This window comes from Pogona vitticeps, chromosome 5 (assembly GCF_051106095.1).
Source record: "Pogona vitticeps strain Pit_001003342236 chromosome 5, PviZW2.1, whole genome shotgun sequence".
In the NCBI taxonomy this organism is placed as follows: Eukaryota; Metazoa; Chordata; class Lepidosauria; order Squamata; family Agamidae; genus Pogona; species Pogona vitticeps.
Genome location: NC_135787.1, coordinates 33,516,352 through 33,638,247, shown reverse-complemented (window position 1 = coordinate 33,638,247; position 121,896 = coordinate 33,516,352). Strand labels below are relative to the sequence as shown.

The window sequence follows — 121,896 nt, the reverse complement described above, 5'->3', positions numbered from 1 at the left end:
GTGTGAAGGCAACAGGAGAAGGGGACAACAGAGGATAACATGGTTGGACAGTGTCACCAAAGCGACCAACATAAATTTGACCCAACTCCGGGAGGCAGTGGAAGATAGGAGGGCCTGGCGTGCTCTGGTCCATGGGGTCATGAAGTATCGGACATGACTAAACGACTAAACAACAACAGTATTAAAATAGCACTTTAAAAAAAGGCCGAAAAACTTCACATAATTATTTCAGTAATCCTTATGACAAGACTCTATAAGGTGTGCCAATGTTACTCTCTTCTATATACGGTAGAAGGCTGAGGCAGGATACCAGTAGTTTCTGACAGGAGCACACAACATTTAATCGCCAAGCTGAGATTTCAATTATGGATTTTAGTGCATAAGCCATGGGTCTGACAATGTCATACTATTCCTAGCTGCTGATGTGAGCATGTCAGATGAAAGATTTTCCAAACACCCTTTCACACCAGATAAACAGGTTGCCAAAACTTCATTAATGCACGAAGATCAAGTAAGCGACAGAAAATATTAAAAATTATGCCTGTTCCTTACTTCTTAAAAGGCAAACTGCTGTGATATTTACTTTATTATTACCCACACATCAGTTTTTTGGAGTTTAATGTATTGTTGAATGCTTTAACGGCCAGGATCTGATGATTGTTGTGGGCTGTTTGACCGTGTTTTGGAGGTTTTTCTTCCTAAGGTTTCGCCAGTCTCTGTGTCCGGCATCTTCAGAGGACAGGAGTTAGAACTCTGTGTTCTAGTGTAGTGTGTGGGATAGTTGAGTATTTGTCATTTTCAAATATTGATAAATTTGTCATTTTCAAATATTGACAGTTCAAGGATTGACAAATACTCAACCTCCAGAACATGGCCAAACAGCCCAAAAAACCTACAACAACCATTTTTAGGAGTTTGTTGCAATGTCTTAGCACCTTTAAGATGACATATAACTTCAGGTAATGATTGGAGCAAATGTAAAACAAGGCTATCAACTAGTGACTCTTAATGGCTATGACTATATATTCCACACGCCAAGTCTACCACCAGAACTTCATAACACATTTCAGATGGCAATTTAATAGCTTTTGGGGACAGGTTAATACACAGTCAAGTAATTAAGCAGCTTTTCTCAATTGCACCATGGGTACAGCAGTAAAATAAAGTAGTTTATGTCTATCTTGGTATCTTTTTACATGCTAAAACACTCTGATGACAATTAAAGATCAGTCCCATTTTTATCAACATTAATCCTTCCAGCAGCTAATCCCACTGAGTAGCAGGAACATTAAATTTGAGTTGCAGACTTACATTGAAGCCATTTGCAGTAAAGAACTCTCGTGTGGCCATTTCTTGTGGTTCAAGAAGTATATTTAAACATTTATTATAAATATTTACACACAATCTCTGGCAAACACTGTTGACACTCAGAAAGCACTTGATACATGTCATTCTTTGTATATCACTGAAGAACTCATTCTCATAAATCCATATATAATTATTTGCAATTTTTAAACACTGCTATAAATATATGCAACTTGAATATCTCTCTGTCCCATGGAAACACATTTACACGAGAATGCATTTTTTAAATATAAACTGTCTGTTGAAAGATCACCTTGGCAGTAACAACTGACTGACTTTAATTCTGGTTGATGCTTGGAATTTTCCATTTTAAAATAACTTTCAGTTATTAGTTTGTGTGTGTGTTCTAATCATGAGTAGGCCACAGCATTTAAGTAAATGCTTAACTCCAATAAATCCAACATTAGAAAACTCAGAAAGGTGTCTTCAAGGTCCACACTTTAGATAAACTTATATTCTGAAAATACAGTAGTTACTGTACAACTGATACCTGAAAATTAAGGCAACACATTGTGTTTTGCTTGCTTTGCTCTTCTCCAAACATGCATCAATATATATTCAATTATAATTTATTTCTTCTCGCAAACAGATAAAAACTGCTGGATAGCTCAGTAGTTTAGGCATCTGGCTGTGGAGCCAGAGTTTGGGAGTTCGATTTCTCACTGTGCCTCCTTGAGAAGAGCTGGACACAATCCATTGCGTTCCTTCCAGCTCTGTAGTTCTAAGATGGTGGTGGTGGTGGTAGTGATGATAATTATTATAAAGACTTACTATGAAAATGATTCTTATGGTTTCAGATTCAACACACACACATACACACACTTTTAAAAATAACCTTCTTTAAGAAAATAAGGGTAGCTAAATCTCACAATGGCAGAGATAAAAATGACATGTGGATTCTCTTCAGTAAAATTGCTCATATAGTAGTCTATAGCAGAAAAGTTTTCACATTTTTGCTTGCACATCTATGGAACGATTCAGTAGCTCTTTGTGCAAGTGAAATCCCCCTATGCTCAAATAAGCAATCTTTGCTTTCCACAAAAGCATGACATCACTTATAAACAGACTTTTTCTGTGTTATTCTGTTTGGGTCTATGATGGTGCAAGAAAGAACACTCAATCATGATTATGACATGGAGGTTTTCACTCCAGTGGTGCTGAACAGGATGTAATCCAACTCAAGCAAATAACTACCAGTGGTCATAGCTAATTTGAAATTGAATCAAACTCAAGTGAAAGACTTTCAAATTATAGGATTGAGGCAGTAGGTTTAAGGTATGAGCCAGGGAAAATAAAGCAATAATCAAACAGTTTAGCATAAATAGGCATTGATGCAGAAGGATATAAGTGATAGGAAGTGCTGTTCTGGAAATTAGTCTACTGAACTCCAGTGAGTCTGAGAGTTGGGAATGAGTAATTAATTACTATTTAATTATTATATTCAAAATTATTTTAATTTGGCTAACAAATATCCCACTAGAATTGATTTAACAATTATTCCATAGATTAAAAATTCATGAGGAAGGACTCCCATGAAATCACAAGAATTTCTGGTGTCAAGATGCAAAGAAAATCCTGTTGGAAGTTTTGGGCTTAGGAACGGGAAACAAAAAGCACACAGGACAATTAAGTTTTCATATTCCAATTTCTGCTGCTGTGAGAGAAGAGATCCTGAAGGAGTAAAATCAGATAGCATTAAACTTTTTCTTCAGTTCTATTTATCCACTCTAGAACTGTAAAGAAGACAGACTGCACATCTTAGCTTGCACATGCCCACCTCTGGACCCAAGAGCTCTACTTCCTGCTTAGCCCCCAAATAGTTATTTTTGAAAGGTAGTTTTTGTTAATAGAAAAAGTTCTCTCATACCTTCTAGTGCCCTCCAAAGTGCCAAATGTGTCTCCCACCCACCCCAAAAGGCATAAGGGTATTTTGCAAGTCATATTTTTTTAATGAACATATTGGGGGTTTGGGGAACCATGTGACATTGAGAGGTTGGATGCAGTCTACAAGTCACAAGGCTACCCTTGTCTTAAGTAAACTAATATGCAATTTTTGTTGGATTATTTAGTGCTTGCCCAAGTCCTAGATCAAGTGGGCCATAATTGTACAAGTCACATTTCTTCTTAGGACACACACTCTTAAATAAAACACAAAATGATGAACCTCAGTTATCCCAGATTTTTTAAGACAGGGAAAAGCAGGCAAAATTACACTAAACACTTTTGAGTTCAGATTTTTTTATTCTCAGAAAGAAGCATCCTCCCCTCATTAGCATTATTATAGTAATATGTTGTTGTTTTTTTGAAGTTGTAACCCATCTGAACACCATCTTATAGTGGAAGTGACTGGTATAAATGTAATAAATAAAATAAACATATGTTAGTGTTGTGGCAATTGCCTATGTTTTGCAAAATGTTAGGTATGGAAAAAGACTCTAGCCCATGTAACATCACTTACGTACTACTCCTGCTCCTTGAAAGACAGGGATGGTTTAAGTGTTTCTCAGGACTGCAGGCCATCTTCTAAGTCCATCTTTGTGGCCTGTGGAAAACCCTAATTTTTTTAAAAAAAATGTCATTTTCTGCTTGCAAGAGTCTCCAGCAACTGCAATAAAACTGAGTGAAGTCCCTCCCAAAGCACAAAAGAGAGACTGTAATTGGGCTTCCAGAAACATTCTTTTTTGATATTTCCATACTTTAATTTTCAAGACTATCCCTGGTCCCAGGAGCATAAAGTTGTCCCCTCTGGAAACCAGCACTGCTGCTGGTTATGCAACATTTGCAGGGACTGGCTGAAAATGCTTTCCTTTACCTTCTTTATGTAGGGAAAGGCAAGAATATGCCAGGTCAGTCCCTGGCAGAACTGCCAGGTGAAGCAGCTCTTCTCAGGACTTTGGCCAGGGATGTAATACTATTAGAGGCCATATGGTTATGTCCCCAATGGCATCCATCCTGCAGAGGGATGCAGTGAGCCTGCATGTGGATGAAGACTGGGTCCAGCTGATGAGATAGCTCAGTGGTTTAGGTATTTGGCTGCTGCTGATTAAGTACAGTTTTGGGGTGCACTTGTGCACAATGTGATAAAGTCATAAGTACCTAGAAACCACCCATGGAAGACATGAATCAGCAGTGATTTGTTACTGTTCATGACATTGTTGCCATTGCACATGCAGAGCTGCACAATGTCTTAGACCAGGGGTGTCCAACCTTTCACCTTCCCTGGGCCAAATTAGAAGATGAAAATTTGGTTTGGGCCGCACATACATTTGGTTTGGGCCGCATGGGGGGGGCAGCCCTAGCCGTCCTCCGCAGCCCTGCTCCAAGCGCGCTTACTGGCAACTGTGATCTCAGATAGCAGAGGCTGTCGGCTTTGACTCCGGCGGCTTTATGGGGCCGGGAGGGGGTCCACCTATTGACGGGGATGGTGCAATGCAGTCACACAGCCCCCCGTCCCCTCCGCTGCCACTACTTCCTTCATTCCCTCTCTCCCCCTCTACTGTTGTGACATGTCCCGGCCACATTCCGGCCGCAAGCGCCGGCAGTATAACTTGAAACTTTGGAATTTCTTTAAAAATAAAAAATTGCACTGGGCCACATTACGAGCTGACCTGGGCCGCAGGTTGGACAAGCCTGTTTTAGACAGTAGCAGTGGATTGTTTATCACATAAGAAAAGTCTGTCCACCGTCATCCTTTATCTGAAAACTGCAGATTCAGATAACTTGCAAAGTAAAGTTTTTTTGCATACATTGTGGTCTACATATTCTGATTACTTACACAAGAACTAGGAAAAATGATTGAGCAATTTGAAATAATCTGTAATAAACCTTGCATAGTAGTAGCAATATGGAAAGAACAACCGAGTCACCTGAACATCATTCAGGACAAAGCTTAGCTAATATACCAACAGGTGGCATTCAAACAGATTAAGATTTCTTCATGCTGATGAAGAACTGGCAGCTGCCCATGTTTCAAGGCAGCTGAGTTAAGCAGCTCCTCAGACTGGTTATTACCTAAGAACTGTACCAATAGTGTTATGTTTAAATACTTCTATTTTATGTGTCTTTTGACTTACTATGCCAAATGTTACAAGAAAAGTATGTGCCTTTGCTAAATGTTACCAGAAAACGATGCCTAGGATTTTTGTTAATAATTTTGACCCTTGTCTAAGCACAGACTCCAAAACAGAAAATCATTTTGCCAAGTAGAACAGAAGTGCTTTAGTGAGAAATACTGATACAGATAAGATTCATACTTCTTGATAAGGATTTTCAATGTGTACGTTCTGTTGTTCTTGTTTTTTGTTGTTTTTTTCTGTAAGGAGGATATATTTTAAAAGCATGCAGAGGCAATATTAGGGATAAAGTTAAACCACCGAGACCAGACATACTTAAGAGAAATGAAACATGTCTCCCAGCTTATGGACATTAAAATTCCATTAATGTGTAATAGTGCCTCAGCATCAACACAAAATATGATATAGAGGACTGTGTATACATGGAGACCATGACCTTTATTTTGAGTTATGGTGTTTGTGTTATGACAAAGAATGCTGCTGGTATGAGCTTCTTTCAAGCCTTAAATGTTGTCTACAAGGTTCTTACAATTTTTCATGGTACATCAATAAGATGAACTAGTTTGCCAGCTAACCTATATTTTAATATTTAAATTAGAACAATACAACAACTAGAAAAAGGTCAGTGCTTCAAGTGGCAACATTTAAGCCATATCAAATCCATTATCTTCCAAAATAATGATGTAAAGATCTACACTTCAGCATCAATAGTGCAATACAGTGGTCTTTCCTGAATAAAGGAGCAGAGACTTACCCACAATAAAAGCTTTAAATAAGGTAGATTGTTGTCATTTATATATCAATTCTGTGTATTTGATATAAAATATATTGGGAAAGCTTAAATTGACTTTTACAATCTACATTCAACTAAAGCTCCAAGTAAGCAGCATCAATGGAATGAACAATGGGAATGCAGTCAATTGAAAAAACACTTTCAAACTTACTGCAAACAACAAAGGACAGAAAGTTGGCTAAGTAACTGAACATATGTAACATAAATCAGACATGAAAGAAAGATGGACCCTTGGATTACTTGCACTGTTTTAATGGACTGAAAGGAATGAAAAACTTAGTCCACATCCATTTCTTCAGATGATTTAGACTGCTGGCAACTGTCCTCTGCTTTTGTGTCAGCACCACTCTGTCCATTCATTGGTCCATTGTGTTCATTATTAGATGTTGCTTGACCTTGTGGTTCCGCCTTGGGTTTAGGCTTGCATAGAATAGGATTACATACACTGTCCAGTTCCTGTTAGAATTAAATTAAAATAAACAAAAAATCAGCAATTCAGAAGAACATGGTGGTATATGCAACTGACAGGTACGCCAGGAGATTATTATTTGTTTTTCAGAATACACTGCTCCTTTCCTTGTAACACACACAGAGACATGCACATGTACACACAGAAATTTATCAACTTTGCTTTAATCATGTTTGCTGTAAAGTTATAGACTTTTCTATTAATGGATGAAAAACTTGTGCTTGAAGCCATGTTTATTTTACTGTAGCTACAGTAAATTCTCTTGCAATTAACAGAGAAGGGACTTTTCTGTTAACGTAAATGGGAGAAAACACAAAATAGGCTCTTTCATTTTCAGACTGATTCTGAATAGAGAAGCTCTTAAACCTGAATGCTTTGTTTACTGAAATGGGGACAAAAAGCCTTTGATTCTTCTCTGTTTCCCTCTTTCAGTTGCCTTTTCTTCTTGTTTGTCTAATAACGTAGGAAATGTTTAAACTATAGCCACAAATGAAATGCCATCAGGCTTATGCTCCTAACTTTACATTACTGGGTTTCAGATACGGAGAACCAGAGTGCTCTGTACATGTTTGGTTGAACAACATATAATATTAACAGCTATGACATATGCAGTTCAGCATGAGGAGACATCAAAAGCTGTTTGCTGAAATTCCTCTAGTAACCTTTGGTGGAACATATTTTCTATTATTCACAGTAGTAATTCATTCCTTATTCATCAGCAATTATTTTTCCATTAACACTTCACCCTCACAATATTTTATCTTATTTACCTTAGATTTTGCCATTATTTCTGCCACTTTCACAACAGGATCCTGTGTCAAGCTCAGTCTGTTCTGTGCATTCATTTTTGAATTCAACCAATTCATAGCCTCATTAGTGCACTTTTCAACTTTTTCCATGTCAACAGGATCAATATGATCATATTTTTCATCCTAAAAAAAAAAATTGCTTTAGTTCAAAATTCAGCAAGATACTGAAGACACAGGCTCAATTCTGACATTAGCCCAAACCACTGATGAGGAATCTTAACTATGGTTTCTGTGACATCTGAATGGTTTGCTTCTCAGAAATTGGAAAATCACACCTTACATGGTGTCTAGTTGCTACTCTACCTCTATACCTAGAGACTGGCGTGCTAACAAACTCTTCTACCCAAAAAGGAATGCTTATAGTAACATGAAAAAAGTGCTCATATTCTCTGTGGGCACCAAGCTGGGGAAGGGGGCTGACTCACAGCAGGGGAATATGCTCTGTAATACGTCATTTACTTTCTCCTTCCCCACCCATCCTTTAAATGTCCCCAACATTTCAGACACCACGAACTGGTTTAGTTAAAAAAGAGAGGTTACTTACCTGTAACTTTGGTTCTTTGAGTGGTCCTCTGTGAATTCACACTAATGGGTCAATTCTGTGCGTGTGCAAAGGCCTCGGAACATTCTAGAGCTTAAAGTAACCATTTTAGCCCCTCCCCTCAAGCCCTTATGGTCCGCCCGCCCGAACAGTTACCTCAGTTCCCCAAATTCCACTGCTGCTCTAAGGCGAGACAGCCGTGACAGAAAGAGGGGAGGATGGGCGGGAAGTGTGAATTCACAGAGGACCACTCAAAGAACCAAAGTTACAGGTAAGTAACCTCTTTCTTCTTCGTGACCTCTGTGAATGCACACTAATGGGTGATTAGCAAGCTTACCTCTGACAGGTGGAGCGACATCACGGCAACACAGCAGAAAGAACCGCACGTCCAAAGCGAGCATCCTCTTTAGCTCTGACATCCAGTCTGTAGTGGGATGCAAACTTAGATGGCATGGACCAAGTGGCGGCCCTGCAGACATCCTGAAGGATACCTCATAGAAACGCCGTGGAAGTCACTACCACTCTGGCAGAGTGGGCTTTGTCCGAATATGGAAGAGGCTTGTGTGCAAGTTCATAAGTCAAACATATGGTCTGGACAATCCATCTAGAGATGGTCTGTGGTGACACCTGATGTCCCTTATGAGGCTGATGAGGAGAAATGAACAAACGTTTGGATTTCCTAAAAGAAGCAATCCTTTGAACGTAGTAAGACAAAGCTCTGTGAACATCAAGCAGGTGTAGGGACTTCTCAACAGGAGTAGACGGCTGAGGGAAAAAAGTTGGCAATATAATTGGTTGACGAACATGGAAGCTGGAGGAAACTTTGGGTAAAAATGAGACGTCTGGATAAAGGGTCACTTTATCTGGGAAGAACTGAAGAAAGGGCGGATCAACCCTTAGTGTGGCCAGTTCCTAAGCCCTTCTAGCCGAAGTAATGGCTACCAGGAATAACACTTTGAATGTGAGCAAACGTTCTGAGGCTGTTGCAAAGGGTTCAAAAGGTGGATGTGTCAGACGACTGAGCACTGTATGTAGGGACCATTGTGGAATAGGCACTATCCGTAATGCCCCACGCAAAACCCTCTTGATCTTGTTGTTACGAAAAAGAAGAGCACTCACCGAATCAGGAGGCTGGTGTGCCACGATGGCTGAAAGATAGACCTTAAGAGTGGAGTGAGCCAAGTTCATATTGAATAGATATGCCAAAAACTGCAGAACAACCTGGACAGAGGTCGGGGAAACTGGCAGGTTATGTGCAAGAGCAAACTTTTGAAAGGCAGTCCATTTGTTATTATATAAGGTTTGGTGGATGGTTTCCAACAGTGAGACATGATCTCAGTCACTGTGGGAGGATCCGCCATGCCGTGAGATGAAGAAAGTTGACATCTGGATGATAAGTGGGACCGTCATGTTGTGTCAGTAAATGAGGAAGGGACAGAAGCCTCATGAAGTCCACCGCTAGTTATCAGCATAGTGAACCACGGTTGACGGGCTAGCAGGGAGCCACTAGAATGACATCTGCATCTGCATTGTCGTGATGTATCTTGACAATGGTTCGTTGTAAGAGAGGAAAAGGTGGAAACATGTATAACAGATGACTGCTCCAAAGTACCATGAGTGCGTCGCCCTGTGAGCCTACTCCCCGACCTCCTCTCGAAAAGTAAGTCTGGCACTTGTTCTGGGCAGCAAAAGCATCCAGTACAGGGGTACCCCATTTCTCTCAGATGTGAAGGAACACCTCCCGATCCAATGTCCACTCGTGCATTGTGATGGTCATCCTGCTGAGACGGTCCACCCAGATATTCTCATGCGTGGAGATGTGAATCACTGAGGGAAAAATGTGATGCTCTAGGCACCATTCCCAAAACTGGACCATCAAGTAAAGTAGAGCAGGAGAATGGGTGCCGCCCTGCTTGTTGATGTAAAAGGCAGCAGTGGTGTTGTCTGTGACAATCTGCACTGCTGTGCCCTCGATGACAGGGAGAAAAGCGTGAAAGGCTTTCAAGATCGCTAACAGATCCAGGTTGTTGATGTGCAACCTCTGTTCTATTGATGACCAGTGATCATGGACTTGTTGACCAGTGATTCTTGTTGTGAGTAGAACTGGAGCAAACAGGCGACCCATAAACAGATTGGATGGACTGGTCCACCACTCCAGTTGGTGCGCTAATTCTGTGGTCACCTTAAGCCGCATTCTGGGCGAGTCTGTCAGGGGGTTGAACAGAGATAGTAGCCATGCCTGAAGTGATTGCATCTTTAGTCTGGCATGTGGGATGACGGATGTGGTGGACGCCATGAGGCCTAGAAGTCTCTGAGCGCACTGCACAGTGACAGATTGAAGAGGTGTGAAGCATCTGATGAGAGCAGTTATCTTGGCTGAGTGCGGTGCACAGTGACGGACTGAAGAAGTGTGAAGCATCTGATGAGAGCGGTTATCTTGGCTGCGTGGTCCCTCAGTAGAAAGGCCCTTGCTTTCCGTGCATTGAGGATGGCTCCTATGTTATTCACGACCTGGGATGGAATCAGCAATGACTTTTTGAAATTTACTTGCAGGCCCAGAATCTGAAGGAGACACAATGTGGTGCTGGTATGACGCATTGCTTGATGTCGAGATGGTGCTACTAGGAGCCAATCATCAATGTAAGGATACACCACAATTCCTCTTGTGCGAAGGAAAGCTGCCACGGGTGCCATGCATTTTGTGAAGACACGTGGCGGCGTATATAGCCCAAATGGTAAAGCTGAGAATTTGAAACATTTGGACCCAAGGGCAAAGCGTATTTTCGATGGTCTCTTCTGATATGTGAAAACAGGTGTTGCTGAGATCGATCACAACGAACCAATCTCCGCGTTGGAGAAGTGGCAGGATGTGCTCCAGTGTGATCATCCAAAAGCGGTGGTAAGTAATGAAAAAATTTAAGTCTCTGAGGTCCAAAATGGGGCAGAAAGTATCACCCTTCTTTGGAACCAAAAAGTATTTTGAAAAGATACCAGGATCCTATGGGTCTGGGTAAACAGGGGTTATGGCTGATTTCTGAAGAAGAGTTTTTATTTCCTCTCTTAGGGCAGCAGAGGGAGGAGTGATGATGACACATGGAGGAGGAAGTTCCAGGAATTCTATTCCGTATCCTTGAGCAATTATGGTGAGTACCCACTCGTCGGAGGTAATATGAGACCAATTTTTGAGGAAAGGAGACAATCGGGTGTCATAACAGGTGAGTAAACCAGAGATGAACAAGTAGTGGAAGTCAAAGGCCCTGTCTGGACTTTCGATCAGACTTCCAGAAGATCTGACGAGAACGCTGGCGTTGGTCCTGTTGGCGAACAGGGTAAGCAGACTGAGAAGGATAATATCTCTGCTTGCCGTGGTATGGTTTAGAAGACTGAAAAGATTGGTAGGATGGCTGCATTTCCAGGGGTATCACTGTTTATAGTAAGACTGAGAAGAATAGGGGCACACTGTCTTTCTCGCCTCATGGAGACCCTTGAGAATATCATCAGTTTTTGGGTCGAAGAGACCGGTGCCGTCAAATGGCAGATCTAGTATTTGAGATTTAGAATCTTCAGTGATGTTTGCTGATCTGAGCCATGCATGACGTCTGATAGCCTCCCTGTCATTAGGCTGCGAGAAGCTGCATTGATAATGTGTCTGGCTGTCACTTGTTCCTGCCTGACCAGAGCCATAGCTTCCTGGTGCAAGGACAATCCTCTGGGCTGCAGTTCATTTGGAGCCGCTTGAAGGGATGGAAGAGCTCTGTTCCAAAGATGCTGGTGATAGGCACCCATAGCAGCTATATAGTTAGCAGCCCTGAGTGTGAAAGACGCAATAAGTAGGCGCAACGACCCAGAATATCCATCTTCCTGCCTTCCTTGTTATTTGGAGTAGTGTTGGAAGTAGGTCTAGATATAGACTGAGTGACATCCATAATTAATGAGTTAGGAGAAGGATGTTTAACTAGAAAGTCCAATTCAGACCCCTGAATTCTGTAAAGGTTTTCAACTCTTCTTGACATCTGCAGAAGGGAGCAGGGCTTGTCCCAGGATTGCTTGAGGATATGAAGCAGAGAAGGAATGAAGGCAAGGTGCAGAGGTGGATTTTGGTCCTCGTCGATATCGGCATAGACCTTGTCTGTGGCTATTTGAGATGGTTGTTCTACAGCTAGATCTAAAGCCTTGGCTATGCGCTGAATCATCTCAGAGTAGGAAGGGAAATCAGCTGCAGGCAAGGCTGGATTTTATCAAAAATCTCAGAATCAGGGGTGTTGTCATTCGGAGGCGAATCATGGCCAAGAAGGTCCTGATGAGTCAGAATCGCATTGAAAGTCGGAATGATCAGAGACTGAAAAATTGTGGTCTTCCTTGACAGTACAAAAAGGTTTGGATGGAAATCGGCTCTTGTGTTTGGTATTGTGGTTGGTACCGCAGCCGGTACCATGGTCGGTATCGCGGCCGGTACCGTAACAGTCGAATTGATAAGAAGACTCAGCTGGAAGGTGAACGAATACGGATTCGTTTAGTTGACTTCTTCAATGTTTCCTTATTATTAGGATAGTCACGATGTCTCTTAGGTGGTGCGGTATCGTGGGCCTTGGTATCGTGGATTACGGTACCATGAGCGATCGAAGCCGTATCGCTGTGCTTGGGGTGAGACACGGCGCGAGCTTGTTGGAGTTGCTTAGACGTCTCCGATACCGCGGTCACTTTTCTCTTTTTTGCAGCCAGTACCGAGAGGCTTGAGCAAGAATGATGCCATTTACGGTCGGTGTTGCTGACCTCCTGGTCCGATGTATAGGAATCATCATCCGAGGGGTTGGTATCAGAGGATGGAGACACCGATGATGACGAATTCGGGGCATCAATACCATATAGGAGACGCGGGTCATAGAGTTTCTCCATCTGTTTTAGCCAGCGTCTGAAATATTTCTTGGAGAAAAGAAGGAACGGCCAGCCCTCCTTCAGGCTACGGGTCTTATTGCCTTTGGGGCGAGATTTTCGAGCCCCTTCAGGGGAGACCTTCAGTCTCGAAGATTTCGAAGACCGGGAATCTCCTAACGTTGTTTCAACATGTTTTGTTTTACTTTTCTTTTTCCTAGGTGATGCCGGGTCCGGTAACAGAGAAGCAGGTTCATGAATGGATGGTGGAGATGAGGGCGACCCAGGGCTGCCGGGTGCTGAAGACCCCCGAGAAGGGACTTCAATCGGAGATTGAGGGGTGAGGGTTGGGAGAGGGACGGTTGGTAGGTTCAGCATGTCGCGGGGACCGAAGAGATCCTGGCGATGACTGTTGCATAAGTGGCAGAGATGATGGGTTTTTTTTACTTGGAAGATGATTTAGAAGCAGGCTTGGTGGAATGGGATGACGTTCTTACAAGATTTTGATTTGGTTGCTAATGGAGGCATCTCTGGGGTGGGTCCTCCAATGTGTTACTCTCCAATATTTTGGAATACAACTCCCATTAATCACGAATCACTGGTTATGCTAGCTGATACACATGTGAGTTGCAGTCCAAATGCGCTGAAGAAAAGTGATTTATTAGAAGAGGTCATCTAATTATACTTATAACTATTGGCAACTATAGTTTCCTTGGGCCATGATCTGTGAACTGAGCTTTCCCAATCAATGTAATTTTGCAAACTTGGACATTCACACTTTAAATGAACTCAAGATTTGGAAATGCTATTTGTCAAAAAATTAATGCCACTCTATTGATATTTGAACTGTCTAGCCAGAAAACATTGCAACTTATTGATTGAAATCCTCTTGCACATGTACAACAGCAATTACAACACCACCAGCAGAAAATCACTGCTGAATAGAGGCTTCCCTTGGTGGATTCTGGGGTGCACGTGACTTTATTCCATTCTGTACAAGTCACATGCACCCTGAAATCATCTTTAAATGGTGGTGATTTGCTGGAGCACCACACAAAGTTAGGCAACAGGATTTCAGCCATTAACTGTTATCACAGAGAAGCAGTGATTTGTGGTTGCTTAATACTAGTGGGGATCTGCATGGTTTTGACCATCCTTTCAATTTAACCTCCTTCCTTGCTGCTCTGTTGGTCAACAAATTATCTTGTTCCTGATTAATTTGTTCAGTGAGAATGCACACGGTTTCCTTTCATTTTGGTCTTTTGAGGTGGGGATAGGAAGGCCACAGTTGTGGTGATCCTTATTAAAAACAGTTCCTCATTGTGAACCAAGGAATAACTTATGAAATCAATTATCCATTTTGTATGTCTATAACTCTCCTTCCAGCCTTTCATTCCAATGCTTAATTCCTTGTCCTAATCCATTTACCAACTATTTGCTTTATTTATTTATTATATTTTTGCCCCGCCCCCCCAGACAAAGTCTACTCAGAGTCTACTTTAGCAGATTCCACTCTTTTTTTCTTTTTAGAAAAGTTATACTGCCACCCTGAGTCAGGGGCTACTCCATGTACAAGTGTGTGTTTGCATGACTCAAATCAGAAATGGAGGGGAACAGTAAAATACAAAACATTAAAAACAAAACTGCACTTTTTATCTACTTCTAAGGATTGTTCTGCCAAAGTAATCTACTACTATACTGTACTATATACTTGGTCCTACCTTATTTTTATATCCTTCTACAGCCTTCATGAGCAGCTGGAGTTTCTTTCCCAAATCATTTAAAGCTTTTGGCCTTTCTTCATGTTCCATGTATCTCTCGTGAATAGGACCTCCCAGTTTCTACAAACATAAAAAAACACTGATACATTGTAGTATCATTCATTAAAAATGGAGAAACCTTGAATAATTATACCAAACACTGAATCCAGATTGAGCCACATTGAGAGGGGCTCTATGAAATTAGGGGCGTATGCAAGTCCAAACTTAGTCAGGATCCAACTCCATTAATTTTGAAGAAAATAAAGCAGAAATCTTTGTATAATTAGCAATATAAGAATATATGCATGTTAATTTCAAAAAGTAAAAAGACTAATTACTTTGGTCAAAGAAATCAGAAAAAAATGGATCACATACAACTATGAGGAAAACATATATTAACTGTAATTCAGAACTGCACCCCCCTCCCTTGCAAATGATGGCTATCTACCATGTTTCCCCGAAAATAAGACAGGGTCTTATATTAAGTTTTGCTCCAAATAAAGCTGTAGGGCTTATTTTCAGGGGATGTTTTTTTTTTCATGTTTTCAATAAAACATTTCGCAGCTAACTTGTGCAACAATCTACATTTATTCAAATACAGTCATGTCATCTTCTGGTTGCTGTTCAGTGGTAGAGGGCAGGGTTTCACTTAACTAGGGCTTATTTTTGGGGTAGGGTTTATATTACAAGCAACCTGAAAAATCATACTAGGCCTTATTTTCAGGTTAGGTCTTATTTTCAGGGAAACAGGGTAGTGAAGTTTACAATTAATGAGTGGAGGTCTTACTTTCATTTCCTGAAGCTTTTCTACATATATATGTTTTGGTTGGTCTTCTCCATCTTCATAAAGCCAGTTCTCTGTATCCTCTAGCATTAAAGTTATCTTCCTTGAATCCTAGAAAAAGCAACGCAAAACATCAAAATAGCTCATGAACAGCACACCATGTCATTCTGAATACTGTATGTGGAAACAGCGGAATGTGGCTATACAAGTATATATCCAATCACTACTTCTAGTAATATTACTTGGCTAAACTCAGAAAGTTACAAGAATTTTTGAAATCTACACCACTCCATAAGCAAAGAAGACAATGACAGTGGCTGGAATCCTAAAAACAGAATTTCAATAGATCAATATTTAAAAGACAACTTGGAATGTCAGTCGTCTCATATGTTATTGCTGAAGAGATGGCAACTCTCCAGATGTTGTACTAAAGTCGTAACTGGGCTCTCTGTAGATCACATGTGTCAAACTCAAAGCCCATGGGCTGAATCCAGCCCGCCTGGCCATTTCATGTGGCCCTCACAGTGCTGTCTGCTACTGTGCAGAAAACAATACGCAGGCGCTTACTGTAGAGCATTATGATCACCCATAATGCTCCACAAGGATGCTGGAAAATCTGCCCAGTGGGACTTCTAATCCCAGCATTCCAAGCAGCAAAGAGTCAGAAAGTGCAGCCACTTGGGTGGCGTATAGCACCTTGGGAAATATAGCCCACTCCCATTCTTATCTGCTTGCCATTATTTCTAGATTTCGATAATTTTAATTTCAGAGCTAGTTATTATTTACGTTATTACTAAAACCAGTAATAATCAAATGAGGATTATATTTAATATGATATAGAGTAGGTCCATTTATATAGTCTTACAGATACCACCATCTCTTTGAGGGCAACCATAATGTGGCCCAAGATGAAATTGAATTTGACACCTCTACTCTAGATGGTGAACTAAACCACTGGTTCTTAACCTTGGGTTACTCAGGAGTTTTGGACTGCAACTCCCAGAAGCCTTCACCACCTGCTGTGCTGACTGGGGTTTCTGGGAGTTGCAGTTCAAAAGCATCCGAGTAACAAAGGTTAAGAACCACTGAACTAAACTACTATTGGATTACAGCTCTTATCAAGCACTGATCATTGACCACTACTGACTAGAGATTGCTGGAGTTGGATTCCAACATCTGAAAGGCCACAGGCTTCTCACTCTTGTGCTAAGACAGAAATACATGTACAGATGGAAATTTACTTCTTACAATTATGTCTCAGAGACCATGCTCCTGCTTTTAAAACAACCCTTCATACATTCTGGCTGAAATTCTGTGGCTAGCAACCAGAGTAGGCCCATTTAAATCAATGCAGCTTACAGAAAAGCTGACTCATCCCACTGATTCAATGGGCCTACTCTAGTGCAACTTGCTATACTAAGCAATAGGATTTTAGCCACTATTTTCTGTTTGTACAATTCAGCCGGAATCTGAAGGACAGCAAGTCATAGAGCTAGACAAGTGAAACCTCAGTTTTTTAGTAGGAAGGCTTTAATTCCACTTGAACGTTTCTCAGGAGGACCTTGCTAATTAATCTTGTACTTGTGTTGCTGCGCAGTTTAAATTTACTACAGTTAGATCTATACTCATGCAAAGGTAACAACTAGTACATTTTTCTTGCCAAAAGAAATATAAAATTATCATGACAAACACAACACAATGATTAAAAGCTAACCTAGCTATAATTTATGTGGTTACCAACAAAAAGGAAACAAATAAATTAAGAAGGAAACTGTCTGTAGTTAAAAAATTAAATCAAAATGCGGACAGCAGGTTTGATCCATATCAACAAACCAATTCCTAACAGTTTTGAGCTGCACTAGAAGAGTATTTGGAAATAAAAGATGAGATGCTTTGTGAGTTAAGTATATTACAATGCAAAACTTGGAAATTGCCCATTCTGGAATATCTGTAAACACTTAACACAGAACAATTCAACAGTATAAACATTCTTGCATTATTTAATTCTAAGAAAAAAATGAAGACACTGAAAACAGTTGGTTTCACATTCATTTTAACATGCTGAAGGTAACAGCGTTCCGTGTCTAAGTCGCACTGGCCATGTGACCACGGAAGATTGTCTTCGGACAAATGCTGGCTCTATGGCTTGGAAACGGGGATGAGCACCGCCCCCTAGAGTCGAACACAACTGGACAAAAATTGTCAAGGGGAACCTTTACCTTATTCCTACCAGTTGTTCAATATGCTTTATATTGTGTATATTCATGTTGTTACTCATTATTTATTAAACAATGCATACTAAATGGGTACAGAAAAAAATTCGTTCCACATATTGCTGATTGTAACTCCAAATACTACATTCTAGTATTTGGAAGTCTTAAATGCAAATACAGTAGGAGCACCCTACCCACAGGATCCATATCGATAGTTCACTTATCCACAGTCTGAAAATACTAAAAATATTTTAAAAATAATAATACATATTTCCACTATGTACTTACCAGAACTGACCACTAGAGGAAACAAGATACCAAGTATAGTGTTTGCTATCAACAGATTTTATCATCCATGGGGAGACAGGGGCTTCAATACAGGGGTCCTACAAAACTGCTTTATATATACTACATCCTTACATGCTAACTTCAATTTTTTCTCAATGCTGAGAAAACCTAAAATGCATGTTGCCCACTGATAGTGTTGATACACTGCAGGTGCCGGAAGAGCATGCTAGATCACCCTTACTCCAATGTGATGAGAATCAGTGCCTTTTTTTTACTGGGTTCTTTCTGTGTTGTTATGGTGGCAGAGAAAGATGGATACCAGTATGACAAATGTAATATTCCAGTACAACTGTATCCCAAGCAGTAGTATGCCAATCACATTAGGTTCCAGATTTAGGTAAAGGTGATCTTTGATGTCAATTGAGATCAAGATCATGGCTAGTTCAAACTCTATTGATTTCAATGAGCTTACTCCATGACTAAATTTGGAACCAATCAATTTGCTCCTATTACTTCAAGCAGTCTTCTTTTTGTTTCAATATTATTGCTAATGGAACAATTTTTCTTGTTACAAATGTATGATCCTTACATCTTCTGTGATGAACTTTTCATAGACACCACACAACTTTTCTCTCAGTTCATACACGTATTCTTCAACAGCATTTTTGGCATCATTTTTCTCCTTCTCCAACTTATCTTGCATCATCATCTTCCCCTGTAGGAAAATATCAAATTCTTAAAACTCAATTTAAATCCTAAATGTGGATTTATCTTGTACACATTTTGCATACAGAAAAACTTCTTTATCTTGTGTAGTTTTGGAAATCTTCCTTAACAAATCTCTTCAGGTGTTCAGTTGTTTATGTCAGACAATACACTTTTAGATACTCTAAATCTAGCAGATGAACCTATCTTTATTTCCCTGATTCAGATTTACTTGTAAATCTCTAGGGGCAGAATCCCATTACCTTATGTGACTGCATTAAGGGCAATCACATAAACACTTTTGTTTCCCAGGATGTCCGTCACAGGGCTGGTCTTCCCCTGGTTGCAAAGATGATGATGTAACAGGTTATGTGCCCAGGTAGATAAACAGCAGCCCAGGAAACTGAAAAACTGAATAACTAGCAGTACACTTTCCCACTGCACTTATGTCTAAAGTTTTCCCCACAAAGATAATGTCCTAGGTAATTAGCAGGAAACTGCTAAGGATTTCTCACTGCCAGTTATTCAGCAGTAAAACTAAAATGACTCTTCATTAATTAAATTACAGTGGTGCCTCGCTTAACGATGTTAATTGGTTCCCAAAAAAACATCGCTATGGGAAAACATCACTAAGCGAAACACCATTTCCCATAGGAATGCATTGAAAACCGGATAATCCGTTCCAATGGGAACGGATTGCCGTCCTTAAGCGAAAATCGCCATAGGAAACATCGCTAAGCAAAACAATGTTTCCCCCATTGGAATGCATTGAAGCCTATTCAATGCATTTCAATGGTTTTGACAGGTCCGTTTTCGCTATTTTAAGTGTCAAACCTAGAGCTGTCAAACCTATTCAATGCATTCCAATGGGGGGAAAAATTCACCAAAAATTAACGAAGACTCAGAACAAAGCCAAATTAAGTTTGCAAAGGTTTTACAAGGTGCACTAACGATCCCAAGCATTTGAAAGAGTTTTTGAACATTTTAAGACACACTTAAAATAGCGAAAACGGACATCGCTAAGCGAAACAGGGGGACCTAAACTGTCATCGCTAAGCGAGGCAAGGTCCCGAACAGCACTATGCGAAATTTCCCCATAGGGAACATCGCTAAACAGAGCGCAAAATCGCTCCAAAACCCTCATTGCCAAGCAAATACATCGTTAAACGAGGCAATCGCTAAGCGAGGCACCACTGTATATTAATGAAATTCGGAATAATGGAGTGGGGGGGTTGTAATCAAGCTGCATTTATGTGTAGGACTGTTGCTACTATTTAATTATAGAAGCCACAAAAACGTTCTGAGTTCAAATTGTTTAATTCTAAGTGTATGTATTTTCCAGAGTCCAGCTGCTAGATCTCAATACTCCAATAAAACACAAAAAAGATGCTGCATACAAGAAGTCTGCCAGACTAATTTGAAACACAAACTTCGGATTCGATTTTGCACATTTCTATTTAAGACAAAAGCAACTCAACCTACTTCACATATATGTAACCACAACAGTTGTGTGTTCCTTACCTCATTTTCAATGAAGGAATTAATGAGGTCCTGTCCCACCTGTCTGTATAAGTTAACTTGGATAGGTAAATCAATACTCTTCATCTTTGCTTTCGCTTTGCCAGACTGACTTGTATCAAGCTTGTCTCCTGAAGCAGTCTGCAGAACAACAGACCTGAATTATCTCTCACCATTTTAAAAACACTTGATTCCAATGTATTCACATTTAGTGACACATAAATGACTTGATCCAAATCTTTTTGCATAATTGCAATTTCTGCAAAATAAGCTGCATCATTGGTACTTTATGCACTTTAGAAGAGCCACCAATCTATTTATAATTCATGCAACCTTCAACATCTTGCTAATTTTAGAATGAAAAACTGACAAAATGATAAAAGTGCTATTTAATGTCTGCAGACAGTACATGTTCTGTTTTGTGGGACAACTGTAGGGTCAAACCAAGGAACATACTTCAAGCACTGCTTGGGAAGAAAATCCACTCAGAAGTGCTTTGGATTAGTAGCCAAAGAAGAGCCAGCACATCAGTTTCTATAGGAACTGTGTATGGCTATCTTAATTACCCATGTCATAGGATCAACATAAAGAGCTCCCCAATGTGCAAGTAGTGAAAATGCTCCAGATATCAAGTCTATAATTTAGCAAACTAGGGCAGACTTTTCTCAACACACTGAAAGCATTTTTCTTGTTCTTTGTAGCACTAAGAGAAGAGAGTTAATCCGTTCCTAATATAGGAGGTGATGTTTTAAAGCTTGTCTTTCTTGTTATATTATACAGACCTTTCCTTCAGCTCCTATATGATCACCTTCTTCATCTGCCTGATTCTGCTGTTCAGTTTGGTTCTTGTGATTGCCATCATCATGATCAACCTGCATTTTAGCCTACAAAAAAGAAAAACTTTAACTGTACAATTAACTTTATTTATATAAAGATTTCTTATTCTAACTGTTCAGCAGTTTTTCACATTTTTAAGTATATAAAATTATGATAACAGCATAAATTAAGATTTCTTAAACCATGATTCTTTCAATAGAGTTACAACATAAAAAGGATATTCTAAATGACTAATAACCTAAATGGTATGCAAGTAATCATACTCTTGAAATATTGAGATACCTTAAAAACAAGACGATTGAGTCAACTAAGCTCAGAGCATAAAGTTAATCAGAAATTAGAAATATGATCACTTTAATATAAAAATACTGAAGTAATATCAGACAGACCTTAAAAACAGAATACAACTAAGGAGGGCTTCTTCTACCACAGTTACACAAAGGGACTGATAGAAAAATATAAGGACTTAAGATGAATTACACTGATAAACACCAGGAAGACTGAAAACTACAAAACAAAACAGAAACAAAACCCCACACAGAATAGTTAAAAGGGGGTCCACAAGCTAATGACCTAGTACTACAAGGCTTCACAAATAATACAGGATCAGAACGCAAGGACAATGCAAAATGTAGTCTTCATAGAAGAGTCTAGCGTTTCATCAGACATTAAATTATATTTCTGAATAGTTAAGAGTAGTTCAATTAATACCTATCTGTAAATAGTAAGTCATGAAGCTAGACTAGAAGAAATGTTTGCTGAATATAATTTACTACAAATGTTTCTCAATGTTAAAATTTAAAGAATGTATCATCAATATAAAAAACAGTATTTCACTTGAAATGCACTGTTACAGCCAAGTTCTTAAAATCTTCCTTTTCTGCAATGACTACTTTTGTCTATTACCTAATGTTTACTTAATAAACAAATGGAAAGCCAGTGGATGGGGTTGTGTCTTCACTATCTTAAGCCTGTTAAATGCTACAGGTGTCACAAACCTCTTCGTCAGAGTGAAGGGATTCATCCTCAATAATGAAAGGTACTTGCTGACAAGCATCACAGTAAAAACAAAAGATAATTAGTACTTTTTTTAGGAGAAACAATGCTTATGCATTAAAAAGGGTTAGTTCTGCATTCAGCAAAGTATTTTTCTCTCCATCATATTCTTTGTGCAGCATCACAGCTGTTACATTTATATTTGAAACAAGCAGCAATAAATAAATATTTGATTGTTTTTTTATTTTTTTAAAACCTCAGGCATTTACTTGTATGTCATGCACAGAGCTAGACTAGCATGAACAGTTGGGCTTTGTTATGAATTTATTTTAATAAATTATTTAGAGACTTCTAAAATTTAATGTGAAAGCTATGGGTGATCTATAGAGATCTGAAAGCAGATACTTGGGGAAGAAACATAATCCAGAGTGCCAACGTATGCAATTTGTGGTGGAATTAAAATTCAGCTTCTTCTGCAGAAGCAACAATTCCTTGGATAAAACTGTAAATGTGTTTACTAAAAATAATTAAACACGTAAAGAATCCACAGGTCATTTTTTTATGGAGAGGCATTGGGAAGGTAAAAGGGAAAATCAAAAGAGAGAAGTCAGAGAAGTGAATGGAGAAGAAAAACTGAACAGGAGCAAGATTATGGAAATACAATATATAACTTTAAATATCTGTAAAAGTGATCATAGTTAAATCTCATAATTTATACAAAATACAATTTGAAAATCTCTCCACAAGACTATTCCTGCAAGATTAATTTATTTCCTTATGATCTTTCCAATTTGCACAAATAGTTTAGCATTTAATATAAACAACTGTTTAAAAAAATTAACATGAAGTGTGCTGCTTTACATACCAGCTCATCTTTGCTTTGATTCTTACAGGACAATTCTGTGTCCATAGATACATCACTGGGATCATTGTCTCCATTTTGCTTCTCTATTATAGACGCATTAGCCACACTAAAGATGCCATGGATATTTACACGTACTTTAACCTTCACTTTGGAATTGTCACCATCATGTTGGGGCCCAACATTCTGAATAACAAAATGACCTAAACAACATAAATCATACTCTGAGCATTTGTTTATTTGTCCTGTGCATACAAGACACTACTAATGTCATTCACTACAAATGACTGGCCATATTTCCAGATATATGTTCTGTTTGGCCTCTTTTATACATTTCAGGCAGCACTTGATGTCCACGCTGCCTGTTTTTAGAAAATTTTCTCTGAAGTACAACTGATCTAAATCTCTTTTGATAAAAATTCTGTGGCTTAAATCCAAAGAGTTACTTTGGATGCACCAAAGAAAGTGCTTTGAGAAATTTCTGCTTTTCTTCTTTAAAAAGGGGGAGGGGGGCTAGGAAATTAGGGAACCCCTGATCCCTTATCACATTCTTCTTTTAAAAACATCCTAACATTTCCCCAGGAGAATCTGCCATGTAGTTTGAAAATATGTCATTCAGGAAAACAAATGCAAAAATTCCTCTAGAAATGCAAAACTTGCTACTTAAATTCCTGGAACACTATGCATGTGTTCTGATTTTTTAAACAAGAGTTCCCTTTCATATTTAGAACACTGTGCAGCTGCCATGCTCAATTGTTAGGGAAGCTTTTTACCTATTCTTGTATCAGGGTAAGGAATGTCATGTGGATGGGTGTAAAATGCTTCCAGCTCAAAAGGTTCCTTCTTGTGGAAAGTAATAACTTTTGAAAATGGAGCAGCGTGATTTTTACTGAAGACTTCACATTCACTACAGAAAATGAAAGAACAGACAAATACAATTCAATGGGACTAGAAGTTAAGTCACAACTAATGAAAAGTCATCCAATAAAAATTTCAACAAACCAACCAAATACTGTAAAGTCTATGCAATAAAAAATTCTAAAACCTGGGAATTACAGGCTAAATCTTAACTTGAGTCACATAATACATCTGCGCTACAAATTTTTAACACCTGCTGGTAACAAATTAAGAACTAACAATTGGATTGTTTTTATTTGTATGTTGACTGCTTCTGTAAATAACTGCAGTTAGATGACATCCTCCCTGCAGTTCTAATATGTATTAAAAAGACAGGAAGGAAAAAGAAGTGATGCTGATATGAGTGTTTTTGGTAGCCTTCTGAAATTTCTTACCACACACTTCACATTGCCAGGTCAGGATCTCATGTCAAAGACCCAGAAAGGTTACTGTACCACAAATGGTCCAAAGAACTTTGGAGGCAATTAACTGCTTCTTAGATCTAGTGGAAGATGAGATGTAAACATCTCTCTCTCTCTTTCTCTCTCTCTCTCTCTCTCTCTCTCTTGAATTTGAAAGGAGAGCACAGTTCCATCTCTTCTCAACTATGCCAAAGCTTCAGAAGTGTTCCAGGTGTCTCTGAGGCTTTCCATTGCTGCACTTCAGCACTCACCTTCCTCTTTTCCTTGTAGAAAGAGACTCATACATTTGCCATGGAGTGTTTCAGAGGTATTGACAAGAGGAGAGCAGAACGCTCATAAGCGTGAGCATGGCAAACAGATTTACAGGATTTTGTTCTAGTTTCCTTCCCATGCAGGCAGGAATTAGGAAATCCCTAGTTATTTGCATTACAACATTTTCTTGTGTGTGGTAACTATCTTACCATGAAAGAGAACATAAGATCATGTTATGAAACAGAATTAGAAGAAAGCTTCTTCCAGATAGGTCTCACAGTAAAATCATTCTGCAGCTCAGCCTTTTTTACAACTCATCTAATTTGCATACCCAGAAAGGTTACTGTACCACAAATGGTCAGTCTAAAGCAGTGGTTCTTAACCTTTGTTACTCAGGTGTTTTTGAACTGCAACGCCCAGAAACCCCAGCCAGCACAGCTGATGGTGAAGGATTCTGGGAGTTGCAGTCCAAAAACATCTGAGTAACAAAAGTTAAGAACCACTGGTCTAAAGCACATATTTACTGATATTTCAACATATTACGTATCTACTTGATGGTCTCGTGTGCTCCTTATCATCCAACTCTTACCCTGTTCCTTCCTCGTAAGATGACTGCCACCTCAGAGTAATTGAATAAGGAACAACATCTGTGATGGAAAATTCACGGACTTTAAAGGCTGGAGAAAGAATTGCACACTACAAAAGAAATAAGATTATCACAATGAGATGTGATTGATACATATTTGATCTATGTCTGGTTTATCCTACAAAGTAGTAGCCGATTAAATTTGAATTTCACATAGTAATAACAACACCAGTGGAAGAGTCTGCTATAATCAGTCATTGACATAAAAATCATATTAAAACAGCCCAAATTATAACTTTTGGGAACAATGACTAATACCGCTGACTAATACAGTATCAAAAATTTACCTGCAACGCACAACCTCTTGCAACAGCTTCATCTGCATTTAGTGTGGTACTTATATCTTTACAGAAGAATTTACAAATTTGCTCCTTCACTGCTGGGATTCGAGTAGCTCCACCTACTATTTCGATACTATATATATCTTCACGCTGGAGTTCTAGGAGGAAAACAGACAATTTGTTTCACAGGTGTGAAAAACGTAATATGCTTTCTGACACTAAATATGTATGTGTCTGGAAGAAAATGGAATTTGAAAAGGAATAGTGAGGGTGGGACAATATTGTGTACTACTCAACAGTTTATCCCGGTCACTGTTAAATTTGGAGTCCTACTTTTTGCATGACTGAACCAATTCATGTTCAAAGAACTAGATATGCTACCTATGTTTGGTCCTGAAGTTAAACTTGAAATTTAGGCTAGGCAAGACTATCAGGCTATGACATTCAGTGAGAAAGTAGAAACACAGTACAGACAAGCACAGCATCTGCTGGGACTCATACTCTAATAGTCTACAGTTGCAATGAGGAATGCTGCCAAGAGGCAGGGCAATATTGACAGTGAGGAGCACTAAGATGACTCAAAACAAACAAACAAAAAACCACTAGTTTCTCCCTCTAGATTTGTTTCACTTCAATCAACATTTCAGAAGGGGAAAAGGAGTAATCAAAAGGGCAAATGGCTAGTCACATTTTAGACAGCTAGAGAGTAAGATGATCAGCAGGCATATTGATGGTTATGAATAGTGGCAGTTACTATTTATCATGCCACACATTATCTTACAGAAACAGAGAGAGCGTAGGCAAGGAAAAGGAACAGCAACGGTCTGTACCAATCAAGAGATGGGTGATTTCCACTCTGAGTGTGCCTTGACTAGATTAGGCAACCTTCAGTCTTGAGAGACTATGGTAACATGCTCTGAATAGAGGGAACAAGATCTAGTGTGGCTGAAAAGGCCAATTTGAGAGTGACAGTCCTTTCCACCCTGGAGACAAATATAATCTGCCCCATTCAGCTCCCCGATTTTGCTGGTTTCAGAACTGCCTCTTTGCCTTGGCGTGCTGGACAAGTGTGTCTTCAAATTAGGAGAGGCTGCCTCCAGACTGAACCCGCAGATGTCAAGGTTTCCAATCTGTTGAGGTCCATTCTTAGGCCTTCAGATCCCACTTGCAGATATCCTTGTATCACAGCTGTGGTCTCCCTCGGGGACGCTTTCCCTGCAATAATTCTCCATACAGGAGATCTTTTGAAATCCGACCATCGGCCAGTCTCATGACATGCTAGAACCAATGTAGACATCACTTTTATTTCTGCTAAAGTTGGTTCACTGTCCAACTCTTCCAAGATAGGCAGGCAATGTTATTTAATACCTCTTCAGTTACTACATTCTCTCTGGAATATAACTCAGAGTAGTGCTACACCCAGCGTTCCATCCACTGTGCTCGGTCTTGTATGATCACGCCTGTAGCAAATTTTAAAGGAGCAGATTTCTTCTGTATTGGACCTAAAGCCTGCTTGATATCGTCATACATTCCCTTGATATTACCTGTGTCTGCTGCTATCTGTACCTGAGAGCAGAACTGAAGCCAATAATCGTTAGAACATCTCCTGGCAGCCTGCTGGACTTTGCTACGAGCACCTCAAAGAGCCTGCAAGTTGTACTCACTAGGACAGGCTTTGTATGCTGCTAGAGCTCTCCTCTTTTCTCACTTCATGATTTTTAAAAAGATATCCAAAATTCATAAACACAGAAGTCTCCATTTCCTTTTGCGTATCGTTCGTTTAGTCGTTTAGTCGTGTCTGACTCTTCGTGACCCCATGGACCAGAGCACGCCGGGCCCTCCTATCTTCCACTGCCTCCCGGAGTTGGGTCAGATTCATGCTGGTTGCTTCGGTGACACTGTCCAACCATCTCATCCTCTGTCGTCCCCTTCTCCTCTTGCCTTCACACTTTCCCAACATTAAGGTCTTTTCCAGGGAGTCCTCTCTTCTCATGAGATGGCCAAAGTATTGGAGCCTCAGCTTCAGGATCTGTCCTTCCAGTGAGCACTCAGGGTTGATTTCCTTTAGAATTGATAGGTTTGTACTCCTTGCAGTGCAGGGGACTCTCAAGAGCCTCCTCCAGCACCACAATTCAAAGGCATCAATTTTGCGTATACAGTGAGGCAAAATTGAGGTAATAATCCATCATGTACATAAAGGCTCATCAGTCAGATCCCAGCACTTCTCAGAGGATCATCCAAGGTCACCAAAAGCCCTGTTAACTTTACTAGAAAACAGCAAATCAGTTTCATGCTCTTTTCCACACTTCTGTCAAGTACAGTGGTTGTACAATACATGTCACCCAGCTGTCAAAAGACAAACTGAAGATATCCTTTGTGACAGGTACGTAATTGGAACAGTTTCCTAAAAAGTTTCTTAGCCAGTTATTTTAGGGCTAAGCCACAACCAATTAGGTAGGAGAGGAAGATTTAGAACTCAAGCATAAGTAGCTTAACTGCCAGATAGGGTTTTGGTGAGTTATAAAAATGGACAGGTAGGGCTGTGTTAATAAACAATCCGGTTTATTAAAGAAACTTTACCAATTCTTAATGAAGTAGACACTGCCTAGAGGCAAGCAAAAACATATACTGTAGTCAGGATCCTTCTGAATCTGCACAGAATAACTAGGCAACTGCATAAGAGAGCCTACCTGCACTGCCACCTACCCAGCCATCATGTGCCTCTGCTTCCTCGGTTCAGAAAAGTAGCTGTGTACCCTGTTCTGTGATTGGTTGTGTAATGGAAGGAAAAACCCACTATGTGACTGCTCTTGCACACACTCCTGCCCCCCACTAGTAATCTGGCTACTAATATTAAAATAAAGTACTCAAGTCAAGGCAGCTTTTACTTACTAGCTTGATCCATCATTGCTCGCAAAGGAGGTTCCACTCTGCCCAGAAGAGATGCACACAACTGTTCAAACTGAGCCCTATTCAAAGAGGGAAAATTCATTAAGAGTTATGAACTACAGGCAGAAATGAGCACAACTTTATTTAAAGCTCTACAAGGTGAAACTCAATACCTGTTCATTTTACTTGACACATCAATATCATTCATGAAGCATTCTATGTTCATGGGGAGATCAGATGCATTAGCACTCATGAGCTTCTTCAGTTTTTCACACTCTTGATATAAGCGCAGAAGAGCTCGAGCATTGTCCTTCACATTCAGTTTATACTTAGTTCGAAACTCTTCACAGAAGTAATCTACCAAAGCCTCATCAAAGTTTCGGCCACCCAAAAAAGGGTCAAATGCAGTAGCTAACACCTGTGAAATTAAAGATGCAACATGACAATAAAGAACATGGAGTTATAATATAAATTATAGTACTTGTCTGTATTGAGTGGATAATACATGCTGCATGAGGCCTCATCACCTGTTCTTTGAGGTCTTAAAGTTCCTGCTAAGTTTTTTATTTAAAGTAAAGTATTATGATCTCAGAAGCCTCCAGGAGACACGATTTACCTTCAAATCACATCACAGATTTTTCAGCATCTCTTCTGAATGAAAACAGGCTTATTTGAAATTGAAAGAGCGAGTTAGGAGTGGTGTAGCCCTTTGGAGCTGGGCAGGAAATCGGTTCAATTCTGTAAAACTGCCCACTGCTGTTGTGGATCATTATCCTGAGCACTGTTTATTCAATACAATACAGAATTTCCTAAAGATACTTACTTGCTGCAGCAAACCCCTCACAAAAGACCTGACAGCTAATTCCTTACAACTTTCTTGTAATTTCTTACACCTAACATTTTGTATGAAGAGATGAAGAAACAGTACTGATTACTGTTTCTTTTTCAGTTGTCTTCATAAAAGTTCTGATGAATCATGTACATTTCTTAGTGGTTTTCAAGAGCATTAGACATTTTTCCATTTTTCAGTGAAAAAACTAAAATAAACATCTACTGCATCCACAATGTTCTTGATATCGATTTTACAGATAGTTCAGAATTTGGTAATTACGAAGCATCAACTTTCTAGATAATAAATGGATATCCTGGTAAAGGTTCATCTTAAGATTTATATGTCATCTTTCAGAAGATAAGTTAAACTTTAAAGCTGCTTGCTGCTGAGCCTCAAACACAATAGTTTCAAATGCCTAAATATTTTACCATAGCTTTTTAGAGACACCTTTCTAAGAAAAGGCTAAATTGTGTATTAAATCACATACTTTATTTTAATGTCTCCCCACTGAATGATAGTTGCATATTTCAGTTCTGAATCCTAACAATGCTGTACAGTTATTTTTGATTGCTTAAGAAGATGCGCATGATGATGTTCAGGATACCAAAAATATGGAAATGTTTTAGAAAAAATACAGCTAGCACTGGCTTCATTATGAAAGGACTTCTCGTTTACAACATAACAAAGCATCCAAGAATAAAGTTAACACAAAGTACCAGGAAAGGCCCTATTTGCTTACATGCAATTAAAAAATAACTGACAGGAAAAAAACCAGAAGGAACTGTTACGTATACTAAGCACTTCTGTGCATATACAAATCACTGTTTTCTGATTTATTATAGCATGTGTATTCTTCCTCAGTAATTGTAAGAATTCCCCAAGATACTTTCCCCTTCTTAATTACATGCTAATCAAAATATTTACCTTCAGTTTTCCTTTGTTAAAAGCACAAACAGAAACTTGGTATGAAGAGTGTCCCAGATCTACAAAAACCACATTCCTTGGTCTCTCCTCTGGGGCTGGAAGATCCTGTTTATAAATTCCATAGGCCAAAGCAACTGAAAAAGTACATAACATTTAGTGAAACATTTAAAAATAGGTCCTTGTCTCATAATGTGGTGGCGCTGCGGGTTAAACTGCTAAAGCCTCTGTGCTGCAAGGTCAGAAGACATGCAGTCGTATCAAATCCATGCGACGGAGTGAGCTCCCGTCGCTTGTCACAGCTCCCGCCAACCTAGTGGTTCAAAAGCCAGCAAAATGTGAGTAGATAAATAGGTACCACCTCGGTGGGAAGGTAAATGGCGTTCTGTGTCTAGACACGCTGGCCACGTGACCACAGAGGATTGTCTGCGGACAAATGCTAGCTCTATGGGTTGGAAACGGAGATAAGCACTGCATTTATTCCATATGATATAGAATGCAACTGTGAACATGATGAGAATCTGATGGTGTAGTTCTACCAGATCCCACTGTTTGTACTGGGACAGACAGCCCCCAGACCCTTAAAACATGCCTTGAAACCATGCTCTGAAGCAGCTTTGGAGAGGGGGGGCACTATGGAGGCCTAAAGAGGGAAAGGAAAGAACCATGATGTCACAGTTCCACTGATGTCAGATACTGAAGTATCTTGGCCATGATTGATACACATAAACAATTACATTTGAAATTCATTCCTTTCCCATTGTTGTTGCTGTTGCTAATGGTATTAATGACATCACTGTTCTTATTAGTCTAAGAATCCAAAGAGCCACTTCAATCTTGTCCATGACTTACAATAATTTACACAATTACCTGGGGATTAAGTCCTAATGAAAATAAAACAATCTATTTCAGAGCACACATATGTAAGCTTGCCAGACCTACCTATATAACATCTATAGATAATAGTTCTGTCAACTGATCCAGAATGAAACAATTCTGCACCCCTTACAAGACTTACACAAAAGCAGCAGAACATTCTCCTTCTTTTCTTCTGGTCAGCACCATCCAAAACTCTGCTCTGGAGGGTTTTCCAACCATCTGAGACAGATACTGAAAGTGTGCATCAGCTGTATAGGCAAGGGAATTGCCTACATTCACTTGACAGGACTTTTTTCTTCACTGGATATATGCTATTGGCCATCTCTCATAGTATACATACTCACGTTTTAGAAGAAACCACCTCTACTATACAGTAAATTGTTTGTGAGTAGATTGCCTTAAAACTGAGACATGGAGTAGTGCATAATTTTACCATTATGTCATTTGTCATTATGTCATTTTACTAATCTTGTATAAATGTGATTCTCAACAAAGATACATTTTATATTGTAATTTTTGAAGTCATAAGTATACCTGCTGTAGTTTCATTCATCAGCCTCAGGCAGTTTAAACCCGCTACTTGTGCAGCTGCCATTACAGACCTTCTCTCAGTATCAGTAAAGAAACTTGGGATCTGTTGGGGTAAAAAAGTTTTCCTATTACATTCGCTTCAATGTTTTTTTGCTAATGAATTAAACAGAAGGCACAGAAGTTCCATACAAGTTACTGGAAAGAGTCAAAAACTAAAATATTCAATTTAAGCATATTTAAATTTATTACCCAATAGTATTTCAGTGTAATAGTCCAAATCACATTCTGGTTTGGCATCAATCCTTAAATCAATATATTTACTAACTTTTAATTTGTTGTATCGATTTAAAGCACCTTAAGGCAAATGTCCAATAATGTGCTGGCAATGCAACATCAGAACACCATCCCCTGTCTTCTAGCTCATCTGATACCACTCAAAACCAACTTTAGAGGATAGCATCAACTGATTCCTCTAATACAAATGGTTCTTTGGCTAGTGTATCCCACTAGATTTACACTTATTTACACAGTGTCATCAATGGGTGAAACTAATTACAACATTCTTATAATCTTAATCTGACAGAGAGAACAGAGGGAACAAAAGCATAGGTAAACTGAAGGAATATGCTGTTACTTCTGTTGCTTATCCTTAGAGTTAAGAATATAAAATTGAGTTTTAAGGAGCAACAGGTTAAGTAACATCAGGAAATGTCTGGAATGCAGTTCTATGGATATGTATGCTGGCTATGGCTATGTTCTTTATAAATAATAAAGAACATAGCCAATCATTTGAAGGAGCAGGAGTTCTTTGGGCCACTACATTAGTGCAGTTTGAAACATTTAATTCCTCCTCTCTCCCAATCCATTTCCTTGCTGTGTATCTACTTTTTAGACTGCAATCCTAAAGACACTGTCTTTCCCCCCTTGATCATTTATAAGCCAGTGTAAAAGTTTTTCAATGGTTGAAAGATGGGGCAAACAAAAAAATCTTTACGTATGGTCATTATAACTTGACTCCTGTCATTATTTGTACAGGGCAAAACTCAGGCAAAACAGAGATGGTATTTGTTATCACCAGAGCAGCACACAATAGCAAAAGAAACAACACAAGCATGAGTCCCAAGCAGAGAGAGGGAAGATTTCTAGTTTCATTTGGGAACTAAATCTGAACTGAAGTTGAGTGATAGGTATTGGAACCTTCTTCCCCATAGGAAACAGGATGTTACATTACGCTAAATCAGCCAGTTCATCTATCTAACCTAGTATTACCTACACTGACTGGCAACAACTCTGTGGCAAATCTCTTGTTCCTTGATCTTTTTATATGGATATGTCTGTGATTGAAACTGAGACCTTTCTCATGCAATGCATCTTGTTCAACACTGAACTATGGTCCCTTCCTCTAGCTTCCTAATCTAAAGAGAACTCAGTAAGCTAAGCAGAGCAATCATTAATTTTGTTTCTCTCTCAGAAGACTTTACAAACATCAGTTGTACATACAACACAGAAGGATTTCTGTGTACACATTTCAGTAAGCACCTGAAATCTCAGGGAATCAAAACTATGAATATTCTGAGCAGCAAAGCAATGCAACAACAGCTTTCTATACTTCCCCACTATATATAGTAATGTAAACCTATGTAAATGTCATAAAGTCAACTTACTGAAATAACACAATCTGCTACAGGTTTCTTAAGTGCACTTTCCGATGTCTCTTTAAGCTTAACCAATAACATGCCTGTAATCTGTTCAATTGCAAATGGTCTCTCTTCATCCAAGTATCGTACCTACAAGAGAAATAGTAACTATCTAAACACGTGCTCAAATGTCACATTTTACCACAGTGTACTCACATTTCCAAATGCTGTCAAAAACAGAAAGCCCTCTAAATCATGTACAGTTAACCCTCAACTTACGAACGGCCCCACATATAAACTTTTCGATTTACAAACGGCTCCGTTGGCAAAAATTGGTATCGACTTGCAAATGGAGCCTCGACCTATGAACGGGTCAATGCCATTTTTTGTGAACGTAGCCATTCGTCGCCTTCGGAGGTCTCAAAGGGCTTTCTGCCCGACGTGGGAGGAAGCCCTTTGAGACCTCCGAAGGCAAAAAGGCAGGGAGTAAGGGCTGGAAATTCGAATTTCCAGCCCTTTCCCCCTTCAGAGGTCTCAAAGGGCTTTATGCCCGACATGGGAGGAAGCCCTTTTGCCTTCGAAGCTTTCAAAGGGCTTTCCCCCCAACATTGGAGGAAGCCCTTTGAGAGCTCTGAAGGTGCCGATTGCCTCTCTCCTGCCTTGCGGCTTCTCCCGAAGGGCTGCTCCGGATGGCTTTGCAGAATGGCTTTCTTTCCGCCTCCCAACGCGGCTTCTCTGCTGCCGCAAAAGCCATTGGGAGCAGCCCTTCGGGAGAAGCCGTGGGGCGGGAAAGAAAGGCAATACAGCCTTTCTCCCCCCCTCCACACTCGGGAGCAGCCCCGGTAACAGCGACAGAGGTCCAGGCCCAGCAACAGCGGCGGAGAAAGGCAGCGGGGAAGCCGGGGAACTGAGTGAAGCTCGCTCGCCAGAAAACCTTTTAATTTTTTTCTTTTGCAGGGTGGGATTGGGCTGGTGGGATTGTTTCTTGCAGGCCCAGGAGCTTGCAGTGTTTGGTGCATTTTATTTATTTATTTATTTAGTATTTTTTATTTGGTCAGAATGGATTAACGGGGTTTCAATGCATTCCTATGGGAAATCGACTTACAAAATTTCAACTTACGAACGCTGTTCCGGAATGGATTAAGTTCGTAAGTCGAGGGTTGACCGTACTGCTGCTACAATGTAAGTGACATATGGTACCCACACAGTAAGTAAAGTATGAACACAACTAACATATACTTCAAAAGTAAACTGAAAGAGAGATGGCTGGCTGTGGATTCCTGTACTCTCTACTAGTTCTGCTTTGATGCAAAATGGGAAAAGAGATCAAAGCTTCTCCCAAAACCAGACTCATGCAATTTGCTGGCAAACATCTACTAGCCACTGGAGTAAGGGAAAAAAAAGAAAAAGAAAAGGCTGCCTAGAGTGGACGAGTCGCCAAGATAGGCGGGGTATAAATCAAATAAATAATAATAATAATAATAATAATAATAAATAATAATAAAGGCAAACCAGCCTTTCCTCTTTTCATAGCTTTTCCAATCTGAATTTGAATCCCAGACTTGAAATAGTTGCCCACCCATGACCTAGATCAACCTTCATCAAACTGAGTACCTGGAACAAGAAAATACAGTGGACCCTCGACGTATGCATGGCTCGACATGCGTACCTTTCAATTGACTTGTGGCCGGTGAATCGACCTATGGACCAGAAGGGGTAGGCGGGAAAAGTGCCAAATTCAAATTTAGTGCTTTCCCCGCCTACCCCTTCCAGTCCGTAGGCCGCCGATCGTGCCTCCAGATGCCTTCCAGGGCTTCTCCGCAGCCATGGGAAGCATCTCGGAGGTCCCCCCCCGCCACAGATAGTGCCTCTGAAGCATGATCAGCAGCGGGGGGAACCTCCGAGAGGCCTCCCATGGCGGCGGAGAAGTCCTGGAAGGCATCTGGAGGTGCCCCACCACCGCCACTGCTACCAGGAGCCGACCCGGGTGATCCCGGCCATGCTCGGACTCCTGGACTTCCCCTGCCGCCGCCGCTGGGAGCCAAGCTGTGCCGTGCCTGGACAGCAGCAGCTGCGGGTGAAGTCCAGGAGTCCAAGCATGGCCTGGATCGCCTGGTGCAGCTCGGCTCCCAGCAGCAGCAGTGGTGGACCTCTGCAGGCCTTCCCCGCCGCCATCTGAGGCCTCTCAAGGTCCCCACCACCACCGATAGTGCTTCAGAAGCACTATCGGCGGTGGCAGCGGACCCCCGAGAGGCCTCAGAAGGCGGTGGGGAAGGCCTCTGGAGGTGTTCCCCCCCTGCCAACACAGGCTTTCCCAGGGTGGAGCGGGCCTATCAGGGGAGGGCCTCTCCTTGTAGGCCCAGTCTACTGCTCAGGAAAGCCTGGGGAGTAGACCAGGCCTACTGGGGGAAGCCCTCCCTGGTAGGCCCGGTCTACAAGGCTTTCCCGGGCAGTAGACCTGCCCTACCAGGGGAAGCCCTCCCCTGGTAGGCCTGGTCCACCCTGGGAAAACCTGCGTCGGTGGGGGCGGGGGACCTCTCTGAGGCCTCGGGCAGCAGTGATGACAGTGGCAGGGGACCCCTGGAAGACTTCAGAAAGGCGGCAGCGAGGGACCTCTGAGAGGCCTCGGGCAGTAGCGATGGCGGTGGCAGGGGACTCCTGGAAGACTTCAGAAAAGTTCTATTTATTTTTAAAAAAAATTTGGGGGGGGGTTCTTGGGACGGTTACGGATTAAATGGTTTTCAATGCATTTCTATGGGAAATGCATTTTTGACCTACAGACTTTTCGACCTACGGACACCGTTCCAATACGGATTAATTCCATAGGTCGAGGATCCACTGTAGAGGGTTATTTCCTTAGGTAGATAATTTGTTTCTAAACAGAACAGGTGTTAAAAAAACACTCACCTTCACTCCCACACTCCCATTAGGCAACCTTTGAAGTTCATATGGCAGTTTGACTCTTTCAGCTTTTATAAAAGGATCATCGAATGCCCTCCCATGTAATTTTTTGAATCCATGCAATGTATTCTTAATGTTTGTGATGACCTATTAAAGGATAATATTGTCAAAATTATTTCTGAATTCGTATTAAAGCTTCCCTACTCTACCCCAATAGTTCTGAAATGCTTTTACTGATTTGACTTAGCAAAGTTCAAACTTCTTCTCAAGAAGTAGAACATTTATTCTTTTACTGTTAATCTATATGGAATACTTGTGCACTAAAGCATAGACTATACATATAGTCTGAAATTCCTAACATCATCACACATTTTTATCTGTCAGAGCCAACATCTCCAAGAACATGAAACTTAGACACCTGAATCTTGTTACACAAACTATGGGAGCACAAGGGATGTACAACTGGGAGATGTTGGGTTTCTTAAAAAGCACTACATAATTTTAATTAATTGAAGTGCTGCAGGCTGTATCCATCAGGCCAGGCTTCCCTTATCCAACTGAAGCCAGTCCAATGCAAATGAATAAAGGGCTGCCTCCCCAGGTAGCAACTGACAAGCTGACTTTGTCCTGCATTATTAGTATTACATTTTCTCATACATGTTTGCTGAAATCCATGCAAACCATGTCTACTAGATCAGTAGTTCTTAACTTTTGTTACTCGGATGCTTTTGAACTGCAACTCCCAGAAACCCCAGTCAGGACAGCTGGTGGTGAAGGCTTCTGGGAGTTGCAGTCCAAAACTCCTGAGTAACCCAAGGTTAAGAACCAGTGTACTAGATCATCCCTGTCCACTTCTTTACTGATACTGTTGAAGACTTAAAAGGTTAGTGAGACAAGAGTTTGGGAAAATCATATTACTTCATTTTCAACAGCAGTTGTCCTTCTATATACTCAATACTGAACTGTTATTGAATTAATTCAGTCCACAGTTACCTTTAACAACTGTTCCCACCAATTTATCTAAAACAAAAAATAAGCTAGCTAGGCATTATATCCTATTCTTTGATACAGAGGTTAATGTTAGGGTCATAATACAAGTTTTAAAAGCAAGTTTCATATTTGAGTTAAAGAGGAGGAATATATGAATTTCAGTCATTTGCTTGTTTGTAATTGAACTCCCTTTATTTAAGAATGCTACTTTTAAAGGCAGCTTCTACATTATATTCTTACTGAATTGTCAATACATTTGTAACATATGTACTATTTTAAACAATACCTGTTTATTTTGAATGAATTGTGCAACACTTGTATTTATAATGACCACCTGGCAATTCACAAAGCCAAATTATATTTGAAGGCTTAACACTAGGAATATGTATTTAGAACTAGCAGAAATTACTAACCACTTTGTTTAGACTTAGTAAAAACAATAAAAAATTAAGACACACTACTGAATAAAAAGATCTATTTTGCTAAAATAATTATCAATTCATGTTTACCTGGCTCTTTGCTGCATTTCCAATACTCCGTGCTTTAGATCCTAGTGATATACAAGCTCTGAAATACAAAGGAGATACTCATTTTTAAATAAGCCAGAAAGGATCAAATTGCCAGTGTCTAATATATGGAGTTGTAGAAGAGGTAGCCATGTTATGCTATGGAAGCATTATAGGTACAAGCAGAATAGGAAAAAAAAGTAAAAAGACAAAGAAAAAAATATGGTGGCACCTTAAAGACTAACTTTTATATTTTTTTAATTTGAGCTTCTGTGGACATGTCCACTTCATCACTTTCTACAGATAAAGTTCAAAGCCCTGTTCATTCCTGTTGAAAGGAATGACTATAGTAATGCTTACCCTGAAACTTTTGCCAGAAAATACTGTTTTATTCCATGTATAAAACAACACTTTCCCCTAAAATAATTAGAAAAAAAATTGAGGGTCATTTTATCCATGGAAGTAAGGGGGGATCACAGCACTTTCATTCCTGCTTTCCCCCTCACTTTCTTGCGAGGAAAGTGGAGGGGGAAAGCAGGAATCCCCTGGGATTGCACAGTGGGGAACTCCTAACCTCTGGCTATGCAGCCAGATACCTAAATCAGAGATATCAAGCTAGCTCATGCTTCTAATATAAATGTGTTACAGCTTAAATGTCTTATCATGGTATAGAGATATAATTCCTAAATTTAAACTATAATACAATACATTTCTCCCCTTCATGGATTGCTGCCTCGTCGTGGCGAAGGGGCTTGAATAACTCAGTGAAGCTATGGGCTATGCCATGCAGCGCCACCCAAGATGGACAGGGCATAGTGGAGAGTTCCGACTAAACGCAATCCACCTGGAGCAGGCAGTGGCAAGCCACTCCAATATCTTTGCCAAGAAAGCCCCATGACCAGAAACAAAAGGCTAAAAGATATGACACTGGAAGATGGGACCCTCAGGTCGGAAGGCGTCCAACATTCTACTGAGGAAGAGTGGAGGACAAGTACAGGTAGCTCCAGAGCTAATGAAGTGGTTGGGCCAAAGCTGAAAGGACGCTCAGCTGTGGACATGCCTGGAAGTGAAAGGAAAGTCCGATGCTGCGAAGAAAAATACTGCATAGGAACCTGGAATGTAAGATGTATGAACCTTGGTAAGCTGGATGTGGTCAAACAGGAGATGGCAAGAATAAACATTGACATCCTGGGCATCAGTGAACTAAAATGGACGAGAATGGGCGAATTCAATTCAGTTGAGTATCATATCTATTATTATGGGCAAGAAGCCTGTAGAAGGAATGGAGTAGCCCTCATAATCAACAAAAGAGTGGGAAAAGCTGTAATGCGATATAATCTCAAAAATGATAGAACGATGTCAATATGAATCTAAGGCAGACCTTTCAACATCACAATAATCCAAGTTTATGCACCAACCACCAGTGCTGAGGAGACTGAAATTGAACAATTCTATGAAGACTTACAACAACTTCTAAAACTGACACCAAAGAAAGATGTTCTTCTCATTCTAGGGGATTGGAATGCTAAAGTAGGGAGTCAAGAGATAAAAGGAACTACAGGAAAGTTTGGCCTTGGAGTTCAGAACGAAGCAGGGCAAGAGCTAATAGAGTTTTGTCAAGAGAACAAGCTGGTCATTACAAACACTCTTTTAAAACAACACAAGAGACGACTCTACACATGGAAATCACCAGATGGGCAATACCGTAATCAGACTGACTATATTCTCTGCAGCCAAAGATGGAGAAGCTCTATACAGTCAGCAAAAACAAGACCTGGAGCTGATTGTGGCTCTGATCATCAGCTTCTTATAGCAAAATTCAAGCTTAAACTGAAGAAAGTAGGAAAAACCACTGGGCTACTCAGGTATAATCTAAACCAAATCCCTTATGAATACACAGTGGAAGTGAAGAACAGATTTAAGGAACTAGATTTGGGGGACAGAGTGCCTGAAGAACTTTGGATAGAAGCTCGTAACATTGTATAGGACAGTGGTTCTTAACCTTTTCGAAAGTAACGCCCCCTTGAGCCATTGAGGAAGTTATCATTGCCCCCCTCCCCGCGGTGATTATTTATTTATTTATTTATTTATTTATTTATTCATTCATTCATTCATTCATTCATTTAAGACACTTAAATCCAATGACCCCTGAAAACAAAATTAAATTCCAAGAAAATGAAATGCCCCCCAAAAAGTAACATTTAATGATTTAGTTGCAAGTGAATTTTAAGACGCAAAAAGAAATATAAAAAGGGCATAAAAACAAATGCAGGAACTAAAAATTTCAAGACAAAACGTCTGAAACTAAATTAAAATTGGAGGAAAATATATATTCATGCACACTGTAAAAAGGCTGCAGCCATCTTCACAGGTTTGGCTTGCTCCAGCGCCCCCCTACTGACCCCTTCTGCTCCAGCGCCCCCATACCGCCCCTTTTCGTTCCACCGCCCCCCTGAAAAATGAAATCGCCCCCTGGGGGGCATTATCGCCCACGTTAAGAACCACTGGTATAGGAGGCAACAACAAAAACCATCCCAAAGAAAAGGAAATGTAAGAAAGCAAAGTGGCTATCCAACGAGGCCTTAGAAATAGCAGAGAAGAGAAGGGAAACAAAATGCAAGGGAGATAAGGAAAGTTACAGAAAATTGAATGCAGACTTCCAAAGAATAACAAGGAGAGACAAGAGGGCCTTCTTAAATGAACAATTTAAAGAAATAGAGGAAAATAATAGAAAAGGAAAAACCAGAGATCTGTTCAGGAAAATCGGAGATATTAAAGGAACATTTTGTGCAAAGATATACATGATAAAGGAAAAAAATGGTAGGGACCTCACAGAAGCAGAAGACATCAAGAAGAGGTGGCAAGAATACACAGAGGAACTATACCAGAAAGATTTGGATATCCTGGACAACCTAGATAGTGTGGTTGCTGACCTTGAGCCAGACATCCTGGAGAGTGAAGTCAAGTGGGCCTTAGAAAGCGTGTCTAACAACAAGGCCAGTGGAGGTGATGGCATCCCAGTGGAACTATTTAAAATCTTAAAAGATGATGCTGTTAAAGTGCTACATTCAATATGCCAGCAAGTTTGGAAAACTCAACAGTGGTCAGAGGACTGGAAAAGATCAGCCTACATCCCAATCCCAAAGAAGGGGAGTGCCAAAGAATGCTCCAACTACTGTACAATTGCACTCATTTCCCACGTTAGCAAGGCTATGCTCAAAATCATCCAAGGTAGGCTTCAGCAGTATGTGGCCCGAGACCTCCCAGAAGTACAAGCTGGATTTCGAAGGGGCAGAGGAACTAGGGACCAAATTGCTAACATGCGCTGGATTATGGAGAAAGCCAGAGAGTTCCAGAAAAACATCTACTTCTGCTTCACTGAGTATGCAAAAGCCTTTGACTGTGTGGACCACAGAAAACTATGGCAAGTCCTTAAAGAAATGGGAGTGCCCGATCACCTTATCTACCTCCTGAGAAACCTATACAGTGGTGCCTCCAATAGCGATGTTAATCCGTTCCGCAAAAAACATCGCTATTGGATTTCTTTGCTATTCAAAACGCGGTTTCCCATTGAAATGCACTGAAAGCCGGCTAATGCGTTCCAATAGGAACGAATAGCCGTCGCTATTCAAAAATCTCCATGGGAAACATCGCTATTCAAAACGCGGTTCCCCCACTGAAATGCATTGAAACCTATTCAATGAATCTCAATGGGGGGAAATCAACAATAAATTTAAAAAGAGTCAGAACAAAGCCAGCCAGCAAGGGAGCGAGGAAGGAGGAGGAAGCCAGCCAGCCAGCCCAGAAGGAGAACAAAGGGACCCGTCAGGCACCCACCGGCAGGCAGGGGCGGCCACCACGCTCCTTCTGGGCTGAATTTTTTTTCCTCCCCCATTGAGATGCCTTGAAGCCTACTCAATGCATTTGAATGGTGGATACACTGTTTCACACAACGATGTTTCCTATGGGGATTTTCGCTTAAGGACGGCAATCCGTTCCAATTACCGGTTTTCAATGCATCTCTATGGGAAATGGTGTTTCACAGAACGATGTTTTCACAGAACTTTTTTTTTTAACCAATTAACATCGTTGTGCGAGGCACCACTGTATAGCTCAGTGGTCTAGTATTGTCTGTGAAGCCAGAGGCTGGGAGTTCGATTCCGCTTTATTCTTCCCTGTCACAGGCTGGACTTGGTGATCCATAGGGTCCCTTCCAGTTCTGCAGTTCTAAGATAATATCTTATACAGATTAGAGCATTGGGGCTTATTTGGCCTTACTAACTTGGAAAATACACAGAATGCCTTAAAGCAGTGGTCCCCAACCTTTTCCGAACCACGGACCGGTTGGGGCGGGGCGAGGCAGCACTGTGCTCACGGGTAGGCAGAGTGCATGCTCGTGGGTAGGCAGGGTGCGTGCGTGTAGGGAGTGCATGTGGGGGAGGGGGAAGATCTGTCTCCATGTCCCAGTCCTGCCAAAGCCATGGCCCAGTACCAGGCCACTAACCGGGCACCCCTGCCTTAAAGCTTTTCCAGCAATTAACAAATAACCGTTCTGTTCTCTTTCAAAACACAGCAAGTACACTCCTCACTGTAATAAGAACCCAATCTGCTCTAGAAATATATTGGACTAGGATTCTTACAACAGAGTGTGGGATTCTCCTAGTTTATTAAGTAAGTGTGGCAGAATGTAGAACGAAATCTACTGAGGAATTCTGGTATATCAACAAAAATGGAAATAAGAGGTAGGTCTTCCCAACTTCTCTAAATTTAGGCTGCTGACATGGAGACAGCTTGGGAGGAAACCAGGACTGAATTCCAATTTGAAAAGTAAACTGAGTATAATTTTGATACTGAAAACACTTTCCTGGGCTGAGAATATGTTCAAAGGCACACCTGTTCCTCACTACTAAGAGCTCATTCATCTCCTCAGTCTCTATTTTGAGCTTAGCCTTTAAGTTTCCAGTTACAAACAAAAAACTGTCCCCACAATTCTGAGGTCTCCCAACTTCTATAGTATGGAAAGCACCCAAGCAGCATAAATTGTTAAATCATAATATATTCAGAAAATTTTTCTGAAACATGATTTTATTTGGGATAATCTATCTATGATATCACAAATAATAATGATCAGAAAATGAATTTTAGTCATGATTTAATGAGATCAATTTTAGGAAATTATGAAACTTTATCAAAGGATTTCTGTCCCTAACAGATGCCCCTGCAATTTCAGATGGAGTTACATACACATTATAGTTTGTGTGAAGAATGCAGCTAAGAATTTAACCCACTATAGACTGAGTATATGGAATTCCTTAGCATCTGTAAGGTATGCTAGACACATCTGTAATCATTTGAAGCTCACACTGTTTACTGATTGAAAGAACAGCAAAGCTCCTATTAGTAAAAAGTAATAGGTACTTGAAGATATAATTTCATATACACCCCACTGTATCTTTTCAGCAGAGCATGCATATTAAAGGCAATCTTTTATTGGGTGACTGCTTATTGATTGCAGTATACTGTAAATAGACAAATAATTCTGCAGCTATATAAAAGGTTTTCTGGGGGGTATTTTGCACTAGAACAAAAGTAAGTTAGCATATATACTCCTTCCATCTTTTCCACACAAAACTTCAATTTAAAAGCTCTAGAATTTTATCTGAAATGTCAAATGGCTTCTTCAAAAAAAAAAAAAAAATTACTGCAGAGCAGAATAAAACTCTTTCTTGAATACAATCTGGCTTCTAGGTGCCCATGGGAATTCTTCTAGCTTGGAAGATATGTCCATTATTTAGGATCCTTGAACAAGCCATTAAACAGTCTCTATCCAGCATCTTAGATAGGCATAATAGCTTCAACTGACACAAGAGGATTCCCATAGCTGTGCAGAACACTAGTAAGTCCAATTTATTATCCATTAGAGGAGAGATGGAACTTAAATACAGCCAGCATTACATTTAGAATATTGACCTCTAAAGATAACAGTTTTGAACTAAAATGCAGCCTTAAGCAGGTTTTGCCTATACAACATATAGGGCTGTTAAATTCACATGTTATCTTTAGAGCTAGAAAAGCATTCCAAAACCAATGTGAAAACAAGTATCACTTGCTGGTCTACATTTAATGAGACATATTCTTTGAAAATTCATTAACGATTAAGACATGATGATAAAGCTATGCAGGGGAAGAAAAGAAGCACTGGTAAAATAAATAACAGAACCTTATTTACATTACTTCTTCTAGCCTTTGATAAAAAAATGTGCATTTTTAGAATTAAACTTTATTAGTGACTGTTTGCAGACTTATTGAAAATGAATGTATTGCTTTACTTTTGCCCTCAAACAAGGAAGTCTGAGGATGGTTAAATCTGAACCTGATGCCAATCCAGGCAAACCTCAGGCCCACATTACAGTGGAGTCTCGACTTACGTCCAGCTCCACTTACGAACTTTTCAACCTATGGACTTCTCTGGCCGCAAAGTTTCACTTCGACTTGTGGCCGGAGAATCGACCTACGGACCAGAAGAGGGAGGTGGGAAAAACGGCAAATTCAAATTTGGCGCTTTCCCCGCCTCCCCTATCCAGTCCGTAGGTCATGCTTCTGGATGCCTTCCAGGGCTTCTCTGCTGCCATGGGAGGCATCTTGGAGGTCCCCCCCACCGCCGATAGTGCTTCGGAGCAACTATCAGTGATGGGGGGGACCTCTAAGATGCCTCCTATGGTGGCGGAGAAGCCCTAGAAGGCATCTTAGAGGTCTCCCCGGCCCCCGCCGCCTGCAGGGAGCCAAGCTGCGCGATCCCAGCCATGCTCGGACTCCCAGGAGGAGGAGCAAAGTTCCCTGGGAAGAGGAGGAGGAGGATAGGTCAGGTCCATCGTGGCTGCTTCCCCTCCCTCCATCGCTGCTTCTCTCCCTCCATGCCCACCCATGACTTGCCTCACTTTCCTTCCCTCTCCTGCCGTCTCTTCTCTCCCCCTCACCTGCACCCGGGCAAGGATTCTGGCCGCCGCCACCACCTGGAGCAAAGTCTGCCGGCAGCCAGGTCCAAACTGAGGCAAGAAACCGGCTCAAAGGTAGGAGAGACTGGCACGGGGGAGTGGGGAGGAAGGACGGAGACTGGGAGGACTTTTCTAGGCAGAGAGAGTTGTGGTGTTTGTTCAGGAAGGCAGGCATTTTTGTGCTGGAGGAACGGTTGCTGGATTCTGTGCCTTGCTGTGTGTGTGTGTGGGGGGTTAAGGTTCCCTCCCTCCTTTGCTGCCCCTTTTCCCCAAAAGGTGCTTGGCTTGGCTTGTTTAAAAAGTGCTTTTCAAGGTGTTCTGTTGTTGAAAGGTGCTTGGCTTAAAATGTGTTCCCTCCCTCCTTTGCTGCCCCCCCTTTTCCCCAAAAGGTGCCTGGCTTGGCTTGGCTTGGCTGAAAAGATGCTTTTCAATCTGTTCTGTTGTCTGAAAGGTACTTGGTTTAAAAGGTGTTCCCTCCCTCCTTTGCTGCCCCTTTTTCCCCAAAAGGTGCTTGTCTTGTCTTGGCTAAAAAGGTGCTTTTCAAGGAGAAAAAACGATTTCAAAAGTGCTTTGGAAACTGTTCCCTGCCCCCCCTCCTTTCCTGAACTTTTCTTGACCTAAGAAAAAAGAAAAAATATCCCCCCTCTAGTGGTAGAATGCGGAATAGCAGCTTCCTATTAGTTTCTATGGAACGAAAAACAGCAGATACGGATTAAATGGTTTTCAATGCATTCCTATGGGGAATGCATATTCGACCTGCGAACTTTTCGACCTGCGGACTGCCTTCCAATACGGATTAATTTTGTAAGTCGAGACCCCACTGTACTCCCAATCATATTAGGACAAGGCTGCAAGTTCCCACTTGCATCAAAATACAGTAGGATCCTCGTATCTGCAGGAACAATATCTGCAGTTTCACTTATACAGTTTGAAATTATTTTAAAAATCAAAAGAAAATATCTAGAAAAATCTATTTTCACATATATAACCAGAACGATCCACTAAAGGGATTCAGAGCCCATGCTATGAATTGTTGTTGTTGTTTAGTTGTTAAGTCGTCTCTGACTCTTCGTAACCCCATGAACCAGAGCACGCCAGGCCCTCCTGTCTTCCACTGCCTCCTGGAGTTTGGTCAAATTCATGTTAGTATCTTCGATGACACTGTCCAGCCATGCTATGAATACCTGTTAGCAAAGAATAGATAGCATGGACTCAGGTGCCCTCTAGTAGCCAGTTTTGGTAATATGTGTTAAAAATAATTTCTCCCCCTTTTACCATGTTATAAATATTCAACATGGTAAAAGGGGGGGAAAAACAGAAAAAATATTTTGTGCATATATATGTACACACACACACACAAATACACACACATGTACATATATACAAACACATATCGTCAGTTTTCAGTATCTGTGGTGGGGCTTAGACCCACCTCATCACATTCCTCATTATCACACTGTGGATACCACTGCAGGATCTGAGATAAGATACGTAGTTTCTTCCCATGAGGCTTAATGAAGTTTGTTTTGTGTGTTTTCACTTCTTTAACCCATCAACTCTCCATATCTTTTACTCAGGAAAACATTACTAGGACAAATGTGCTAAAAGCAGCAGCCTTAATTGTACATTATAAGAAAATTTAAAAGGATTTCTATTTTCCACTGATGATTAGACTAATAAGAGCAAGGAGACAAAGATGACTGAGGAACATGAAAGACACATTTCTAGCCACAAGTTTGATTTCTTTGGGTAGAGACTAATCTTTTTTTTATACTACCATATGCCGTCCATGTTCACATTTATAGCACTCTCAGTTAATGTTTTTAATGAACAGAACTGAATTGTGAATCCTCAAAGTTTGAGGGAGGAAAAGGCAAGTACTTTCTCCCTGAACACTGAGAATTAAGGTAGTAACAATAGGGGTGTCTCAACAGTTACACTGACTGTAGTCATTTGATTCCAATCTTTTCACTATGACATTATCCAAAACCATCAGTTCAAACGTTATCAATGCCTATTCCTTCACACATGACTAAAAGTGTAATTTTGTGCATGTTCACTGACAAGGCAATCCCCCTAAGTTCAATTGTGATTGTGTCAAAACTTGAAGCCTAGCTTAGTTGCAGTTACTGCACTGGCTGAAATAGGCTTGACTATCACAAACTTTTGAAATCTATCAAAAGTTAATAATCACAATAGCTAAACGTTAAAGTTCAGAAGCAGCATGTCTCTGGAAAAAAACCTAAAGATAAAGATGGGAAAGTCACAATTTTCATGCCCTGGTTGTGGGTTTCCAAACATTTAACCTAAAGTTCCATTCACCAGATTCAGCACTGAATTTCTTCTGTGTATTCCACTCTTTCCAAAATAAAACCTGTTTCCATACCCTCATCATGCCATTACATTTTTGCTATACTTAAGTGATTAACGGAATAGTTAATGAAATAAATTTATCAGCAACAAATTGTTTTTTAAAGTAACAGAGAGCCAAGGGCCAATTATGTTTCAGCTTTTTAATACCGTTTCCCTGAAAATAAGACCTAACCTGAAAATAAGCCCTAGTATGATTTTTCAGGATGCTTGTAATATAAGCACTACCCCCAAAATAAACCCCAGTTGTGAAAGCCCACCCTCCACCATTGTGCAGCAACCAGAAGAAGATGACATCACTGTATTTGAATAAATGTAGATTGTTATACATGTAAAAAATAAAACATCCCCTGAAAATAAGCCCTAATGTGTTTTGGGGGGCAAAAATTAATATAAGACCCTGTCTTATTTTTGGGAAACACGGTACATGGATGCTGTTCCTGCTAGAACTACAGCACTCATTTACAACTCCTGGCTGTAACCCATGGAAACAAGTGAGAGTGAGGAATCTCCACCTACTCTGGCATACTCTCTGACATCACCATCCATGCCTGAGAACCAGGTGAAGCAATAGAACAAGCAGTAACAGGTCAGGCAGGAGGGAGGTGATGCCATATAAGAAAAAAACAAATGTTGCATGAACTTCTTTCCCCTTCATCCAAACACTAGCTTGGTGATTTCATAGGATCAACTTGTAGCAACACTCCCTGTGACTGAGATCTGAATTTCCTCAACTGTTTTTTAAGCACTTAAGTGAAGCATTACCGCATACTTGGGCTTCAGGAAGAAGTGCTTCAACACCCACATTTTGGGACTACTTCTAAAAGGGAAAAACTATTTCTGACCAAACCCTAGTGTCTTACACTAAAGCAAAGGGAATGGAGGTGCAAATGTATTGTTGAACAAAGGAGGAAACAGCCCTCTCAGAATTACTAGAGGTCACAATTTGCAGTGCTGGAGTCTTTCTCAATTATAATGGGATTATACTCTACAACTGAGTTGTAACACAATATGTATGTACAGATGAGGATTAAAGAGAGAAAAACATAAGCATATGAGGAGAAGGAGACAATGATCACAGCTAACACTAGGTTGAGAAGAATGGAAGAACACTATTAAGGAAGAACCTAACCTATCCAAAACACATGGATCCGTCCAGAAGCCATTCTGCTAGGGTGATAAATGGAAAAAGGAGGGTCTTCACTAGGAGAAAAGCACAACAACATGCAATAAATAAATAATCTCACCATCAGCCCTCCTGAGAAGCAGGGTGCACCCTAAGGCTCTGCCTATTCCCAACAGCCACCCAGAAATAAGAGATTGGGCAACTAAACCACCAACTCAGTCTTCTTGTTTGCCTTCCCGCTCCGATTTCCTTCTCCCTGTTATAGATCTTTATTTTCTCTACATGCTACTGTAAGAACCTTTAGGGCTTCAGAGTGGGCTATAAACGCCACAAACAACCTAGAGTGCACAGAAATACCTAGAGAGAAAAGTATGACCAACTCCAGTGAAAAGAGTAAGAGTGATCCAGTTAAAAAAAAAAAAAGGGGGGGAAACTACATAGTTTAAATAAAGATTCTCCCTGTATTCCACAGAACACTGAAGAAGGCTCTTTGGTCTCAAACCCTGGGAAGCCACGCTGCTATCCTGAGGGAGGCAAAACCCACCGTCTGAATAGCAATAATGTATCGGTTTCTTGGGTCAGGGCACTCAGACACGAGAGGATGGGGCGAACTGATCCAGACCCTCGAGGGAAATAAAGGGCACAAGGAGCGCGGAGGAGGGGGGAAAAGGGATAGAAATGAAGCACCAGGCCGCCGAGCGCCTAAGGAGGCCACCTGAGGGAGGGAGGGAGAGAGAGAGAGAGACAGACAGACAGACAGACAGACGCTTCGGCACGGCGCCTCAGTCAGGAAGGCCAACGCGGAAAGCCTTTACGATGTGGGGTGGGGAGGAAGCAGAGGCAGCTGTGGGGAGCAAGCCGGCAGTTACGGGAGGGGGTGCCGGTCGCTCCACGGTGCGTTTGCGTTGTATGGCGCCGGGGGGGGGGGAATGTCAGTTGTCTCCTCAGAGAAAGGGGCCTGAAGCGGCTCAAGGAGCGAACGGCGGTTGGGTGCGCGGCGGTGGCGGCGGCGGCTGGGACGGGAGAGGGAGGGAGGGGGAGGCCGGCCGGTACTCACGGGGTGCAGCGGTCGCTGTACTCGTTGGCGATGGTCTCGATGCCGCCGCTCCGGGCCACCGCGATGTAACAGTTCTGGAAGCCCAGGTCGATGCCCACCACGGACATGGCTGCTTGAGGTGCGCTTCTCCTCTTTCTTCCTCCTCCTCCTCCTCTTCCTCGCCGCTGCTGTAGAAGACGCCTCTCCGGGCAAGCGCTCGCGGCGGTGTGGCTGCGACGCGCGCGCGGCGGCTTCTTTTTTCGCGTCTCGCTCGTTCTCTCACTGCGGAGCAACAGCCACCAACCGGCACTTGCTCACTTTCTGCGCAGGCGCGCCTGGCTGCCAAACGACGCGGCCGCGAACGCTCCGGCTGCGACATCGGCAATTTCCGCGCACATTCAGGGAGCTTCACTGGGTTCCAGAAAGATCTGGAAAAGGGGCAAAGCGTTATGGCGCAGTCGCCATCTTGTGGCCAGAGCTCGGTAGTATGGCTGCTCGTGGGTGATCCTCTTTCCTTCAGTTTACCTCTCCCAGCCTGAGACAGGAGACCAGAGAGGTTTTGACTGACTCATAACAAAAGGCCAGGCTGCTTGACCAAATAAATGTTTCGCAATTAATTAAACAGATTCAAAATGTTTTAAACAGGCTCACGCCAGTGATGAGGTGTTTCGTCTCACCGGGACAAAACTGTTTCGCTGTTGGTAAAATAGTAACTAATAAAAATTACACAGTACATGAATAATGCCCACTGGAGCTGCAGCCACAGAGAGAGCATAGTAAGCAAGAGGCGGTAGTCCTTGATTTCGCTGGTACGCATCTCATTGGCTAAAAACAGAGCTTGGAAAGCTACTTTCACCATCAATCTTTTATAGAAGAGGGGACATAATTAAGCCATCTTTGACTTAGCAGTGGAGTGGTACGTAGATACTATTACTGCATTATCCTACCACTGTTCAGTTGTGGATGGTTTCAGCCTGCTGTTATAGTCATTTTACTTCAAGGCAACTGTCCAAGCCGAAAAGAGCATGTGAACAAATACTGACAGCTAGGACACATGAGAGCAACTTTCAGGAGTTGCCCTGCATCTCTAAAGAGTTTCCGGTGGCTAACTCTCTCCCCCCCCCAGAAGTTTTGGGTGGTGCAAGTGACCTTTTATTGGAAAACACCCCCACCCTCAATATTTGGAGGAGAGCATGGGTGATAGACAAAAATGCCTGTAGGAGACCTTAGACATAAATAGGGTGATCACATTTAGCAAGTGACCTAAACCAAGGCATTCTGTATGACCTTTGGCCTCTAAAACATCCTTCCGAGGTCGGTAAAATGAGTACCCAGCTTGCTGGGGGGGCAATGTGTAGCCTTTATAATTAAAATTGTAAACCGCCCGGAGAGTGCTTGTAGCGCTATGGGGCGGTATATAAATCCAATAAATAAATAAATAAATAAATAAAATTGGTGTGTGTGTGTGTGTGTGTGTGTATATATATATATATATATATATATATATATATATATATATATATATATATATATATATATATATATATATATATTCATCTGAAGAATGCTTTTGAAGAATGCTTTTAGGTATTTTATTTTACATCACTTGGGAAGCCTTTCTGGGCAGAAAAACAATCCATTCTTCTAATAACTGCCAATAATAAATTTTGTCTAGAATTCGCTGTACCTTGACATTTTCCTGGAGCAGCAGAGATGGCATTTGTAATGAAAACAATAGAATTTTAAAATTGCTACCTGTACATATATCACATTATAACATCTTATGATTTGGCAAAAGAGGAAAAAAAGGAAAAATAATGCAGAATTTTAAAGAGCAACAGTTTTATTTCAGTGTGATCTTTTGTGGCTCAAAATTCAATTCAAGATAAAAGCTCTCACTGAAATAAAACTTTAAAGTGCTACACTATTTTGTATTTTCTCCTCCATTTTCTTTTGCCAAAATTATGAGATGGACCAATGTGAGACAGAGGGTGAGAGGTATACCCCACTCGCTGGAGAGCTGTCCCTCCTCAACAATAAAACTAAGAAAGTGGACCCCAAACCCACACAGCCTACATGGAAACCTCAGCAGGAGACAGAGATAGAGGATCTGACAGAAGACATGCAGAAAGTGATGATAAGGGAGGTTCTGGGAGAAAAGGCGGGAAGAGAGAAGAAAAAGGGGGTGGAGTTTGAAGCAGGGATGGGGAGGTAGAGAGGAAGAAAGAACAGTTACCGCCTAGTTGGGAATGGGTGTGGATGCAGGATCCATGGACTGGATTATGGGAGAGATTAAGAGTGCTCAAAGAGGAGGCAGATTATAGGAGAAGAGCGGAGATCCCACCTAGACTCTCTTATTGGGGAGAAGCTGAGGCAAGAGAGTGGAGAAGGAGATTGAGAGAGGAAAAGGAACCAGTTGAGAGAGAAAGGAGGGAAAGATTAGAATGGAGAGTAAGGGAGATGAAGAGAAGGAGTTACCGGGAGTATCCTGGGAGAGCCGAGACCCCGATGTGTGGGGGTGCCATTCCCAAAGATGCTAAGATGTTGGCTTAATCTACAATAGTAGGGCAAACCCTCCTGGATGACATCACAGCTGCTTCTGAAGGGCATGACTGCCCACCATTCTTCTTTCTCATAGGTGATAGAGAGCTTGCTAAATTGCCTTTCCTTGGGCCAAACATAATGGCATTATGTAACCATTGTCCTATCTGAACTCTGTGAACTATCTGTACACTGTCAACTATCTGTGAGCTTGTAAGGTTAATAAAAGCACAGTCCTCCTGGGGGCAGGGCAGAAGACTTCTCATTCTGTTTCCTCTGACCCATCAGGAGCACTGCCGACAGACAGCCCTGTGTGTGGCTTACTTCTTTAACTTCTATCTCTAAGAGACTATTTGCTATCCTAATTGCTTGTGATCACAAAGCCCATCAGACTTCTCATTTCATGACCTCAACACAGATGGATGGAGCCTGTGGGATGACGACCTGGACGAGGAGACCGTGCCCCTGCTGGAAGGCCCGGCGAGGCAGACCATAAAAGACTGGGTCCCCACTGATCTACCAGGACTATGGAACAATAGTCATGGAACCCCATTCCTGTTTGAGGAATGGAAACCCCTTCCGGACCTGTTGGCAGAAGGAGAAAAGACTCATAGTCACGTTACAGACACTTGGTTATTGTTAAATGCACCAATAAATCTTTCACCTGTTTTGAAGCAGCAAAGATCTACTAATTTCTTTGAACTAAATATGGAGCCAAAAGTAGAACCCTCACAACCAACATGGCTACTTCTTTGGAATATGTTGATTGTGAATCACCAATCCAGAATAGCCCCAGCAATTTTTGTAGAACAGTGCTGATGTACTTTGACAATGATTGCTATCTTAGTGAGTCACTGGTTGATTAAACAATGTTTGCATGTTAACTTATCATTTTGTATAATTACACAGATTAACACAGTTCAGCAGATCTTACTTCACATGAGTGGTAATTACAATTTACATTGTTGCTCTAAAACTTTCATCTGAAGACATAAAAGGCTCTTCCATTATTAAGCAGTAAATATTCTGCAAGGCAATAGACAGAACTGTGTTATAATTTCAGTGTAAGGAAGTTATAGGCAGAAACTGTACATTAAAACTACCTTAATTTAGGATTGCCATCTTTTTAATGTCAGAGCTTTTGTGCCTTTAACAGAAGTGTGTCAGGTGGGAAAGAAAGACAGTGTTTTCCAAGCCAAAAGAAGCAAGGACAAGGAGAACTGTATCTGTTTGATTTCTTGTCATAATACTGGTAATGGCTTTTAAGCCTTGCAACAAAGAAATGACAAACCTAGTTCCAATAGCTATTGATAAAGACAGCGAAAGTTCAGAGAATGGATCTCTTTTCAGGATTCTTAAAGCTAAAACTGGCTTCACAAAGCACCAGAACCAGTCAAGTTTCAGAACCTGAAACTTTCTACAGCCAATAGTGGATTTCAGAGCGATACTGTAAACATCTAAATGTGTACCTGTCAACTACCAAATAAGTACGTTTTCAGATTTATTTTTAAACAATAAAGCTTGAATTCATTATTTGCACAACCAGTACCAAAAATACTGTACAGGATATCTGAACTCTTAATTGCAAAGGCTATAGAAGTGTAGAAGGTTTTATGGTCAATTCATGTTTAATGTGTGTGAAGGTCAACCTTTCAATAATATGAGTAATAGAGATAGCAGGTAGTATAGATGCTGTCATATTCTGGGCACGTTATGAGAAGGCAGTATTCTCTGGAGAAGACAATAAGGCAAGGTTGAAGGAAAAGAGGAAGACCAAATACAAAGCAAAATTGAAGATAGCAGGAAAAGAGGAAGAGCAAATATGAGATGGATTTACTCCGTGAAGGAAGCCACAGCCTTCAGTCTACAAGAGCTGAATGGGGCTGTTGAGGACAGGACATTTTGGAGATGGCTCATGGATAGGATTGCCATAAATCAGAGGCAACTTGATAGCACATAATAGACAGCAAGATCCTGTAAAAATGTGGTACCACTATGCCATGAAACAGTGTAACATTCTGATGCAATTAAGAAGTGGACCTTTTTAGGTGATTTTGCAGGTGAAGTGATGGTGAGATTCTGTGCAAAGGTGAGTTACTTCTTCTCTGTAACTATATTGATGATTCCAAATTTCAAAACAAATGAATAGTGTTGTAGTGTTCATGTGTTGATGCTATGCTTTTTAGGATCTTCAACCACTGTTGGAAATTTGGGGGTGGAAGGTTGTGGAAGCATGGAGAGAGGGGCACATATTCCCCACAGACTTCTGTAGGTTATCCACCTGTTATAACTGACATGGCAAGTGTGTGACTACATAAAAAGTTTACTTCTATTGAGTCAGATAATTGACCCATGTAATCCAGTTACGATTTTTTCAACTGAAATTGACTCTCCAGGATCTCAAAGCAGGGATACTCCGATTTGAGGCAGTCGTAGGCACCCTCTGATGTGAGTTTTCTTATATTCTTTGGTCCCCTCAGGTTTACTTGGCAATGATGATACAACAGTACTCCCAGTATGGTCAGGAGTTACTATTTAAAATTTCCCATTATGCCTCATAAACCCTAACATTCTAGCCGCCTAGAGTGGTCGAAATGACTAGATAGGCGGGGTATAAATAAATAAATAAATAAATAAATAAATAAATAAATAAATAAATAAATAAATATAAAAATAATAATAATAATAATTTCTCCTGAATGATACATTAAATGTAAATGGAGGCTTACCTCCAGCAACCTAATGTGGAAGACCCCAGACAAATGTACGTAGGTGCTGTCTCCTAACCTAGGATGCCAGGTGCTAGTACTGGGCTTAGTCTCATGAAGACAGTCTTTTGTAGTCATGCTATCATCCATTAGTCTTTTAACTAGTGGGATTGGAGATGAACTACAATTCATTTTTATGGGAATGTTCTGAGATAGGAATATTTTTAGTTCTGGAACATATGACTGTAGACCATGATTTTTAAATACTGTAATTAACTGTATGCCTTCCTAAGGACTGCTGCAAAGCCCCCATACCAAATAATTTAGTCCCAATTACTAACAAGGCTACTATATCTGACAAATTTTCTGTAGAACATATGCTACCTACCAAAGAAACATCTTATACTCCCTATTCTGTAGTAATTCCCTGCACTGCACTGCAGGCAGAATAACACGCTCAGACTTGAAATAAGTGGCAGTTAAAAGTGGTTAGGATCTAGTCTCAGTTTTTCACCATTAAATCTCTATCTTCCTTCTTCCAATAGATGTCAAAGATTGAGAGCTGTGTTAACTCATGCTGAAGAAAATTAAAATGCAATGGCTGCAGACTAGTGGATTTATGTGAGAAGTGCCAGGAAGGAAATAATGAGATAAACCTGAGTATGAAATGACACATTGGGAGCTGCAGCTTTGTATTGCTGATTCATTTCTCAAAGGCAATGCTGCATTGGCCACCATAAACTGGGCACCTTAGTTGTGTTCAGCATCTTTTAAATAATTACGTTTGTTGCATCAGGTTTCTTCCAGAGTACAGCTCTGCAGCATTGTTTCTTCAAAATCACATGAAAGTAGTCCTAAAATTAAGGTTCAACGGAGTATTATGTATAGTGTAATACCATCACTGGCCTTTTTCCTAATATTTTTAATACTAGAAAACCAGAGGGTAAGATGTTAATTCTGAGTCATCCCTCCCTGGAAATAATACCTCTGCATATGTACTAAAATTCACATTTAGTACTACCAATGTGTTGTAAGTGCACAAGTACAGCAGGAACTTTTCTTTTAAGTAAGAAAAGTATTTTGAGACTATCCTGGAACCTAAAAGACAATCCTCCAAAAAAACTTATTTTTGCTTGAATATTACTCTGCAATATCTTGGCATATGCAGCATTTTATGAGAAGATCTTCTTGTCAAAATGGTCAACTAAAAAAAGATAGTTTGATACTTTGTGATTTGATATCTTTCGCTTATGGACCATTTTTTCTGCACATTTCTATGCAGTAGGCTGTAAATCAAATTACTTGCACATTCAGCTTCAAAGATTATGCTTCCTTCAAGTGCTGCACAGCTTATGAAAAATAAACTACTAAACACCTTGTGCACCCTTATATACCCAAGCAAAACAAGTGTGATCTTTTTTGGTTTGCTGAGGTAGCCATAATGCTGAATTTCTGGAGCTTCTGCCCTCATTTTAATACATCAATATATTATTGTCTCCGTGGTACTGTAAAGATAGGAAGTCTATTTAGTGAATTACATACAGTAGTTTGTGTGATGTAAACATCTGTAAGCAATTGACTTTGGCAGTCCACAAAGGGTGGGAATCTTTTTAGAGAATAACAGAATTTTGAGATAGCTTCATTAGCTCTTCTTGAAATGTTTCATAATCTTTCCTATGAGCACTTTTACAGATTTCCAGGTTTTGGAATAGGAAGGAATGTCCAATTTTGTAAATAAATTGTGTTATTTTGTCCTTATGCGCAATACCCTTTTGTGGTAGATCCAACTGAGCATCTGTTAGCCCTGCAGGTATTTACTCTGAAAGAATGAAAGAGATACAGTACATATGGAAAAAGCAAGCCAATTCTCTTCCAGTCTCGCTGGCTAGCACAGGATGAATTTCCATGTTCTCACCATTTGTTGAATGACAGATTTTTTTTCTTGCTTAGTTTTCTATTTTGAACCAGTATTGGTTTTAGAAATCAGTTGTTCAGCTTGAACATAATATGTTTTTATACACTGTTGGGCTTTTAACCCCTTTTTTCTCTTTTATTTAGACTGCTAAGTACTGTGGAAAATTCAAAAGCTTGTATGTTTTCTGAATTTATAGTTGATCCTACTAAACATATTGGCTACTTGCGAACCCTTGTTTTATTGTTTTGGATCAAAGCACCCTTATTGTTTTATGAAAGGGCAGAAAACATTTTTTTAAAAGATTGCAACTACACTGGCAATGGCTTGACTGATAGCCCATTTTATGCTTCTATTTGAATTAAGTGATCACACAGAGACTGTGGATTGTTTTGATGCCGGCATCCAGTGTCCCCTCAGTCTGATATGGTTTGATCTGCACCATAGCCCACAGCCCCCCTTCCTTTGAATCCACCCCCTGCTGATCCCTGACTCCTTTTACAGTTCATTGTTCAACCATGAGTCAACTACCTGAACCCATCAGGACAGACTCAGGTTGTCAGCAGAGTCTTGTCTGCAGTACTGCAGTTTCACCACAGTGCCACTACAATAAAAATGTAAGTTCACTGGCTGCCAGTTCACAGAGGTTTAGTTTCAGGCTGCTTCAGGCCTTTTGAATTCTGAAAGGCTGGGATTTCTAAGGACTGCCTACTACACAGATCCACTCATCAATTAAGATTTTCTTTGGACACCTTCCTCCTGGGGACCCTGAGAGAGTGCCCACCCCCATAAATAAATAAATAAATAAAAATAAATAAATAAATAAATAAATATTTATTTATTAAATTGCTAGCCTTAACAGAGTTATTTTGCCTTCTTTCATATCCTGAACATAGAAAAAATGAAAATTCTAGAACCAGGGTGACAACCTTTGGTACTCCAGATGTTTTAGACTTCAGGAAACCTGGATTCAGCTTGTTCATAAATGGATTACAGCAGAAGGTTTTCACCAGGCTATTAATGGTGCCTCTATCCTAGCTGCCCACCTTTCACATAAAATAGCAGCAATCTTGGTTTTACATGATAGTGAAAATGAAAGACACAGGAAGAGACTATAATGTGAACCCTGGTATTTGAAAACAATGAGGAAGAAATGAAACAAGTAAACAAAACTCTTTATGAAAGGAAACAAATCATGCTTTAACTGCTTTAAAATCAGTAGATTAAATACAGAATTAGCAGATCTATGCAAAATTGTTGACTGTTGCTACAGCTCAGTACAATAATGAATAACTATTTTCAAAATGGCAAAAATTCTGTCTCTGTGCACGATGCAGATCAAGTCAGTTCTTTATAAGCGCTTTAGTCAGAAGATTTGCCTAATGAAGGATCAATATTAAGAAATGCCTTAATTTTGTCATATAGGACCAGGACCAAAGCACCTCCTGTCCCACGAAGAACGTTTGAGAAGGCTCCCCGAAAGAAAGCATTTGTTCCTTCCTGGCTGTATATTTTGACAAAGCAGTCAATAGTTCCTTTGTACTGACGTTCAACTTCTCCACTCTGTATTGGAAAGAATTTAGACACATTTGGTGTAATGTATATATATAAAAAGTGGTGCTTATTCTACAATATTAGATTTTTTTAATATAACAAGTCAGGGAAATGCTTATCTCTAATTTTGCCTCTGTTTGGTATAAGAACCCTAATGAGAAAATATTACCCTGACTTAGCTCTCTGCTGCTAAATTTAGCAAGTCAATGATCTTCTTGTGATGTTTCTCTTAAGCTTCAGAATTAAATGAGGTCACTTCTTTCCTCAGGGCATTCTGAAGCAAGCTGGTCTTGGAAGCAAGCATGTCTGCAGCATGCTTTTGGAGCATTGTTCTTCAGTGAGTTTTTACTAAAGTTCACACAAGGGAAAGGAAGGAGTGTTCATCATATTCATGCCAGTGTACAAAAATCTTCAGATTTTTCAAAGGTTTGGTTTCCTTGCATCTGGAGATTTCAAGTGTCATATTGAGGAATACCAGATTCAGTAAATGAAAAGCTGAGTTTTTTAATAAAAAATCTAAATATTTCTTAACCTTTAAAATGTTTTAAACATATGAGCACGTGAAAACGTGTAATGAAAATTAGATACCATAGGTCTTCACATTTTAAACATTTACTACCTCCTCCCAAACAGACACATTTCTTTAGAATGTTCATGTTACATAAAGCAGTGGTCACCAACCTTGGGCCTCCAGGTGTTCTTGGACTACAATTCCCAGAAGCCTTCACCATCACCTCTGCTGGCCAAGATTTCTGGGAGTTGAAGTCCAAGAACATCTGGAGGCCCAAGGTTGGGGACCACTGACAATACAGTATAAGATTATGTATATATTTTCAGGAGGGGCGTTTTGAAAAATAAAAGCATGAGTACTGTACCAGTTATTCTGTTTTTGTGTTCACATGACTGTCAAGCCCAATCAGTCTTACTTATCTAAGGAAGAAGAGCCCATGCTGTATGAGGTGAGTACACTAACCCTATCCCCCTTGTTGCATTCAACATCCGAGAGTGATAGCCTGAACAGGGGGACATGGCTGAATCTGGGTAATCCCTACCTCTGCACAAACCAAAACCCTGTTTTTGCATGTTCTTTTTGTTTTCTGATTCACACAGAAACTCCCCTTCTTCAGAATTTTTCTTTTGTGTGTTTCACAATGGGGGGGGGGGAGCAATTGCTGTGCTTTTTTCAGTGCTTTTGGTCTCTACATGCTAGAGAAGGACAGAATAGAGCTACAGAAAACCTAGGGTTAAATCCAGTTAATTGCAACTAGAGTGGACCCACTGAATCAATGGATAAATGTTGCCATTAGATCTATTAATTCAGCAGGCCTGCTCTCATGGGAATAACAACTGGCTTTAGCACTTAAAAACTGACAGAAACAACTGGATAGATTCCAGTTTCAATCCCTAGTATTTCTGGCGGGGTGAGGAGAGGATGCTCTGTTTCTCTAACCCTAAATTCATTTATATATTCTAACATACTGTATACAGAAATGGTAGTTGCATATCCAGCTAGGCTTTTTCTCACACATATTGCCAGGGCTTTTTTTTCCTATACACCAAATACGGAGCTCCAAGAGAATATGCATACAATTCAAAATCCAAGAGATGGAAAGATTTATTCTCGAGGGCTTTCACGGCTGGGATCTGATGGTTGTTGTGGGTTTTTTGGGCTCATGGACAGAGTTCCTCTGAAGATGCTGGTCACAGAGACTGGCAAAACGTCAGAAAGAACAACCTTCAGAACACGGCCAAAGAGCCTGAAAAACCCACAACAACCATCAGATGGAAAAATTATTTTAATAGATGCAAAAAGGTGGCCAACAGCAATGTGAAAAGTAAAAATGACCCATTTAGGCCTCTTTAGAATCCCCAAGCCTCACCAAGGGGAGCCTTTTTCCCCTCTCCACATCTGCCAAACCCAACTGCAAATCTCTACAGAGTCTTTGAGGCAACTTTTTCTACAACATATGGACACTTTATATTCTTACATATTGTTGGTGCCTTCCTCTTCTTATTTATTTATTTTATTTATTTTATTTATTTATTGGACTTATATACCGCCCCATAGCGCTACAAGCACTCTCCGGGCGGTTTACAATTTTAATTATAAAGGCTACACATTGTCCCCCCAGCAAGCTGGGTACTTAGGTCCTTTCCCCCCTAAAATCCCCTCATTCCACATACATTCAGGGTGGTGTGTACTAACATTGTTTTTTTAAAAAATACCACTGAATGTGTTATAAAGGCTTAAAGCATGTGTGCACAGACACAAAATTAAAATGTGCATGTGTGTTGCAGTGGCTCGTATGCTCACAAACCTCTATTCAGCCCTCCTACCAAAAAACTGCAGTGGATATATTCATCCAATAGGACTAGAAGGGACTCCTGCCTGAAACTCTGAAGAGCTGTTAACAGACAGTGTAAATAATTTTGATGTGCGTGTACCAATAGTATGACTCTATAGTATGACTCTGTGAAAGCAATTTCCTATAACCCTAACACTGTATTTTCAGGCCAAGTCCTACCCTGTTTCCCCTAAAATAAGACCTAATCTGAAAATAAGCCCTAGTATGATTTTTCAGGATGCTTGTAATATAAGTCCTACTCCAAAAATAAGCCCTAGTTAAGTGAAACCCTGCCCTCCACCATTGTGCAGCAACCAGAAGATGATGACATGACTGCATTTGAATAAATGTAGATGGTTGTACATGAGAAAAATAAAACACCCCTGAAAAATAAGCCCTAATGTGTTTTGGAGCAAAAATTAATATAAGAGCCTGTCTTATTTTCAGGGAAACAGAGTATGTATACTATAACAATGTGAAATCATGTGTTTTGGGGGAAAGTACAAGAAGGAGAGAGTTATAATGCAAAAAGCAGAACCAAAGCATAAGAAGGGGCAATATATATTAGTGGCGACATATATACAATGCAACACTTGTTCAATAGGTTCACCTGCATCATCATGCGTCTTCTGACAGTATCAAAAGGATAAGATAGTATCCCAGAAAATACAGTCACAGCTTGGGCAATTGCAAAGGCGACAATAAATGGTGTTTCTTTTGGATTTGGCAGCATTCCCTAAGAAAGGAAAAACATAAATAAGAAATCTTCAGCTTGAGCAGGAAATATAAACATAAAACAGATAAGGTAAAGTGATCATATTCCTCCAACATTTCCTGTATCCTTTGTATATTGAAGAATAGATTGCTTAACATTTTTAATATAATTTAAAGATTCACTCTTTCATTTTATGTATTAAAGATGCTGAACAAGGCTAGCAAAATAATCTATAAGATGAAAAGAGTAAACACGTGTCTGTCATGCCACATTTCCAATATCATGAAACATATGTTCTTGAAATTTGGCATGCAAACAACAGGGAACTTGCAGGGTGGGGTTCCCTAGAATTATTTAAATCCCCAGGCACAGTGGATATAATTGGTCATTTCTGCTGGTGTAAATGCAATGGCATTTTGATCCAATTATTTGATCCAATATGTCTGTTCTGGCTGACATTAGCAATAAGATACTCACCAAAGGAATTTACTTTTGGAAAAAAAACTTACACAGGCCTCCTCTGTGAGTCATTTATATTCATGGCCTAACTAATACCAAGTGCATCCTCATCTCCAATAAAGATGCTAAGATGCTGACAGTAATGGCTGCTACATATAATTCTATGGTGGCAATGCAGTAGGACCCCGTATTTGCTGGGGATTGGCTCCAAGTCCCATCATGGATACTGAAAACCATGAATAATAGTGATTGCCCTATATATGGCATTGTGAAATGGGGAGGAACAGGAAAAAATAATTTCATATGCATTACCAGCACTGGCCACTAGAGGGGGCAGTTACCATGCAGTGTGATCTTCATTAACAAGTCTTCATAGCATTTCTGGCTCCCTCTAGTGGCCAGTTCTGGTAATACATGTGAAAATGGTTTTTTTCTGGATTTTTTTGTTTAATGTTTTTAATATTTTCAGATCACGGATAAGTGAAACTGCAGATACTGATCCCGTGAATACGGGAGTCCTACTGTACATGTCTATAAACAATGTATGCATGAATCTGCTTCCTCACCTGAAGTCAACCAAGTTAGTCACTATGCCCAAAAAAGCTTCAGATCACATCACCTGACTAGTACAGTACATTTATTTGTCATTCCCTAGCCTGTCTCCCAAAGCTGTTTCTGACTGCAATTGCTACTAAGACCAAGCAAGTTTAGGGATTAGGAATAATGGGAGCTGTCCTAACAACTGCAGGGGGCTGGGTTGGGGAACACTGAATTGGGGCAATAAGTATATAGAAACAGCTAACAAGTAGCACCATCAAACACAGAACAACTATGAGTGTGTCTTAAACTCTTTAAGTCTCCATTCCCAATTTATCAAACAAAATTAATAATGACACAGCAAACAAGGCTAGTCTAACAAAAGATGAATAAATGCATAATAGAAAGTTGCATATAAACTATCAATTTTTGATTGCAAGTTGTTGCTTTGATCAGAAAACTTACTTTTATGGTATCATAACATCCAAAATAGGATGCCCTGTATACAATGATCCCTTGTACTGAAACTCCAAATCCTTGGTATAAGCCAGTAATTCCATCTTTTTTTGCAATTTTAGCAATGCAGTCACCAAGGCCCGAGAACTGTCGCTCTGAAGGACCTGACCAAAAAAACAGGGGGGGAGGGGAATGAAGTTTGGTAAATAGATCACAGATTTAGAAATAATGAAAAGAGCTAAAGTGAGGAGGTGTAGATAAGCAATAGCTTTAACCCTTTTTTATCATGAGAGACATAATTTGCTATTTACTGAAAGATATAGAAAAAGCTAATTATTTGTATGTATCCCCTTTTCAGAAATCAGAGCTACAATTTTAAGGAAACTTCCCCTATACATTGCAAAATTTGATCTGAAAAATATATATGATAACTTCAGTTGAAAGTAGTTTTAGTTCAACAGTATGTCTTTCAATCTCTTCCAGTGAACAGACAAATCTGGGACTGAGAACCACCACTCAGGCATTCATTACATCTATATAAAGAAATACAATAACTGGAACTACCCATGACTCAGGGTACCATACAGTATCCATGTTGGCTAAATCATGGGCCATATGAAGCTCACCCATTTTTTCCATACAATTCCCCAACATGGACCCCACAATCTAATTTACCCATTTTTTTTTCTAACCATGAAGAGAGACAATTGTTGGTCCTGGACACCTCAAGGAGCAGCAATTCTTCTTTAAAATCAGATACAGACTCCACACATGCACCGTTTGTCTGGCCCCTTAACAGCACCTTTATAGGACAAGAGGAATTCTGACAACAAATGAGATCTTTAACAAAATGTTGCAATGCTTCCTTCCCAGCCCCTAAACAAGAGTGGTCTGTTCTGTATTCATGTAAGCTGAAAAAGGAGCTCTGATGACCTGTTCAAGTCTTGTGATGAGGAGTGGTGGTGTTTGGGAGGCATGGGCTAAGGAAAAAGAATACATTCTTTTCTTTCCTCCAGTGCCCTTCTCTCTGATTTAAAAGATCTGATAGTAGGTGATCAAATAGAGGTCTGTCCGAGACCTTGGTAAGATCAAGCTAAAAAGAACAAGCAACGTATTTGGAACCTTTCTGTGTAAGAGCTGCAGATTTTGGGGAATAAACTTCTGAGATCCACTTGCCAGTTATGGATGGGACCAAATGCAAAATGTAGGCAGGCAAGATCATTCTATATTCTCCATCTTTACCTCTTCCATATACATATATTCACATTTACATACACACAGAATGATCAATTTTCCCTTCTGGTCTCAGATCATGCAGTTTGGTAACAGAGACATCAAATCGGAAGCATCTCACATCCTAAGATTTAAAGGTCAAATGTTGAAACTAGGGGGTTGGCCCTGTGATAAAGCTGGCAAAGATTGGGATTAAGGAGTGCTTGGTTAGATTGCTGCTGGCACAAAGGCTTGGACAATAAGACTCGTGAGTTGTGATACCAGGGCTCTATTCTGTGTCTTGCTCTAGGGAGTATGATGTGCCTGACATTTGTGCACCAGAAAATAGAGAGCAAGAGGAGGGAACTGGAGAGAGAGCACATGATTATACATTGTTGGGCCCAACATACCATTTGTAGCAACACAGATCAGTGAACCACTGGGGCAATAAAGCCATTTGATTTACAGAAGTCAACATTTGTCTGCCTCTGACTCTTCTTGCCCCGAGATGTCTCCTGATGGGCATGAACCATTTGTTCAGTAGTTTGTAATGGTTTATTATTCAGATGCACAGGTGCCCCGCAGGTATCCCAGCTTCCCTCCCCCGCCTCCTCCAGTGGATACCCACTCAGAGGCAGAGCAGGGGAGCCTATGGATGCCCACCAGAGGAAGCAGGGCACACCCACAGAACACCTCTATGTCCAAAGAATGAGCCATTACAAACTGCAGAAACCAGCAGTTCATTCCCATCTCTAGGCCACTGGAGCATAGCAATACCCTGAGATTCCATCCAGTGCTGATTAGTGATTATGCTGGTGATTTCTTGACAGCAGCCTCAGAGTGCTCTGAGTTTCAGCTGGCAAATGTAAATAAAATATGTTGATGGAAAACTGTCATCTGCTGAATTGATTGGTAAATGATATTTTTTAAAAACCAGGGTAAACCACTACCTAGTCCACCCTGCCACAACCATAGACAATACTGGAATAGATGGAGAAATGTTTTGATCTTGTATAAGCCATTCTTATGTCCCCATGGGGTTCATGTTTGGGACTAGATCTGAACTGATTATTATAGAGCTATAAGGATAGTGTGAGGATGAAAAGTCAGAAGCAGAAATTGTGTTTTTTTCCCTTTCTTCCTACGGAAACATCCCTTTTTATTGTGAGGTAATTTTTGTAACCTCATAGTGCACATCCACCCCACAACGTTAAACCAAACCAGAATACTTACTACAAATTATAAGCAGTAGTTCATGTGTCCATTAGATCATCTGAAATGTTTTAACAAAGATTGGGAGTCTTCTCAGTTAGCTCAAGTTCCTCTTATTTTTGAGTGGCCCCATTTTCATTTCCAAACTCGTGGTACCCAAGTGTAAGAGTTATGTGGAACTTCCAATTGAGAGCAATTTGCTTCAGACTATCTCATGCTGGGAAGCTACAAATGGTGAATGCCATGCTTGTAGACTTTGTAGCTTGTTGGCTACTGTAGGCAGGAGGATGTTGGACAGATGTAACTTAAGTCCAATTCAAGACTATTCTAACGTTAGGGATGAGATGGTTGGACAGTGTCATTGGGGCAACCAACATGAATTTGAGGCAACTCCGGGAAGCGGTGGAGGATGGGGGGGCCTGGCGTGCTCTGGTCCATGGGGTCACGAAGAGTTGGACATGACTAAACGACTAAACACACACACACACACACACAATGTTAGGAGCACCCCCTCTCAGCTCCAAAATAGACTTTGCCCTTTCTACACATCACAGTGGCTGAAATCCTGTTGCTTAGCATAGGAAATTGCAACTAAAGTAGTACTACTGAGTTAATGGAGCAGAGGAATGGATTAATCAAATATCCACTGATTCAATGGGCCTAAAGTAGTTGTGATTTACAACACTAAGCATCAGGATTTCAGTCACAGAGTAGCTTTTGACAAATTAAAAGCAAACTGCCAGGATGAACACAGTCCGAAAAAATTTGTAAAACAATGTCCTTACCTTTTCCAATGTCAGCACCTAATCGAGTTCGTGCAAAATCTAACGGATATACTACACACATTGATGTTGCTCCAGCTGCTCCACCAGAAGCCAGATTTGAAATGAACCACCTCCCAAACTGGAAATGAAAAAAATGTGCTCAGATGTGTGGATTTAAGATTAGAATTTGTTCCTCATACATTTTCATAACTTTGTATAGAGCGACAGCCATACTAAAGTTGCACAAGTCATGTGTAAAACAAGGTTTAGGTTTGTACTTTCCAATGCAAATTCTTTGCAGAGATTTGAATACAGTACTTAGTGAAACTGCACTTTTAAGGAAGAGGGTTTTATTTGTGTGTGTTTCTTTTGCTTTACATTTTTTTGGAAATTTCATATTTGGCATTTAGTTTCATATTCAAACTTGAATATGTCTTCAGTGCAAATAAAATGTAGCTAATCCAAGCTATGATTTATATTCTACAAAGCAATGTGCAACAAATATTACCCCACTGTGGCGTCAATACACTTTATGTTAGTAAAAATTAAATCCAACTGAAATGAGATCTGAACTCATTGCAACATATTTATTTTATTGGTTTCAGTGGGACATATTGCACAGCCATCTTGAACTGGATGTGACTCTGGAAATAAAAATGCATTTTGTTAAATTACCGTATTTGGAGATTTTTATTGCAACTATTCATAGCATATTAGTTCTAGAAAAAGTTCTGACATGATATAAAAGAAACAAAAAGATATTTACATCCTGCCTCATTTCTAAAGCAGAATCTTTCAAACTGTATTTTACGTTTTTCTAGAGCAAGATGGATTCAAAAGGCTCATATATTAATTCATTCAAAATTGGCAGAAATGAGCAGGCAGTGCAAGGTATTCAAACCAAAAGGAGAGAATTTGGCAGTGCCTGAACAAAGCATTCAACACGAAACACCACTATTTTAGAAATTAAGTTTCTGACAATGCACTAAGCATTAGAAAACTGGTCTCAAAAGTGGGGCCCCAGATAATATTGAACTACACTTTCCAGAATTCTTGACCACTGGCTTTGCCAGAAAGGCTTTTTGGAACTGAAATCAAAGAACATCTGATGTCCATGTTTGCGAATACCAGCATTAGAAGAAAAAAAAAATAAAGCTGGAGATTTTAGGGAAAGAGGCTCTTAAAATTCCATGGATGAATTAAAATATATATATTATATAGCAATAAAATGTCCTAATGTATAGCTACTGTACAATGTATGGATCAGAAAATATCATGCTTTCTGTGTTGTTGATGTGCTCCCTCTTCTGAAACAGCAGAAAGTCAGGGCTGACCAACACATAAGCATATATTATTTTATCTCATTACTAAGAATTAATTTATACATTCATATTTCTCCACAATAAAGACTCCTATCTAAATGATCATGTGGCGAAGGAATTGTAGGAACCAGAAATACATAGTTAGCATGTTCATAATTGCCTCAGAACCTCAATATACTCCATTACAAGTAGTGACAATTCAGTTGGATTCTACAATCACAGATATCACTGCAGATGACTGTTTTAAAAAAGTGGACAGGTTATGGCATCCCAAACGTTGGACTGCAACCCTTTTCATCCCAACATAATTAGGGCTGGAAGGCCACAATTGCCTTTCCCTGTTTTTTTAAATCACAATCCAAAATAAATTGAATTTTCATAATTGAAAAAATATTAAGATAGGAGTGATGGCTTTTTTGGGCATAAATGTTATCACAGTATGTTGTACTCACTGAGTGATGAATAGTATCAATACGGATCACAAAGGCAACCTTTTCAAGTTTATTTCCCATTGAAGGCTATTTATAATGACTTTTAAAAATATGTTCATATACCATTTACAGACTGAAAAGGCAGAATTGGGGAAGCATTAATCAGTGCCATGAGTACTATAAGCAGACAACCATTTCCAAATTACTTCATGCCTGTGCATCCCACAGGACATGTCAAACAGGTTTGGCAAGCTCATCAAATAGATGGTGAAGTTGAATTGCTCCAGTTAGAAGGAGAAATCATCGTGGCTTAATGCACCAGGCTACCATGACTACCTAATTTCCTGGCTTAATTCAGGGAGGAAATCAATCTCTACAAGCACTGTGATATTGCTCTTTAAGCATAACATTGTATGTAATCAGCATTTACAGTTGCCAGGTCTGCAGCATTCAAAACTGGAGACTAGGGAGTAGGACGTTATGATGTGAATGAGGTGGGTGGGGCAAACAAAGGCCAGAATTGCTCCTGGGCCAGCTGTTTGTGGGAACTGGCATGAGAAGAAACCATGAATGCACACAGAATTCAAGTAATACCTGGCTAACCAGTTAATACAGCAAGTTAGAACTGTGGGAGAGGGGGGAAAGCTCTCATACAGGTATTTAAATGAACCTAAGCAAGTGCAGTGATCCCAGTCATTCTTGCTCACACTTGCATCCTGCACATCATTAACTAAAGCATAAATGGCACGTGAGGAGTTTTTGAGGCCCTATATTACCACTGGGGCTGGTGGAAAGCTCACTGTCAGGTCAATGGGTGGTTCTCTTTAGTCCCTGTGTTACAGCTTACCAGGGCATGTGGATTAAGGCGGCTCACAGGCTGTGACAGCAGCATTCCTCTTACTTGCCCTACATCAAATTGCATTCTGGGCCCGACTGCATATTTCTAAGAAGCTTGCCAAGTAAGCAGCTTCTCATCCCCTGGGATTTCAAGGTCAAAACTTGAGACTAGAGGAATTTATGGGGAAGGGCACTTGTGTAGAATTGCCAAAAGCATACAGCATATCACAGAAGTGAATACACCCCCTCACATTTCATAAATATTTTAGTATATCTTTTCATGTGACAACACTAAAGAAATGACCCTTGGCTACAATGTAAAGCAGTAAATATACAGCTTGTATATTCACTGTGTAAATGTGCTGTCCCCTCAAAATAACGCAACACACAGCCATTCATGTCTAAACCACTGGCAACAAAAGTGAGTACAGTACACCCCTAAGTGACAATGTCCAAATTGGGCACAAAGTGTCCATATTTTTGTGTGGTCACCATTATTTTCCAGCACTGCCATAACCCTTTTGGGCACAGAGGTCACCAGAGCTTCACAGGTTGCCACTGGAGTCCTCTTCCACTCCTCCATGATGACATCACAGAGCTGGTGGATGTGAGACCTTGCACACTTCCACCTTCCATTTCAGGATGCCCCACAGATTCTGAATAGGGTTTAAGTCTGGAGACATGCTTGGCCAGTCCATCACCTTTACCCTCAGCTTCTTTAGCAAGGCAGTGATCATTTTGGAGGTGCATTTATAATGTTGGAATACTGCCCTGTGGCCCAGTCTCTGAAGGGAGGGGAGCATGCTCTGCTTCAGTATGTCACAGTAAATGTTGGCATTCATGGTTCCCTCAATGAACTGTAGCTCCCCGGTGCCGGCAGCACTCATGCAGCCCCAGAACATGACACTCCCACTACCATGCTTGATTATAGGCACGACACACTTTGTACTCCTCAGCCGGTTGCTGCCACACATGCTTGACACCATCTGAACCAAATAAGTTTATCTTGGTCTCATCAGACCACAGGACATGGTTCCAGAAATCCATGTCGTTAGTCTGCTTGTCTGCAGCAAACCGTATGCAGGCTTTCTTGTGCATCATCTTTAGAAAAGGCTTCCTTCTGGGATGACAGCCCTGGAGACCAATTTGATGCAGTGTGCAGTGTATGGTCTGAACACTGACAGGCTGACCCCCACCCCACCCCTTCAACCTCTGCAGCAATACTGACAGCACTCATACGACTATTTTCCAAAGCCAACCCTTGGATATGACGCCGAGCATGGGCACTCAACTTATTTGGTAAACAACGGAGAGGCCTGATATGAGTGGAACCTGCCCTGTTAAACCACTGCCTGGTCTTGGCCACTGTGCTGCAGCTCAATTTCAGGGTTTTGGAAATCTTCTTATAGCCTAGGCCATCTTTATGTAGAGCAACAATTTGTTTTTTCAGATCCTCAGATAGTTCATTACCATGAGGTGCCATGTAGAGCTTCCAGTGACCAGTGTGAGAGAGTGAGAGCAATAATACCTGCTCCCCCTTCACACCTGAGACTTGTGACACTAGCGGGTCTCATGACACCAGGGGGGGAAAACGGCTACTTAGGCCCAATTCGGACATTGTCACTTAGAGGTGTACTCACTTTTGTTGCCAGCGGTTTAGACCTTAATAGCTGTGTGTTGCGTTATTTTGAGGGGGCAGTGCACATTTACAGTACAGTATACTGTTATACAAGCTGTATACTCACTGCTTTACATTGTACCCAGGTGTCATTTCTTCAGTGTTATCACATGAAAAGATACACTGAAATATTTATGAAATGTGAGTGGGAGTACTCACTTCTATGATTTATTGTATCTTCATGAGTGAGTGCACAAGAAAGTAAGAAATATTGCGAACTACATTACACCCTCTTACAGAAACACTATGAGCATAAGATATATACAAACATGTTTGTGTTAAGCCAGTTGGGTGTGGAAGTAACTGAGCATCTAGATATTAAAGCTACTTGCATACAATAAAATCATATTTCCTCTACCTCCAGGAACATCGGCCCTGAGATTGCCTCTCTGCCAGACTTGGAAGAATCATAGCAATGCCCTGCTACTTCAGACGGCACCTTGAGAGCTGGCAACTCTAGTCCCTACTCTTCTTACTCCTGGCTTTTCAGTGCATACAGGCATCTTTCCACCTAGCCTATGAGCTCCATCACCAGCTGGGAATAGGTGGGGACAGTGCCCAGGCTTTAAAGCCACAAATCCAAATTTCTCCTCCTTCTGTGCTGTTCATCATGAGGTTTTTCTCTTGCCTGCAGATCCCCAGAAGGACATCCCTCACAACTTGATATGCATGAACGTTATGGAAGTAACTATCAAACCCCTTCACCATTTAACTGTGAATGTGGATGCAGAAACCTATAATCGTAAGCCAATGGTTCATATCCGAACTGTTTGTTTGTTTGTTTATTATATTTATATCCCTCCCATCTAGTCATTGACTACTCTGGGCGGTTAACAGCAAGTAAAATAAAACAATTTAAAATGTATCAGCAATATACAGCAACAAAACTAGGCTTCCATAAATAGAAGCACTGAGATCCAGTGAGATGAGGAGGAAGCAGTTTCTGCGGATTCACTTCTCTTCCTGCTGCTCACTCTTCCATTCTATACAGGCCCCCACAGCCCTCCAAACCATATTTTGGAAGGAGAGGGAAACAAAGGGAAATCAGTGAGACTCCTCTCCCCCTCTGCCCTTCTGATGATGGCATTGTTCTATGACTGGAACACTGCTCAGAGGATGCTCCTGGCAGAGAGCAACTTAGGATGCCAGCCAATATTTCTTCCACATGCTGCCTGCTGAAATTTGTGCCAGTAATAATCTGAAAGAATACCCAGATCTACTCACTTCCACATGACTGAATGAAGCTGAAAGGATTGGGCTGTGTTTTGTGCTTTAGTAAATCAAGTATTACACCACATTTACCTGTTTATCTTTATCCACTCCCGCCATGAAAATCTGCTTGTATTTGTCCTTAAAAGCAAAATTTAGGGCTTGTGTTGGGAAATATCGGATAACATTGGCAAGGTTGCCACGCCAGTAACTGAGAAATCCTAAAGAAACAAAAGATAAATGCAACTAATATGGTTGTTATTATCTCAAAAAGTTTGCACTACATTACATTATTATTGTTGTCATTTCAAGTTTCTCACATAATTTCAAGCAGCTAAAAACCTCATGAAATAGTTTTCCTGCATCAACTGCTGGTCTATTTTCTCATAAATAGTTGCTACTGGAACTGTATATTATTTCTCTTACTGTCCACTTTTACAAGCGCATCAAGGAATCTCATCAGGTAAGAGATACAGTGACAATGCTCATAAACAGCAAACTTCCCTTTATATTACATAGTACACTTTGGGATGCCTATTTTCAGATGCCTCTGTGACTAGTAATTTTAGTTAGACCAATTTTACTATGTCTCTTAGGGCTTTTCCAAAAAGTAGTAGCAGTAATTAAAAGAAATGGCTGAATCCTAAATACTGTAATAAATTCCAGTCTGGAAAACTGCATTATAAAATTTCATCAAGCATAAGTTCATAATATTAGACTCTTTTGCTAGTTATGTTTAGTTTGTTCACCTTCTAAATTTGTTATATATTCCAAATTTGTTCATTGATTATAAGGAGGAAGACAGAATTTAGTATGAGAAATTGGTAAGGAAAGACTGTGCACGTTTCTCCATGCAAAACCAGAAGCATTTGGGAAGACCAGCATTATTTATTCAAATTATTTTGAGGTAGCAAAAAATAAAAAAATAAAAAATCTAATAGTTATTAATATTGTAGAATTAGAAGACAGTGGGAAAAAAAGCAGCAGATTGAAATCTATGTGGTTTTTTTCCTGTTGTACTCATCCAGAATATTGTGTCCATTTCTGGATGCCATACTTGCAAACTGGAAAAGGTTCAGAAGATATTGTTACAAGAGGGTAGATTTTAGCTAAATATTGTAGAAAGTGTCTTGGTTGTAAAAAAATTTAGACAATGGAAACAGCAAGGGAGGAGGGTGGACTCTTTTTCACTGGAGGAGCTGAAGCAGAGATTGCAGAGTACATTGTTAGGCAAGGTCTATGTCTCGATATGCTACATTAAGGAGCAAGTTGGAAGAGATAAGGACCCCTCCAACTCTATGATTCTATCAACTCAAAAGTGCCAAAACTACCATAAATAATCAAACGAAGTTATTATTATAAATGGGACAAAACATGCAACACACTATGTTCCCAAATAAATGTACATTTCTGCTCCTTTCTCCTCCATTAAAAATCACAAAAAAGGAAAAAATGGTATTACATGGCATATGGTATTACATGGCATTATATGGTATTCACAGAAGAAAATACTACACAGTTTGTAACCCTTCAGGCTGGAAGACAGGCAACTAACCTCCACTCCCATATTATTCTTATTATAATTCTCTAATGAAGTACCATGGTTTTACATATCTGTACAAATATTCCAGATTAAAAAAAAAAAACACAACACAAGAACCCTAAAACAAATCCTGGGCCAGCAAACAGATGGTAACAAAGCAACAATGAGGTTGGAAGTATAGGTCATCCATTGTAGAATGCTCGGTAGTATCAACAGAGCCAGAGTAAATGAGAGTAAATGGCAGGAAACAAGAGTGCACAGGTTAACAGGCTGTGATGGGCTCAAGTCTCTAAACCTGCCACAATACAACAGTTCTCAATGGTCTATTGAGGTGACAGAGTGCAGTTTTTAAAGGTTCCACTAGAGGGGGCACTAAGACTTTTTTAGGTCTAGAATCAATCTTGACAAGATTTTGAAGATATTGGAAGCATATATGCAGCAAGTTTTTGGTGTTCATAATCTTTGTAAAGCCTGCAAAAGATCCATTCTTTGATGTAGATCTGCTTATCATAATGTATTATATGTTTTTTTTTAAATGGAACTCATCAGAAAAACAATTCTTTATTTAAATCAAATCCACCCTGAGTCACCAGGATTCATGTCAGGCTGCCCCTTCCCTAAGCTGTAGCTGCAGGCAAAAAAACAACCTAGAAAACAAACAGTACATCTTCCAAGCTTGTTACAACAACTTTTTAGAATCTTCTTTCCAATAGGCCAAGGCTCAATCCTTTTAATAGACAAACCATAATTCTTTTGGGCCCCTTGTGCCAGCTTTTTAGTGCCATACTAAATGAAAACTAGACAGAAATAAGATTATAAGAGAAAAAAAGTTTCAGAGAGGGGGTAAAAGTTAAGGTGATAAGAAGAAAGTCTTATGGGGAGTTACTTGAAAGAGCAGAAAAGTGTGAGGTCACCAGACCTGGATTTAAACTACAGTACATGTACGTTGCAAGATGGGGTTCTGAATATAAAGGGTGCTGCATAAGAAACAGGTGAAGTTGTATTAAAAGAGAGCAGGATATGCTGAAATGCTCAGAAGGAAAGGTCTCACTGCACAGTTATAATAGGTACTGAAAAATACTGTGAACCTGTTGTGAGAAATTGTTACAGAAACAAGAAAAAATGCAAAAAAAAAATTCTGCAAAAGCTTGGTGTAATCTTGGGTAGAATAGGAATCTATTTATTTTTACAAGCTACATTTAGAACTGTGGCAAATGGAACAATGGAGAGAGGAAACTGTGATATTTAAGTGAAAACAAGAACAAGCCATCTGTTTGGAGGCATAGAAAAGCAAGAAAACAACCATCAGGAGATAATCTTTGTTGTCTAATGTATATAATGGGTCGACCAACTTTGATTTCTATAAATATTTCAAAATACAGTATATAAAATTCCAGAAGGGAAGCTGTGTTTGTTCAGTGCGTTAAAGTAAAAGTAGCATACAGTCTTATAGCATGTTATAACTAAGTTATTATTACATATGCTTCTTCTTTTTTTTTGGATGTATTTGCTTCATTAGATGTATAGAAAAAACTTACAGTATAAAAGCTTATCTGGGACATTATTAGTCCGGACCACTGCAGTTCACTTGGGGATTTTAAATCCATAATGGCCCATTAAGTGACTGAAAACATCAAAGGATTCACTCTTGAATGTAAGCACAGCTTCAGAGAAGGCTTGGCTCCACAAAGTTTTGAAAATGTGAGCTGAAATACTTGTGAGGTCTTCCAAGTATAAAGATAATGTGCTTTAAGAAATAGAAGGTATGGGGTGAGGATGAAAGTAAGTGTCCTTTGCTCTTTTACATTATTTGGTATTTGTATTGCCAACGCACAGCATGCAAGCTTGCAGATAACAATTATTACTATAGAAACTGGCTTTAAACAAAAAAAGTAATTTTTATTACATTAGGGGATTTATTTATGCATAGCATAGGGGGAAAGATGGCTAAAACTTATTTTAGAAACCCCTAAACCTGGATACAAGCCTGCTCAGGCTACCAGCTATGTGCTGCTACCATTTCCTAGCTAGGAGGAACAAACTGGAAGTGACCTCAACAAGGAGGAAGGAAAGAAGCCTCATGAGCTAGATTTAGAAAAGGAAATGGGGAGAGGGTCTTTGGGCCCATCTATTTTTCAGTATTCAGGCCTCTGGTTCAGATCACTTGCTGCATGCACTGATGTTTTATTCTTGTGTTCCCTGGTCTGGGAACTCCTAATGGGAGCTCTGCTCTCATTACCCCTCCCACTAGTGACTGGAATCATTCCTATCACAAAAAGAAAAGCTTTAGCTCATTCACATGAAAGTATAGCTCTCTCCCAATTTAATCCAATCCAATAGCTTTCAATTAGTATGACTTTATAAAAAGAAAGTAAAATCATGATTAAGAGTTGGATCAAAAACATTTTCATCATGAAAACTATTTTAAAAGGAAACCAAAATGTTTCAATTTAAGTACTCAAAGCTTTTATGTTCTAAGTGGCCAAGGCACAGTCCATCAAGTAATTTTTCTGAAATATTTTCAAAACATATAATCCTCTACTTCCAAAAGCTCAATTTCACATTTAGGTAGGTAGGTGTGTGTGTGTATTCACTCATGTTTTTACTGTCATTTATTACTGTTGTTTATTAACTCCCAGATGACAACAGGGGCCTAAGTATGTTGATTAACTTCACTCTGATGCATTTAATACTTTTCACAGCAAACAGTATAGGATTGCAGCTTGAACAAGTTTAGGATTGCAGCTTCAACTATGCAGAATCCCAGTCTTTGATGCATAAATCAAATAGGGCAGGCTATATGTTTGTTGGTTGGTGAACTGGTTTGGTTTTTAAGTTTCAAATTATAGGCATTACACATTCTCTAAGGCAGAAGTGGGTGAAATGCAGCCTTCTAAACACGTTCAGACTACAATGCCTAGCATTCCTTGCTACTGACTAAGCTGATGTGGGTTACTAAGAATTGCCATCAAATAATATCTGGGCTACACTTTACCAAGTCTTACGGAAGGTGACATATAACCATAATTTGGTTGGAAATTGAGCTAATACGTATGCAACACAAATTGTGGCCTGGTATGGAAAAGCATATAAGCCTAAAATGAAAGGCCTAGAAGTCGCGGATAGAAGACTGTGATGCAAATGTAATATGAACTACACTACCAGTAAAATAGACATCATTATAGATCTATGTGTGCCTTAATAACACTTACAGCCACCCTCAAAGTTAGGCCATAATCATCATTTTCCACACTGCAAGAGGGGTAGACACAGCGGAGGCTTTTCTCAAACCCCCCCCCTTCCTCTTGTGTCTATGGCAGAGGTAAGATTTAAAGCAGGGGGTTCCTATTGGAGAAGACCTACCTTGCTCTCTAGGGATGCGGACAAAGCAGTCTATCATGCCTTTGTATTGCTGGTCAGCACGGATCTGTTTGGATGAGGCCTGAACCTGCAGCAGTAATTTCACACGCTCAATGGGTGCTACTGCTGTCTTGGAAATGGCTGCTGCCACCCCACCTATCATGAGGTCCTTCCCAAAAGAGACAGGATCAAAAAATTGCTTCCCTTCTGCGGCCTGCATGACGGGGATCGGTGACCAGAGAGCTCTTGGTACAAGTTGAGCTTCCACAAGGCATTAATTACCTGGTGCCAGACAATGGCACTAACTGCCACTACTCATAAAGAGCTAATGGTTCCCCCTCCCCCATTCAGAGGAGCTGCCTTGGTTCTCAAGCCACATGACCCAACTGTGTCCAATCACAGGAGTCTGTTTCAGCATCCCTTCTCAAAGAAAATTCTGGGCTTTCTGGAACACGTTAGTGGTGGTTGCTAGCAGGCTAGAGCTACTGAAGGCCTAGCAATGAGGCAGGGAAGAGTAGTTTAGCACCTGCTTTCCCTTGTACATCACAGAAACACCCAGCAACAGCATTGGGTTCTATAACATTAAAACGATGGCTTCTTCCCTCAGTCCCCACTTGTAAAATAATAAAAGGTTTTTGGTGAACTATGCGTGCTTTAAAAAGACAAAAAATATGGCACAGTGGTTAAACCGCTGTACTGCAGCCAAAACTGTGCTCACGACCTGGGGTTCAATCCCAGGTAGCCGGCTCAAGGTTGAGTCAGCCTTCTATCCTTCCGAGGTCGGTAAAATGAGTACCCAGCTTGCTGGGGGGGGGGTGTCAATGTGTAGCCTGCAAAATTCACTTGTAAACCGCCCAGTGTGTGCTTGAAGCACTATGGGGCAGTATATAAACAGCACTTTTTGCTTTTTGCTGAAAGAGAGCGAGATTCAGTAAGCAAGCTTTCCAAAAGTGCACGGAGAGAAATGGGGCTTGGATTTGAGATCCAATGTGTCTTTATATGACAAAGGTTACCACCTTAGCAAGGGGAAAATTCAGCCCAAAAATAGAGAAAACATTAAACAAAGGGTTTGTCACCTTGCCTTTTCCCCCCTTCAGCATGATCAGTGAAAGCCAGTAGGTACACATTTGTGGATGAAACCGTCGCTTTTCGTCACAAGGAGAGTAGGTCTGTTGAATCAGTGGAACCTTTGGAGGAAGACTTGCCAAATGTCCACTGATTTGACGGGCCTACTCTAGTTGCAACTTCCTATACAAAGCGAGAGGATTTCAGCCAGTATTTTCTGTACTGTTCTGGACCAACACAGTATGAACAACTAGTCATGCTTGATTCAATATCATGCTTGAGATCTGTTATATGAGTATATTCTCCTTGTATGCAGAACCCTACTGAACATAATCTCTTCAAATGAGAATATTACTAATGCTTCTTTATGATGTCTCAAATTAGCAGCCATGTACTAAGATCCTATCACTGTAGTAATTGCATCAAACTAGACTCTTAAAGTATACCATGTTAATACAGTTTAAGTGGCTAACAGTCCACAAAAACGCAAGCTTTAATAAATGTAAGTCTTTAAAGTGCATGGGATTCCTTATCATTTTATCACAAATGATGGGTGCCCTTTGAGAGCTGGATGTGAAATCCCAATGAAGAAAGTGATGTAAGTAACCAGTATGTATACAGTCCAGATCAGTAGCCCTGGAGTTCTAATTTTTCTAGAGTAATTTCTACAATGGCTTGAATGATACCTTGTCCAGTGTGACCCTTAACCTCTAGAAAGACAGGGCCACTTAAGGCCAACAACAACTGATTCCACAAAAATGGTCTAACAGTATAAAGCAGATCCTAATCTCTAATGCAAATTCACTATGACTGTGTTGTGACTTAATGAAAGGAGTGTCCTGAACATTTTGCTTTTGTAGAATTGTATTTGATTTTCATTAACAAGAGTTTTTTTCAAATAGTTTATTGTTAGAAAAATCATACAAAAATAATATATAGAAAGTTTGTGAGACAAAATTGTAAATATCTCCCTATGCTTGTCTTCTTCTATTAACTATACAGCAAGTATTTTTAAAATTTGCATAATTATAGATAACATTTTTATATTACAAAATATTTTAGCCCTTTAAAGTAAGGTAGTCTCCTTTATTATATAAAATAATGCCAGAAAAAATTCAAGGCTTTCCCCATAATTGAACTTTCACCCCAGAATTCCAAGCATAAGTCCTTGAGTGCTTTGTATAACACAAAATATAGTGAAGTGTATAATATGCTCCCTTGGTTGAGGTCCAGAACAGTGGATGCACAAGTGCTTTCTTTGTGTCTGATCTTTCAGAAGGTGCACATAGACCTTATTGGATAAAGTCTGTAATGTTTGGAGGTTTTAAGGAAGCGTCTGCTGAGCAGGAAACATCTCCAAGAAAAATGCATGTGTACACATTGTATGCTACATACATTTCTTAAGTATAGCCCTTCTATGTGAAAATTTGTAACTTCATAGCACAGATATATCACAACTTAAAAAGATTTTTCCCCCAAAGTATTTTGAGGTTATTCTTTTGAGAAGAGCAGTTGATGACATCCAAGTGTTATTATGAATGTTTTAAAAATTTATCCATAGAGCAGGTTATTCCAGAGGAAAATTCCAAAGAATGCCCAGACAAAACCATGACAATTCATATTTGTGCACCAAGTGCCTAGGGAGGTTTTACAGCTTTGCTTGTGATGGCAGTACAGCTAAACAAATCTACAGAGCTAAGCCAAAGGATAGCTTAAAAGCTAGTTCAACAGCAACCTCTGTGACTGAATCATGAAAACAAACATAAATCTCCCGAGGGGCTGGATCTAGGAACAGTCTCCTGTAGAAAAAACAAAACTCAGAGTCAGAACAAGGTCTTTAGACTATTCTATAGACAGTTTTTATTTTGTCAGGGCTTACTGAAGATCTGAAAATAACAGCAAAAACAAAAACAAAAATCTTAGAACTGCAGAACTGGAAGGAACCCTATAAATCACTGAGTCCAGGTCCTATCAAATAGAATTATACAGTACATAGAAATATAATGATAACATTTGAAAACACCTCTTTAGATTTTTCTTATGTTTTTTTCTATGGGTATTTCCACATACTGGATTCAGCCTTTGCTACGTTTTGACTTACCCTACAACCCAGTATGTTACACTTGGTGGGGGTTTCTTTGGGTCACTCCAATTGTCAGGAGTGCATTCAAAGAGCACACCATGTTCTTTCACTTTATGCAACTCAGAATTTGCTTTTTTGGAGTCTAAATTTTGCCCAGTCTTCTTGGTCTGCAATGAAAATTGCCAAAATGGTTAATAAAAGAAACTGGCACAAGGAAAATTATTTTCACTATACAACAGAATCACCAAATATGCAGTACTGTGAATCTGGTGCAGTATTAAGAGGAGGTGTTTATATGAATAAATTCATCTTGAAAAACAGTCTAGTCAGCTATACCTGGAAATTTTCAAATTGAAGAAGTATAGCATTTGTGGTAATTTTTCTTAGTGGAATATTTATTTCCAAAGTGACTTGGCTGTAGATATAAAATCCAGGCACAGTGCCACAGATAAATGTTGAAGAATTATTAAGAAAACGATCAACAAATATGCCTCTTGGGGTATATCTTACTAAAATGAACAGTCAAAATACTTTGCTTGAACCATATTTCACTCACTTTGTTCAGCTCTTATACCAAAAATGGTTATATCTGTGTTATTTTAAAACATGACTGACATATAAGAACGTATTTGTAATAAGACAAAAGTAAAAGTACATATACCAAAACTTGCTTCTTGGATAAAACACATATACCTATGTCTCAGCAATCACTATGCTAAAACCAGGGCACATAGATCATTGGGGTGTAAAGACATGGGTGTCTTCCTATATATGTCACCTGCCCCATGAATCATTAAAGAAGAGTTTCTATTTACTTTATGAAACAATGTTTTCTACATTTTAGAAGTTATAATGCAGATCACATTGGTCTTTTCTACCAAACTCCCAAACACAGCAAAATGATGTGTATGTTCAGATTACTAGCATGTGTGATTACACATTCAATCACATCTCTCTGATCTACAAATCCTATCAGCACCATTGTCTCTGGGAATAAATAGGACTATTGCCTGGAAATTATTAAAAACAATAGTCTGATGTTCCCTCTGATTTTCAGCCCCGCTGGGCAGGAGTCTGCTGACTGGGGTTCTGTCACGACCAGAACCAACGAGGTTGAAAACAATTGCTGTTGGTGCGTGGAGGAGGAAGGCTGCATGAAAGGGGGGGGCAGAGTTAAGTAGGCATGCACCTTAGAGGGAACCTTGCAATAGCCCCAGTTAAAATGAATAAAAATCCATCAGTCTTATGATGTTCCTACCAACTGAGGGTCATCCTTCATGCTACCACAAAAGTTTGCGACAGAACAGATGTGTTAGTTTCTGAGGCATCATAAGAATCTTTATTGGTTTTGCTGTAAATGTCTAGAGCTGGATTATGGTGCTTTTCCTCCTTATACCAGCTGTTTCTCCCACTTGCCTCTAGATAAGGAACTCTGGAACTAGTAGACCCCTGATATATCCTCCAGATTGGTTTCACTTCCCCCTGGTCTGAATAGGCTTGTTATAAGGACAAAGGACTGGGGGTGAGGGATAATCCCACTTCTGCAGTCCTTCTCCGCCAATTGTCATGGGTTGTTAACAGTCATTAACAGTGGTCCTTCTAGTGTGTGTGATCCTATTCTTTTTGGGGATAAATGAAAAGGCAGAATGATAAATAGGAGACAGATTGTATCAGGGATCTCCTACCAACTCTCCTCAGACTGAAGAAGCTACTTGGATGAGTAGCGAACCTTAACAAGAAAGAGGTCCAGTTGCCTTGACTCGGCTTCCAAATACTCTCACCTGTATACTGTAACTGAGAATTGTCACAGATATCTGGAACTAGAAGTTCTTAGAATAACTGTATATATGAAAGCACAACTCTGCCTCACAAACTATATATCCTAGTTCAGCTATGCAAGCACACTCTTTTCTCTGTAAGTGTCAGGGCCAGTGACTCATTGTTCTCAACAGCAAGATTACTGTGTTCTAAACACTACTTCTGACCCCACAAGATCCTGTCAAGAGGTACACTTGTGGTACATGGTTTAGCTCTTGCTCCTCTCCTTCCCATGGGCTGTTCTCTAAGTAAATGCAAAATGACCAGATTTCTTTACTTATGACGCAGACATGTATCTGGATTGTAGTCTGATTTTCAACACTTGTCTAAAGTTTATGAGAGAAATAAAGAAGTTATCTCTGTTGTAAAAAGACTTGCACTGAATCCTATACTTGTTTACTCAATACAACAGGACTTAATTCTGAATAGAAAGGTATAGGACTGCTCTCTCTGTAATAAAATAATCCCCCCCCAAAAAATAATTAAAGGTAATGATTTATACTTCTGTCATCACAGTTTGCTGTAAGATAGTACGGATGGAAAGGCAACAGCGATGGAAGTTCTTCATGAGTTGGCGATGGATAGTCCCACAGAGCTGTTCTACTTCAGCATGTGTTGGAGTGATAAAAATTCCATGCATTGTCTCTAAAGAAATATAGTGGAATAGGGTGTTCTCAGGACCAGATGTCAGCCTTCAAGAGCAAAAACAACAACAACTAGTTATTAGACCAAGTTTAGAATGAACACCAATATGCAGAGCAACCCACCATATGGTTTGTAAATAAAAACATGGACTGTTTTTATACTAATTAATATTGAACATGTCCTTTATGAGTACTTGTACTTTATTGAGCAGATTTGTGGCCTGCTCTATAGAGGAGCCAAAAAGGACACACAGACAAAAGTGATATAAACTATAACAGTACATCTAAAAATTAATATATATCATATAAACCTACAGCATGATATAGCATGACAGGAATTGCTCTGCAGCAAATGCTGTGCATCTGTCATCATGGAAGAGAGCCTGTTATTTCCCCGACAGTTAATAGAAGAAGAAAAAACTTGAATCAAGACTTGAAAATCAATTTTGCTTATCCTTCACATGTTAGTTAGGTTAAGTGTAAGATTTACATTTCCTGCATTACTTTCCAGCACAGGAGGAATTTAGTTAGTTAGACATGGATTCAAGTTTTTACTAGCAATCCCAGAACAAATACAGAAAGGTCAACAGTATGCACATTGAAATCTGCTACACTGTACAAGATCAGCAGAATTTTACAGAATTATGTACTTTAGAATGACTTTGCACTCATCTGGTGTGTTCTGTCACAGAAAGTTACAATCTCTCTCTTAACTCTGTGCTGTTTTATTCAGCTAAAATTTTTAAAAATAAGATTTGGTTTTTGAACAAAAATGTAAATATATTACTTGTACCCACAACAGGGAACAGGGTGGGGTGGAATGAGAACAAAGGAAAGAAAAATACTGTAACTTGTTGAAGCAGGTCAGATTGTAATTTCATTCCTTATGTATTCAACTGAAATTGGCAGCCGATATGTGGACAATAGAGACACTTAGCTTGCCTTATGAATTATTTGGGGAGAAAGAATGGCTTAAAATGCAACTGATATGAGGTGTTCATTCCAATCTCTTTCACCAACATCTGGGTTTGGCAAAAGCCTTTTCACCACTAAAAAGTATTCTTTATTTCTTTCTTGTAGGCAGTCTACCTAGATAAAATGTCCAAGCTCAAGAAGCCACCAAGAACTACTTCCATAATTCCCCAAATTAGGAAATGTGATTCTTTTCTAAAAGCATGAACTGACCAACATATTTCTACACGCAAACCATTGTTTTTACAATTCATTGAACTAGACTTAGCCCAAGTGATAAGTCACATAAAATGGATACATCCAACATTTCTTTTGGAGCCCTTTCCAATGTACTCTACAACACTCAACAACAGATCTGGGGGTCACAACAGATCTGCCCAGAGTAGACTTTTGGTCTAGATAGGTGGGATAGAAATCATATATATATATGATCATATATCATATATCATATATCATATATATATATATATATATATATATATATATATATATATATATATATATATATATATATATATATATATATATATATATATATATATATATATATATGGCATCCTTTCTTTTTTATTCATTAGCGAAAATAAAACTATAGTGACTAATAAAGTAACAGTGTTAAATAAATAAAACAGAACTCTTACTTCATAACATTATATAGTTCAGCTTCCTTCTCTGAAAAATTCTTTTTCAGAGTTCCTAAATTAAATGGGTTTGAGAGAACATTCTTCTTTTTAGGAATCTGAAAAGAAAAAAAAAACACCAAAATCTTACAGCAAGCTAATTCAGTTGTCAAGAGGTTTTTTTCCTTAAAGTCAGTTCAGCAGTTTGTGCACTTACTTTATTCTGTTGTATTAATGATACACCATATTATTTGTGAAAGTTACTGTATTAAAATGTAAATTTTCCAGCACCAACATAAATAAAACTTTTATTAAAAAGGAATCTGATTTGTTCTGTTAATTGGGAATAGACATAAATTTCCTCATGAAGTCATATACTGTACTTTTGATAAGTTTCACTGATCTAATTCAATTATCATCCATGATTCTTTGCTCTGTATAGGATTAGAAATATTGCAATTTTTAAATGTCTTCATAGATTTTTTTTTGGATGAACAGTGTGGAGTAATAATTGCAGAAAATAGCTGGAAGGGAAAGATAAAGCTATGCAAAGGGATTCAGAACATTAAAGGGATTTGTAATGCTGTGAAAAAACAGAAATCATTTAATGACTCTTCAGTTTTCAATGATAACATCCAGTATATTTTAGAAACAAGATTATGTAACTGCATCAAATATATTTGTATGTGTATTACTCCTATATTGCAGGGTCATTTTTGCAGGTGTTCTAAATGCAAATGGCGGAGAATAGTTTAGAAGTTTAGTGAAAGTAAGTAAGTCTGGAGAATCTTCTGATGTACCAATGAAACAATATATGTTTTAAAGCTATATATGTTTAAAGCAATATATGTTTTAAAGCTAATTTTTTTAAAAAATACAATACCTTAAAGACATTACTACTTCCATCAAATCCACCTGGACTTTTGGATTGGGCAGAATATACATTAGAGCTCACACTTCGTACTTCATGACTGTTATTAATATTGTCAGAACCTCCACTATTTCTTAAAGGGCTAGGCCTACGCATCCTTAATGCCGGATTGCTAGAAGTCACTCTATTTCTTGCTGGAGAAGTTCTGGTGTTTGATGAATGCTGCAGTTTGTTGAGAAGAGACAAGTTGGCCAAGCTCTCCAGTTTGTCATGTGATGAAGGGAAGAACCAATCTATGCAAGACACCAATGGTGTGGAAGGCGATTCTAACGTGTCATCTATGCTCAGTTCTATTCCATCCAACTGAAGGATAGTTGCTTTGACCTGATCCACATATATGCAATCTGGTCCTGGATTTCCAATGGCTTTGGAAGAACAACCACCTGCTTCTAACAAAACACTCAACATAAAATGTCTCTGTAAGAAAATAGGGAGAAAAAGAGTTTTCCTGGTAGATTTATTTTAGATATTAAATCCATTTAATCCCCTTAGCATGGTCCTTAATAGGAATAAAACCATCAATTAATGCAAAACATAGAAACCAGAATGTATAACAGAGTCAAACATCATAATTAGTTCTGTAAATAAATATCTAATAACCAAATATTTCTGGATGGGGCATTCCAAAAGCAGAGTGCTGTGACTGAGTAGGCCCTGATTCCCATGACCACCCACTTCCTCTATGAAGGAGTGGGAACTATACTTGAAGCAGGACCTCCTTTGTTGCTCAGGCAAAAGATACTTGGAAAATAGCACGATAGAAAAGAAATGCTCCCAGCTCATGGCATATGCTCACTGTAGGCTGAATATTATTTTTTACAGGAAAATATCCAACAAAACTTACCAAACCAACTATGAGTAAAAAATATCTTCCTTTGGGTTCTCCATATCCTTCATAAGATGTATTACATACTTGGAAATGATGTTGTGGAAACACTTCTCGCCATATTACCAACTGACCAACACGTTTTCCTGATGCCAAGGGCAGGAGGCAATAATGCCTGCTATATAATGCAATATCAATGAGGTTCTCTTTGGGCAAGTGATTACTAATTAAATATCCCTGAATTTAGAAAGAAGAGACAAAAAATCAAAATACTGTGGAAAACAAATAGTTTTATTTTCAGAGTATTCTACAGACACGGGCTTCATGCTTTCTTTCATAGCAGCCAAAGACTAAAATGTCTGCCAGGAACCAATCTATCAAAGTTTCCTAGAAACCCAACTTCAATTTTGTTTTACAAAATAATTATTTAATCTTCAAGATTATTTGTAACCTTCTTTGTGCAATTTATATTTGAAGTGGTAATGTGTGGAATACATTTATTTAAAAAAATTAAGATATATCTTTAAAAGGTGATATTAATATTTGAGAAAAACTGAGTCTTAGAAAGGGCTTACATGCTTAGTTGAAAAATATGCCTTTCCACAGATTATCATTTCACATTTCTGTAAACCTGCTCAATACCCCTTCACATTTTCTGTAAAGTAACCTAACTCTGCAATACACCTTATCCCTTCATTTAATTAACTGTATTTTGTATATGAGAAAGCATAACTAAAACAAGCTACTATTTCTCCTGATGGCAAATAAACAAAAGTTAGCAAAATTTTCGGAAGAATAACCATGTTAGCGTGTTTCTCTGTTTTACATGTTGCTTGTCTCTCAGGAGTGAGTCTGTTGGAGAAAACAGAATAAGAGTCTTGTGGAACCTTCAAAATAGAAAGTTTTATCTGGCATAGGTTTTCACGGATTGCAGCTCTTGAATCTGATAAAGTAGGTTGCAGCTTATACTAATTAAACCCGGTTAATCTTTAAGGTGCCACAAGGCATCTTGCTATTTTTACTTTAGGACATTATTGCACATGTATAGCTGTCTGCCATCACTGGGCAAACTGAGCTGTACCAATCATGCACTAATATCCTCAGGTATCAAGAAAGGTAATAAATTAGAAAAATGCAACTTGTTTCTGGAGTTCTTCCCCCCCTCCCCACTGTTTTGCACTTTTATGCAATTTGGTTGTCTCACCCTAGTATTAAATAGCATTTAAGTTATAGTACAAGGTAGAATCAACACAGAGATCTGCAACAGCAATGAACTAATAAGTTCAAGAATGACATAAAAAAGGTAAAGGTTCCCCTTGACATTTTAGTCAGTTGTGTCCGACTCTAGGGGGCGGTACTCATCCCCGTTTCCAAGCCGTAGAGCCAGCGTTTGTCCGAAGACAGTTTCCATTGTCATGTGGCCAGCGCGACTAGACACGGAATGCAAGAATGACATGCGCCTTGTCAAAATCTAGTATTATGTCCTGAGTTGAGAACCAATCCAATCTCATGTGCACAGTGATACATATACTTGGACACACCCACATTCATGTGAATGCATTATACGTATGCTTGTTTGAAAATAATGCAAGGGCAACGCAAGCAGAATATAATACAAAATAGGTCTCTATTTTTCATCTGGTGCTATTAAAATCAAGACATTACAGTAATTAGCTTTTCCTTAGTCACAGACTGGTGTTTGTTTTGTGATAAACTAGTTATCCTGCAAGATGGCAATGCAACTATATCAGTGTCAATTGCATTTTATCAGAAACACTGCCAAAATAGTGATGTTGATGTGATGTGATATATATATTAGCATACAAGATGAAATAATTTGTTTTAGAATAGTGCTCCGCATTAATGGGGCAGTATATAAACGAACCAACCAACAAATGAACCAACCAACCAACAAACTTGATTGGTCCAGAACAAAGATGACCCATGCTGGCTCATATCAAAGATCTGTCAAGATCAGTATTCTTTGCCCACAGAGGTTAACTAGATGCTTATTGGAAGCCCACATGCAGAACATGAGTACAAGAGCACCTTCCCACTCATGTTACCCATAAATGGTACTAAGAACCACTTTTGATACTGGAGTTACTATACAGCTTTCACTAGTGGATTTGTTTAATCCCATTTCAAAGACACACAAGACTGGTATTATCTTCTGGTAGTGAATTCTGTTGTGTAACAATGTGCTCTATAGAGAAACCCTTTGTTTTGCCTGTATTGAAACTCATCATTCAGCTTCAACAAGACCTGGATTTAGTACTATGAAGAGGGAGAAAAACATCAGCCTGCTATGTGTACAATTGTATACATCTCTATTCCCTTCTCTTCTTTTTTCTTTCCTTACAGGGAGTTACTCCACCCCTTGATTATTTTGATCATGCCTTTTCTGCATTTTCCACATCTATAATATGCTTTTTGAGATGAGGCAACTAAGGCAGTACACAAATCAGATTTGAATAATGACAAATTGCAGTATTTCATTTTGCAGCATAAGCGACTTAATTATGTTCCTTATGGAACATGTCTATTTATATAAAAGAATATATATACACTCACAAGTGTGAAATCATTTAAGAACTGATTTTAAGAACTAGAACTACTGCCTTCTTTTCTACTTTATACACTGCTAGATAAATTGTACACAAAAGAAGAAAACAGATTAAGATCAAAAGGAACATAATAAATGCACTCATGTTTAACAATAGTACAAGGTCTTAGTGACAAGATTGTGCTAAGAACCATAATCTCAGAAGTGCCATTACAGTTATAGCTGTTATAGAAAGTCTTCAATCAGCATTACTTTTTCTTAAGTCACAACTTTGGAGTGTTCTTCAATTAAGGCTGGCATCAGTATTTTAAGAGTAAACATTTTTTTATGATGGTTTCAGAAACTTACCTTGTAGAAGAGACATGAGCCCAATATAGTATAAAGTCGTCTCATGTCATAATAATCTTCAGACTGAAAAGAATAGCACAAAAAAGTTACAGTTCTGGATCTTGGCTTTTCCAAGTATTGTTTTAGGAAGGATACTGTTTCACAGAATACTTTAACTTCCCACAATGCCTTCCTTCCTTTCTTGACTGGCAGATGAGTTCTAATAAACATATATGGCACAGACATTCCAGTGTTCCAAACTTCATTCTAAATGTTCACATTAGAATTCCAATTGTTTGTTTAAGATGGATATAACTCATACTATCACTAGACAAATCTGAGTTACTTTTCAAAAGGAATCTGGGTTTATAGAAAGAGAGTAAACTACTTTTAGATTCCAGTGTTTAAAAACTACTGATCTAAATGTTACTTTCACCACCAGAGGGACATCTTTCAGTACAAACAGAAAATCATAACTTCTTATGTTTACAGAATGCTAAAACACTTGTATATTCCATTTATAATAGAAGTGATAAGGGACAGACAATGATCAGTCTCTCTCGTTTTTTAAAAATGCCTTACTTATGTATTTGTTGTTTACTAAACTATTTCCATATAAGAAAACAAAATTTTCAATAAAATGAATGTTAGCTTTATATTCTTGTTACCATACAGTTTAATTACTTTGAATATTAATAGTCTGAGGAAATCTTTAAAATGTACTAACAGTCAAAATTATTTTTGGTAAAATATGTCCAGAACAAAAGACATCCAAATGATCATTTTACACACGCAGTTTATTTCTGTGAATGTCATACATCCATATATTCTTCACTAATCTAAAGAACAATATTATGAAGGGTATTTTTCAAATTTATCTTTTCTTTCAACTCTATGAAATTATAATGAGTTATAGATAAAGAATGATAGATGCTTCATTGCATCTTATTGATTGGCTAAACATTGACAAATCGGTACTCTGCATGAAGGTTTGAAGAGCTTTCAAATTGTGCCATACTGAGCTCCAAAACCTGATCCTATCCCTATAAGTAGGCTTACACCCTTCCCCACCTCATCTGCTGAACCTGCAAGTTTTGCACAGACACAGCTTCTATATAATGTCCTTGGAGTGAACGACAGCTGTGAGAAGAAATCCAAGCACAAATAAACTATTTGCAAGAAACAATAACAAAATGTCAGAATAAGCACACAACATTTTTAATGCTTCAAGAACAAGGATGAACTAGTATTGACTCCACGTTCTCAAAGATCCTTAAGAAACAGAGGATCAGTGACCCACTTTGCCTTCTCCTTCAGTGACTTTCCTATCTCTTTGCTGCTGCTGCTGCTACCTCTCCTGCTCCCTGCTGGATTCAATCCTTACTGAGCTCAGAAAGAGAGGCAAACATGCAAATTGTTACTCATTCTCAAGAGAGAAAAAAAGCAATGGCAACAGAGAGAAGCGGCACCATTGCTTGCCTTTCCAACAGCATGTAAGTTGGATTGGTTCAACAGTTAAGAAAGGAAGGAAGCAGAGGACAGCCAACACTCCTAATCTGCACTCCTGTCACCATTCACTTTCTCTTCTCCAAGTCTGAAGGTCAGGAAGACCAAACAGAAGGATCAGCAGGATCAAGGAGCTCTAAACATCAGCAGTGGGTCCTTTGTTGAGGCAAACGTTTCAGCAGGTTACCAATGCTAATCCCTGATTATCATTTATCATTTTTATAAGAGTTTCACTATGACAATAAGTGAGCTCTGAGGGCTGACATGGATATCCTAATGTATCTTATCAGGAATAGGCTGCTTACTAGTTCTCCAAAGTCTGCAGACTCCAAGTCACTCAAAGCTGTATCAATTTCTATCTGAAATGTAAAAAAAGGAAATCAACACAAGTTGCCACAAAATGTATCCCCAATAATGACAACGCCTTTCATTAATGTCACAGCACTTGAAACAACTCCCCATAGCCCATAGAACTAATAGCAGTTGCGTATGCCATTCGAGAACTTCAGCCAAATCTTGCAGACTGCTGTAAGCAGGGCCAAAAGAAAAGCATCCTGCAGTTGTACATTTCTCATTTTAGAAATAAAAGAAAACTATTCCTCTTCCGAGCTCCTAAACCTGCTGATTAATATAAAGAACATGTCAATCTCACTTTCTTATGGACTAAACAAGGCTTCAAGTTGCCTGGAAATCTGGCAAAGCTTTAGCACCCAACTGAGTTACTAGAAAAATATTTTTTATTCTGGCTTTAGCTTTTGTCTGCACAGAAACTTTCCAAAACATTCTCACAAATTACTTTTGTTTCACCTAAAAAGCATTAAACCTGCACACTTCAGCATTTAGCTGGTTACAATACATTTTACAAGTAGTAGCTTTGATTTATTGATACAAGTAATTGTTCTCAAAGGTGGAAGCCATAAATAAGCACAAAACTGAAAAGGACTTAATCTGTAAGAAGAGTAAACCACTCCCTATGGAGCATGTAAGTAAGGAACCTTGGTGAGAAACACTAGTGTTCAACCAATGCTGCCAGAATTGTAAACCACACAGATGATGTTCAAATCAATGGGTTTTTCTTTTCTTTCTTGCCTCTGATTGAAAACATATGCCTGCCCGAAACAGATCAAATTTTCTCAGTTTTTCTTATGGATCAGTGCTAGCTTTCTACTTAATAATAGGGTAAACAACTTTTCTAGTACAAACTGCTCTTTAAAAACTAATCCATCAAAAAATACAAGTTGACATCAGAGCAGAATCACTCCAAAAATACTGGAGTGGGAAAAAAAACATTTTAAATCATACATTCTCCTGAAAAGTTAACCAAAAACATGGAAACATACAAGGAAGGGGCATTCAAATGTATCATCTGTCTATTAGATAGAAGTAAATTATGGGTAGTCTTCAGTAGCACATGGGAGGCAGTTCAAGAACAAGCTGCATGTTAATTGCAAGATGGGGGGATATTCTGTGGGGATAATACATGTAGCCCATATATATTATACTAACACAAACATGTAAAGAATTCTGTATGTGCCTTTGGAATTCTAGCTATCCCAGTCTTATCTTTTATCCTGACACTTCTCTAGAAATGTGTAGGCACAATTACCTTAATTTCTTGTGGCAGAGACAGCCATCGCACTCCAGGAAAGCCATATAAAAGCAATGCACTGCACTTATCATAGTGATCAGAACTAGGGCTGGCACCAGAGTTGAGCTCTGCAGGTCGAAGGGCTTGTTGGAAGAACAGGCTAAAGAAGTGATCCAACCGGGAAATGTTCTCCACCTGACAAAAAGCACTGTACAGATATAAAGCAAGCATCAGAACAAGAAAAACACTGTTTTTTTGAACTATAAGCTGAGTAGAAGATGCTTTATGACATGATGCTACAGGTTGATATAAAGGTCACAAGGCAGAAGTGGAAAGAAAAGAAAAGCAAGAACAAGAACTGGACGAAGCAGGCATCTGGAATATAAAATCCAAACAGTATGTACAGGAAAGAGAGGGAGAAAATTTCAATTATACACATTTCAGAACCTCTTGTAAATATTTTTCTAACTGGGATTCCTTTTAGTCATTCTTCTGTTGAATGACAATTAACCTTCTGAGGGGGACAACATTTTATAGCAGGGCACATCTGTGCTTTTCTACTGGCATACAAATACTTGCTGAGAGGGGAAAGTACAAGAAAGAATGCATTAGGCAGTATCCTGCTGAGGAATGTAGGACTGCACTGCTCACACAAGTGCTGCCATTTCACAAAGGTTTTCTTCATGTAAATCACCACATGCATAATGCTGAAGGAACACAATCCTGCATGGGATTTTCCATTCAGCAGAAACTCAGTAGGATGCTTCCCATTGTTTCGAAACTGCCTTCCACATTTTGACTGGAAAGCATGCTTTCACAATATTAAGACTTTGCCCAGGATGCAAAGAAACTGGCAATCAGTTCTATTACTAGACAGGAATAAGATTAGACTCAAGAGAGCTCCTACGTCTTGAAAGATGACTCATATTGGTTAGAACATCTCTGTCCTATTGGACACTGTTTCTCAACCAACAGTTCTTGAAGCCACATGTAAAAGCATTCCTAAAACTGCTTTTAAAATATTTTGAGATATCAAAATAAAATAGGAAAGGGTCACAGGGTGCATTCAAGCCCTTGAACAGGTTTAAAGTATCCTTTTGAGCCTTTGCAGTTTCCAGAAAGTGAAATGGTAAATTACTGGGCAAAAACCTATGATTAGTCCTAACTAGAACAGATCTACTGAATCAATGGGACTTGCGTTAACTGTTAAGTTAAAGCCCGTGCTAATCTCTCTTAGACTAATAAATGAATTTAGTCAAAAGCTATTTTACTACTTAGGAAATATGTAAATTTACCTATACCAATTAAATATACCAGTTACATATGTTATGACTCTGAACTATTGTAAGCTGCCCAGAGTAGTGGCTTGGATGCTAGATAGGCAGGGTAAAAATCTAAACAAACAAATAACTTTACAATTAATTTTGCACCCCCAAAATAACTAGATTTTCTTCAACAGCACCCCAGTGCTATAAGGGAAATTGCTTTTGAAACAGACATAACTTTCAAGAGTAGTTTACAATAAAAAGATGGGGCCTTATGTTCTCAAACATTATGCAATATAATATTATGGGCAAACCCCGGATGTGCAGTAGGATTTACTATTACAATACTGTACAGAGTATTTCAAAGAATGCCTACCTGTCCAGAGAGCTATACATGAATGTCAATGTTCGGACAACATCTGCCACCATGTTCCTTAACTGAGAGAGTGGTACACTAGAAAATCAGAATAACCACTAAGTTGTAGTGACTTAGTACAATGAGTAAGATGGTAGCCCCCTCCCACCTCTTTATTTCAGCACACAGAATCCAGAAAACCAGAGTAATCACTAAAAAAAAAAACACACACACACAGAATGGCTTTGGGCTATCATTGTAAAAACTGTTAGATATTTCTAGGTAACAATTTTGTTTTACTGTGTAAGAGACTTCACACATTCTTCAGAAAGAATGTGAGAAAACTGATATTTTAGTTTTATATGACATTTATGCATAATATTTGAAAACATTTAAGAGAAAAATTATCCAGTCAGTAAATTTAAAGTGCTGGTGGGGAAACTTATCTTGCAAATTTACCTTTCAGCTGGGAGACCAATTACAAGAAGCTTGTCAGATTCCTTCCAGTATGCCACATGGATAAGTTTCCCACATAAAAACATAGATGAACTATAAAAAGGAAGCCGACAACACAAATTAAACAATACATAGTGAAAACACATACAATGATACAAAAATACATGATTCAACACCTTCTCCATACATTTGATCAGCTATCAAAAAGGCTCTATGATAGTGTCTTGCTGATTTTGAGCCTAAAAAGAATATGGCAGGGAGGGGATGTCACTAGAAGCACCAAAAACGTAGGCTAAAGTCCAATGTGCCAAATTTCAGCTGCTTCTACCTGCAGTCCTCTCCGTCACTGAAAACTGGCTCCATAGAATTTCCAACACTCTGAAGCAGATTTTTTTGGCCTGTAAGGAACAGATGAAGGGGGATTATCTCCCTCCTGCTTGCACTTGTGGAAGCTGCTTCTGTGAGTGAAATGGTAGCATTGGACACCTAGGTTTCTGTTCCTGATTTGTGATTTAGAGTTTTTAGTTTCAAAGTTAATCTATTACAGTTTTTCAGTTAGCTTTTTACAATTCCTGTGCATGAAAATTCCATTAACTGTCAATTTACACAAGACAAGATTATTAATTTAAAACTAGAATCTGTGCCTGTCACAGATATATTTTACATTTACATCCTGTGTATAGTATGAGCAGTTTAGACAGTAAATAAAAAGGGCAAAAGAAAAAATACATAAGAAAAAGAAACTCTTACCTGATGATATGAGTTCCTGTAATGTTTTCCAGTATGTCACACAGAGTTAGAAATATGCCTCTTACACTCTTCAGTTTTTGTGAAGCTTCCGAAATGGGATACAGGTAAAGTATTTCTTGCTGTCAATAATGTCAGTTTGTGTACCAGTTACTAAAATGTCTGAAGGTGATCTTCCACATAAGTACAAAACTTTATTTACAGTGTACTTTAATAATTTTTATAGAAATGTTAAATCACACTCTTGAAATTTGCAAACGATGTTTTTACTAACATTACCAGGCATGTACACAGTGACATTATTAATGCTTATGAAGAAATGCATGTAAGATAATAGATAGCTCCAAAACTAACACTTTTACTTTCATTAATTCCTCTAGAATTTATACACAGATAACTGTGGAGAAAGGGCCTTTTTAGTTCTGTTCTGCAACACTCTTCCCAGAAAGGAACATTTAACTCGCTTTGCTGTGTTTTCTTGAATGCTTGTTAAAAACTATTCTTTCCTCTCTGGTGTTTAAACATTTGTGTAATAAATACTGATAAACTTTATTATTGCTGATCAAATGACTTTATAATTTTAGTTTATTTCTATTGTTTGTGTTATTGCTTCTAGATTTTTATTACATTTTCAACATGAAAAAGAAAGCAGGAAAATTAATGGCCAACATCCAATTGGTGATTTACTTGTGAGTAACTTAAACTGTGTAACTCACTACAGTGAACTGTCATAACAAGTAAAAGCCATTTACTATATTAGTTCTGTCAGAACAAGAACAGGATTGGATTGGCGGTATGATCATGAATCACTAATATCTGACATAAGAGTAAAGATGAAAAAGAACACTAAAAGAATCATAATGCCAAACTATCATTTAAACAACATTCCTGATGAATGTAAAGTCCACATAAGGAACAAATTTGCATTACTAAACTCAACTGACTGTGAACCAGAAGAACTCTGGATTACAACCAGAGATATTATTCGGGAAGAAAGCAAAAATACAGTTCCTATAGTAAAAAGAAAAACCTAGAGGGATGATGGAAGAATTTCTTAAAATTATAAAGGACAGGTAAGAAGCAAAAGTAAAAGATGACACAAATAAGGTCAGAACTCTGAATGCAGTTTTTCAGTGACTGTCACGAAGAGACAAAAATAACTATTACAATAACCAGCGCAAAGAAATACAGTAAAGGGCAACAATAAAGGGAAAAACAAGATATCTCTTCTAGAAGATCCAAGAAATCATGGGGAAATTTAAGCCTAGATTAGGAATGCCGAATGACCAATAGGCAAGGACACTATCTCACCTGGAGAAAATAAAGAGAAAATAGAAACAATATAATGAAGATCTACACAGAACAGATAAAAGGATGACAGACTCTTTGAAGAGGAATCCTATTATGAAGTTCTAGGAAGTGAAGTGAAATCTGCTCTGAAAGCACTTGGAATAAATAGATTACTGGTGTAGATGGAATACCAATAGAATTATAACAAGCCACAGAAACTGAATCTGTCAAAATCCTAACAAAAATATGCCAACAAATATGGAAAAAAAAACCAATGGCCCACAGACTGGAAACACTCAATATATATTCCATTCCCCAAGAAAGGAGATGCCAAGCAGTGCAAGTAACTATAAGACCGTTGCTTTAATTTCCCATGTACACAAAGTGATATTCAAGGTGTTGCAACAAAGGCTTTTACCTTCTAAGGAGTGAGAAATGCCTGATGCTCAAGCTTGATTCTGAAAAGGAAGAGGCACTCAAGATCATATTGCAACTATCCACTGGCTACTGGAGTGCACCAAAGAATTTCAGAAGATCAGTCTATGCTATATGATGTGGATCATGAGAAACTATAGGTTGTTCTGAAAGAAATGGGTGTGCCTCAATATTTGATTGTCCTGACTCATAACCAGTACAGTATTGTGAACAAGATGATACTGTTAGGACAGAATGTGGAAAGGAAGGATGGTTTTCCATAGGCAAGAGTACATTTTATCCCCTTACCTGTCCAACCTATACGCAGAACATATCACATAGAAGGCCAGACTAGATTCACATGGAGGAGTAGAAATTGGTGGAAAAAACCAGCAGTAATTTAGGATATGCAGATAACACCATCTTACTGGCAGAAAGTAGGAATGATGTGAAGTGAAAGAAGAAAGTATCAAAACACAACTGCAGCTGAACATAAAGAAGACAAAAATCATGACTAAAGAAGAACTATGCAATTTTAACATTGACAATGAAGAAATTGAATAGAGATTTTGTATACCTTGGTTCAATCATCAATCCAGATGGAGACAGCCAAGAAATCAGAAGACTTTGAAAGGCAGCAAAGATAATCAAGTATAAGGATGTGTCACTAGTGACAAGACCAAGATCATCCACACTCTTGTACAGTATTCCCAATCACTATGTATGGGTGTGAAAGCTAGACAGTTAAAGCTGACAGGAAAAAAATTATTCATTTGAAATGTAGTGCTGGAGGAGAGGTTTGTGGATACCCTAGGCTGCCTGAAAAACAAACAAATAGGCCCCAGAGCAAATCAAGCCTGAACTGGAGGCAAAAAAATAATGAAACTGAGTCTGTAATACTCTGGGCACATCATGAGAAGGCAATATTCTCTGGAAAAAATGCTGGGAAAAGCTGAAGGAAAAGAGGAAGATCAAATACAAGATACATTGATTCCCTTAAAAAAGCCACAAGTTTGAGTTTACAAGAACTAGAGGATAGGACATTTTGGAGATCTCTCGTTCACATGGTCATCTTAAGTCAGAGATCACTTGATGGTACATAACAACAACAAATGTGATTGTATTGAATGGAATTTAGTCAACGTGCTTAGAATTAACTATATTAACTATCTAATGTAACTATGTCCACATCCTTGTTTCCTCTTTTCTAACCAGGGAGTGCCAAACTCTGGTAGAGAAAAAAATTCTTTTCAGATAAGTTAGAAAGGACTTGGAAACCCATCACTGAGTGGAACTTTCATCTGTTTTAATCATCTGTTTCTAAAATGTCCAACTTACAAGGATTCTACGCATCAATCAATGTGTAGTGAATAATTATTTTTAAAAGTCTTTTGTAATTACAGCACAGCATGAAATTTGGGGGGGGGGGGGAGAGAGAAAGCCCTTACTCTTTTTATAAACAAAATAATGTTTACAAAGCTCATTTGTGAAACATCTACTCTTTTCCCAGGGAAAGAAAACCAGAATACAAAGATCCTAGCAGCAGCTACTGAACACTATTGTGTAGTAAGGCCTAATCAACAGACAGTAATGTGTGTTGCTGCACATGATTAACAATCTTTAAAGCAAGCTGAAAGGAGTCATTGGGTCTAATGTGTGCAAAGGCCAAGGATAATGAATTTCATATGTAAAAATACTGCAGTCGTATAAGCGGTTTCCTGGAGACTATATTACGCTATTAAGCAGTTTGTCAGTAAGCAAATTATATTTTAAGTTCTCTTTATTTCTATGCAATAAACTTTGCAGTAGACTTTGCCTTCACTCAGCAAAGTCTTTGCACTACAAGAGAGCTGAACAGAATTCTCAATACAAAGCTAAGCAGCTGAAAGACTCCAAGAACTAGACTCCAACAAAGGATGCTTTCTTAAACAGAGAATTTTCCTCAGTGAATGAAGATAATAGACTGCTCCTCTGTGGTAAACAAGAAACCATAACCTCTATGCAAATCTGTGCTACTAATTTTAGGAGCACTTCAGATTTATGTAGTAGAAAATGCTCCTGAAGCCAACAACGTCTTCCAAGTTCTTGCTTCAAATGAACACTAAATTTCTGTTCACAGTATCACTACTTGCTCTGTTAACGTATATACAATTTAAAGGTAAGAAAAGTGCAAGTATCTTGAACTGCAATAATGATTCCAAACACACACATTAAAATGCAAGACAATCCTTGTCCTGGAAAGTGTTAAAGTATTGGCTTAAATGACTTTCTAGAACATTCCTTTCCTTCAGGAACTCCCTTGCATTTAGAAATATCAGCAGCATTCGTCACCACATTTTCAAACACAGCAGTTTATTTGTTATGTACCATTAAGTTGCTTGATTTGTGGCAGTCCTGGAGTTTTCAAGTTATGCCAGATGTTCAAGGGACAGGTCATCATTACCAACCTCCAATGAGTTTCCATGACCAAGTGGGGATTTGAACCTTGGTCTCGTGAGCCTCAGTTTGATACTCTATCCACTAGATCACACTGGCTCTCCTTTATAACAGCAAGGACTAGACAATTTCTGGCCCTTTGTTGTTGTTGTTTTATTTTATTAGTTCTTCATAGCAATCAGTAACCACATCATGAGCAGGATTTTACCCTTTTCTCTTATTGCCATGAATACATACCTCCTCTTTAGATGTATCGGAATCCAATTTGAGTGAGAGGTACATAATAATATGTGGTATACTCTGGATGTTGATTTGTTCGTCATTGTTATGGCTTTTCCAAAGGACTTTCAATAGGTTTTGCATAGAAGATTCTGACTGCTTACATCTTTGTGGGGATGTTTCAAAGACTGATGTTTCAAATGTAAGCTTCACCTATTCAAAGAATTAGAATTATTTTAGTACTGCATAACTGGAGGCATAATCTTTGTTTCCTAGATAACTAAAAGAAGAAAGACATTGATATACACATTGTGTGCAACTTTTCGACACTGGAAAATCCATTCACTGTGAAGGACATCATTATTCATCATGAACTAGTTTGGGCACAATGACGAACCATGGTTTATCCTGACAGGAACGAGACACTGTGAACCTCAGGTTTGCCCTAATCTGGCATGGCCACAAAGAGATGGAAGATTTTGTTTGTTTTTAATTAATTACAATTACATATCCCATCTGATAACTATGGTAATTTTAACTACAATTTGCTTGAAATAAGCCAGTATACAATGGGTGATAGAGCTGCACATTTTAACATCCCACATGTAAGATTGATCCCAACATGTCAGCTTTTGATAAAGTTACAAACTAGGGTTAATAAAAAATAGAAGCTCTTAAATTTAACCACAAATTATTGGAGCATTTTTCAACACTGAACACAACTGTAGTTGCTCGCATGCAACCTGTATGCATGCAATGCAGCTGCTGGATCTGAGCAGTCAGAACAAACATTTTGCCTCTAAAGATCTTTTGAGTTCATTTTTGCAAGAGCAGAAGTGTTTTCTGTTGCCACCCATCCAAATAAAATTCTGCAGAGGGTTATGTTTAATGATTAAATGTTGTTTTCTAGTCGAGGCTATTCAGAACACGAGAAACAAGAGAATGTAGCATTGTGGAAAACCAGTAAGAGAAACAAACTTACTTGATTTATCAATTCCGGAAATGTTTAATTCATATGATAAGTGACTGTTATGAAATCCAAACTGTTAATTCTTGATGTTTGAGCAACACTAAAATCAATGTTTTAATTATAAACCGACATATAAGGCATCGAGCTAAGCTATATTGACTATTCCTGCTCATATGGCATCCATCATATTTCAGTAACAACAGCAATTCTGTTTAAATAAAAGCAGGCCTCAAACTAAATTCTCATTAAAAATACTCCAATGTTTAGCATCAGTTTCACACAAAAGAGTGAGCACAGGGATAATTTTGGACAGTTTCTTTTCCATGTGGAAAGGATTGAGAGTAGGAGTGCAAACTTCAATTTCTCCAGCTCCACAACCTCACTGAACCAGTTATGTTAATGCTTTACTGCCACTAAGCACCAACAGTGGTTACTGAAGGTACAGACCCATTCTTAATCAGACTGAAAACAGGGTTCAGTAACATAGGAATATGCCTTATACCAAGTCAGACCTTAATTCAGCATTCCACAACTGAAATTACCCTCTCATTGATCATAACCTCACCTTAGATGCTAAGGGTCCCCTGTAAGGTGTTTGATAAATGAATTCGTAAATACAGGAAAATGTGCTATTTCAAGTATTCAAGTTCCAAACTAAATAAGCTTTATGTAACATCACTCAGAATTAGGCTTGGAAACTATTACTGTAGTTACTAAATTTGTTTCAATCCTAGCAAGATGTGCTCCTTAGAAGTCAATACATTTTGTAGTAGACCTTTGGTCTAGATGAGCAGGGTAGAAATCCAATAAAACAAACAAACAAACAAATAAACAAACAAACAAACAGTAGCATTTGGAACTGAATGATTGGTTAGGAAAGAATCTTGTCAAACATAAACCACTGTTAACAATGGAGAAGGTACAATGCATACACATGGCTTATTTCAATAGAAGATTAAAAGAAAAATGAATGTTACAATACAGGTGTGGGCAGCTGTGACTCTCCAGATGCTTTTGGACTGCCTTTTCTGTCTCTTACCATAAGCTATGCTACCAATGCTTATGGGAGCTATAGGCCAAAAACCCATTGTTGAATGTGAAATGTGTTGAATAAGAAATTACTTACCTGAATATACGGTGGGTATGGAATTGCATTGCATAGTCGTTCCTCTGACACCACACACAGCCTATCACCTCATCCCCCACCATTACATGATTGTAAAGGGACACTTACAAATGCATAGCTGCATATATGCAAAACTTCATACAAGCCGAAACACCACATTCAAATGTGCAAACCCATCCACATTTTACTGGAACCAATGAAAACAGTGCGACTGAATGAAGAGGGTACAAAATGTCACAGCCAGATTGCTAACTAGGGCTGGTTACAGGGGCGTATACCTCCCCTATTACAGCAGCTCCACTGGCTGATTATCTGTTTCCAGACACATTTCGAAGTGCTATTTTAACCTATAAAGGTCTAAATGGATTGGGTCCCAGCTATCAAAAAGGTCACATCTCCCTCTATGAGCCTGCCTGGGCATTAAGATCATCAGGGGAAGCCTTTCTCTCAGTCCCACCACCCTCACGGGTGTGCTTGGTGGGGACATGAGAGAGGGCCTTCACTGTTGCTGCTCCCAGACTCTGGAATCCTGTCCCAAAGGATGTTAGACCAGCCCCATCTTTACTGTTCCTCAACATACTGTACAGGCAAAGACATTTCTTTTCAGGAAGGGTTTTCTTTAATGACTGGTGGTCTGAGAGGGGTTTCTAAATGGATTGTTATGCTCAGTTGTTTTAAATGTGTTTTAATATTGATTTTATTTACTGTTTTTAATATAATACTTATTTAATCCTTTAAAAATATTTGTATACTTACTGCTTTTATCTTTTAAATACAATGATATAAGCCACTCTGGGTCCTTTTTAAGGAGAAAGGTGGGATAAAAATATTTTAAATAAATAAGTATTGGGAGCACTGATTTGGCTCCTTAGCAATGGGAGTATGTTTTCTTTCCTAACACTTGCAAAGGTTTCTAAAGAAAACTACAAACAAAGGAATGTATTTTTTGCATACATTTCTTATATAAATCTCACATACAAGCACATACAGGTGTGTATGCTTCTGTTAAAAATTTAGCAACAACAACAATAATAAAATCAAAGAAGTATACCTGCCTAGGACCAGGAATACAAGACAAAACTCTTTCTATATTTTCAGAGTTTACATCAACATCATTTATGGCAACAAGGGCATCTCCTGAAAACAGAATATACATGATTAAGAAACAGCAAGTGACAACTGCTCTTCATACAAGTCACCCTCCCAACCCAAGTCTGCTCCCCACTCCTCAGTTTTCTGGGTTGTTATCTTGGAAATTAAGCCTTAGTGGGAATGGCATACACAAATTCTTCCTGTTCACTCACCACAGAAAGCCTTCTTATCCTGCCTACTTAGCAAACATTTATACATAACTGTACTTTACTCTTGAATTCATCTGTCACATTAACCTAATCACAGTTAAATATGACAGTTCATTATTCTCAGTTTCTCACAGCATCAGACAAGCTACTATATGTAAGAATTCTTTCTTGAAACATCATCCAATTTAGTTTGTGTAACTCTTTACTGATAATCATTTCTATCAAATTCAGTTCACACAGTCTGACCTCAAGCACAATTTTTTTTTGCAGGGGTGGGGTGGGGATAGCCCTTGCAGACACTTAGAGCAGAAAGACAAGAGACCAATCATAAGAAAAAAAATAGTACGTCAGTTTGTAATTTGCAGAGCTGTGGAATTTCAAAGGAGGAAAATCAAGCATTTACTAACTGTTAAGGGGGCTTTGCTTCTACTTATAAAAGTTCAGAACCCTTAGAAGTGCAGAAACTTCTTTCTCCTCTTACTAAACTTCTCCCATGCCAGGATAAGAACAGTCATGATGACCTTGGACAACATCTGTTTTTGTTGCCCATACTAAACAGTTACTTCTGCCAATGCAACCGTTTTATTTTCCTAAATAGAAAACAACAATGTGAAGCCATTAATCAAACAAGGAGGCAACTAAGAGTAACAAACACCCAAACAATTCTTCTGTATTCAGCTTTGAGAATCATTTTTTAAACTTCTATTTTGTGTCTGTAGCTCTACTATTAAAATGTTTCTGAATACCTAAAATCTATCACTTCAGTGTTGTTGCAATTACACTTCTCTGCATTTGCCATTATGGAGCAGGAGACAGTACAGAAGTCTCAAGCAACGGATGTCAGTTTTCATTAAATACAATCTACTTCTTGTTAAAGTACTAGAAAACTCTTTATATCCATGCTCATGGACAAGGTGTCATATTTAGAATACAGAAAAATTATTCTGGAGAATTGAGAAATAAAAGTACAGATTGCTTCAACTGATTATTCAAAGGAAAATAAATTGGAAAAGAAGTGGAGGAAGGAAAATAACTTACTAACTGGAAAACCTTGAAGACTGGTTTGAATACAACACAACATTGTTCAGAGCTGCCAATCCAAGACTGGAGTGGCCATGATATCATTCAACCTCCAGTAGAAAAAGTACAAGAAGAAGAATGGAGAAGATGTGTGTTGGATGGCAAGCAGTAAACAGAGTAATAAACTGAGTTGAGAATTTTGTGACATGCTTTAAAAGCTGTTATAAGACTGCATTCATGCATCCTCAGTGAGTTCAGTTCCGAATTTTAGGTGCTTGTAACTGGACTGGCTGAAATACTCTTCCTCTACATATATTACTACAGAGGCATATAGCAGAATCTCATCTATGTTGAAAACTTACATATCTTCTTCTATTCTCTATTCTATAACAAACTGCTAATTTCTTTGGCTACACCAAGCACACAAAGCAAAGCATCAGCTGTTGTATGTTAGTCTCCGCTTGTGCATATCCACTACTTTCTTTGGATTCAACTCAAACCCTACTCTTTCAGTTTCATTCCTGGAACATTTGTGTTCTATTCAGGCATTCAAAAGTATATAGTATGATATAGTGTACTCATATGTACACTACATTGTTCTAACTTCACTTCTTTCATCATTTATGCCACCATTCTACATTTAGAAGGTAACATGTCTAATAAGACGAAAACTGCTGTCTGCGAGTGCTCTCAGCCAGAGTCAGAACCCTGGCTGTCCAGAGTTCCCAATTAGGGTACGACCAGATGGCAAAACAGCTCAAATTAGGACCACTTATGGCATAATCTAGTGCAAGCCCTTTCTCAGGGATCCCATGACACAGGTGAGATCATGAACCAGACTGACCCTGATCTGTGCCCAAGCTGGACCTTTTTGCCCAAGCATGACCAATCTTTTTTGGGGCCAGGCTAGAGCAATTCCTCCACAGATGGAAGGGTCACTTTAAGGGAGATCGCTCCCAGCAAACAACCCTTTCTGGTGATCAGATGTGATCCTTTCTTGTCGTCAGATTGCATCCTGACACAGCGAGCCCTCATGGATAGCAGAGATCTTCCTCTTCAAACACCTTCCTTTCCACACATAGAATGGCAATAAAGCCAGGGATGGATGGGGCAGAGACAGCGTATTCCCTTCTGCACATGAGTATTTTATACACTTTTAAATATCTAAATGGAGCTTGGACAGAGATGTTTCTTTCATTGGCAATATAAGGTTTTATAAAATCTTGTGATTACACCAGTTTCCAAGTCTTCATATTTTAAATCAAAATCTTAAAAACTTCTTCTTTCTCTAAAAAAAACACTACACTAACATATATTTTATTTTTGCACCCAAAGCAAAATCTGATCAAGGTATTTAACTAAAAATTGATGCACTTGGCCTTAATTATAAGTTGTCTTGCCAAATTCAATGAAACCCATGACTTTTATATAGCACATGCACATTTCAATATGCCACATTTAGCTCTAAAAGTACCCAGTGTTCACTGCAGAACTATAATTTTAAAACATTTCACAGAGAAATTATATATTTTTATATGAGTTGGCAATAAATCTGGCCCATTCAAAACCATATACCAGTTCAAAGCCAAAAGACCAAACTATGGTAAAAGCAAAACAGACTGCACTATAAACGCAGCTGATAGTTTAAAATAAGATACGTTATTTTTCAAGCTATTAATTTGCTTATAAGCAAAATTTAGATTATTTAAAAAAGAATTTTCCTAATTACATCATACCTAAATGAATCTTCCATAAAGTGAAAGTTTATAATCAAGATAATATTTTCTTTTATGACTCAAAATCCATTTTGGAATGGATTTCATTCTTCGTAGCCTTCATGAGAATAACTGTTACTTGGTATTGGCATAACCTACTGAAGTGGCATTCTAAGAAGAGCACAAAGAATTCAGAAGACATGAACACAAAACTATTTACAGTGGTGCCTCGCTTAGCGATGTTAATTCGTTCCGAAAACACTGCTAAGCTATTTCATCGCTTAGCGAAATGCGGTTTCCCATTGAAATGCATTGAAAACCGGATAATCCATTCCAATAGGAACGAATTGCCGTCCTTAAGCAAAAATCGCCATAGGAAACATCGCTAAGTGAAACACGGTTCCCCAATTGAAATGTGTTGAAACCTATTCAATGCATCTCAATGGGGGGGGGAGAAATACAACAACAAATTTAAAAAGAGTCAGAACAAAATCAAATTTGGTTAACAAAGGGTTTATTAAGTGCACTTTATGATTTCAAATATTTTAAACAGTAAACTTTAACTTTATAAATAACAGAAAAACATTTAAAAAATAGCAAACATGAGGCTATTTAAACCATTGTTAAGCAAAATAGGGGACCCAAAATTTAATCGCTATGCGAAGCATGGTCCCAACCATTGCTAAGCGAAATTCACCTATAGGGACCATCGCTAAACGAAGCACAAAAACGTTCCGAAAAAGTCATCGCTTAGCCATTTCATCGCTAAACGGAGCGCCCGTTAAGCGAGGCACCACTGTATTTTACATCCATGTGTGCCAAAAATATAAGTGACACGCTCACAAAATATAGTTTAAAACAATAATAAATTGCAACATCTGCTCTAACAGTCTCTTCAGCACAATCTAAGCTGCATTTAGTCTTCTCTCATTACTTCATTTAATTTTGCAGTACTAAATTATGTGTGGCTGTTTGCAACATGCCACACTTACTATCTAGATGGGAAATAAAGAACCATTTCTGTGCATTATCAGAATCCCAACGTATTGTACCTTGCAAGATTCCAATGATCCTTAAATCAGCACAGACAATATAATATAATATAATATAATATAATATAATATAATATAATATAATATAATATAATATAATATAATATAATATAATATAATATAATATATAATATGTAATATGTGTAACAAATGCATAGCTAATACTGTAGCAGTCTGCCCATTCGCAGTATTAGCTAAAATCCTTCCTGGGTTATCATCTCTAAGCTATCTGCCTGATACAACTGACAGGGACACGATTTCTTGTGCTATTAACTTTCATCACAGTTATACTACTGCAATGTATCCAGATGCTTGAAAATTACAGTGGTGCCTCGCATAACGAGCGCACTGTATAACGACGAATCCGCATAGCGATCCCTTTTCTGGGATCGCTAATGCGGAGGCATAGCGTCGGTCCCTATGGAAAAAACTTGTTTACTGAAGATGGGTGCCAGGAAGGAGCCGCCGCCGCCGCCGCGAGAATGATGCGGGGCCGTGCTGGCCGGGGAGGAACGCAGGCGGGCAGGCAGGCAGATGGAGGGAGGGAAACGGCGCTCACTCGTTTGCCCGCCACCTCCGCTTTCCCTCTTCCTACTTGTCCTTGTCCGCTTTCCCTCTTCCTCCTCCTCCCTCTCCTGCCACTGGCGGGGAGAAACGCAGGCGGGCAGGCAGGCAGATGGAGGGAGGGAAACGGCACTCGCTTGCTCGCCTGCCACCCCCGCTTTCCCTCTTCCTCCTCGTCCTTCTCCTGATGCCCCCGGGGAGGAAGGCAGGCGGAGAGGCAGGCAGGCAAAGGGAGGGAAGCTGCGTGCTCACGCATCCTCCCCCCCCACTTTCCCTCTTCTCCTCCTCTTGCCGCCGCCCCCCCAAGCCTCCCACAGAGTCGGTTCCAAAATGGCCGCCGGACGCCCGAAATGGCCGCGCGCAGTGTTTTCGCGCCCTCCCCTCGCTTACCGAGGGCGCGAAAATGGCTGCCGCTATGGAGGAAACTTCGCTGAACGGTAAGTTTAGGGCCCATTGGAACACATTAAACAATGTTTAATGTGTTCCAATGGGCTTTTACATTCCATTTAGCGACAATTTCACACAGCGAGGGTTAATCCAGAACGGATTAACCTCGCTATGCGGGGCACCACTGTACTACTAAATGTGTGTTCATGGAGAAAAGATTTCTACTCATGACAATTTCAGGTAATATTATGAACAAATATTCTGTTTGTAACTTGCATATCATTGTGCAAAGTAATTTCAAATGCAATGTCTTCATGTCGGTAAACTAGAAGACTATCATCTGAACCAAAATTATGCCTTTCACTTCCCACAATGCAGGTACTGACAAAACTATCTAATACCACCACACAAGTATTACATAACTACAAAAACACTACAATATAGGCATGGCCAAAGCAGGATAAATTGTGGCACTTACCAATCAGGATATGACCAGACTTTATTGCTGAACTGCCTGGGATCAAGCCATGTACAATAAGTTTCTCTTCATTAGAACTGTATCTACATTTTTCATCTTTTCTCCATGGAGACTGATGGATAATCCCTATTAATGATTCAAGAAGCTTCACTTGTTCTCCAGTTTCAACATTTGATAGTTTCTTTGGATTTACATAAATTGAGACATCTTTATATCGATGCTGGGCTACATCTCCCATTTTCTGACTTGAACTGTGCTTCAGTATGGATGCTGGGTGAGAAGCATGGACATCATGTTTCACACTTGCTTTCTTCTTACCAGATTGTTTTGGTAAAAGGCTGTTATTTTGCAATATTTTAGTGAATTTCTCCAGTCTACATTTATTCTTTCTACCTTTTTCAGATCCCATGTGAATAACCTCAGCTTCATTTTCACAAAATCTGACGTGGTTCACCACAGGCACATTTAGAGAGCTATCAGGAAGGACGGTTTCTTCCTCATCTTCACTCAGTTCAAGGTAAAACAATTCTCCATTTCTCTGTACACTATCCAGCCATTCGGGTTCAAGGTCACTGTGTAAGGCAAGAACAGAATTAGAGTGAAGACTGAAAATATTAACAGCCACAGTTTTACAACCCTTCTGGAGCTAGGTCATGATTAATATAAGAAGCCTTTTAAAAAAGAGATGGGATGGAAGATCTGAAGAAACATTCAAGCCTTTCTATGCAGATGCTGTAAGTACTACAAAAAGCAATATTACTTATTCCTACTTTTCATACCTGCACATGAATAAACAAATGTAACCATGGTGTCAGTCTACATTTATTAATTTGTATTACTGTAATCATTGCTATACATTTCCCAAGAAAACTGCCAGTCTTACGTGAGTGCTTTGTATTGCAAAAGTATTGTGCCTTTGTTGCTCGCCTCTCGCCATGCCAACATACATGTGTATATATTTCTGGCATTCCTTAATGCTTTTGTGTAGTATGTAGGAAAAGATAGAGGGGCCTCCTTGTTATTTTGGCAGGCCTGGACAATGCAATGTTCTTATAAAGGATGGCCAGTACTGTCCTAAAACTTGTCAAACTCTGCTCTCCAGGCCTCGCCCAACACGCCTCCAAGACGCCCCCTGAGCTCTTTAGCATAAGAAACTGATAAGCTAAGGTATAAATGTCTGTTGTTGTCTTTGTTAGGGACTTTTGCTCACCTTTAGAGCATAGCCACTAGCATGTAGGGTTGCTAGATTCATGTGTACGAAAAGGAGTACATAGAAAGCCAAAAAGGAGGACAAAGGATATATTGGGGGGGGGTTCTGCGCACGGGGTGGGGTAGGGTAGGGGGCATGTCACTTTTGGAATTAGGTATTAGGGAGAATAGTTCTTTGATCATGGGGCAATACCATAGCCATTCAACCTACTCAGTCTTGAAAGGTTAAGACTGGGAAAGTTACATTTTTTGGACTGCAAAACTCAGAATCCACTGGCCACAGTGTTTTCATGTTTTTAAAAATGTTTTAAAATAAAAACAAAACAAATCTACATATACACTTACTGGGCTCCCAGGACCAATGGAGACAATCTATTCCTTCCTTTAATGGAGACCCATCCCCCTTGTTTTATTTATTGATTTTTTTTATTTCAATAAAAGCATAATAAAGTGAAATAAAGTTTTAAAAGTTGTGTGACAGATTTGAAACACTTTATAAAAACCAGGGGGAAAAACAGAAGGGTGTGGATTTCTCTCAGCTTGAGAAAAGCAAAGGGTGGAGAAAATGGATTTGCAGAGAGACACACACACACACACACACACACACACACACACACACACACACACACACACACACACACACACACACACACACACACACAAACCCATTTTCTCACCCTTTGCAATTTCTCAAGCTGAGAGAAATCCGCTTGTGTGTGTGTGTATGTTCCAGCTCCCACAAGCATAGGGGATAACTCTGCATATGCTCCTGGACCTGGAAACACACTCTGCACACGCCCCAGGGTTGGGTGGGTCAGGGCAGAAGGGGGGGATAAAAGAGCCTCCTGTTCCCCAGCTTTAGGAGGAAGGAGGGACCGGGCTGGACCCCTATTTCCCTGGCTTTGAACCACCACCACCCCAAACCCCAGAACAACCTCCCCTCCTGCAGGCAAGCCAGTGCACACTCACTTCTCTCCTGTCCAGGTTTCCATCCATCCATCTCTCTCGCTCCTTCCTGCCTTATTCAGCTCTGGGCAGAAGCAACCATCCACAAACCAGGGATTGAATGCTGGGGCTGGAACAGCCCTAAACAATCAAGCCACCTTATCTCCCTCCGATCTCTCTGCAAGCAAGGGAGGATTTACAAGGGCCTCAACCAAGGAAGTAACAGGGAGAGGTTTGGCTGCAGGGGGTGGGGGAGAGGGAGGGGTGGGGTGGTGATACAAAAGCCGGACATTTTAGAGTTTTTTAGTATTGCCTGCCGGACGGAGGACATGCTCCTAAAAAGGAGGACATGTCCTCCTTTTGCTGGACGTCTGGCAACCCTACTAGCATGTATCTTTTGGCTTCAATAAAACTGTGCTGCACCACGCTAATCTCCTTTTCTTGGACTTCCCACCCGAACTAGGTAACAATGGTAGGAACTACATGTTTCAGATAACCTGCAGAAAGTATTTTATGGCAGCTTATCTGAAAACGGCTGTGAAACTGTCTACCTCACACATCCTGGATGATGAGCCTTGGCCCTGGTGCTGTTAGTAGCTGAGAAGCCTCCCAGCACTGGCCATTCAAGACGGAAGTCCTTGTGCAGTTTAAAAATGGTGCTAATGTCCACTTTTAAAAACTGCACCAGGGCTTATATAATGTCAAACCACCAAAGTCACTGCAAAGCAACTTTAGTCCTTTCTGTAAGTGTAAATAGTTGTGGCCCAGGTGAAAAAAGGGTCTTTAAATCAATGGAGTATGGGGCGCTCCACACCCATGTGTTAAATCTATACAAAAAGAAAGAAAAGCATGTTATGGTATTGTAAATATGCCAGTGCAAACTATATCACTAGCCTTGCGTAACAGATTTTTTGAACCAGTGACACATCAGAATTTGCACTTCTTTTGACAAATGGGTATAAACCAGGCACTAACAAATGGAGAAAACAACTTTTTGATTGAAATTATTTTTTTCAAGATAATTTAAGCAGTAGCTTGGCATAGAAATGAGGCAGAAAACTACCAAGAGAATGACACTGCAGGGCAGTAACACCAATGTCTGATTTACAGTAAACAAGAGCAGAGCTGTGCTGCTTAGGGACACTCCTGGATTCATGTCTGAGCCTGGATGCCCAGGTTTCAACAGTGGCCAGGAGTGCACTTGCACAATTAAAATTAGTGTGCCAGCTAGGCCCATTTCTGGAGAGGTCTTATCTGTCCACAGTGAAATATGCCTTAGTTACATCCTGGCTGGATTACTGTAACGTGTCTCTCATTATGAGCCTGCTTGGGTGTTAAGATCATCAGGAGAAGTCTTTCTCTTCACAAGTGTGTTTGGTGGGGGCACAGAAGAGGACCTTTTCTGTTGCTGCTCCCAGACTCTGGAAATCCCTCCAACAGGAGGCCAGACTGGCCCCATTTTTGCTGTCCTTCTGCAAACAGGTAGACCTTTCTCTTCAGGCAAGCTTTCCCTCAGTAACTGGTTGCCTGAGTGGAATTTTTAAATGGATTGCTATATCTTACTGCTTTGAATGTGTTTTTAATATTACTTTTGTTTACCATTTCTCAGAATGCTATCAGTTTGATCATTTTCAGTATTTGTATACTCACTGCTTTTAGGTTTAAATATTGTCTCTTAATTATGAAAGCTGCCTTGCGTCCTTTTTTAAGGAGAAAGGCAGAGTAAAAATATTCTAAACAAACAAACAAACATGCAACACACTTTCTCTTAACTCTGTCTTTCAGAAACATGGGAAAGAGCAGAACAGCAACTATTCTGAGCCCTCCTGTATTTGTGGCCCACACTAGCAAAGGCTGCAAAAGGTCAACGAAGTCTAAGCAATAAGGACCAGTGATCACTCCACACAAAAGACCAGCTAATGATACCCATTAATCACAGTGACAGATAATCTCTCCCTCTTATCACAACAATACACTCACAACAACAACAAAAAAACACTGATCACCACAATCACCCATCTCCTGAAAAGGAGAAAAGCTGATCCCACAGCTATAAATACTCAACTATCCAAACAAATGCACCAGAGCACAGACAGAGTTCTGACTCCTGTTCTCTGAAGATGCCAGCCAGAGAGACTGGCGAAACCTTAGGAAGAGCAACCTTCAGAACACGGCTAAAGAGCCCAAGAAACCCACAACAACCAAAGATGATAGAGTCCAAAAGTTTGCCTAAAGGTGGCTTACACAATTACATAATACAAAGGTCTACATTTTCAAAATACTGTATAGAAATAAGTGCCAAAAAGGGAATGATAAAAATCAAAGTTTTCAGGAACTTGTTGATTTAAATGATCTTCATTATTTTTATCAAAATGATAAATCAGTACAAGGTTAGATGACAGTGAACTAACAGGAGCGAATATAAGACACAGCACAATGAAAAATAAGAACTAGAACAATGGAACTACAGTGGGGTCTTGACTTGAGAACTTAATCCGTATTGGAAGGCGGTTCTCAAGTCAAAAAGTTCTCAGGTCAAATCTGCATTTCCCATAGGAATGCATTGAAAACCATTTGATCCGTATCTGCTCTTTTCCGTCCATAGAAACTAATGGGAAGCTGCTATTCCGCCTTCGACCACTAGAGGGGGATATTTTGTTTCTTTTTTTCTTAGGTCAAGAAAGGTTCAGGGAAGGCAGGGAAAATACAGTCCAGGCAGTACCAGGCAGTCTGAAGACTCCCAATCCACTCTCTAAACACTGGGAGGAGTGAGGAAGCAGGCAGGCACCCTTTTCACTGGCCAACAGTTAACTGAAAGTTCAAATTTTGCACTTTCCCTGCCTCCCACGTGGTTTTTTTTTCAGTTCTTAACTCAAATCTAAGTATGTAAGTCAAGTCAATATTTTCCTATGAGAGTGGTTCTTAAGTCAAAATGTTCTTAACTCGAGCCGTTCTTAAGTCAAGACCCCACTGTACCACCTCTGCTCCACAAATTCAACCCAAACAAACTGCTCTACTTAAAATCATATTTCATAAATCATTTGGTTTCATTATTGTTTATACTTCTGCAGATATATTTGCCAAAGTGATCAGTGCCCATCCGATCACCCCTGTAGGTTAGAAATTATGGGAAATGTATTTCCACACATCTGGGTAACAATAAGATGGGAAAGTTTCATGGCCTAACAGCTCCCACTGATTGCTAGGTTTCCTAAATTTCTTTGGGTGAACTATGCAAAAGGAAAGGCTTCAAGTCAAGATTCTAGCACTTTACCATTTTCTTCATGCTATTTCTTAAATTACTCTGAAAGTACTATTTGCCCCACTGGATAAAAAATGCACCCAGTGTGGTGTACCAGACAGAGTACCAGACTAGGACTGAGAAGGCCTGGTTTCAAATCCCTGCTCAGCTATTAAACATTTCACTTACTTTGAAAGCCCTATCAGGATTGCTATAAGTCAGTTGTGATTTGCCAGTACGTAATATAAAATAAAATGTACAGATGGCAACTGTATGTTTTGCTCCCTGGACCAGGAAGTATCTTCATGGAGAACTTCTAAGCACCTTCAGGGAAGACTTTTAAGTGACTTTTCACTGCACCCGATCCACACCCACCCACCCATTACTTCAAAAACAGGAGATTCCATTTTCAAGTGTGGACCTTAAACTGCAATGGTAAGCCATTTTCATAGTTTCTTTAAAGAGATCTTTATGGTCAACCTGAATTAATTTCTCAGAATATTGTTTTGTTTACTATAGGCTAAACTTCTTTGTTTGTTTGTTTTAATGTAAGATTGCAAGTTAGGATTTGTGCCAGTTTAGAAATTACTTTGGCATTCATTTCATTTCTCTTTGTTGAATCCTTTACTGTTACCAAAATGTAGCCATAAAAGTACATATTTTTGACATATAAATGAAACAGTTCTGACAACAGTACATCATGATAAGTGAAATCACTCCAAAATACTGAAGTAGTTAGTGGAATATGGTATTGATGAAAGCACAAGATCAGGTTTCACATTTGCCTGAAAGCTACAACTTATTGCATTCTGCTACCATGAGTATGCTTTTATTCAAAGTCAGCAAGAAAAATATCTGTGCAAATTATATGCCAAAATAGTGCCAATAAAGATGTGGCGGAATTTAAGAGCATATGTTCTCTTGCTAAAATCAGATAGAACATTTCAGATGAATCTGTGCCTTACACTGTTTTTAAGAGCAAGAACATAGCAGATTCCAGGGATATGTACAAACTTATGAAAGTTAAAATTCTTCTGTGAATGGCAAAATCAAAAGCTATGACCCATTGGCCTCCTGAAAGAAAATAGCCACATGTTGTGCAGCAGACTGGTGCAGGCCTTAATCCCAGATATAAAGAGGCATGAGGAGAGTCTGTAAGCTATAGATGACCGGACTGAAAGTCATGTGTGTATTCACAAAAACTGGACTGGAGGGTAAAGGGACAGGGAGGAAAGGTTGCCCATCTCCTCTACTGAAATCTACTTTCCATAAAATAATACATTTTATAGATATACTCCACAGACTTGTCAGAAAATAGAGTTGCAGCCTGTGTTGGATGGGATTACACTCCCTCTGAAAATACAGGCACGCAGCTTGGGGGTGCTCCTGGATTCATCTTCGAGCCTGGATGCCCAGCTTTCAGTGGTTGACAGGCGTGCCTTTGCACAATTAAAATGAGTGTACCAGTTGTGTCCATTTATGGAGAGATCTGATCTGGCCATGGTGACACATGCCCTAGTTACGTCTTGGTTGGATTACTGTAACACGCTCTTAGTGGGGCTGCATTTGGAAAGTGCTTGGAAACTCCAAAGGTCCAAAATTCTGCAGCCAGATTGTTAAATGGGGCTGGTAACAGGGAACATTTAACACCCCTATTACAACAGCTCCACTGGCTGATGATCCATTACCGGGCACAATTCAAAGTGCTGGTTTTAAACTACAAAGTCCTAAACAGCTTAGATCCAAGCTATCTAAAAGACTGCATCTTCCTCTATGAGCCTGCCTGAGCATTAAGATCACCAGAAGCCTTTCTCTCAGGTCCACCACCCTCACAGATGCGCTTGATGAGGACATGGGAGAGGGCCTTCTCTGTTGCTTTTCCCAGACTCTGGAACTCCCTCCCATGGGAAGCTAAGCTGGCCCCATTTTTGCTGTCATTCCGCAGGCAGGCAAAGACCTTTCTCTTCAAGCAGGCTTTTCCTTAATGATTGGTGGTCTGAAAAGGGTTTTAAATGGACTGTTGTACTCTGCGGTTTGAAATGTGTTTTAATATTGATCTTAGTTACCATTTTAATATAATACTTGTTTAATTATTTTGTAATATTTGTATACTTATCGTTTTAGCTTTTAAATACTGTTTTAATGATGTAAGCCGCCTTGGGTCCTTTTGGAGAGAAAGGCAGCACAGAAATATTTTAAATAAGCAAATAAATAAAATTGGAAGGAGCTGAAAAACTATTCATTTCTCCTGAAACTGTCTGGGGAAAAGGACACCAGCAAGGGAAAACAAATGTTGACGAACCTAAAATCCCCAGAGGAACTCTAGGGAGATGGTTTCACAGTCAACTCACCAGGAATCTCCTCATCCATTCAGAACCAGCAATGCTGAGGGAAAAAACCCATGCAATACATGGTGAACTAAAATGTTATTTCCCAGAATGTATCTACCAGCTATCTGGAGGGGGTCTAAGAGACAGAGGTCAACATCCTTGGAAGGAAGCATGTTGGAGAAAGTTGGGATAAAGAGAATGAATGTTGTGTTAATCCATAAAGCTGAATCACACCATACTAAGAAATACACCCTCTTGAACACATCTGATTTTGGAAGCAGAGTTAGCCCTGATTTGTATCTGAGTAAAATATCATTATGGAATACCAGCTATCTCCAGCTGTATGTGTATTACGGTAATATTTTTATTCTGAAGACTAAAAATTGTATAGATGAGAAGAAGCAATGTTAGAGTGAGGAGTAAACAACTGTCTTAATGTTTTCCTATCATTTTTCTGTTCCTCCAGCAAAAACCAGAAAGAAAGGAGAAGCAAGCAAACAAGAGGAGGAGGTGGGTGCTCATACTCGAAGTATATCTTTGCCTATTTCTCATTCAAAATAAACACAGAAGAGTTAAGTACCATTAATGAAATATAATCAAGGAAAGGTAAAAAAAAATCTTAGAGGACTTGGATTTGGAGGCAGCACACCACCATTTATGCTTCCAGATTTAAAATCTATATAGCAAGGCTGTTGTCCAAGTAAACGCATGTTATGCCATGTTTTATGGACTACTGTACTGTATTAAATTACAAAGGTTCTTGGCTCCGAAGGAAGGCGCATTTTCATATTGGGGTGCGAGTACTTAGGGGTGCCAGTCAAGGCTATCGTTTGAGGACAGCACAGTACAACACACACGGAGATCATTCCCAGCAATAACAATTTCCAGCCTATAAAGTGACACGGAGGACGCGACAGGCCCGAATCGACGAGAAAAGAAGCAATTTCCTTTCTCCCTCTTTTAACCAGGCAGCCCGCACTCCCCTCCTCCTTACTCGAAGCTCCCGGACGAAGACACAGCGGAAGAGCCGCTGCCGCTCTCTGTCGAAGTACGGCCCTCAGGCTCATCCCATTCCTCAGGCGGCGGCTCCCGGGGAACCTGCAAATGCAACAACGACGGCGGCGCCTTCTCCATCATAAGCCAATCTCAGCCTCCTCCGAAACCAAGCCGTTCCACTCCGCCGCCATGACACCGAAACCCGGAAGGCCGCGGGGAAGCACGTGACTTTCGCCCGACCGTCCCATTGGTGGCGCCCGGGGAAGCCATGGCAACAAAGGAAGCTGTCGCGGAGTCTTTTCCTAAGGCGAAAAACTGCAAAGACGGGTCGCTTAAGTCGCCACACCAAACGCTGTCCCGCCTTTTCTTCTGTTTACTTGGAAATCAGCCTGGCTACAGTTATTAAGGATGAGACCTTTTGGAGTTCACTAAGATATAAGGGCTGAAAAATGATTTGGCGGCCCTTGACAGCCACAAAGCCCCCCCGCTTAGTTCAGTCGAGTTTACTCGGGCGCAAAAGGCGTGTAGATTGGACTCTTAGCAGCCAGTCTTATATGCCACTATCTCCAGTGAGATGACTTCCCTAGTAAGTGTATTTTAGCCCTATGTGTATGCTACAGAAAAAAACCCCACGTATTCAAGTGGAATGATTTGTCAATGAATATGCCCAGGGTTGCACGATTAAAGCATTTCCCTTGCATTCTGATCTGGGAGCTTCCCAGACTGTCAAATCTCTTCTAATTTACAGTGGAGTGGGTAGGAACAACTCCCAAACTCAGCTCCTCAGCATGGCAAGTAACCCGCGTTCAGCTATTTTTAAATGGTCCAATGCAATAGTAATAGCCACAGAAAAGCCAGGACAGTAATTTAAATACAGTAATCAAGCCTGAAAAAGTAGCTAGTACAATAGGATGTGATTTATGACTTTTGGTTTACAGAGAAGCTACCTGTTAACAAAATATGTGATATTATTTTAAGTGCAAAAACGTATATGGCTCTTCCTTTTTATTCTACTAATTAGTTATATGCCATCAAATTGGAACTGAATTATATCTATCTTAGTAAGACTTTCAGGGTGGGTGATATATTGTATTTAATGAGTGGTTTTTACCAATTCCACTCTCCCAGTGAGCTTCCATGGCTGAGTGGGGATCTGAACGCTGCTCTCCAGAGTCCTAGTCTGTTCCTCAATCTACTACATCACACTGGATACTTTATTGTATTAGAGACCCACAATGTTATGCCTTGTAAATATATTTCCTATCCATCTCTCACACATTGCAGTTGAAACTTCAACCTAGGAATAGAAATGTGTATTCAGATGTTAAGTCATCTGAATTCAAAAAGACTAACCCCTATGTAACTGTGGACAGCCATTTGTTGTTGACTTTTATTACCTTGCACTCTTTCAAGTGGGAAACTGCATTATCGCATCCAGTCTTACCCAGCTCCAACAGAGACCAGGATCCAGCTAGATTTTTCTAGGGCACAACTGAGCATGTGATGCAGTCTGCAAAACAGTGTATACTACTTGTCCTGTTGCTTTTGTGTATATTTTGTGACTCTAATGGAATTTTGCCTACACTAATTTTAATAACTGCCATTCTTGGCTTTATTTCTTGCTGTCACGTTACACGTGGCAGTAGCTATACTGAACTGTTACTTATGTATATAGTATTATTTCTGTCTTGCTGCACAGAGGCCAAGGTCTGCTCTTCAACAGCATGTTTAAATCCAGGATGTATAAATTAAACTATATGGAAACAAGAAGATATTCTTTTACTGTAGAATTGGTGAGGAAAAAGTCACTGGAGATTTACCAGCAGTATAACTGAGTCTTTGTGTCTTTTTACTTTCAGTCCCAATTACACTTGAAAACTTTAACAGACATGTTAATATGTTTATTACACTCCTACAATAAAATATGTCCCAATAAGGGACGTGGTGGCACTGCAGAAGCCTCTGTGCTGCGAGGTCAGAAGACCAGCAGTCATAAGATCAAATCCATGCGACGGAGTGAGTTCCCATCACTTATCCCAGCTCCTGCCAACCTAGCAGTTCAAAAGCATGTAAATGCAAGTAGATAAATAGGTACTGCCTCAGTGGGAAGGTAATGGCTTTCCATGTCTAGTCGCGCTGGCCATGGAAACTGTCTACGGACAAACGCTGGTTCTACCGCTTGGAGATGGGGATGAGCACCGCGCCCTAGAGTCAGACACGACTGAACTAAATGTCAAGGGGAACCTTTACCTTTACAATACAGTACAGGGAAGCTTTTGACTTCTGTAAGAATCTTTATTGGGTTAAGCACTACAGAGCACTGGTGAACCAATGCATATTCTCTTAAGTTATTTTCATATAAAGTATCTATAGATAAAGAAAATAGTCTCTCTGTCCAACTCACACAAAGTAACACTGATCATAGCCAACCATGTTTGCCTTCAGACACCTAAATCCTGTTGCTAACCTCAACTAATATTGAACCATTGAATGAAATATGAAATGGGTGGATACCATTGTTTGCAAATCCCCATTAATGTAATGGTTCTACCCTTGTTTGGACTCCACTGAGAATCACTAAAAAAAGTTGTTAAAAGGTAATTTCTCTCAAGAAATGCGAAAAACACAGAAAACACCAAATATTTACAGAAAGAGAAGTAGATACAGAAGTAAAGTATAACATTTCTCCTTGTCTAAAGATTTGCACACAAATAAAAATGTCCCATACCTGTACATTTAAAAAACCACATTCTTTTGCTTAGAATTACTCTAGTGTCAAGGTTTGTTTATACCCCATCTATCTGGTCATTGCGACCACTTTAGGTGGCTTACAACATACAATACAACACAAATATAAGAAAAAAATATAACACAATTATACCCCATATTATAAATTTCTGACATAACATTGGCGGTGAGAGCAATATTAAGTCAGAATAGCAGCCAGCATTTTGTGTGGACTCAGAGAGCATCTTAAATGTATCACCATAATCATCTGCTGTGCAGAAAGATTATTTAACATGCAGAATTCTATGTAGTAATGGTGACAGAAAGCTCAGATGCCAAAAGATTTGTGTGTTGGGTAGGTGGAATAAGTATTTTGAATTAATCTGTTGTTAAACAGTTAGAAAGGGACGTGGTGGCGCTGTGGGCTAAACTGCAGAAGCCTGTGCTGCAGGGTCAGAAGACCAAGCAGTTGTAAGATCGAATCCACGCGACGGAGTGAGCGCCCGTTGCTTGTCCCAGCTCCCGCCAACCTAGCGGTTCAAAAGCATGTAAATGCGCGTAGATAAATAGGTACCATCTCGGTGGGAAGGTAAACAGCGTTCCGTGTCTAAATCACACTGGCCATGTGACCATGGAAAGATTGTCTTCAGACAAAATGCTGGCTCTATGGCTTGAAGAGCGGGATGAGCGCCGCCCCCTAGGGTCGGACACGACTGGACAAAAATTGTCAAGGGGAACATTTACCTTTACCTTTACTAAACAGTTAGAAGCTATGATTTGTTGGGATATGGGTCTGATGAAAGATGCCCCAATTGTGTGTAAGAAACAATGGGAAAACTAGAACTTAGGATCTGTTCTTCTTTTACTACAGCTCTCAGAATCTCTCAGCAATCAATCATGGCTCTATTGAAAAGCACCCATAGATTGGAGTGGATGACTTCAGCGGGTCTAGAGGGCAGCTTTTTATCCCAGGACTTTCTGAGGTGTTAAATAGTACAGGAGACCCAGCCTTCCAGGAATTACAATTCATCTTTTTAACCAGAAAAAGAGGTTGGGGGAGAGCTGGAGGTCACATCAAAAGCATGGGTGCAGGCAGCTCCATTTTTTCTACAGAAGAGTAGACTGAAGAGTGGACTATTAACCACCTATCTCATCTGATTCTGGAAGCAGAGCAGGTTTGTGGTCGGGACTGGTTACTGCTTGGAACGCAGATGACCAAGGAGCACTATAGGTCTCAGACAGGAGAACAAATCTGGAAATCACATTTCCCCCAGTTAGGAAAGGTGCAGCCTTACAAGGTTGACACTGACCTGTGCAGTAGGATACTCTGAACCGAATCCAGATCCTCCAAGTTCCTGGTGACAGGTCTGGGAATTCTCTGCTTGTTAACACGAAACATACTGCAGAAACCGGCACCTCCTCCTCCTCTTCATTGCCCGGGTACTTACTAAGCTGCGCTCGCACGATCCACCGGGGTCCGTGCGCGGTTTTTAGATACGACCTACTGTACCTCGCTTCCCCAGGTAACAGAGACAGCGAAGGAAGAAGAAGGACCAAGTTCAATCGCTACAAAGCTGAACAGCTCCGGGAAATCGACCGCTGCCTCTTTAACGTGTGTAAGCATCCAATGATTTTCGCTTCCTTCCAAGACAACATAATTGGCAGTTGCTTTCCTAGAAGGGAAACAGGGATCTCTGGCCATCAAGTGGCGGCGAACTCAAATCGGCCACCAAAAAAACCTGCAAACTCTTCTGCAGAGCAGATTTTGCGATCTGCTTTAACAAGCAAAGCAGGTGGGACCCACTTTCCCCTCCCTCCTTCTTATGATATTCTCCGAGGTCTTAACGTCCCCTCTCCACCCGCTGTAAAGTGGGCAGGGATTATTGGAGCTTTCAAAGTCTTGATTACACAAGGCTGTAATTGTATATATATATTTGATTATAAGTGCTCAGTGACTGAGATCTGACTTCAGAGGGGAAAAAGAGAAGAGAGAAATATCAGTGATGTTAACATTGTTCAGTGCCTTGCAAACAAATTGTGAAAAAGTTGGCAACTGAAATTCTTTTGACAAAGATGATGGGTGAAAGGTGTGGATGGCTTGACAATTAAATTTTTATTTAAAAATCAAGGCTTAATTAACATTAAAGTAAATAAACAATTATGGTGTTTTGTGAGGATCTAACCAATGCTAAAAAGTATCAAGTATTTCTGGAGTTAGGATTTCAGGAAACAGCTTTAAAAAAAGACTAGAACTGCATCTTAGAAGTCCAGTAAACAAAAACATTATAATATTTTGTTTAATTAATACTAAATCTGAGCCAATCTGGTGTAACAAATAAAGTAACAGACTAGAATTTAGGAGGTTGGGATCCAAATCCCCATTTAGCCATGAAAATTCATCAGGGAGATGACAGCAATGGCAAAACACTCTCTGAACATCTCACGTACCTCAAAACTCCTATTTGAGTTCAACAAGATGCCAACAACTTTATGACATATACAAAAACAAATACCAGTTCTGCACTGCATGAATAAAATATAGAGAGCTAGCTTAAATGGAAATGTATGCATGCTGAATGTACCAGAGCTTGGTTTCTGCTGGAGGAAATGATCCCACTTCTTCTCAGGTCTCAGGAGTTATGTTTTTGGACTGCAGGTCCCAAAATACCCCAATTAACATGAAGATTCTGGTAAATTAAAAAAAAACTTTCCAGGCTGTGAGAAAGTTGTAGTAATGACTAATTTCTCCATGAGAAACAATTTGGTGGCCAAAATACTCTTACCTAGTTATGATGGCATAGTGCAAACAGCATAATTTTTGGACATGAATTTCCCAGTATTCAGAAATGACCATTGATATTTTCAGTTGCATACTGACTTGTATGCCTCAATATGGCTAAGTTACACTATTTGTGTAGTTATGCAAGAAGATCTTGGCCAGTATCTTCTTTTAGGTCAGCCATTCTCACCGGGGTGCATGGCCCTCTGTGAAGCCCTGGCACATTTGAAGGGGGATGCAGACTGGAAACAATTCTTCACACACCACCTTAAATGATTTGTTTTCCTGGCTGGGCCTATATTTCTTTTGTATTGTGTTTATGGATGTGGCCCAAAAAAGTTTATGGATGTGGCTGTTTTAGATGATTGAGGAACAGCCTCAGGAGCCTGTGTGTCTATGTTAATGCTGATCTAGCCACTGTAAAACTGTGCCAGCTTCTTGAGATTTCAGAGTGAAAAGATGAGACTAGAGGGGCATGCCCTTGTGATGTCAGAGGGAGAGGTGGGGCAAGCAAGGTTTAGGAGAGAAGTAAACATGACATACATTTATACAGATTGCTAGTGAGATCTGGCATCAGCTGGCAATGGGTGAAAGTTCAGGCTTTAAAGCAGGACTTGAAAGAAATTGAGAACAAGCAATGTACTTATCTATATCTAGTTAGTTTGGGATAATAAGCAATGTAACTAGTACTTAAAAGTTTCTTTTATAATTGGTTACTCATTTAAGTTAATGAATAATGCCTCATTACTTTCAAAAGTTACTTTTAGAGGGCATTTTAGGACATTTCAGAAGCATTTCAACAGGATTTTGTCAGGCTTTATGTCATTCTCATATCAATGAAACATATAGTATGGGTGTCAGCACTCGTTGTTGTTGTTTAGTTTTTAAGTCATCTCTGACTCTTCGTGACCCCATGGCCCAGAACACGCCAGGCCCTCCTGTCTTTCACTGCTTCCCAGGGGTTTGGTCACATTCGTGTTGGTAGCTTTGGTGACACTCTCCAACCATCTCATCCTCTGTCGTCCCCTTCTCCTCTTGCCTTCACACTTTCCCAACATCAGGGTCTTTTCCAGGGAGTCTTCTCTTCTCATGAGATGACCAAAGTATTGGAGCCTCAGCTTCAGGATCTGTCCTTCC

The 121,896-nt window shown here is 39.5% G+C and overlaps 3 protein-coding genes across 4 annotated transcripts; all 3 read right to left on the bottom strand.

Moving 5' to 3' along the window:
• Positions 1-5,857: 5,857 nt before the first annotated feature.
• HSPA4L (heat shock protein family A (Hsp70) member 4 like) lies at positions 5,858-49,309 on the bottom strand. Its single transcript, XM_020781506.3, has 19 exons — positions 49,018-49,309; positions 37,473-37,530; positions 35,980-36,120; positions 33,100-33,222; positions 31,439-31,538; positions 30,029-30,162; positions 28,446-28,690; positions 28,276-28,352; positions 25,390-25,541; positions 25,046-25,152; positions 23,659-23,792; positions 22,889-23,088; positions 20,973-21,074; positions 20,194-20,331; positions 18,557-18,682; positions 15,470-15,577; positions 14,644-14,763; positions 7,471-7,632; positions 5,858-6,687 (listed from the first exon to the last, which is right to left on the bottom strand). The coding sequence occupies exons 1-19, from the start codon at positions 49,122-49,124 to the stop codon at positions 6,508-6,510; spliced, it is 2,514 nt and encodes an 837-aa protein (XP_020637165.2). The 5' UTR covers positions 49,125-49,309; the 3' UTR covers positions 5,858-6,507.
• Positions 49,310-57,265: 7,956 nt separating this feature from the next.
• SLC25A31 (solute carrier family 25 member 31) lies at positions 57,266-76,146 on the bottom strand. Its single transcript, XM_020781548.3, has 6 exons — positions 75,795-76,146; positions 70,982-71,109; positions 65,433-65,550; positions 62,233-62,387; positions 60,667-60,792; positions 57,266-57,720 (listed from the first exon to the last, which is right to left on the bottom strand). Exons 1-6 carry the CDS (start codon positions 76,009-76,011, stop codon positions 57,520-57,522), a joined length of 945 nt encoding a protein of 314 aa, XP_020637207.1. The 5' UTR covers positions 76,012-76,146; the 3' UTR covers positions 57,266-57,519.
• A 1,775-nt stretch (positions 76,147-77,921) lies between these two features.
• Positions 77,922-119,795, bottom strand: INTU (inturned planar cell polarity protein). Of its 2 annotated transcripts, none has more exons than XM_020781505.3 (16): positions 119,291-119,795; positions 106,533-107,104; positions 101,067-101,152; positions 97,938-98,132; positions 93,564-93,682; positions 92,817-92,906; positions 92,379-92,456; positions 90,756-90,945; positions 89,455-89,508; positions 87,665-87,727; positions 84,769-84,987; positions 83,877-84,341; positions 83,015-83,112; positions 81,260-81,449; positions 78,958-79,106; positions 77,922-78,655 (listed from the first exon to the last, which is right to left on the bottom strand). In XM_020781505.3, exons 1-16 carry the CDS (start codon positions 119,377-119,379, stop codon positions 78,544-78,546), a joined length of 2,769 nt encoding a protein of 922 aa, XP_020637164.3. In that variant the 5' UTR covers positions 119,380-119,795; the 3' UTR covers positions 77,922-78,543. The 2 variants fall into 2 exon arrangements, with proteins under 2 accessions (XP_020637164.3, XP_020637163.3); XM_020781504.3 differs by lacking the exon at positions 119,291-119,795 and adding an exon at positions 115,252-115,472.
• Between the last annotated feature and the right edge of the window lie 2,101 nt (positions 119,796-121,896).

Excerpts from the sequence above, each read along its gene's own strand:
- SLC25A31 (XM_020781548.3), bottom strand. The coding sequence starts at position 76,011 with ATGCAGGCCGCAGAAGGGAAGCAATTTTTTGATCCTGTCTCTTTTGGG. Across the intron at positions 62,388-65,432 it reads AGGTGCTGACATTGGAAAAG|GTCCTTCAGAGCGACAGTTC; the intron begins GTAAGGACATTG and ends TTTTTTGGTCAG. Across the intron at positions 57,721-60,666 it reads GAAGACGCATGATGATGCAG|AGTGGAGAAGTTGAACGTCA; the intron begins GTGAACCTATTG and ends TTTCCAATACAG.
- INTU (XM_020781504.3), bottom strand. The coding sequence starts at position 115,394 with ATGATGGAGAAGGCGCCGCCGTCGTTGTTGCATTTGCAGGTTCCCCGG. Across the intron at positions 89,509-90,755 it reads CTCTGCCACAAGAAATTAAG|ATAGAAATTGATACAGCTTT; the intron begins GTAATTGTGCCT and ends TTTACATTTCAG. Across the intron at positions 79,107-81,259 it reads AGCAAACTGTGATGACAGAA|ACCAAGAAGACTGGGCAAAA; the intron begins GTATAAATCATT and ends TTTTCATTGCAG.
- HSPA4L (XM_020781506.3), bottom strand. The coding sequence starts at position 49,124 with ATGTCCGTGGTGGGCATCGACCTGGGCTTCCAGAACTGTTACATCGCG. Across the intron at positions 30,163-31,438 it reads GATGAATGAAACTACAGCAG|TTGCTTTGGCCTATGGAATT; the intron begins GTATACTTATGA and ends GTACTTTTTCAG. Across the intron at positions 6,688-7,470 it reads AAATAATGGCAAAATCTAAG|GAACTGGACAGTGTATGTAA; the intron begins GTAAATAAGATA and ends TAATTCTAACAG.